Raw genomic sequence first — 104454 nt, 5'->3', positions numbered from 1 at the left:
CTGTTTGAGGTTGTGGACAGGTGTCTTTTATACTGATAACAAGTTCAAACAGGTGCCATTAATACAGGTAACGAGTGGAGGACAGAGGAGCCTCTTAAAGAAGAAGTTACAGGTCTGTGAGAGCCAGAAATCTTGCTTGTTCGTAGGTGACCAGATACTTATTTTCCACCATAATTTGCAAATAAATTCATTAAAAATCCTACAATGTGATTTTCTGGAGAGAAAAAATCTCAATTTTTCTGTCATAGTTGACGTGTACCTATGATGAAAATTACAGGCCTCTCTCATCTTTTTAAGTGGGGGAACTTGCACAATTGGTGGCTGACTAAATACTTTTTTCCCCCACTGTATAATGTATGCCATTTAGCAGATACTTTTATCCAAAGCGACTAACAGTCATGCATGGGTGGTCCCGGGAATCGAACCCATTATCCTGGCGTTGCAAGTGCCATGCTCTACCAACAGAGGACCAAAATGCTTCAAGCACCTGGTGGAAAGGTGCTATATACAGTGGGGGAAAAAAGTATTTAGTCAGCCACCAATTGTGCAAGTTCTCCCACTTAAAAAGATGACAGAGGCCTGTAATTTTCATCATAGGTACACGTCAACTATGACAGACAAAATGAGGAAAAAAAATCCAGAAAATCACATTGTAAGATTTTTTATGAATTTATTTGCAAATTATGGTGGAAAATAAGTATTTGGTCAATAACAAAAGTTTCTCAATACTTTGTTATATACCCTTTGTTGGCAATGACACAGGTCAAACGTTTTCTATAAGTCTTCACAAGGTTTTCACACACTGTTGCTGGTATTTTGGCCCATTCCTCCATGCAGATCTCCTCTAGAGCAGTGATGTTTTGTGGCTGTCGCTGGGCAACACGGTCTTTCAACTCCCTCCAAAGATTTTCTATGGGGTTGAGATCTGGAGACTGGCTAGGCCACTCCAGGACCTTGAAATGCTTCTTACGAAGCCACTCCTTCGTTACCCGGGCGGTGTGTTTGGGATCATTGTCATGCTGAAAGACCCAGCCACGTTTCATCTTCAATGCCCTTGCTGATGGAAGGAGGTTTTCACTCAAAATCTCACGATAGATGGCCCCATTCATTCTTTCCTTTACACGGATCAGTCGTCCTGGTCCCTTTGCAGAAAAACAGCCCCAAAGCATGATATTTCCACCCCCATGCTTCACAGTAGGTATGGTGTTCTTTGGATGCAACTCAGCATTCTTTGTCCTCCAAACACGACGAGTTGAGTTTTTACCCAAAAGTTATATTTTGGTTTCATCTGACCATATGACATTCTCCCAATCCTCTTCTGGATCATCCAAATGCACTCTAGCAAACTTCAGACGGGCCTGGACATGTACTGGCTTAAGCATGGGGACACGTCTGGCACTGCAGGATTTGAGTCCCTGGCGGCGTAGTGTTACTGATGGTAGGCTTTGTTACTTTGGTCCCAGCTCTCTGCAGGTCATTCACTAGGTCCCCCCGTGTGGTTCTGGGATTTTTGCTCACCGTTCTTGTGATCATTTTGACCCCACGGGGTGAGATCTTGCGTGGAGCCCCAGATCGAGGGAGATTATCAGTGGTCTTGTATGTCTTCCATTTCCTAATAATTGCTCCCACAGTTGATTTCTTCAAACCAAGCTGCTTACCTATTGCAGATTCAGTCTTCCGAGCCTGGTGCAGGTCTACAATTTTGTTTCTGGTGTCCTTTGACAGCTCTTTGGTCTTGGCCATAGTGGAGTTTGGAGTGTGACTGTTTGAGGTTGTGGACAGGTGTCTTTTATACTGATAACATGTTCAAACAGGTGCCATTAATACAGGTAACGAGTGGAGGACAGAGGAGCCTTTTAAAGAAGAAGTTACAGGTCTGTGAGAGCCAGAAATCTTGCTTGTTTGTAGGTGACCAAATACTTATTTTCCACCATAATTTGCAAATAAATTCATTAAAAATCCTCAATTTGTCTGTCATAGTTGACGTGTACCTATGATGAAAATTACAGGCCTCTCTCATCTTTTTAAGTGGGAGAACTTGCACAATTGGTGGCTGACTAAATACTTTTTTTCCCCACTGTAAATCCAATGTTGTTGTTATTATTAACTACTTGTAAGGGCACATCAGGACTTTGTTGTTCCATGTTCAGAATGGGAGCTATTCCATGAGAAAATGCACCTGACAATCTTAATCCTCTACCTCCACTTCAGCTAGCCTAAACCAAGCCCTGTTTCAGAAGTGCCAACGTGCGATGCCCATTTATTTATCTTTATTATAAGAAAGTCTGCACATGGCATATTCTGCTCCCAAATGTTTCAATTTGACCTGCACCTGGTTCAATGTGCTCCTCCCGAATGTTAAGCACTTTCTTTCTCTATTCATATCGTTTATTGTTGGCAGCAGGATGTGCCTATCGCTCACACAGACTTCTTGTAATGGTAAATGACGCATGATTCAATCCCTGCTGACTAAGGTGTATTGGTCTTGTAAGTGCCTGTTTACTTTTCAATACATTACACTAAAGGTGTGGTCTCCGTGTTCCCAAGACTTATAGCTAAAAGTCTTGAACTTGACTCAAATATATCTGTTCTGACACAAACCTGTCTTCTCTAATGGGGGAAGATTTCTGCAGTTTCACAATAAATGGCAATAGTTTTCCCTTCTGTTCTCAATCCAACAAGGATAATTGAGGTTTAGAATATTCTAATAATATTTCTCCCAGAGATGATCTGATCACCCATGTAGTCAAATAACAATAATGTTATTTTTCTGGACAAAAAGTAAAGTGAATTTAAACACTTAACCCTAGTTGTTCCTGTAAGTCCCTCTGTATAAGAGTGACAGCTAAATGACTAAAATGTAAATGTAATTTGTCCAATAGAACAGAATTGAACAGACTCTTGTGATACAATTTTACATTTCCTGTCAAAACCTCAAACCGAACCATGTGATAAGCCCTACTTTTGAATTGATAAACACTGACCCACTTTCATTTCTTCCATTGTGTGGTCTATAACCCACATCTTTTTAAGGTTCTGTTTCTCTCAGTTATGTTTTGTGTCATAAGCCTGTTTCACAACATCCCGCAAAAAAATAGCGGGCTCTGTCTGTGTTGCTCCTATTTGTTATTGTTTGAATCCGGGAAAACAATCTGGATACCAGTCAGAGGAACACACCTCCCATGCCTGAGGGCATTTTACAATTTTTTTCCTCCTGGAAAAGACACCTTAGGGAAATTTGCTGCTCTGTGGTTGCTATATGAATCCAATCCAATGTTGTTGTTATTATTAACTACCTGTAAGGGCACATCAGGCAGAGCCCGCTATCAAGTTAATTAACCTACATTTTATACTACCCTATCATTATTACAGAGTATGGAAATAGACCAAAAAAACAGATAGACTAGGGATCTTGTTATTGAATAGGAATTAATGATGAAAGTAAAAAATATTGACTGAACAATACTGTTATGAAGAAGGTTAAAACTAACCACTGAAATGATTGGGGTCTTATGTCCATAGCCGCAGGAAGTTGGGGTGCTGCAGCACCCCTTAAAAATTGGGAATAACAATAAAATATTAATTAAAAATAAAATAGAAAAAAATATTTTCAGGAAAGTAGTGCACTGGGCCTTTAATAGTAGTCCTGTATTAGTGGACCCATATAGCCAACTGCAGCATGGGCAAAACTTTTTTCCAGGACTTCCAGAAATTCTAATTAAAAGGTACATAAAATTTAAAGGGATGGCTTTAGCTAAATGTACTGAAAACCCTATTGAATGAAAACTCTATGAGAAACTCTGATGGCCAGCAAGTGGGAGGGTTTTCAGCTGTTTAATTAAATGTATTCAGCACACGCAAGGGAACCACGCCTGCAAAGCTTGTTACGCACATGCATAAGGTAAATCTGAATACCAACTACTGAGAATCGGCCATAAATTACCACAACTATTTTGAAACCATTTTGATAAATATAATTTCATTGATATTGTTGTGAATGCAGATATACTGTACCCCTTGTATGTCCCGCCTACCTTGTTGGTGATTTGCAATAGTGTCGGCCAATCACCAGTCAGCACCACATTCATGTTCTGTGTAACTGTTATTTTGGGGCAGTTTACCTCCTGTAACTAAACTCAGCAAAAAAAGAAATGTTTATTTTCAGCAAATTTAACATGTGTAAATATTTGTATGAACATAACAAGATTCAACAACTGAGACATAAACTGAACAAGGTCCACAGACATGTGACTAACAGAAATTGAATAATGTGTCCCTGAACAAAGGGGGGCTCAAAATCAAAAGTAACAGTCAGTATCTGGTGTGGCCACCAGCTGCATTAAGTACTGCGCTGCATTAAATACTGCAGTGCATCTCCTCCTCATGGACTGCACCAGATTTGCCAATTCTTACTGTGAGATGTTACCCCAATCTTCCACCAAGGCACCTGCATGTTCCCGGACATTTCTGGGGGGAATGGACCTAGCCCTCACCCTCTGATCCAACAGGTCCCAGACGTGCTCAATGGGATTGAGATCCGGGCTCGTCGCTGGCCATGGCAGAACACTGACATTCCTGTCTTGCAGGAAATCACACACAGAACGAGCAGTATGGCTGGTGGCATTGTCATGCTGGAGGGTCATGTCAGGATGAGCCTGCAGGAAGGGTACTACATGAGGGAGGAGGATGTCTTCCCTGTAACGCACAGCATTGAGATTGCCTGCAATGACAACAAGCTCAGTCCGATGATGCTGTGACACATCGCCTCAGACCATGACGGACCCTCCACCTCCAAATCGATCCTGCTCAAGAGTACAGGCCTCTGTGTAACGCTCATTCCTTCGACTATAAACGTGAATCCAACCATCACCCCTGGTGAGACAAAACCGCAAGTCGTCAGTGAAGAGCACTTTTTGCCAGTCCTGTCTGGTCCAGCGATGGTGGGTTTGTTCCCATAGACAACGTTGTTGCCGGTGATGTCTGGTGAGGACCTGCCTTACAACAGGCCTACAAGCCCTCAGTCCAGCCTCTCTCAGCCTATTGCAGACAGTCTGAGGCACTGATGGAGGGATTGTGCGTTCCTGGTGTAACTCGGGCAGTTGTTGTTGCCATCCTGTACCTATCCCGCAGGTGTGATGTTCGGATGTACCGATCCTGTGCAGGTATTGTTACATGGTCTGCCACTGCGAGGACGATCAGCTGTCCGTCCTGTCTCCTTGTAGCGCTGTCTTAGGCGTCTCACAGTACGGACATTGAAATGTATTGCCCTGGCCACATCTGCAGTCCTCATGTCTCCTTGCAGCATGGCTAAGGCATGTTCACGCAGATGAGCAGGGACCCTGGGCATCTTTCTTTTGGTGTTTTTCAGAGTCAGTAGAAAGGCCTCTTTAGTGTCCTAAGTTTTCATAACTGTGACCTTAATTGCCTACCGTCTGTAAGCTGTTAGTGTCTTAACGACCGTTCCACAGGTGCATGTTCATTAATTGTTTATGGTTCATTGAACAAGCATGGGAAACCGTGTTTAAAGCCTTTACAATTAAGATCTGTGAAGTGGATTTTACGAATTATCTTTGAAAGACAGGGTCCTGCAAAAGGGACGTTTCTTTTTTTGCTGAGTTTATTATCTGTAGATGATAGTCTAAAGACAGGACTATTATCTGTAGACGATAGTCTAAAGACAGGACTATTATCTGTAGACGATAGTCTAAAGACAGGACTATTATCTGTAGACAATAGTCTAAAGACAGGACTATTATCTGTAGATGATAGTCTAAAGACAGGACTATTATCTGTAGATGATAGTCTAAAGAGGAGTAGCCGTTTGTTGTTTTGCTTTCCCTTTTTGGGCCACAGCCTTTTGGTCAACGGCTTAGTTTAGGTTTGTTTTGTTGTTACGCTGTTGTTTCAGCGTTGAACGTTACACTGTTTTGGAAATATTTTTGTCAGGCGAAAGAAAACCCGTTCAGTAGCAATACAAAAGAAAAGGAACCACATCCACTGCCTCTGGTCTGTTCATTTCATGCCTCCCGCTTGTGTTAGGGTGCTTCGGACAAGCTGATCCGTTCACATTTGGGACATATTGGTGTAATGTTCCGATATTGCTTGAAGTCTTGACATAATATTCTTGAAAGTGTACCTTACAGTAATATGCATGACTGGTTTTCAAATGTTGTGTTTAAAAGAGTAACCCTGAGCTGTGTGTGTGTAAATTTACAAAATCTGCCTCTGTAGATGGCCATAGACCACAGACTACTGTATGTTTGGCCCAACATCACTGAGAATGATGTTGAGGTAGTAAGACATATTGCAGAAGCACTGGAAAATGAGAACTTGACCTCAGCTGCAGGCAAGATTCAAAAGTATTTGGAGGAGTTGAGCTATGTGCAGCGGAATATTAAGTCACAGGGGAGTCTGGCTCTGGTAAATCCACCTTTATCAATGTAATCAGAGGCCTGAGGGATGAAGAAGGGTCTGCTGACACTGGTGCAACTCAGACCACTGAAAGCAACACCTTACCCACACCCACAATATCCAAATGTCAAAATGTGGGATCTCCCTGGTGTAGGCACTAGACATTTCAAACCAGAGGATTACCTTCAACAAGTTGGATTTGAGCGCTATGACTTTTTTCATCATTTCATCAGAGCGTTTCAGAGTCAATTATGTTACGCTGGCAAAGGAGATCCAGAGAATGAAGAAGTTGTTCTACTTTGTGCGCTCTAAGATCGATGCAGAAAGAAAAAGGAAGAAGAATTGCAACCAGGATGAGACACTTGAAAAAGTAGAGTATACACCGCAACTATCCAGTGTATGCGACAATAAAACATATTTTTTTTAATGTACAAGAGAAATGGTCATTTCATATTGCAAAGCCACATTCTGGAGTCTGTATAGCCAATTCACTTATTATTATATTTTTTATCATGTTCATTATCTCCAGCACCATACCAATGTCTGCCTATATGAAAACCATGAAACACAGTTACAAAACATTTTTGGGGTGGGGGCAATTTTCCCATGACCTTTTCTTTGTATCTTTTGGACTACAGTACGTAGAAAACTGCTGTTTTTACATAAAGTACACTGAGTATTTAGTTGCACCCCCCTTTGCCCTCAGAACAGCCTCACTTCGTCGGGCATGGACTACAAAGTTTCGAAAGCGTTCCACAGATATGCTGGCCCATGTTGACTCCAATACTTCCCACAGTTGTTTCAAGTTGGCTGGATGTCCTTTGGGTGGTGGACCATTCTTGATACACACAGGAAACTGTTGAGTGTGAAAAACCCAGCAGCGTTGCAGTTCATGACACACTCAAACCGGTGCACCTGGCACCTACTACCATACCCCGTTCAAAGACACTTAAATCTTTTGTCTTGCCCATTCACCCTTTGGATGGCACACATACACAATCCACGTCTCAATTGTCTCAAGGCTTAAAAGTCCTTCTTGAAACCCGTCTCCTCCCCTTCATCTACACTGATTAAAGTGGATTTAACAGGTAACATCAATAACGGATCATAGCTTTCACGTAGATTCACCTGGTCAGTCCATGTCAGGGAAAGAGCAGATGTTCCTAATGTTTTGTACACTCAGTGTATGTAGACACTGGTATGGTGCTGGTGTAGAATAAAGCCTAATGTTAAAAAGTGGCTTTTTAAAGCCCCCCCCCCCCAAAAGAATTTTTTTTAGGGGTGATGTCATTACGTCTAGCTGTTTTCATCGAAAAGATAGTGAAATGGAAACTCACCCTATCAGACAATTGTCGCATCTTTTTACTATGCAAACTTTCTAAATGTCGACAACAGAAAAATCACTGGGCAAGTTAATGGAAACATAGTTACTGTTGTGGTTGTACTTGTCTTGATTTTATTTACTTTGCTCTTCTTAGGACTTTGAGTATCATGGTGTGGAGTCTCCTCAGGTCTTCCCCATCTCCAGTTGAGTTACCTCTCTATGATTACCCCATACTGGAGGAGACTATGGAGAAGGAACTTCCTGATCACAAGAGGTGTGTCCTGCTGTTAGCCTGAAAATCAACCAGAGGAAGAAAGAGCCTCTCCAAGCCAACATATGGAGATCAGCTCTTGTATCTGGCAGCAATACCAATTCCAGGTCTTTCCTTTAGTGTAGATATAACCATCTTGATAAGGGAGATCATTATGTACTACCAGGCTTTTGGTCTTGATAATGAGTCTCTGCAGAGCCTTGCTGGTAGAACAAATGTGCCAGTGGAGGAGCTGAAAGCAGTCCTCAAGTCCCCTCTGAACAAGGAGATAAGCCAAGACGCATCAAAATTCTGGACCATGGCAGCTGGGTCAACATTGATGGTGGTTGAATACTTCTTGAGTACCATTCCAGTCTTGGGCTCCGTTGCTGCAGGAGGCATTTCATATGGCACCACCTACTACATGCTGAAGAGCTGTCTGAATGAGCTGTCTGAAGATGCACAAAATGTACTGAAGGCCGATGAGTGAGATGTCAAAGAGACTGTTTTGATTGTGTTTATCAAGATCGAGGGATGTTTTTTCATGTGCCTTTTTATTATACAAGGGATAATATATATTGCCCAAAAATGTACATAAAATACTATGCTTCCTATCGCATTTCATACTAATTTAATCTCTATAACCTACCGCATGAAATCTATTATTTCTTTTTTAAAGGATTCTATCACCACCATGACAGTCAAATGGCGTAGCAGTGCGGTCACTTTTATTCATTGTCCTTGTGTAAATATCCCGTTTCTTGTTTTTTTTGTCTATTTTGTATATATTTCTCAATTTTTACTTTTCATTCTTTAACTAAATATACTTTCCTGCAACCCGCCTCACCCAACGTGGAAAGGATTCTATTATTTCTTTATAACTTTCATCAAGAACCGTAAGCTGAAACTAGTGTAGCTGCAACTGAATGGCTACTTGCTATTAGTCACCGTTAGCGTCTTCACCACTGTCCGTGGCCTACACTATCCACCAGCCAGCTCTAGCTCTAGCCTGGACAATTCGTCGGCCAGTCTGCACAGCGTGCTATCGACCCAGCGTGCTATCGACCCAGAGCTTATTGGACTTTCTGCCGGAATCACTGGACCCTAGCGCCGGATCATCGCAACCAGCTAGCTAGCTGCAACCTGTTGTTGGCTGATTACCATTGCCCTATAGCAAGCACCAGTTAGCCTTGAGCTAGCCTCAGGCCCATCTCCCGGCTATCTACCTCTCTGTCAACCGGACGGGACCTCCTAGTGTTGACACTGAGCCCCGCCGATCCAACACGACTGGTTTGCCGACGAAATAGTCTGATGTGGTTTCAACAGGCTTCCCGTTACGCACGACCACGAAGATCCATCTGCCAGCCCCAGCCCGCTAGCACACGCAAACTACAACTGTGCTCCCTGCTAGCTGTGCTGAAGCACCAATTTGAACTGCTCTCGGACTCACATATTGCTGTTCACTGGACCTTATGATCACTCAGCTGCACAGCTGATGCCTGCTGGACTGTTCCTTTACACGGTACCCTGTCCTGTTTATTCTGTTTAGCCTTAGCCCAAACGTTATCGCTATTTCCAGTTGTTGTCTTAGCTCTCTCTAATAACACCTGTGACTGCTTTATGCCTCTCTCCCATGTCAATTATGCCTTGCCTATTGCTGTTTGGGTTAGTTCTTATTATACAATTTCACTGTAGAACCCCTAGTCCCTCTCAAACTGCCTCAAATAGTTCCTTTGTTCCACCCCCCATACACGCCGAGACCGGCTCAATCGGTGCCTCCAGTGACACTCTCTCTTTCATTGTTACCCAACGCTTAGGGTTACCTGAACTGTACTCATATCCTTCCATATCCTTTTCTGTACATAATGCCCTGAATCTTTTCTACAACGCCCGGAGAACTGCCACCTTTATTCTATGTACCCAACGCACTAGAAGACCAGTTCTTAAAGCCTTTAGTCGTATCCTTATTCTAGTCCTCCTCTGTTCCTCTGGTGATGTAGAGGCTAACCCAGGCCCTGCAGCCCCCAGTATCACTCCTACTCCCCAGGAGCTATCATTTGTTGACTTCTGTAACCGTAACAGTCTTGGTTTTCTGCACGTAAATATCAGAAGCCTCCTTCCTAAGTTTGAGTTATTCACTGCGTTAGCACACTCCGCCAACCCTGATGTTCTAGCAGTGTCTGAATCCTGGCTTAGGAAGGCCACCAAAAATTCTGACATTTCCATCCCCAACTATAACATTTTCCGTCTAGATAGAACTGCCAAAGGGGGTGGAGTTGCAATCTACTGTAGAGATAGCCTGCAGAGCTCTATCATACTATCCAGGTCTGTGCCCAAACAGTTTGAGCTTCTACTTCTAAAAATCCACCTTTCCAGAAATAAATCTCTCACTGTTGCCGATGCTACAGACCCCCCTCAGCCCCCAGCTGTGCCCTGGACACCATATGTGAATTGATTGCCCCCCATCTATCCTCAGAGTTCGTACTGCTTAGTGACCTAAATTGGGATATGCTTAACACCGCGGCCATCCTACAATCTAAACTAGATGCCCTCAATCTCACACAAATTATCAACGAACCTACCAGGTACAACCCTAAATCCGTAAACATGGGTACCCTCATAGATATCATCCTGACTAACTTACCCTCTAAATACACCTCCGCTGTCTTCAACCAGGATCTCAGCGATCACTGCCTTATTGCCTTCGTCCGTAACGGGTCCGCGGTCAAACGACCACCCCTCATCACTGTCAAACGCTCCCAAAAACACTTCAGCGAGCAGGCCTTCCTAATTGACCTGGCCCAGGTATCCTGGATGGATATAGATCTCATTCCGTCAGTAGAGGATGCCTGGTTGTTCTTTAAAAGTAATTTCCTCTCAATCTTAAATAAACATGCCCCATTCAAAAAAATACAGAACTAAGAACAGATATAGCCCCTGGTTCTCCTCAGACTTGACTGCCCTTGACCAGCACAAAAACATCCTGTGGCGTACTGCATTAGCATCAAATAGCCCCCGCGATATGCAACTTTTCAGGGAAGTTAGGAACCAATATACACAAGCAGTTAGGAAAGCAAAGGCTAACTTTTTCAAACAGAAATTTGCATCCTGTAGCACTAACTCCAAAAAGTTTTGGGACACTGTAAAGTCCATGGAAAATAAGAGCACTTCCTCCCAGCTGCCCACTGCACTGAGGCTAGGAATCACTATCACCACCGATAAATCTACAATAATCGAGAATTTCAACAAGCATTTTGCTACGGCTGGCCATGCTTTCCACCTGGCTACCACTACCCCGGCCACCAGCTCTGCACCCTCCGCTGCAACTTGCCCATGCCCCCCCGCTTCTCCTTCACACAAATCCAGACAGCTGATGTTCTGAAAGAGCTGCAAAATCTGGACCCCTACAAATCATCTGGGCTAGACAATCTGGACCCTTTCTTTCTAAAACTAGCCGCCGAAATTGTCGCAACCCCTATTACTAGCCTGTTCAACCTCTCTTTCGTAACGTCTGAGATCCCCAGAGATTGGAAAGCTGCCGCGGTCATCCCCCTTTTCAAAGGGGGTGACACTCTAGATCCAAACTGTTACAGACCCATATCCATCCTGCCCTGCCTTTCAAAAGTTTTTGAAAGCCAAGTCAACAAACAGATCACCGACCATTTCGAATCCCACCGTACCTTCTCCGCTATGCAATCCGGTTTCCGAGCTGGTCATGGGTGCACTTCAGCCACGCTCAAGGTCCTAAACGATATTATAACCGCGATCGATAATAGACAGTACTGTGCAGCCGTTTTCATTGACCTGGCCAAGGCTTTCGACTCTGTCAACCACCGCATTCTTATTGGCAGACTAAATAGCCTTGGTTTCTCAAATGACTGCCTCGCCTGGTTCACCAACTACTTCTCAGATAGAGTTCAATGTGTCAAATCGGAGGGCCTGTTGTCTGGACCTATGGCAGTCTCTATGGGGTGCCACAGGGTTCAATTCTTGGGCCGACTCTTTTCTCTGTGTATATCAATGACGTCGCTCTTGCTGCTGGTGACTCTCAGATCCACCTCTACGCAGTCGACACCATTTTGTATACATCTGGCCCTTCATTGGACACTGTGTTAACAAACCTCCAAACGAGCTTCAATGCCATACAACACTCCTTCAGTAGCCTCCAACTGCTCTTAAACACTAGTAAAACTAAATGCATGCTCTTCAACCGAACGCTGCTTGCACCCGCCCACCCGACTAGAATCACTACTCTTGACGGGTCTGACCTAGAGTATGTGGACAACTACAAATATCTAGGTGTCTGGTTAGACTGTAAACTCTCCTTCCAGACTCACATTAACAATCTCCAATCCAAAGTTAAATCTAGAATCGGTTTCCTATTTCGCAACAAACACTCCTTCACTCATGCTGCCAAACATGCCCTCGTAAAACTGACTATCCTACCGATCCTTGACTTCGGCGATGTCATTTACAAAATAGCCTCCAACACTCTACTCAGCAAATTGGATGTAGTCTATCACAGTGCCATCCGTTTTGTCTCCAAAGCCCCATATAATACCCACCACTGTGACCTGTACGCTCTTGTTGGCTGGTCCTCACTACATATTCGTCGCCAAACCCACTGGCTCCAGGCCATCTATAAATCACTGCTAGGCAAATCCCCGCCTTATCTTAGCTCATTGGTCACCATAGCAACACCCACCCGTAGTCTGCGCTCCAGCAGGTACAGTGGGGAGAACAAGTATTTGATACACTGCCGATTTTGCAGGTTTTCCTACTTACAAAGCATGTAGAGGTCTGTACTTTTTATCATAGGTACACTTCAACTGTGAGAGACGGAATCTAAAAAAAAAATCCAGAAAATCACATTGTATGATTTTTAAGTAATGAATTTGCATTTTATTGCATGATATAAGTATTTGATACATCAGAAAAGCAGAACTTAATATTTGGTACAGAAACCTTTGTTTGCAATTACAGAGATCATACGTTTCCTGTAGGTCTTGACCAGGTTTGCACACACTGCAGCAGGGATTTTGGTCCACTCCTCCATACAGACCTTCTCCAGATCCTTCAGGTTTCGGGGCTGTCGCTGGGCAATACGGACTTTCAGCTCCCTCCAAAGATTTTCTATTGGGTTCAGGTCTGGAGACTGGCTAGGCCACTCCAGGACCTTGAGAGGCTTCTTACGGAGCCACTCCTTAGTTGCCCTGGCTGTGTGTTTCGGGTCGTTGTCATGCTGGAAGACCCAGCCACGACCCATCTTCAATGCTCTTACTGAGGGAAGGAGGTTGTTGGCCAAGATCTCGCGATACATGGCCCCATCCATCCACCCCTCAATACGGTGCAGTCGTCCTGTCCCCTTTGCAGAAAAGCATCCCCAAAGAATGATGTTTCCACCTCCATGCTTCACGGTTGGGATGGTGTTCTTGGGGTTGTACTCATCCTTCTTCTTCCTCCAAACACGGCGAGTAGAGTTTAGACCAAAAAGCTCTATTTCTGTCTCATCAGACCACATGACCTTCTCCCATTCCTCCTCTGGATCATCCAGATGGTCATTGGCAAACTTCAGACGGGCCTGGACATGCGCTGGCTTGAGCAGGGGGACCTTGCGTGCGCTGCAGGATTTTAATCCATGACGGCGTAGCGTGTTACTAATGGTTTTCTTTGAGACTGTGGTCCCAGCTCTCTTCAGGTCACTGACCAGGTCCTGCCGTGTAGTTCTGGGCTGATCCCTCACCTTCCTCATGATCATTGATGCCACACGAGGTGAGATCTTGCATGGAGCCCCAGACTGAGGGTGATTGACCGTCATCTTGAACTTCTTCCATTTTCTAATAATTGCGCCAACAGTTGTTGCCTTCTCACCAAGCTGCTTGCCTATTGTCCTGTAGCCCATCCCAGCCTTGTGCAGGTCTACAATTTTATCCCTGATGTCCTTACACAGCTCTCTGGTCTTGGCCATTGTGGAGAGGTTGGAGTCGGTTTGATTGAGTGTGTGGACAGGTGTCTTTTATACAGGTAACGAGTTCAAACAGGTGCAGTTAATACAGGTAATGAGTGGAGAACAGGAGGGCTTCTTAAAGAAAAACTAACAGGTCTGTGAGAGCCGGAATTCTTACTGGTTGGTAGGTGATCAAATACTTATGTCATGCAATAAAATGCAAATTCATTACTTAAAAATCATACAATGTGATTTTCTGGACTTTTGTTTTAGATTCCGTCTCTCACAGTTGGAGTGTACCTATGATAAAAATTACAGACCTCTACATGCTTTGTAAGTAGGAAAACCTGCAAAATCGGCAGTGTATCAAATACTTGTTCTCCCCACTGTATATCTCACTGGTCATCCCCAAAGCCAACACCTCCTTTGGCCGCAATTCCTTCCAGTTCTCTGCTGCCAATGACTGGAACGAATTGCAAAAATCTCTGAAGCTGGAGACTCTTATCTCCCTCACTAACTTTAAGCATCAGTTGTCAGAGCACCTTACCGATCACTGCACCTGTACACAGCCCATCTGAAATTAGCCCGCCCAACTACCTCATCCCTATATTGTTATTTATTTTGCTCATTTGTACCCCAGTATCTCTATTTGCACATAATCTCTTGCACATATATCATTCCAGTGTTAATACTATTTGTAATTATTTTGCACTATAGCCTATTTATTGCCTTACCTCCATAACTTGCTACATTTGCACACACTGTATATATATGTATTTCTGTTGTATTTTTGACTTTGTTTTGTTTTACCCCATATGTAACTCTGTGTTGTTGTTTTTATCGCACTGCTTTGCTTTATCTTGGCCAGGTCGCAGTTGTAAATGAGAACTTGTTCTCAACTGGTTTACCTGGTTAAATAAAGGTTAAATAAAAAAATTAAATAAAATAAAAATCTGATGTTTTGAGATGATTGCATAATCAATAAATATTTTTTGCTTCTGGATTTGAAAAGAATCCTAGTTAAGACTTAATCAATATTACTTGCCTGAAATGTAAAGGTTGTGGTTTACAAAGGATTTTATACTCTTTCAGAATGTTCTTACAATATTCTTATGTTATTACATCAGAAGGGAGAAATAACAGAGTATATCTGTTTAATGTTAATAATTACTTTTAATCATTTTTTATTTTTTTTATTGTCAAGTTGCAGAAGTGTCTCGTCCTGAATCTAAGCTCCGTCTTTACATAATAAACAATCATAACATTTCAGGTGAACAGGTAACAAATACTTTAGACAATCACATATTTTGAAATAAAAATGAAGCACCGCTGTATACTTGAACTAAATATTACTTTCACCATTTGCATCATGTTAGTCAGAATGTACAGTACCGGTCAAAAGTTTGGACACACCTACTCATTCCAGGGTTTTTCCTTTATTTTGACTATTTTCTACATTGTAGAATAATAGTGAAGACATCAAAACTATGAAATAACACATGTGGAATCATGTAGTAACCAAAGAAGTGTTAAACAAATCAAAACATATTTTATATTTGAGATTCTTCAAAGTAGCCACCCTTTGCCTTGATGACAGCTTTGCACACTCTTGGCATTCTCTCAACCAGCTTCATGAGGTAGTCACCTGGAATGCATTTAAATTAACAGGTGTGCCTTGTTTTGTTAATTTGTGGAATTTATTTCCTTCTTAATGCGATTGAGCCAATCAGTGGTGTTGTGACAAGGTAGGGTTGGTATACAGAATATAGCCCTATTTGGTAAAAGACCAAGTACATATTATTTCAAGAACAGCTCAAATAAGCAAAGAGAAACGACAGTCCACCTTTACCTTAAGACATGAAGGTCAGTCAATCCGGAAAATTTCAAGAACTTTGAACGTTTCTTCAAGTGCAGTCGCAAAAACCATCAAGCGCTATGATGAAACTGGCTCTCATGAGGACCGCCACAGAAAAGGACGACCCAGTTACCTCTGCTGCAGAGGTTAAGTTCATTAGAGTTACCAGCCTCAGAAATTGCAGCCCAAATAAATGCTTCAGAGTTCAAGTAACAGACACATCTCAACATCAACTGTTCAGAGGAGACTGCGTGAATCAGGCCTTCATGGTCGAATTGCTGCTAAGAAACCACTACTAAAGGACACCAATAAGAAGAAGAGACTTGCTTGGGCCAAGAAACACGAGCAATGGACATTAGACCGGTGGATATCTGTCCTTTGGTCTGATGAGTCCAAATTTGAGATTTTTGGTTCCAACCGCCCTGTCTGTGAGACGCAGAGTAGGTGAACGGATGATCTCCGCATGTGTGGTTCCCACCGTGAAGCACGGAGGAGGAGGTGTGATGGTGTGGGGGTGCTTTGCTGGTGACACTGTCTGTGATTTATTTAGAATTCAAGGCCCACTTAACCAGCATGGCTACCACAGCATTCTGCAGCGATATGCCATCCTATCTGGTTTGCGCTTAGTGGGACTATAATTTGTTTTTTAACAGGACAATGACCCAATACACTTCCAGGGTGTGTAAGGGCTATTTGACCAAGAAGGAGAGTGATTGAGAGCTGCATCAGATGACCTGGCCTCCACAACCACCCGACCTCAACCCAATTGAGATGGTTTGGGATGAGTAGGACCGCAGAGTGAAGGAAAAGCAGCCAACAAGTGCTCAGCATATGTGGGAACTCCTTCAAGACTGTTGGAAAAGCATTCCAAGTGAATCTGGTTGAGAGAATCCCAAGAGTGTGCAAAGCTGTCATCAAGGCAAAGGGTGGCTATTTGAAGAATCTCAAATACAAAATATATTTTGATTTGTTTAACACTTTTTTGGTTACTACATGATCCTTGTGTTATTTCCTAGTTTGATATCGTCACTATTATTCTACAATGTAGAAAATAGTAAAAAATAAAGAAAAACCCTTGAATGAGTAGGTGTGTCCAAACTTTTGACTGGTACTGTATCTTTCAAAGTCAGTCATTTTCTATACCATCTGATTCTTCCAACACTTAGCAGGGTTATTTACTGTCACATTGACACCTGAATCTGACCAGCTGTCCCTTTTTCTCCCTCTGTTACAAAGCCAGAGCCACCAAAGTTGAACTGTCTGTAGTTCCATATGTTCCCAAAGAGATGGACCTCTCCTCAACATCAAGCACCTCAGATCACCACTGACTGAACCTGTGAGCCCAATAGTACTGGCACTGTCCATCTCCAGACCCACCTCTCTCGGTCTCTTCTGGTTCGCATGTAGGACAGGGACATCCATTTCCTCCCGTATATTCATCACAACAAGTTGACAGTGCTGCTAGGCCTGTAGACGGCTGTATTCAGACAGGGCTGAGGACTTCTTTACCCCGTCCCAGATGCGAGCTGCGTAGTGAAACCTGTCACAACCACAACATAATCAAACATATTTCCGAGTACAGTTTTGCCTCATTTCCAACTAATCACAAAATGTATACAGTGAGTGACAGACACGACAACACTTGTGTCCCTCTGTGCTTCCCTTACCAGTTCTTCTCTGTGAGGATGGTGTGTGACAGCTGACAGCGGGACATGGCCAGGATTTGGCTGCGGAGCTTGGAGACCTGAGAGGAGAAGGTGGGGTGTCCTCTGTACCCCGGGAGGAGAGAGAAGAGAGGGGCGGCCCCAGACCCTAGAACAAAACACCAAGACACAGACATGGGTAATCAGTATCACAAAGGACAGTGAGGAGAATATTCACAAAGATAGACAGACGTGTGAAAACGAAGACATGGTATTTGCTCTGACCTGCTTTGGTTAGCGCGTCCTCCCCCTCATTCTCCATGAGGGGCAGCAGGAACATGTTGACCTCTGTTTCCAGGTAGTCCCGGCCCAGTCCAGGGAAAATATTACAGTCCAGCATGGACAAAGTGCCTGCATATAGAAACCAAAAGATGATCAGTCAATACATGCTAATTAAACCCATGTCTGCACACTTTATGGGGATCTTTAATGACATATGTCACTGCTTTGCACTTCTCACCCTTCAAAAAGATGCACGTGCTGGAATCATAATATAGAAACAACACAATAGTATAGTGCTTAAATATGTGAATGTTGTGATAAGCCTGTTGGTACATTCTCTCCAGTCTAACCTTTGTATTTCAGATGGGAGTGGGCCATCAGCTTGTCCACTGCCATGTGCATTTTCTTCAGGTTTCTGGGACAGAACTCATCTCGACTAGATTTATTCTGCAGGAACACTAGACAACAGAACAATACATTAGTGAGCGTTCAGTACACTGAGCCAGAACTAGAGTGTGTGTGTGTCCGTCTCTGCATCTGTCACCTATGTGAGGGTAGTACTCTGATCCCTCTTCGTTGCCAGAGGAGCCAGTGCTGTCGTGGCTGGCTGAGGGGGTGGACGGCTTCAGCATCTCTGCTGTCTGGAGGAACCTGGCCAGAGACAATATCATCATCACCAGAGACACTTCATACAACCTGGTCAGAATATTCACACAGCACAACAACCACTACAATGACAACGTGAATATGATATCAGAACATTCACACTGTTGTGACAGTGGAATGGATGCGAGGGTCTAAAACATTTCCCAAAAAATATTTGACGGGTGGGGTGATTACCTGTAGAGGTTGATATCAGTGAACCAGTCTTGAATCACAATGACCACGTGGCACACTGTGAACAGGAAGGCAGTGATCTGAAGAGACTGATTCAAAAAGAGCAGAGGAGAAAGAGTGAGTTATAACACCTTGAGAGAACATTAGAACTTACTAACCGACTTCAACATACAGTATGGAAACACGTTATGCAAACACAGACAGATGTTTCAAGACTGAATCAGATTAGACAGGAAGTAGCTCTCCTTTAGAGCCTCTTGTTGCCAAGTGCCCCCTGCTGGCCCCTCACTGACCTGCATCTCCACATAGGTGTGAGGGAGGTTGTACTCTGGAGGCAGCTTGCGGTCGTTGTTGATGAGGTGATCCAAAATGGAGGGACTGAGAATGGGCTGGAGGAACACACAGAGCAGAGGAACATATTGGTATAGAAAATAACATTGGAGCAAGAAGAATGGTATATGGATAAATACAACATTTGAGATACAGCGAATGACCTTAACCGCTGATGCTTTAATCTGACCTGTGTGTCCAAGAAGATGACTCTTTCCTGAGTGATGTAGAAGTCAATACCAGTGCTTTGGTTCCCCCCTCTCTCTTTGATCTCCTGAGTCTGGGCCCTGAACACATAGCCCCTACAAAAACACACACACAGGCATGTCAGACAAACAGATACAATACAACCATCTGTTACCATTTACTTTCTAATTTAATTTCATTCGTTTAGAATATAAAGTACAATTTACAACACAATATTCCCTGTCTTTGCAGATGGAAAGAGCTCCATTTAAGGAGGTGCCAACAGAACAATACCTTTGGTCTTCTTCAGGTGTGTTGGCAGACAGGAGAGACATGATGGTGGATTTCCCTGTTCCCTGCAGGCCAATGACTCCCACTACCAACATGTCTGTCTGGTCCCTTAGGTACTGTAACACAGGACAACACAACTGTTACACAACATGTCTGTCTGGTCCAGTGTTTCCTTTGGAAAAATGTGTAGCAGTGGGGAAAAGGATCGCAGTGGAGGGGGTTACGAGGGGGGTCCGGGTTGCCCCGGATAATTTTTATGTAGAAGGACTGAGAAGCTCAGTTCTTGTGATTTTTTAAAAGGTTATTCTTCTCCAAAATGAATGATAATTATGCTGACACCATCTAAATGATAATTTCCACCTTCAGAAATGAGCCCAATAACATATTGGTAAAATTATTAAAAAATATTGGACCATGCATATAGCCTATGCATGGTCCATATTATCAGGTATGCTATTAGCAATAAGCATGATTACCTGTAGCCCAACCAATAGAAGTGGCTAGAAATAAATTGGCTGAAGCATTGGGTCGCAATCTGCATTTACCCTATTGAGCGAATCATTAGCTAGATCCCAAATGGGATCTTTTAAGTAGTTAGCATCATATTGATGAATTTTTTGTCCCAAAAAACTTGCATAAACACAGTGAATATAATGTAGGCCTACCCGTTAGGGTAACTTGGGGTAAAATGGCACTCGGGTAACATGTCCCGCCTGTATTTCTCACAGAAACCACTTCATGTCACAATACCCCCCCAACACCACTATTCTTGGTCAACTAAAAATTACATCTGTCCCATCACAATTTTTTAAGTCACTCCCCAAAAAATATTTTTGCGGTAAGGTGGCATTTTACCCCAAGCTACCCTACAATTGACCTGTGTTATATTCAGCCCCACTTTCCCCTATGCACTCACAGCAAATTGCTGAGCAGTAAGGTGCTTAACCATTTAGCTGCTAAAACCTCTGGGTTTAAAATGGTGAAGTTCGCGCATATTTAGGAGTTGTAAAATAAATAAAGTTGTAATGGGATGCTTAACAAAGTCCATTAAAATAGCTGTCCCTGTTATTTCGTTATGAATTGTTGTGCTTGTCAGAATGCATGTTTCCCTCCCTATGGCACTTGCAACTTGAATGTGCCTTGAGAGTTATATTTATCTTGCATAGAACGTACAACAACAAATCGACTAGGTAAATAGATAAACTGTTATACTATGGGGTTGTCTGGGTTTTCTATTCATTACTCATTTATTTTCCAGAGGAAAAGTAAATGTGGACTGTTCTAGCATCTTCAAAGTGCCACAGCTAAATGACTGCAGCGGAAACACTGGTCTGGTCCCTTAGGTACTGTAACACAGGACAAAACAACTGTTACACAACATGGAACATGTGTAGCCTGGCTACGGATCTGTTACACATATGTATGGCTTGACAACGATAATCAGAAGAGCTTTACCTCCATGGCGCTGTCACACCAGTTCATCTGATCGTCCACCAGCTTGATGCTGTGCTTCATCTTCTCAGGGGGGACGAGCTTGGTCTGGCCAATCACAGCTGTAAGTAACGTGCATGTGTTAGAGATTATATTCACTGCTGCAGTAAATAAACACTTATGATGGCTAGGGTAATGCTGATGATCAGTAGACATGTCCTGCATCCATGGTGGTCTGAGGCCTTTATTTCATTGTCTCTATTATGTCTCTGGTCACTGATGACACTAGTAAAGAAAGCAGTGGTCTTTGACGAGTATTGACTCACGGTCCACAGCACCGCTGGAAGCAGCTGCTCCCATGCCTCTGTTTTGTATCTGGTAGACAGGTTGGGTAGGGCGCTGGCCCTCCCTCTCTAGCTTTGAGGCCCCAGAGCCAGAGGCCAGAGGAGCCACCTCAGGGGGGGTCCCTGGTTTCACCCCGTCCTCCCTGGTCTTGATGAGCATGATGGGCTTCTCCAGGGCCTGGCCTCCGCTGATGGGTACACTCTGGGAAGGCTTGGACTGAAACAAAACAAGACCCAAAGCATTATACTTGTGTTGTGTTTACTGCCAAGACCCATGCATCTGAATTCAGTAAAAACATTTAGTCAGCTTAAAGACTAAAACCTAAAGTAAGAGCATCTCTCCTTACACGTTCTCCAGGGGGTTTGGCCAGTATGATGGGGGTCTTCTGAACGAGTGGTCCTGGAGGCTCCTCACTGCCATCCTTCAAAGATCAGATGAGAACTACAATAAACTAAGGAAACCCATATAGATAATTTTCCCGCATAGGAAAGCGTTGCACTTTTGTCCTTACCCTGCGTTCTCTGGGGACATATTCCCGATCTCGACTGGGACCAGAGAGGTTTTGCCCCAGGGGACCCACATCCCTGTCTCGGCGTCGCCTTCTCCTCCTTCCCTGTCCGTACATGCCGGGTTGACTGTGGCCGGATTCTGACATGTTGCAATGAGGTCAACTGTCAAAATAAAACGAGAACAGATAACTACAACATCAGTTCAAATGTAATGCATACTGCTCTACTGATATGCAGTGGCTAGCTACAGTAACATTAACATTTATGGGTGGAATGGTTCTGAGCTGCTTTTTTCACACTTCCTGGTTCTTAAAAGCAGATGTAGCTGCAGATGGGAAGATGCACTTATGAATTGAAGAAGAAGTGGGGGTAGGCAATTAGATGAGACTTTAAGATACGGCGAGGAAGCACATATTGTTTATTTGCAGCTTCCACTTCAACCCTGGAGACTATCTTCCTTCGTCAGACCGCAAGTGTCTGAAGCCGGATGCTGTTCCTAGACGTTCTCAATGGAACGACTACCATCCCCCAACAACGCGGGAATCTGGATATGAAAGGGGAAATGCTCGTTTTGGAGTTGATGTTCGAGAAACCGAGAACCAGCAGCCGGACACTTAACTGCTCTGGTGTTACTGGTAACCACGACTATGCGAAACATCCTCCTCTCGGTAAGTGATGAATGTCTATTCCTGTATTATTATTATTAGTATTAGCTAGATCAACTCGCTGTCCAGGTAAAGTGGACAGGAACATTTTAAATAGAAGACATACCTACTACACGAACAGCCATGAACAAACCATGTAAATTGCCATAGCTGTAGCCGGGAAATTACAATGATTGAATGAACGCTAGTCTTTCCAGGCCAACGACGCATATATTTAAAACACTTTACCTCGTCTTTACAATACAGTTATTTCGTTGACACTTACATTATGCGTTTAATTTGGTTTTCAAAAAGGATTAGCTACTTGCTTTCAAGATAGAATCCACAAAACGGAAACAAAAACAGATGGTAACGCTGAAGTACATCTCTCAAATTATTTCGTTGGGAAACGAAGCCAGCTGACTAGGCTACATTCGTTCCGGGCTAGTTTTCTGCACGACAGGGTTGTATTCATTACGCCGATTCTGTTGCAAAACGGAAAACGAGAGTTTCTATTGGACAAATTCAAGTAGATAGGTGCTAGGTCCCTCCCCGTTTCGTTTGCTCTGTTTTCTTCCGTTTGGTTCTTAAAAGGTAAACGGTTTCCGTTGCAAGACGTAAAGAATACAGCCCATAATAGGCGATATGCACAGGCGAGCATGACGTATTTCCGGTTAAATCTCAGGATGGATGTAAACTTCCGGTTATCGTAGAATGCTGTGCAATCGTATGCTAGCATTGAATGCTTGTCGTCAAAAACATCCGAAACGGTTAATTTTCGTCGTTGTTGTTTATCTTAATGTTTATGTTAATGTTTTTACTTATAACACGATGACGTGTAAACGTACGAAAGTGTCCTTTCAAAAACGGGATGACAGCTCTTCCAGCCATCACTGCTGTGTGCCGCAATGTACAGTGTCTGCCAGATGTAATTCTTCTGTTAGTTTTTTTACTTTTCCCAAAGACAGTGAATTACATAAACGGTGGGTGATTAACATTCGACGAGTCAACTTTCTTACAACAAACACACGAGTCTGCAGCCGACACTTTCTAAGTGAAGATGTGATAGAGCCTCCGACTCCAGCTGGGCGCAGACGTCTGAAGAAGGGAGCTGTTCCAGTGCTGTTTCAATGGAACAATTTCAGTCTTCCAGCCCCACGTCCCGGAGTTTGGGAAAGGACCGAGCGTCCCAACACAGAAGGCAGGTAGTGGGTTGAGGGGTGATGGGTCTGGTAGCTCACCGCTGTAGCCCTTGTAAAGTGTAGATCTGGAATAACAATATCAGGAAAAGAGGGTTCACTAGGAAATACACCAGAATCTAACAGCGATTAATAACATTTATTTCGCAACACATTGTAGTCTGCCTATTTAATTGGACTCTGCATACCTAATTCTGCTTGCCGGAGTAGCATCTGGTTTGGGCTTCACTACAACCATGGCATCCACAAGTCCTGACTTCACTCCCTATTTATTTATGAGATGGTATTAGGAGAGATGCTAGTATGCATGTGACACAACTGTCTGGTATTGAAATGATACAAACCATTGTTCATGGTTTATGCCACTTCTGCTCTGTTTCAGTGCACGAAAGTACAGGAGGGGCGACAGACATGCCACATTCAGAGTAATGGGCAGTCTTATATAGTAATGCAACCAAATAATTGCATATCCCACACCCAGCCACGCAGGAACAGTAGCTTTTAACAAGCACAACTGGCTGTGAATCACGCAATGTCATCTGAAATACACAGAAGCATAATTTAATGGGTTTTGAAAGACGAGGGTCTACAGCAACAGGAGTAGGAGCAAAACTTGTTCTTTCTACTTTTTACTGGTGTAAGCAACTTATCTACTGTCTCGTGTCACTTTTGTGCTTTCTGCATCACTTTCCTACTGTCTTGCACCACTTGGCTATACTGTCTCCCACCACTTACCTATTGTCTTGTGCCATTTACCTACCTTCAAACAGTATTGGCAGAGCAGTAGGTGAGTGGTGCAACATTGTAGCCTAGTACCAATAACAACAGTAGAGTGAAGGTTTAGCTCCTAATTCCTCTTGAAAAGTAGAAACATCAAGTACAAAAGCAAGGAAGTTGGGCCATATGTTTATAAAGAAAGAAGTAAAGATGACAGGACAGTTTTGAGTAGAACATCAGCAGTTTGAAGAATAGCTGAGTGGAATATGTTACTGTCATTGCAGTCATCAAGTCAGGAAAAAGTAGTAATCTCATTATTGTTTACATTTCAAACCAAACTCCAATTTGTTTACAACAGACCCAACAACAAAGCATGGCAATTCCCACTCAGCTACCCTGGTCTGTATTAGGCTACCACTGTTCAGCTATCGTGAAAACCACTAAAGTTCTAAAGTGTTCTCTTAGCAATGGCAATCAAAGCTGTGGTAACATTAAACGAGTAAAACATGTGTTGAACGGAACCTTGAACAAGTTCAACAGAACTTTGAACGTGTCACTTAATCTAGTCCTACTCTCAGCTGGTGTGGCTTTAGTTATCTTCATTGAGCAGTAGCAGTGGGCTCTCACAGAGATCTCATTTGTAGCCCTTTTTTTACCTGATACTTTCATAAAAGTACAGACACATGAAGTGAGAGGTATATACACATGATTAAACTTTATTTAAAGCATGATTAACCTGAAGCAGGACGGAGTCATGACTTAAAACACCAAAGCAAGGCTTCAAGCTCAGGCTAGCTAGTGTTAACATATTACCTTCAAAGTTGCAAAGAAAATAAGAAATGTAAAATGTGAAGCCTTTATCCTGTTTGCTACGTGGTGTTGTACTGGATGTCCGGACGACCCTCCGTATATCATTAACAGATACTTTAGGCAACTCCAGCAAACACCTTGTAAACTTAATCTCTGCCATCATAACGGTCTAATGTTTTTTTCTGGTAACCGGAAATGCCCAAGCATCCTTACGCCAATGCGGAAGTGATGCGTGCATAGAGCCTATTCCATGTTTTGTACACTGACTGGAGATCCAACATTTTTAAATGCAGTGTAAAATATGGTTAGTAAAATGTTGCACCGTTCATGTAGTTCAGGCATACATTTAGCTAATCATACTCATTCCATATATATATTTTTTTTTTCATAAACAGGCCTGGCATGCAGGAGCAACAGGGTGTCACAGACTCACATGTTGATGACAGTAATTTCAGATGGATTTTTAAATGTCCTCATAGTGAACCTAGAATAAATCATGTGAACAGGCTTCAATGCACAGACTTCAAAGCAATACATGCATGTGTAATGAGCCATTGCCCTGAAAACATTTTATTTTGTTGTAGAGGGTGAATATACAATATAGGCCTACACCCTGGTAAAAAATAATAATATTGTAGCCTATCAAAACTTTACTCATTGGTAACCAGGTTTCCATCCAACCTTTTTTATGCGAGTTAAGTACATGTCGGATAATTTTTTCTATAAACTTTCCAAATGTCGACAAAACAAAAATATGCTAGACAAGGTGGGATCTTTTTGTGTCAGTAAAATTAATTATGCAAGAAATACCTGTGGAAACGCTTTTATGCGCAAATATTGATATAATTACCATCATATCGATGTAAATTTGGAGTCACGCGATGACATGTTGTGTAGTACTACCACTCGTCAGGAAAGCATGCAGTTTATTAGGCTACAGATTAAATACATTATGATGGACTTCAGAGTGGTGAAAGTGCATGGTGATGAGCTCGATGCTCCTTTACAATAAATATCGAGGGTCCGATTCTGGTGACATGATCATCGATGTTTGGTTGCCATTTGACATACAAATAATATCTCTCTTTAATCCATAATAATATCTTAATGTAGGCTATACATGCGCTCTAGCCACTGCGCGCTGTTGGGTAGAGCGCACGTGCCAACACCGGGAGTGGGCACACTCGCTATATAACGCAAAATGTTTTGTGAGAAAACCATCCGTAGAGTTGAAAATTAAATGGAAACCCATTTAACTTGTATTTTTTATTCGGTACATGGGAATTTAACCGCAAAGGGTATTTTTATGTGCACTACGTCATCACACATATCATTTTATCTGCAACAAATCAATTTGATTGAAACATCTCTGGTTGGGAAAAGCGCATATTGTTTTTATGCGGATTTTGGAATATTCGCATGAAAATCTCTCAACAATTGGATGGAAACCTAGCTAGTGATGCAAAACTGAAGAAATAATAATCAAATAGAACCAAGTGTATTTTCGTAGGCCTAAAGGGTATGATACCATGATCTAGCGCAGCAAGAGTTCATGACTATGCTATTGCCATTAGATTGTGCCATTAGGCTGTGGAGAAGATAAAAGTGCCCTACACATAACCTAAAAATAGTAATTTAGCTACCTAACAACAATATAGTCTTATTGTTACTAATTTAAATTCCCCACTTAGCTAATAAAATAGGCCTAATAATATAATTAAGCCCATAATTGAAATTGCATCAGAACTTTGCATCAAATTTAAATCATAATTTATAGTAGGCCCTTATGGACAGAGCTTACGTTATGGTAAATAAAGTTACAGTTTGTAGTTTCTACAGCAGTCTTTCAATTTGCAATAGAAGTATGTGTAGCCTAATTATGAATTTGTTTATTTATTTATTTTTTTGCAAATGAGTGGAAATCGTTTAAGTATAATATGAATACTGGTAGTTGTAGTATAGCGTTTACAAAGATGGCCAATGATGCATGCTGGGAGCTGTAGGCTTCACACTGACTCCACCCATTCCTGTTAATACAGGAAATAGAGAATAAATGATGGAAGCCAAAGCAGGGAATATTAACGTTTTAAAAAGGACTTAAAAGGTAATGTTTTTCGAAATGTTGCTATAGTTATGTACTATTCGTAGTAGGTGGTAGCTAGGGAATTTAAGTTTAAAAAAATAACGAATCAATGGCAATTTTGCACGCGCACCAGACCAACGACATTGTCGAATGGGGAAACGCGCTCTCTCTCTATCGATGACAACAACGTCATTACATTGGAGATAAATGGTTACGTGATCCTCACATTTGAGAGTTAACTTGTACATTAGCGAGCGATCAAACTACACACCTGTGTAGTCTGAAGTACATCATTGGAATAACTTGTCTCATATCTAGTTAGGGTTGTATTCATGAAGCTATTCTGTTGCAAAACGTTTCGTAAACGGAAGCAAACGAAACGGGGTGGGACCTACTTGAATTTGTCAAATTTTCAAGTGTTTGTCTAATGATTACGCCCTAGGTTGTCTGAATAAAAACATCTTGATGATGATAACTTTTGAAGTGGCTATCTGTGTAGCCTAGCTAACGGTAGTATTAGCAGAGAGGAATAGGCGACAGTACCAGGTAGTTAGTAACGTTTGTAGTTAGCTGGACAATATCATGGAAGTTAACAACCTGCTTAGCCAATATTAGCAACGTTTTGCAGAAACTGACATTGTAACTAATCTTTTGTCTTTGGGAGTTTAACTATCACAGTCTACACAGTAATGCCAAAGATACTGGTAACTAGCCCTTCTATCTGTGGTAATACTGTAGCAAGTTATTCTGACTTTCTCCATGTCACTATATCATCTCTGTGTGTATGTGTCTGTCAGTAAGTGTCTGTTTGTGTGTGTGTGTGGATTTCTCTTTGCTTACTTTGTGTCCCTCAAAATGTAGGGATCCAGTATACAGTTGCTATGGAGATGGCTGCTGAAGACATAGTGATTCAGGAGACCTTGGGGGCAGAGGTGGAGCTACTGGAGGATGTGAACAAAGCCCACAAGCAGAGCCCACCGGTGAGTTGTTTAAACAGAGTTGATACAGGCCAGAGACTACAGTTATCAATAATATCCTATCAGTGTTCACAGTGTCATCCATCCCAAATCATGTACAGCGGGAGAGTACATATCATGTTGATAGCTGTCAATTTAGATAATAATTTGTTTGAGGAATTTTTCATTATTTACATTTTTAACCCAAATTCCCTTTCAATCGATTCAGTCTGGCATGGAAATGGAATTGGCTGTGTATCCCTCTTGAATGTATCCCTATCTATACTTCTCTCTTACCTCTCTCAATGCCCTCTCCATCAGCTGCCTTGTTATTTTTTCTCTCTTCTCCTCTGCAGGACAGAGAACCCTCTGAAAATCTCAACTTTATTTCTACACCTGTACACTTGGTACTTTTGATATGATTTCCTTTATGTAGGCTATTAAAGGAGAAGTTCACTCTTTTGAACCAAATCTCTATTTTAGATGTAAATGGCATGTTATAGAAGTACCCAGACACTTTTTCTGCGATTTCACTTGTTTTTGAGAAGCGTACCCCACCAGTGATATACTTCTTCATGCTCGTTCAGCAGTTGCAGGGGCATTATAAAACAGGAACAAAGGCTTCAATAACACCCAAGTACATATTTTTTGAAACAGCAACTCTCTCAGTATAGTGATGCAGGTCTTTAGATATTGTACACATTCAATTGTGTGATTCCGAACTTTATCCGCAACGCTATATTCCGTTTTGTGTGACTTGAGCGATACTTCTCCGTGTAGCCCATTCTATTTTTCCGTGTGTGTATGTGCAGGCTACACGGAGAAGTGGCACAGATGCATAGGGGAAACTGCTTGAGTCGCACAAAATGGAATATAAAGGTGTGATTAAAGTTCGGAATGACAGAATGTCATGTGTATTGCTGGTGAGGTAAGTTTCTCAAAAACAAGTGTCTGGATACTTCTATAAAATGCCATTTACATCCAAAATACATTACTTATCCTTTAATGAATTGATTAAGAAAAACTACTTGGGCTGTTATGCTTTGAGTATGCTGAAGCTTAGGCTGTATCTTTCTGTAGACTGTTTCCAAGGCTCTATTTATTTACCTTCACCAGTGCCTGCCTCATATGTAAGCAATTGGCAAACCAAAATATATTTGTGGTCAGTCAATAGTCATCACTTTGTAAACTATTGATTTATTTACTCACTTTGTCTTTAATATGTAATTTTGCTGTGAATTGCAGGAGATCCCCAGGGTTTCTGTGCCATGCCCATTCTCCATGCCAGAGGACTCGAGTGACGATGACTGTGACCTGTCAGGGGACAGCGTCTCTGCTTACGGTATACATTCCATGGAGCTGGGGGGAAAGTGCTGGGAATGTGGCGTGCAATTCAAGTCTGGTCAGGAGTTGATCGAACACTTTGAGAGCCACAGGTCCAAGGTCTCAACGTCCTGCAACATATGTCGGGTGACTTTCAGTCGCACAATATCACTGGCCATGCACCTAGTCAACGCACACCCAAACTCAGTCCTCCATTGCAGCAGCTGCCAGCTGCATTTCAGCAACTTGTGGGACCTCAACAAGCACATAGGAATACACTTGTTCACTGAGTTGTTAAATACACCCCTTGAGGACATCTCAAATAATGGCTTGAATAGCAGTGAAGAGACTTTAAATGCACAGTGTACTGTACCTTCAGCAGTGGCCCTTAAACATGAGGACAACTCAAATGATTGCTTGAATGGAAGTGAAGAGACTTTAAATGCACAGTGTACTGTACCTTCAGCAGTGGCCCTAGACCATACATACAGCATGGAAAGCAATGGGAGAGTGACAAAGACAAGACATAGGCTGGAGGAATCAGAGGAGGAGGAAGATGTCAAACCAGACCCCTCCATTCTGACCCCCTCACTGAGGATCCGTGTCAAATTGGAGAGAGGGGTTGAGGTTGATGGCGCCCCCCTCCAGTGGGATGAGGGGATGAGCGATGGAGAGGGGTCTGAACATAGCGAAGACACTGAGAGCGCAGGAGGAACAGACAACGACAGGTTAACAGAGAGCAGCGGGGAAACGGATATCGATGAGGAGGACATCAGGCTGAGTGAAGAGGAGGAGGAAATGAAGAGCAAACAGGGGGAGGATAGGAAGAATGACATCCAGAGCGAAAAAGAGGGACGAGGATGCTGAGATGCTGATTGACCAAGATGGTGAGCCCTCCTCGTCTGAGCGGGAATCAGAATTTGACCCAGAAGAGTTATCAGATTCTGACTCGGGGTCCAGCAGCAGCGGGGAATCCAGTGGGTCTTCTTACACGCCTGTACGCACAAGGAACGTCAAGACTCGGCCATCTCGGACAAAGCGGCCCCGGACCAAGCTGCCCCAGACCAAGTTGTCCCAGGTCAGGCCTTATTATTGCATCTATTGCGCCAAAGGACCGTATCATAATATGGACTTTCATGTGAAGAGCTGCAATATGAAGAAGGACTTTCAATGCTCTTTGTGCCAAGCCGTCTTCCCTACCGAGATGGCCATGTTGGACCATGAGGTTCGGACTCACTCCGAAGCTATATCGGGCCAAATGTACGCCTGTGAGTTCTGCCGTCAGGTCTTCCCCGATCTGGCCTTCTACCAAAACCACAACTGTCCCAAAAAAGACACACCCCCCCCATATGTCCCTGATCCCTCTACGTGTATCCATTGTGGAACAGGGCCATTCACTAATATGGACGTTCATTTGAGAGGCTGCAGTTGGAAAGGCCTTACATGCACTGAGTGCAGAGTACTCTTCCATAATAGGAAGGCCCTGCAGAACCATAACGTTTCGGTTCACGGACAACTTTCCACTATGTGTGCCGTTTGTGGCAGAGGGCCTTTCACTAATATGGACTTCCATTTGAGGAGCTGCTCTAGGGATTGGTCCTTCCAATGCTCTGAGTGCAAAGTACAATTTCCTTCAGAGAAATCCCTGGTGGACCATAATTTTCACTATCACAGTGCCACATCAAAGACCTCTGACAAAGGTGTATGTGTTTATTGCGGCAGTGGACCATTCACTAGTCTGGACATCCACATGATGACCTGCTCTAAGCAGAAGGGCTTAAAATGCACTGTGTGCAAAGTTTTTTTTCCTACTGAATCGGTCCTGGCGGATCATATGGTTTGCTATCACAGCACCCCATACCATGTCCACAGCACCCCATACCAAGTCCAGAGCATCCCATACCAAGACTCAGAGACCCCTAAAGGTACCTGTATCCATTGTGGCAGAGGTCCATTCAGTAGTCTGGACATCCACTTGAGGACCTGCTCTGGGAAGAAGGGCTTCAAATGCTTTGTTTGCAATGTTTTCTTCCCTACAGAGACAGCCCTGGCCGACCATAAGGTTCTTGTTCACAGTATCCCATCAGAGACCCCTGAACAAGGTACCTGTGACCATTGTGGCATTGGGCCATTCACTAATCTGGACAACCACATGAAGACCTGCTCTAAGAGGAAGTGCATCCAATGTTCTGTGTGCAAGTTTTTCTTTCCTAGTGATGTCCTGGCCAACCATATGATTTCCTATCACAGTACCAAATCCCGAGTTCAGAGCCCAGTCACAGAGACACATGACAAAGGTGCCTGTGTCCATTGCGGCAGAGGGCCCTTCACTAGTCTGGAACATCACATGAAGTACTGCAATAAGCAGAAGGGCATCCAATGCGTAATGTGTAAAGCTTACTTTCTTACTGAGGGCAGTCTGGTGGACCATATTGTTTTGGCTCACGCTGACAAGCTGGTGACCCAAGCTGGTGGGTCCTCCGCCACAACATTCTCCTTCGTACCCATGGCTATCTCTACCACCTCAGGCCAGCAGAGCCCCAGTAGCCCCACCCTGATGTGTTACAGTAGTGGTGTCAAGGAGCTGAAACGACTGGCCCCAGTCCCTGTGGCTGATCAGGGCCCCAGTGCAGTTGGCCAGCTAACACCTGTTGGACAGTCTACTGTGTCTCTGCCTAGAGTAATGCTGTCTACCACCACCTCTTCCCCATCCTATTCCCAGCCAGCTGTTCCTGTGATGGCCACCTTGCTCTTTGACAACACTGGTGGTGGTCCAGGGAAAATGGCCAGGCTGGTCCCAGTGGCCCCACAAACCAACCCTCCCAAACCGCAGGTCACGGCCCCCACACAGACTAACACAGCAAAGCCCCTTGGGCAGTTCTGTAACCTTCTGCAACAGGCTGTCCAACAGCCGACACCCAGGCCCACTGCCCTAGCCATGGACCCTATCAGATCCCTCACCCCCATCACCCCATCCCCTAGACCTGTCTCAGCCTCTGCCCCTGGGCAAATCACCATGATCCGGCTCTCACCTGTCCCTACCCCCCTTCTAGCTCAGTCTTCCCCCCTTACACTTACCCTTACCCCAGCCCCTCTAAGTATCATGTGTATGTTTGTGAATAGAAGTAAGGAGCTGGCCCTGGAGAAACGCATGAAGATGAGCTGGCGCTCCAAGGGCACCTACACCTGCCGCCAGTGCGGCGCCATCTCGCAGCAACCCTCGCTCAATGTGAAGCACCGCTACCTCCATCGGGGCTCCCGGCGGTACCGCTGCCACTGTGGTAGGTCGTTCCTGCGGCGGCTGCACCTCCTGCGCCACTACCACCAGCACGCCCAGGCCACCCGCTACATATGCACTGCCTGCGGGGAGACCTTCGACGGGGCAAAGTGCCTCGCACAGCACATGGTTGGTGCTTCTAACGCGACTAGATGTCCAGGTGACAGCTTAACTTTGAAGCCGAGGAAAGAGTGCCGGATGCCCTTCTCCTGTCACTGTGGGCAGGTGTTTTGTAGGCCCGCTGCTTTTCTCTGGCACAAACTGAAAAACACCCAAAGGACTTAACACTGAAATGGGCCCACAGCAGGGCCCAGTCTAGGCCCTATTCAAAGCACTGTTTTTTTCCATGGCTCACACAGGCAGCAAGCCTATCCTTTACTATGCTTAGTGGTAGAGGAGGACAATGCAGTTTATGTACTTGTTGTTTGAATTTTTTCACTGTGAATGAAAGATGGTTCCTTATAAAATAATCTATGTAAATTATGTATGTATTGGTTTATAATGCGTTTTCACTTCCACTAAAACATTGTTTTCACCAAAAGAGCAGAAATACAATCATATTAAAATATATTTGACTTGAGTAGTCTTTATAAGAGGTCATAGGGTATTTGTACATTAGGAAGTCTAAAGCATTATCATTAATTTGGTTCCATGAGATGGCAATATTATTATCGTTAATATTATAAGTAGGTAATGATTTAGCTGGTAGAACAATACTCATTCAAAAACTTCCACTCACCAATGGCTATTAATTGTAAGGAAGACAAGAAAATGTATTTACAATGCATGGTTTTATCATGTGCAAAAGAAAAGCTGTAAACGTTTTCAGTTATCATTGTTGCATAATCTATCCTTTGTAAGCTGATTTCACAATATTACCTGTACATGTGATCCTCGTTAAAAAAAAACATTTAAAAAAATTTAATTACATATCTTAACTCCACTTAATGGACGCAGAACTCCAGTTTAAATACAACCATGGGAATAGTTGTCCTCACAAGGTCCTTAATTTGGTAATGCCCCAGATTACCAGCTTTACCATTGGGGCTGGAGAACATGTGTAGAATTTGTGGATTCACAAAGTGAATGACATAAATTATGCATATAAGACAATGCAGTGCCACTGACACATATTTCCCCATTCACATTTGAGTGCAAAATGTATTGAGAGCTGTGTTCTAAAAATGCACCCTTCTTTGAAGACTGGCCACTTTTAATCCTACCTGTGTACTAAATATAATTTGGCTGTTACTAGTCCAAAAAACAATCCATGTCACAAAAGTTTTGTTTGGTTAAAGATTTCAAAAGTATTTAGACTGTGATGATGTATTATTACCCATAGGCTTCCACAGAGACCAAGAATAAGACATCGTATGACATATATTCATGTCTGTGACTGGTGTTTGTAATTGTCATGCATGTACATATCCACTGGGGGGAGCTGCCACATCAGAATTAGAATAACAGTGAGCAATGTCACCCTTTACTTTATGCAGGTTGACGTTTATTGTCGTGAGTCTTGCCCTGGAGGCAGAACTGTCAAAATTGGCTATATTGTAAAAAATTAATGAAAACAAAATTAGGTTAGGCATTATGTTTTGCAGTGTGGTTAGGGTTCAGTTTCAAATCAGATTGAATGACTTTGTGGCTGTGTCCAGCTAGTGACCACTCTGCAGAGCTGCCTCCAGTACATGAGTCATCCCAGTAAATGCCAGCCTGCGTACTTTATTAGGCTATGCCACTTGATTGTTATAAGAACAGTTTAACTATGTAAACTGACTGCTTCCCCATACAATAATCCTTAAAACAACAATATATGTCGGGCCTTAACAGTCTAGATTAGTTCTTTATGCGAAAGAGTCTGTTAAATTCAGAATCTACTTTGGTAACTCCCCAGTACCCTAGGGAGTGTTTGAGTGGGCAGCCCTTGAGACATGGCAACTGACTAGCAGTTTAGCCCTCTAACTAAGGCCATGTGAAGAGATTGTGTTTTATTCCCTAATCTAACCAAACGGAGAGGATTAGAACAGTAAGAGAACAGAGATGTGTATTTTATAAGTGACCAGCAGCTCTCTAATAATGAGGCAGTTGTCCCATACACTGGGATGTTGCCGCTTTATACTTCCTGTTAGGAAAAACGTGTGGAATAACCGTTTTGCTTTTACTTGTGGAAAAAGGTATGATTGAAAGACACTTTGAGGGAGGCTGTCAATACTGAGTGGCATACAAATAAGTTCCCCTCACATTTAAAAACGCTGTTTAAACCTCTCTGAGATGACGCAAGCTACAGAACCAGAGGCTATGTTACTGTAGTTCTTAATTTAGATTCTTAACGCAATACTTTGTACATTAAATACATCTGATACAAATACACCAGTCATCTATATCAGACCCCGCTTTAGTCAAATGAACTATTTTTCATTTTTTGTCTATACAAGTACGAGTCGTTGCGTTGGGTCTATTCAGCCGCCGGGTCAGAAGACGATGCCAGCCTTGGTCCTGGCAGTAGTTCAAGTGGTGCAGCAGGCCAAATGTTAAATGCAGCTTTGGGGGGAATAGGATTCCCATCCCGGTCTGATGGAAATTACATACAAGGCTGGTAGCATCCATCTTTAGTCTTTGGGAAAGGCCTGCAGGGAGTGTGGTTCACCCAACCACCACACAGCCACGAGTCACCTGCAGAGAAGAAGAGAGCATAGTTAGAATCTACAGTGTAGGTTATACTCATGCATGTTCATATCAAGTTTGGTTGTGATAGTTAAAGGTGCTACACAGAAGTTTTTTGAATTTTTGCATTGTAATTTCAGAACATTTCCATAAAATATCTGGCGCTAATAGTGGAATGATAGTGTTTCACACTATTACTTACCCGCCAGTGTTGTGATTGGCTGTGTTACAGTCGCCTGTTGATTTCTCCCACCGCAGCGGCATTTGTTGTCAAACTGGGAAAGCTGTTCTGACTTTGTGGCTGTGTTATCTAGTGGATATTTCCGTTTATGTGAGAAAACAAGCACTGAAGAGTGTAGGGAATCGTTGTACCATCTAAACACTGAGAAATATATTTTCAGTAACAGAAAATATCATTTTTACGGCTGTTTGAAGCTGGTGGACCAAATCCAAAAGTAACAGCTGTAAAAACAAAATGTTTTGTTATTGAAAATATATTTCACAGCGATTTTGTTGGTACAATGATTCCTTACACAATTAAGTGCTCGTTTTCTCTTATAAACGGAAATTGAGCCAACAGTGTAGAATTTTAGCAAGCAGGAAATGACAGAGCGATTTCCACTAGATAACACAGCCACAAAGTCAGAAACGCTTTCCCAGTTTGACCACAGATGTGACTCCTTCAGAAGAAATCAATTGGCGTCTATCACAGCCAATCACAACACTGGTGGGTAAGTAATAGTGGGAAACACTATCATTCCACTATTAACGCCAGATTCTGAATATTATGGACATTTTCTGAAATTACATACAAAAATATATAACAAAAAAAAAATACTATGTGTAGCACCTTTTAAGGTCTTCAGTAAAAACTGCTTAGGTAGTGGTTGTGAAATGGTCTAATCTCAGGGTTGTGTTTGGGTTGTGGTTGTCTTACCTATACCTGATATACAGTATGGGTTGTGGTTGTGTTAGTTGTACCTGATATATGAGTTTTGTATGTATTAAGGATCCAAACAAGATTAAGGCGATTACATCACAAAAAATAAAACAGTACATCATACAACATATTATTACACCACTACTCTACCACTACATACAGTATCTACAATACAAAACGTATAATACCACAATACAACAATATTACAATGTATGTGTGTGTAGAGTGTGTGTGTTAGCGTGTGTTTGCGTATGCGTGTGCGTCTCTTCACAGTCCACGTTGTTCCATAAGGTGTAGTTTTATCTGGGGGTTTTTTTTCAATCTGATTTTTACTGCTTACTTGAGTTGCTTGATGTGGAATAGAGTTCCATGTAGTCATGGCTCTGTGTAGTACTGTGCGTTTCCCGGTGTCTATTATGGACTTGGGGACTGTGAAGAGACCCCTGGTGGCATGTCTTGTGGGTTATGCATGGGTGTCTGAGCTCTATGCTAGTTGTTTGAACAGATAGCTCGGTGCTTTCAACATGTCAATACCTCTCACAAAGACAAGTAGTACTAGTTGTGCAGTCAATCTCTCCTCTACTTTGAGCCAGGAGAGATTGACATGCATGTTATTGATGTTAGCTCTCCGTGTACATTTAAGGGCCAGCCTTGCTGCTCTGTTCTGGGGCAACTGTAATATGCCTATGTCCCTCTTTGTGGCACTTGACCATATGACTGGGCAGTAGCACGGCTGTAACAAAACTAGGGCCTGTAGGACTTGTTTTGTTGATAATGATATCAAGAAAGTAGAGCAGAGCTTTATTACGCACAGACCTCTCCCCATCTTATCAAATCAAATCAAATTTTATTGGTCACATGCGCCGAATACAACAGGTGCAGACATCACAGTGGAATGCTTACTTACAGCCCTTAACCAAAAGTGCATTTATTTTTAACAAAAAAAGTAAAAATAAAACAACAACAAAAGAAGTGTTGAGAAAAAAAAGAGCAGAAGTAAAATAAAATAACAGTAGGGAGGCTATATATACAGGGGGGTACCGTTGCAGAGTCAATGTGCGGGGGCACCGGCTAGTTGAGGTAGTTGAGGTAATATGTACATGTGGGTAGAGTTAAAGTGACTATGCATAAATAATTAACAGAGTAGCAGCAGCGTAAAAAGGATGGGGTGGGGGGGCAGTGCAAATAGTCCGGGTAGCCATGATTAGCTGTTCAGGAGTCTTATGGCTTGGGGGTAGAAGCTGTTGAGAAGTCTTTTGGACCTAGACTTGGCACTCCGGTACCGCTTGCCGTGCAGTAGCAGAGAGAACAGTCTATGACTAGGGTGGCTGGAGTCTTTGACAATTTTGAGGGCCTTCCTCTGACACCGCCTGGTATAGAGGTCCTGGATGGCAGGAAGCTTGGCCCCAGTGATGTACTGGGCCGTACGCACTACCCTCTGTAGTGCCTTGCGGTCGGAAGCCAAGCAGTTGCCATACCAGGCGGTGATGCAACCAGTCAGGATGCTCTCGATGGTGCAGCTGTATAATTTTTTGAGGATCTGAGGACCCATGACAAATCTTTTCAGTCTCCTGAGGGGGAATAGGCTTTGTCGTGCCCTCTTCACGACTGTCTTGGTGTGTTTGGACCATGATAGTTCGTTGGTGATGTGGACACCAAGGAACTTGAAGCTCTTTTTATTATTTATCTTAGCTATCGTTGCATCAATACGTTTTGACCATGACAGTTTACAATCCAGGGTTACACCAAGCAGTTTAGTCTCCTCAACTTGCTCAATTTCCTCATTATTCATTACAAGATTAAGTTGAGGTTTAGGGTTTAGTGAATGGTGAATGGTGCCAAACAATGGTTTTAGTTTTTGAAATATTTAGGACTAGCTTATTACTTGCCACATGTTCTAAAACTGACGGCATCTCTTTGTTAAGTGTTGCAGTGATTTCACTTGCTGTGGTAGCTGACATGTATGATGTTGAGTCATCAGCATACATAGACACACAGGCGTTACTCAGTGCTAGTGGCAGGTCATTAGTAAAGATTGAAAAAAGTAAGGGGCCTAGACAGCTGCCCTGGAGAATGCCTGACTCTACCTGGATTATGTTGGAGAGGCTTCCATTAAAGAACACCCTCTGTGTTCTGTTAGACCGGTAATATTAAATCCACAATATAGCAGAGGATGTAAAGCCATAACACATACATTTTTTCAGCAGCAGATTATAATGGATAATCTCAAAAGCTGCACTGAAGTCGAACAAAACAACTCCCACAGTCTTCTTATATCAGCCAAGTGCTGTGCATGTTGAGTGCCCTTCCCTATCAGCGTGATTAAAGTCAGTTGTTAATTTGTTTACTGTGAAATAGCATTGTATCTGGTCAAACACCATTTTTTCCAAAAGTTTACTAAGGGTTGGTAGCAGGCTGATTGGTTGGCTGTTTGAACCAGTATAGGGTGCTTTGCTATTCTTGGGTAACAGAATGACTTTTGCTTCGCTCCAGGCCTGAGGGCACACACTTTCCTGTAGGCTTAGATTGAAGAGATGGCAAATAGGAGTGGCAATATAGTCCGCCATCATCCTCAGTAATTTTCCATCCAAGTTGTCAGTCCCAGGTGGTTTGTCATTGTTGATAGACAAGTTCTCTTCCACACTCACTTTACAGAATTCAAAATTACTATGTGTGTCCTTCATAATTTAGTCAGTTATGCATCGATATGTAGGTTCAGAGTTTGTTGTTGGCATGTCATGCCTACATTTGCTAATCTTGCCAATGAAAAAATCATTAAAGTAGTAGGCAATATCAGTGGGTTTTGTGATGAACGAGTCTTCTGATTCAATGAAGGATGAAGCTGAGTTCGACTTGTTGCCCAAAATCTAATTTAAGGTGCTCCAAAGCTTTTTACTATCATCCTTTACAGTGGGGAAAAAAAGTATTTAGTCAGCCACTATTTGTGCAAGTTCTCCCACTTAAAAAGATGAGAGAGGCCTGTAATTTTCATCATAGGTACATGTCAACTATGAAAGACAAATTTTGGAAAAAAAATCCAGAAAATCACATTGTAGGATTTTTAATGAATTTATTTGCAAATGATGGTGGAAAATAAGTATTTGGTCACCTACAAACAAGCAAGATTTCTGGCTCTCACAGACCTGTAACTTCTTCTTTAAGAGGCTCCTCTGTCCTCCACTCGTTACCTGTATTAATGGCATCTGTTTGAACTTGTTATCAGTATAAAAGACACCTGTCCACAACCTCAAACAGTCACACTCCAAACTCCACTATGGCCAAGACCAAAGAGCTGACAAAGGACACCAGAAACAAAATTGTAGACCTGCACCAGGCTGGGAAGACTGAATCTGCAATAGGTAAGCAGCTTGGTTTGAAGAAATCAACTGTGGGAGCAATTATTAGGAAATGGAAGACATACAAGACCACTGATAATCTCCCTCGATCTGGGGCTCCACGCAAGATCTCACCCCGTAGGGTCAAAATGATCACAAGAACGGTGAGCAAAAATCCCAGAACCACACGGGGGGACCTAGTGAATGACCTGCAGAGAGCTGGGACCAAAGTAACAAAGCCTACCATCAGTAACACACTACGCCGCCAGGGACTCAAATCCTGCAGTGCAAGACGTGTCCGCCTGCTTAAGCCAGTACATGTCCAGGCCTGTCTGAAGTTTGCTAGAGTGCATTTGGATGATCCAGAAGAGGATTGGGAGAATGTCATATGGTCACATGAAACCAAAATATAACTTTTTGGTAAAAACTCAACTCGTCGTGTTTGGAGGACAAAGAATGCTGAGTTGCATCCAAATAACACCATACCTACTGTGAAGTATGGGGGTGGAAACATCATGCTTTGGGGCTGTTTTTCTGCAAAGGGACCAGGACGACTGATCCGTGTAAAGGAACGAATGAATGGGGCCATGTATCGTGAGATTTTGAGTGAAAACCTCCTTCCATCAGCAAGGGCATTGAAGATGAAACGTGGCTGGGTCTTTCAGCATGACAATGATCCCAAACACACCGCCCGGGCAATGAAGGAGTGGCTTCGTAAGAAGCATTTCAAGGTCCTGGAGTGGCCTAGCCAGTCTCCTGATCTCAACCCCATAGAAAATCTTTGGAGGGAGTTGAAAGTCTGTGTTGCCCAGCGACAGCCCCAAAACATCACTGCTCTAGAGGAGATCTGCATGGAGGAATGGGCCAAAATACCAGCAACAGTGTGTGAAAACCTTGTGAAGACTTACAGAAAACGTTTGACCTGTGTCATTGCCAACAAAGGGTATATAACAAAGTATTGAGAAACTTTTGTTATTGACCAAATACTTATTTTCCACCATAATTTGCAAATAAATTCATTAAAAATCCTACAATGTGATTTTCTGGATTTTTTTTTTCTCATTTTGTCTGTCGTAGTTGACGTGTACCTATGATGAAAATTACAGGCCTCTCTCATCTTTTTAAGTGGGAGAACTTGCACAATTGGTGGCTGACTAAATACTTTTTTTCCCCACTGTATATAATTTATCTTTGTTTCATTGTACAGTTTCTTCTTCTTTTTGTTTAGTTTAGTCACATGATTCCTCAATTTACAGTAAGTTTGCCAATCGGCAGTGCAGCCAGACTTATTTGCCATTCCTTTTGCCTCATCCCTCTCAACCGGTGATTTAACCGTTTTTACAGTCATTTTCCTAATGGGTGCATGCTTATTAGTAACTGGAATAAGCAATTTCATAAATCCATCAAGTGCAGCGTCTGGTTGATCCTCATTACACACCACAGACCAGCAAATATTATTTACATCTTCACATAGGAATCACTACAAAACCTCTTGTATGATCTCTTATACACTATATTAGGCCCAGCCTTTAGAATTTTGGTTTTCCTTGATATAGCTACTATATTATGATCACTATATCCGATGGATTTGGATACTGCTTTAGAGCAGATTTCTGCAGCATTAGTAAAGATGTGATCAATATATGTGGATAATTTCATTCCTGTGCTGTATGTAAATACCCTGGTAGGTTGACTGATAACCTGAACCAGGCTGCAGGCACTTGTAATAGTTTGAAGCTTTTTCTTGAGTGGACAGCTTGATGAAAGCCAGTCAATATTCACCCAGAAAATATACCTCTGTTGATATCACATACATTATCAAGCATTTCACACATATTGTCCAGATACTGACCGTTAGCACTTGGTGGTTGGATTGTGGTTGTGTTAACTGTACCTGATATATGTGTTGAGGTTGTGTTAGCTATACCTGATCTCAGGGTTGGGGTTGTGTTAGCTATACCTGATCTCAGGGTTGGGGTTGTGTTAGCTATACCTGATCTCAGGGTTGGGGTTGTGTTAGCTATACCTGATCTCAGGGTTGGGGTTGTGTTAGCTATACCTGATCTCAGGGTTGGGGTTGTGTTAGCTGTACCTGATTTCAGGGTTGCGGTAGCGCAGGGCCTGTGCCAGCAGCTCAGAGGTCTGTTGGAAGCAGTGGCCCAGCTCGTCTAACTTCTGCTCCATGGAGATGATGCGCTGCTCCAGCTCCCGGTACGAGTTGTTCCAGTTGGCACTCAAATCGCACATGATCATCTGCATCTGTTCACCATCAATCAACCAAACAAACAATCAAACAGACAACCCTAATTGCTCCTGTAAGTCGCTCTGGATAAGAGCGTCTGCTAAATGACCAAAAAAATAAATAAATAAATTAATTAATCCATTCATCCAATGCTAGTTGTTTTGTGCTTTTTATAAAGTTATTTGTCGTAACAGCACAAGCATGCCTAACAAAATCCAGACATGGAATTCAGATAAACCCAGACTTAACCCCGGATGAGCTGAGGGTGACAGTGGCAACTTTCTTGGGGGAACAACTCCCTAGGGTAGTTAAAACATTGAGGGGAACCACATACGTCACATGTACATATCTCCCTCCTAAATACTGGCTCCTGTGACTGTTTCCTCCTCATACATTTGCTCCTGTGTTCGATATACATATGAGCTGGACTTGCACAAATATATAGATCAATTTAATTAATAAAAGCGCTCACACCCATTAACTATAGCCATTTTCTTTAGTTGTGCATTCTTTGCCAGGTATACTGCCCATTAAGTAAAAAGCTCTGACTCTAGGATTACATCACAGAGTGACTTGAACCTTCTGCTAGACCTCATGGCCGTTTTATAGAGTTTAATGTGTCTTTTACAGACACTTTATGTGTCTCAACACCTAGTAATAAATAACACAGCAACCTTAATATACTGGATAATGGTCTGTGTAAGAGTGTGGTTATTACCTGGAACTGGGTTATCCTGCGCATGGTGTGTGTGTGTGTCAAACATGTCGACACAGCTCTGCGTGAGTTGTTCTAGCCTACTGTGTGGTGTGGTTGGTTTACCTTGGGCAGGTCGACCATCTCGCTGGCGTAATCTCTCAGCTTCCGTTGTTTGAGGCGCAGGTGCCGGAATCTGTCCAAAACAGACAAAGTACGTAGCAACATCTTAGTATGATAACAGTGTGATAGTGACCTTAAATAAATGCCTGGGCCTGAAGTGAGAAACTATCTTCACTGCCATTAGTACACATTACAGTATGTATAGATCTGACTGGGTAGTGTGTGCACTGTAGAGGGTCCCCTTCACTGAACAAACACAACATCCCTTACACTAACAATTACACAATCCCTTGGCTTTGAGAAAAGCTGAGGTACTTAATAAACAGTTGCTTCAGGCTTAAAGCGGCAATCAGCAATTGAAACAATAACATAGCGTTCTCCCTGCCTCTGTTTCAGTAAAAAGCTGAGGGATTTGGCTGGAGAAATGAAATCACTCACATTCATAGACAGAGCTATGGATGCAAAGACTGACCATCCAGGCTATTGAAATTATAATTTTAACTATGTTTTGAGGCTATAAAGTGTTTATTTACATTTACTTTGTTTAAAAACATTGGAGTAAAACAAGCTTATATGTTGGGTTCTGATGGGCTACGACAGTTGAACTAAACTTATGAGACATTTATAAGTCACCCGAGTGGCGCAGTGGTCTAAGGCACTACATCGCAGTGCTAGCTGTGCCACTAGAGATCCTGGTTCGAATCCAGGCTCTGTCGTAGCTGGCCGCGACCGGGAGACCCATGGGGCGGCGCACAATTGGCCCAGCGTTGTCCAGGGTAGGGGAGGGAATGGCCGGCAGGGATGTAGCTCAGTTGGTAGAGCATGGTGTTTGCAACGCCAGGGTTGTGGGTTCGATTCCAGTATAAAAAAATTAAAATGTATGCACTAACTAAGTCGCTCTGGATAAGAGCGTCTGCTAAATGACTAAAATGTAAATGTAAATTTTCTTCAAGAATCAATGGGTAGGGTAGACCGTGGTTGGTTGTCACACTTTTTACTCTTCTGTGTATTTCTCAGCACTAGTATATGTTACAAGACTCTTTTCAATATTAGGAGAAATACCAAGGTCTTCGGTTGAAATTGGGACCCTTTTTACCCTCATATCTTATTCTAACATGGAGTTATTATCCATCAAACACACTCTGTCCACTTGTGACATCCAGCCCAATTGCGGGACTGTATGTTGTTGGTTTTCACAATGTTTGCTAGTAGTTTATTCATTTTGTAACAGGAAATGAAGTAATATAGCATACAGTCTTAAAAATAGGCTTTCTTGGATCTAACGATATTCCTAACAAAATTTAGCATTTTATGCCTTGAGAATAACATTTGGCATTTTGAGTAAATGTGTATGTACGTGTGTTTAGTTTGTTAGGATCCCCATTAGCTACTGCACATGCAGCAGCTACTCTTCCTGGGGTCCACATAAAACGTACAAATACATGACAAAGTACAGAACAGTTGCCCTCAGGACAGCCTCAATTCATCAGGGCATGGACTCTACAAGGTATCGAAAGCATTCCACAGGGATTCTGGCCCATGTTGACTCAAATACTTCCCACAGCTGTGTCAAGTTGGCTGGATGTCCTTTGTGTGGTGGACCATTCTTGATACACAAGGGAAACTGTTGAGCATGAAAAACTGATTGAAGTGGATTTAACAAGTGACATCGATAAGGGATCATAGCCTTCACCTGGATTCACCTGGTCAGTCTATGCCATGGAAAGAGCAGGTGTTCTTAATGTTTTGTATACTCACTGTATATTCATATTCTTATATACAGTACAGTTAAATTAGATCTTTAGAAAGAGGAGAGGCGCTGTGATACAATACTGTATGTTTATTATCAGTTTTTTTAAAGCTAAACTTGCTTTTTGCCTGAGTAACCTCTGGTGGCAGAGCATTCCACGATGACATGGTGCTATACATAACTGAGCAATGCATTAAATCTGTTTTTGGTTTGGGTACCGTGAAGAAAACCCATAGTGGCGTTTCTGGTGGGGTATGTGTATTTTTTCAAGTGTATGCAAATAGATTATACAAGTGGTTAGGCATATGGCAACACATAAATGTTTCTTAAAAAGCTCAGAAGAGAAGTAGTCAATTTCTCCTCAACCCTCAACCATGAGACTATCATGCATGTTGTTGATGTTAGTTCCGTGTGTGCAGTTAAGGGCAAGGCACACTGCTTTGTTTTGAGCCAGCTGAAGCTTTGCTAGGTCTTTATTTGCTGAACCTGACCATATTACCAGACAGTAATCAAGACTGGACAAGATCAGAGCCTGAACAACTAGTACAGTTGATCTTTGTGTCAAAAAACGCAGAACATCTTTTTTATAACAACTTTGTCAATATGACTTGACCTTGATAACAGACCATCCAATGTTACTCCTAGGAGTTTAGCTTCTTCAACTTGTTCAATGTTCACACCCTTTATGCATGTTTCCAGTTGAGGTTTAGGTATAAGAGAATGTTTTGAACAATATACAATGCTTTTGGTTTTAGATGTATTTAAGGCCAGTTTATTGTTAATTACGCATTCTGACTGTAACTCCTTGCTAAGAGTCTCAGTGAGCTCACCAGCTCTAGGTGCTGATGTGAAGAGTGTGCATTCATCAGCATACATAGTCATTTTAGCTTCTTGTAAGACATTTGTAAAAATTGAGAATAGTACTGGCCCAAGGCAACTGCCCTGAGGGATACAGCACTGTACATATCTGATGTTAGAGAAGCTTCCATTGAAGAATACTCTCTGAGTTCTATTTGATAAGTAACTCTCCAACCATGTGATGGCAGGTGATGTAAAGCCATAACACGTTTTTTCAATACCAATTATGATCAATAACATCAAAGGCTGCACTGAAATCTAACAAAACAGCTCCAACTATCAACTTACTATCCGTTTATTTTAGCCAATCATCATTCATCTTAGTCAGTGCAGTACAAGTTGAGTGTCCTTCCTTATATGCACACTGAAAGCATTGTATTTGTTCAAACACAATTTTATCAATCCATTTACTAAGAACAGGCAGCAAACTGATTGGGTGGCTGTTACAGCCAGCAAAGGTTGCATAACTATTTTTAGTTAATGGAATTACTTTAGCTTCCTTCCACACCTTCCACACACACTCCTCTAGGCTTTGGTTAAAGACATGGCAAATAGGGGTGGCAATACAGTCTGCTACCATTCTCAATAGTTTCCCATCTAGGTTGTCTATACCTGGTGGCTTATCCTTATTGATGGATAACAATAGTTTTTCCACCTCTTCCACACAAACTTGACCAAATTCAAAACAGCAATCTTTCTCTTTCATTATTAGATCTTCAATACAATAATATGATGGTTCACTGTTCAATGTTGTCATTTCACTTCTCAGTTTGTCTACTTTACCAGTGAAATAGTCATTGAAATTATTGGCTATATCAAAAGGTTTTGTTAGAAATTACCCATCAACTTCAATACAAAAATAAATTCTGCCCATAATATAATTTAAGGTGCAAATACTTTCTGTGTGGGTGTGTGACAGAAAAAATATGTGTGTGAGAGAGAAAACGAAGGGAGCTCTTTATAGCACAAGCACAAAAGAGCTTGGGATTTTATAATGGAGCTGATAGCAACAACCTACTTCACATTCCGTGTGACAACCATCCCCAACAGTTATGACATGGCTTGACCTAGGAACTCAGAAATAGGTTTGAAATATAGCTCTCCCTTTCCTATTTTCAACAAACATAATTGTTCATGGATACTCACATAATTCAAACATTTACAAATAAAATACTATTTTATTATTTTTACTTTCACCTATGAAAAACACATAAATACCCTTCACCTCAATGTTTTGTCATGCTGACATGAATTGACCAGGTGGATGAGTTCTTTCAAAGAACTCACACATTTTAACCTTAAAAATACAGTGTATTACACAGTGCCATTGACATTGGCAGTAATTAGCACTGTGACAATCAACCTGTGAGACAACCAACCCAGTCTCCTTCTACATATCATTCATTTATAAGTCCAAAAATTGATGTAGCAACTGCAGGTTGACCATTTAAGTTTATAGTGTTTGGCTTTTAGATACAGTCAATAAATCAGCATCCATGAGCCATGCTGTGTGTTCGGAATGGAAAGGTTGGAGCAATGTCTGTTGCTCCAACGTTCTTGACGTTTAGTGTTGGGGAAAAAAACTAAATTTAGATGAAACCAGAACTGCCCCAGAAAAATAAAAACGGAAACCAATATTGCAGGGAACTTCCATCAAGCACTCATGTGCACTAAATTGTCCTAGTGGGGATGCAAGAGCCAAAGAACCGATGCATAAAAGCCTGAAAAAGTCAAAACAAAATTAGTCTCTAAATAGTCTCTTAACTGTTTGGCTCTGTCTCCATTCCAAGGTGCTGGAAGTGCCTCCTCATGCTTTCTTTCCACCATATATTTATAGTGGGTCTGCTAACTGTACAACAGGAAATGTAACCCCTCCACCCTTACAGGCATACTCTCTCTTTCCCACACACACACACACACAGACTCACACACACACACAGTATTATGAAGTCCTGCTGCCTGATAATGACTCACACATTCACACGTCTCAGCTTCCTAGTTTCCTATTTGTTAGGATCTCCCGTGAAAGAGGTCAGGCAACCCCACACCTCACTCCACTTGTTATTAACAGGAAGGCTAGGAGACATATTGTCAAACAACATGGATGAACAACAATGAAAGTAGACATGGGGAAGCAGGCAGAGGACGTCAAAGTTTCTAAGTGCTATTATCGCGAAGGAGCTGTCATTCAGAATATTTTTTTTGTCAAATTCAAGCAGTTTTTTGTTAACTTTTCCGGTGTTTCTTAGTTGTGATTTGACTTCACATGATGGAGGTTCCTTCTTCGTCTGAATTCCGTGTCAAATAAATGTTTCACTGTTTGTCAGATGACCACCGTCCAGTTATTTTGGTGACGAGAGCTTTTGTGAGAGTGAGACTATGTTGTATGCTTTTCTCTATTCTAAATTTAAACTTTACTTGTCAGTGAGCGTATCCATTTGATTGATGTCTAAAGTAGATTTTACATAGTGGCCTAGTCTTTTACCAAAGGGGTGGAGTGCCAAGATTGTTTTGCTGGACCGTAGCATCCAAACAAAATAGGCTCAGTTCAGTGTTGACGAATAGTTAATGACCCATAAAACCAGCACAACACACACAGACACACACACACACAGAGAGAGACATGCACACACACACACACTTTAGACGGCTTAGTGGTCTCTAAATGTATTGTTATTCTTCTGTTCTCCAGTGTTCCTGCAGAAGAAAACTAGTTGAGATGAGTTCTGTCCCAGAAACCTGAAGAAGATGCAAATAGCAGTGGACAAACTGATGGCCCACTCCCATCTGAAACACAAAGGTTAGACTGGAAAGAATCATACTGTGATGAGGACTTACACTCTGATGGCCTCCAGTAGGCACCTCTGGTGTCTCCGGTGCTCTCCACTGTTGCCCTTGGTCAGGTTGGTGCGGTGCAGCAGCCAGCACTCCCTCAGCACATTGGCAGCAGCATGGCGTATCTGGGACAGACAGAGGCGCCAACATCAAGACCCAGTCAATCAAAGGTGCAGCCCTAATGTGTAAGTGTGTGACACACTCCTTTGTACAGAAGGACTGTCCCAGCTGGAGATAAGAGTATTTGGAACTGTGATGCATTAAGCTAACACTCATGTTTATTGCAGGATTAAGTTATAAAGAATTACAGCACTAACTTGGGAGCATGTTTATTTGCTGATTAAACTGTTGTTATGAAGTGAGAGGTAGCCCATGGTTAACGTTGATGAAAACAATTTTGCCTAGTGCAGAACTGGGTCAGGCGGGGTGGGCTGTACACTGTTTGCTACACGGTGGTGTTTGCTAAAAACATAAACGGATGGACACGTACTCATCATATAGGGAATAATATTTGAGGATGCGAATAGGCATCAGTGGGCCATATGTTGGTTACGGAAACACAATCCTCTTTTTTCTCTTTGATTCTATTAGTGTCTGCTGTCCTTCCTGATGAGGACACCGTAACTGCCCTGCTATCTGAGCCTGGTGATGTTACTCCAGCCGGGCCCTGTCTTGTGTTGTCCTGTGTGTGGGGTTATTATTAGGGGCCGTCAGGGGCCGTGGCCAGATGTCTTCTCTTATTCTTCCTGTCAGCATAAATCAGGGCAACGACGGACAGCTCCGCGGGGATGCACACACACACCAAACAACTACAAACAGACGTAAGAATGCACCCAGTGAGAGGATGTGTTCAGTGCCAGGGAGGAAGTGGTTGTATCCTCAGCAGACTCAGACCTACAACCTCGCATCCTCACGCTGACAACACACTGCAGCCTGCAGCCAGTTGTAGCCTACACCTACACTGCCAACCTAGTGCTCAGCTAATGCTCAGTCAGGTCAGTGGATTTCAAAGAATCCTGCCATACACTACTTACATATTAGAGAATTATGTATATGGAAAATGGATAGGGAAACATGCTAGCATCTTCCGTTGCGTTCGTTTATTTTCAGGTTGTTGATTCTCCTTCCGTGCGATAAGCAAACAGATGGATCCTGTCCGAGGCTTCAACATGAAGTAACCCCTCACCAACACACATTCGCTCACTGTGTCCTCAGTTACGGCAGTGAGTGTATATACACACACACGACACACACATCATCTTATCCAGTTTCCCGTCAGTCCGAGCGCCTCGTCCTGGACTGACACAAGTCCCTTTCCTGACAGGGACACGATTGTTTCCTCCTTTTGACGCCTTTTGGAGGCTATTAAGAGATTGGCGGGCCCCACCTCCCAAGCCCTCCAGCCCCCCCCCAGTCTTTTTCCCACACTATCCTGTCCTCTGGAATGCCCTATTTAAGGAAAAAATAATATTATAAAAAGACTCCAAAACCATAACACGCGTGCGACACGGAAAATATCGCTGCATCCACCCAGAAGGCCTCATCCGTTGTGTCATGGGTTTTGTTTTTCTTGTGAGACCAAGGGAACCTTTGAAGGGAGCTGGCTGTTACCGGTTATCAATGTAGGACAGTGGTTTGGATCTTCACAATATGTTTTTCTTATCATTCAGTTATTGGAAAATGGGGATAAATGACTCCTTGAACTGAGACACCCACAACATGTTCACTCATTATTGTCATTATAGAGCCAGGTATTTTTACTGACCATGTGACCAGGAAAAACTCCCAGCCCTTGTAAAGGTTATAACTAGGGCCCAGAGTTTTCCTGACTAGGTGGACACATGGGATCTGGAAAAACTCTGGTCTCTAACTCTGAGTGATTGGTACAGTCGTTCTCCTCTCACCCGTTTGGAGATCTGGATGTCCATCATGAAGAAGTGCACGTGTTTCTCTCCTTTGTTCAGCGCCAGCTTCTTGGTCATGACGGCCACCAGCATGGCGGTACAGGCCACACCCTGAGGACAAACACACAGACAGCCACACCACCGTCACCATGGTTACCACCACCGCCATTTGTCATCCTCCTCCTGTCCCCTTGTGACTCGTAAGAGCGGGAGTCAGAGTCGGAAATCACAAAATGATCATGTCAACATTCAAAATTTGCCCTATAACCTCCGGTCTGTTTGGCCAACTTCAAGATAGACATCGTCATTCCTTTTCAAGAGGTTATGAAATAGTTGTGACTTGTTATAATTTGAACAAATATGGTGGGCCTATTTTGCCTATTTCGCCAAATAATACTAGTTACACTGAATTGACCTTATGCTTATGTGAGAGTGAAATGGTTAATCATATGCCATTGTGGCACTGATATAATAGTATGGGTTTACTCTGAGAATAGCATTGTGCTATTGCTGGATAGGGAACAACAAAATGCTGACGAATGCTCAGGAACACCACAGAGTGAATCAGAGTGACTTGCACACTAAAAGTGACTATATTTCAGTGTGGTACAATAGTTTCAACACAGAAATTCTTACTGCGTAATCTTAGACTACACTTCTGACCTATGGGGGAGATTTAACATAGTTAATTTACCATTGAGTGCAATTTTATATCAATATGTACTGTAAATACACAAAGCTCACAGTTGTACCAATGTGTATCTACCTACACTGTAATTGCATTGTACCTGCCAGTGTAATTACTGTGGAAATACAGTACATGGTTTTACATTTAGTCATTTGGCAGACGCTCTTATCCAGAGCGACTTACAGTTAGTGAGTGCATACATTTTCATACTTTTAGAGACATAGTGTAATCATATCATTTCAAGATTAGACTGGTTTGAAAATGAAGACCGATTTTTACCTTTTTTTCCTTCCCTTGTTTGCATTAGTAAAAGAGAGAGAGAGAGCAAAGTCTGATAAGTTAAGAACAATCATATTAGCATGCACGCCAAGGCTCACAATGAAACACAGGTCACAGTCTGGACACAGAGATGATGCTAAGAGCCATTCGGATGGATGAATCACAAAACTAGTCCCCTGTCCCTTCCTAAGAGCTCCCAAAATACTCTGCTGGCTTCCTAACATCAACCAGCCCACTCACTGGTACTGGCATGGGCATGACTGGAAACAAAGATTCCGTGTGAATCTTCCCCAGCGTAATCTGGGAATTCTGAGAGGCACAACATCCTTCACAGGGATCCATCCACACCCCACTGATAGGATGTGTGGCGAGCACTCTGCTCTGCTCACCTCCCCAACACAGCTGGGGCACTACCAGAGAGGCAGGTTAGCCCAGGATAGAGGTGCTGAGCGTAGGGGTCCTTGACAGCCGAGTGCTACAGGTGTGAGTACTGCTTCACTCATTGTCCTAGAGAGCTGCCCTGTCGGGAGTAGGAAACGCCCTCCTGTTCCAGTGGTGCCAAAGGCTATAAACCACCTACAAATGGAAATGGTGGAAAGTTTTCCCTTAAAAAAGGGGAAAGCTTATAAAAACAAGGGGAGAGGGAGAGAAAGAGGCGTGAAGGATTATTTTCCACTGTGTCAGGGAGGTGTCTCGGCCTGGTTCGCGCCCCTCTGCCGGTCTTGTGACTCGCCACCGCTTATCTGCTCGGATCGGAAACGGACAGAGCTGAGGTGAGGCAGAGAGCCAAGTCCTTACAGCCCAACAGGCAGAAAACACCCAGATACCTCCCTCTCCCTCTCTCTCTCCCTCTACTAGTCATATGGCCTTAAACCCTTCAAAATGCAAGATCCTGTTGGTAACATGTATGAGGAACCTGCCCCCTGCATGTCCCCTTATGATATATGGGAAAAACCTGCAAGTCTGTGAGTGTGAAAGTCCTTGGAGTCATATTGCAAAACAATCTGCAGTGGGACGAACAAATCGATTCAATGATTCGCAAGGGAAGCAAAAAGTTGTTCTTCCTATGTCAACTTAAAATATATAACGTGCCACAAATGGACCTGGTAGCCATCTACACAGGCTATGTTCAACCCTGCCTAGAGTATATCGCAAGAGCTTAGCACAGCTCCTTGACTCAAGCCCTCTCTGAACAACTCGAGCCCATACAGAAGCGAGTTTGCAGAATCATCCCTGGCACGGCATATCCTGATCCTGGATACAACAATGCTCTGACGTCACTATCACTGCCCTCACTTCATGAGAGAAGAGAGAAACTGTGCCTGGACTTTGCTTTCTCCCAGTTCAAGTCCCCCTTCAGAGACTGGTTACCTGCCTGCTGAGGACAAGTGTCAGGCAAATCCACCTGCTCTCTATTCCAACTGCCAGGACTGAGAGATATAAAAAGTCACCCATTCCATACCCATGCATATTAACAAAACAAAACTTTGAGTCTCCTGAATGTACATATTGTCATGAATTTCAACTTCAATGTGTTATTGCGTGTGTATTGTAATATCCAATACATTTACATTTTTACATTTTACATACTCCCTTTCCCTTTCCCTTTCCCTCTACCTCTACCTCTCCCTCTCCCTGTCTCACTCTCCCTCTCCCTCTACCACTGCATCTCACTCTGCATCGCACTCTCCTTCACTCTCTCTACTCTCCTTTTCACTCTCCCTCTCCCTCTTACTCTCCATCTTCCACTCCCTCCAACCTCCCACCTCTCACTCTCATTTCCTCTCCATCTCTCTCCATCTCCTTCTCACATGTTCTTCCATTGTTAAAACCTAGCAAAACTCAACTGACCCCTTACTGCCTCTCATTCTAATCTTTGTACTCAGCATCAACCTACTTAACTGACATATTGGCCTACATTCTTCCTGGTGAGGGTCCATTGTTTTGTAAACAATGGCAGTTGAATTTGACAATATATCATATTGAAACTTCTTTTTTCTTTTCTATGACAGAACAACACCTGAAGTGTATTATTTAATGTCATTTCCATGGCACCCAGACTGCTTGAACATAAGAGTCGCAGCACTTTCACAAATTTCAAATAAGCTTACAGTGCTTGAAATTAGCTTTTTTTCTTCTGCGTGTACCTTTCTTACAATGGGTGTAACCAAAGCATTTGCGTCACAGACATAACAATACATGCGTCAATAACCACACCGCTTTCGTCGTTCGACAAGAGAAAGGTCATATGTTATCATGTAGAGCACATTGGGGCTGCATTCTGTATGAAACGTGCTATAAAAATAAAGTTCAATATTATCAGTGCCTATACTCTTTGAGTTCACCCATAAAACCAGTGAACCCACTATAACCTTTCACATCTCCCCACCTCTGCTCAGTGCCAAGACATCTCCATAAAAGCAATGTGTGTGGGGCCAAAGCCAGCTCTCAGCATCAGACAACTACTCCAGTGTGTGTGTGTGTGTGTGTGTGTGTGTGTGTGTGTGTGTAAGTGTGAGAGAAAGAGAGAGTTGTGCATGAGTCGTGTGTGTGTGCGCATGCATGTGCATGTGGGGTGAGAGAGTGCCTGGTACCAGAGAATCATTTCTCTGACCCATTACTCAACACCCCTTATCTCAGAGGTGTATAAACAACCAAGACATCATCAGGCATTCTCCCTTGAACATGTCATATACAGACTGATAGTGGGGAAAACAATGCAAAATAAAGAATATTACAGTGGTACAGTAGTGTTAAATTCATTTTCAGAATAGAATAGAATAGCTTCAATATGGAAACTACAGCTACTGTACTTTAAGACATCAAAGCATGCACTGGCAACACACAGGGGGCACATGCTATAGTGTAGGACATTGTAAGAATGCCATCATGGAAAAGAATACAGAAAGAAGCCAAGACAAGAGAAATCGATGGGAGTAGCGACAGGCAAACAATGAGTCAGTAGCAACAGTACTGTTGTACATGGCATGCTCTCTGTATGTACCCAGCAACTAGCCGCCTGCATCAAAGTCATTATTGGGACTGGGTGGCACCAAGCACCACTGTATTTCTTAATGGGCACTTACACAACAACCAACTCAAAAGCCCTGACTACTGTTTCAGTTTCCCTCTATTCTTCTTAATTTGATCACCCTGTTGCAGGATAACTTTCCTGTAATGCAGGAAATGTAAAACCTAGTGTATTTGAGGTTTAAAAAGGCTTCTGAAGTTTGTAATTTCCACCTTGAAATTACAGACATGATTTTCCCTTCCGAAAAATGTATCTGTCACGACTTCCTCCGAAGCTGCCTCCTCTCCTTGTTCGGGCAGGCTTCGGCCTTCTAGCCACTGCCGCATCACATCTCATCATTCCATTTGTCTTGTCTTGTCTATTACACACACCTGGTTCATATCCCCTCATTAGTACGTGTATAAGTCTTCCCTCTGCCCCCTTGTCCTTGTGGGTGATTGTTTATGTGAGGAGTGAGTAGCTCGGTTGAGCTACGTGTATTTTGTATTGCTGCGGTATATTTTCCCTGTGTGCCTGTTTTGTTCCAGTGCGCCTGTTTTGCACACTGGACTGTTTGACGCTATCCTGCGTAACTCTGTATTCCGGAATAAACTCTGTATTCTGTGATTTACCCTCCTGTGCCTGACTCCTTCAAATCACCCATCACAGAATCACCCACCAACTATGGAGTCAGCGGGAGAGGAGCACATGCCTGGAGTCGTGGCACGGGTCCAGGAGCATTCGACGATGCTAGCCAGCGTGGGAGAAGCGATGGAACGGGTTCTCCAGGTCGTCCAACGCCTGGAGAGGAGAGGACCCGATCTGTCGAGACCAGCTGGGAGACCGAATCCAGCCACCCACACCCCAGCACCCAGAGGGATCCATATATCCCAACCTAGGGATTTCAACGGGACAGCTGCTCTCTGCCAAGGATTCCTCCTCCAACTGGAGCTCTATTATTCCAGCATCAGCCTGGCCCCATCGGAGCGGGAGAAGGTGTCCGCCCTCGTCTCCTGCCTCTCGGGGAAAGCCCTGGAGTGGGCCAACGCGGTCTGGAATGAAGGAGGAGCCGCGTTGGACAACTACGGGGAGTTTGCTGGCCTCTTTCGGGCTGTCTCCGATCACCCGCCCGAGGGTCGAGAGGCGGGCGAGCGGCTGGTCCACCTGACGCAGGGGAAGAGGACCGCGCAGGACTTCGCCCTGGAGTTCCGGACTCTAGCAGCTGGGTCCGGGTGGAACGAGCGGGCCCTCATCGACCACTTCCGGTGCCATCTGTGGGAGGACGTCCGACGGGAGCTAGCCTGCCGGGACACCATGTTGTCCTTCACTCAACTGGTGGACATGGCCATCCGCTTGGACAACCTGCTGGCGGCCAGAGGACGTCCTGGAGGGGGTCTGCCCGTTCCAACCCCACCCGACTCGGATCACGAGCTGATGGAGCTGGGTGGAGCGGCGATCGGAGAGAGCCGAGGACGACAGCACTAGTGTCACTCTGGTGGCACGAGAGGACATTTCACCGCACAATGTATGTACTGGCCCACCCGATCCATCACTACCGTTCGTAGTGGAGGTGGATGCGTCCGAGGTAGGGATAGGCGCTGTCCTATCTCAACGCTCGGGCACGCCACCTAAGCTCCGCCCCTGTGCCTTCTTCTCCAAGAAGCTCAGCCCGGCGGAGCAGAACTACGACGTTGGTGATCGGGAGCTGTTGGCTGTTGTCCAAGCCCTGACCGTATGGAGGCACTTGCTCGAAGGGGCAAAACACCCTTTCCTCGTCTGGACGGACCACCGTAACCTGGAGTACATCCGGGCAGCGAGGAGGCTGAACCCTCGCCAGGCCAGGTGGGCCAGGTTTGATTTCACTCTATCACACATCCCGGGTACGAAGAACGTGAAGGCAGACACACTGTCACGGCTGTACGACACAGAGGAGAGGCCCAGAGACAACACCCCCATACTCCCAGCCTCCTGCATTGTGGCGCCGGTAGTATGGGCGATGGACACGGATATAGAGCAGGCATTACGCACAGAGCCATCTCCACCTCAGTGTCCAGCTGGGCTGCAGTACGTGCCTGCTCTTGTCTGTGACCGTCTGATCTACTGATCTACTGGGCACACACGTCCCCCCTGTGGGAAATGTAACCCCTCCACCTCTCTCTCCCACACACACACACACACACACACACACACACACACACACACACACACACACACACACACACACACACACACACACACACACACACACACACACACGCACACGGACACACACACATAGTATTATGAAGTCCTGCTGCCTGATAATGACTCACACATTCACACGTCTCAGCTTCCTAGTTTCCTATTTGTTAGGATCTCCCGTGAAAAAGGTCAGGCAACCCCACACCTCACTCCACTTGTTATTAACAGGAAGGCTAGGAGACATATTGTCAAACAACATGGATGAACAACAATGAAAGTAGACATGGGGAAGCAGGCAGAGGACGTCAACGTTTCTAAGTGCTATAATGGAGAAGGAGCTGTCATTCAGATTTTTTTTTGTTGTCAAATTCAAGCAGTTTTTTGTTAACTTTTCCGGTGTTTCTTAGTTGTGATTTGACTTCACATGATGGAGGTTCCTTCTTCTTCAGAATTCCGTGTCAAATAAATGTTTCACTGTTTGTCAGATGACCACCGTCCAGTTATTTTGGTCACAAGAGCTTTTATGAGAGTGAGACTATGTTGTATGCTTTTCTCTATTCTAAATTCAAACTTTACTATTAGATGACTTGTCAGTGAGTGTATCCATTTGATTGATGTCTAAAGTAGATTTTACATAGTGGCCTAATCTTTTACCAAAGGGGTGGAGTGCCAAGATTGTTTTGCTGGACCGTAGCATCCAAACAAAATAGACTCAGTTCAGTGTTGACAAATAGTTAATGACCCATAAAACCAACACAACACACACAGACACACACACACACACACAAACACACACACTTTAGACGGCTTAGTGGTCTCTAAATGTATTGTTATTCTTCTGTTCTCCAGTGTTCCTGCAGAAGAAAACTAGTTGAGATGAGTTCTGTCCCAGAAACCTGAAGAAGATGCATGTGGCAGTGGACAAACTGATGGCCCCGGTCTTTTTTGTATTTCTTTTTTTTTTTAACCTTTATTTAACCAGGTAAGCCAGTTGAGAACAGGTCCTCATTTACAACTGCGACCTGGCCAAGATAAAGCAATGCAGTGCGATAAAAACAACAACACAGAGTTACATATGGGGTAAACAAAACATAAAGTCAAAAATACAACAGAAAATATACAGTGTGTGCGAATGTAGTAAGTTATGGAGGTAAGGCAATAAATAGGCCATAGTGCAAAATAGTTACAATTTCGTATTAACACTGGAATGATAGATGTGCAAAAGATGATGTGCAAATAGAGATACTGGGGTGCAAATTGGCAAAATAAATAACAATATGGGGATGAGGTAGTTGGGCTAATTTCAGAATGGCTGTGTACAGATCCAAAGATCGGTAAGCTGCTCTGACAACTGATGCTTAAAGTTAGTGAGGGAGATAAGAGTCTCCAGCTTCAGAGATTTTTGCAGTTCGTTCCAGTCATTGGCAGCATAGAACTGGAAGGAATGGCGTTCAAAGGAGGTGTTGGCTTTGGGGATGACCAGTGAGATATAACTTCTAGAGCGCATACTACGGGTGGGTGTTTCTATGGTGACCAGTGAGCTAAGATAAGGCGGGGATTTGCCTAGCAGTGATTTATAGATGACCTGGAGCCAGTGGGTTTGGCGACGAATATGTAGTGAGGGCCAGCCAACAAGAGCGTACAGGTCACAATGGTGGGTAGTATATGGGGCTTTGTTGACAAAACGGATGGCACTGTGATAGACTACATCCAATTTGCTGAGTAGAGTGTTGGAGGCTATTTTGTAAATGACATCGCCGAAGTCAAGGATCGGTAGGATAGTCCGTTTTACGAGGGCATGTTTGGCAGCATGAGTGAAGGAGGCTTTGTTGCGAAATAGGAATCCGATTCTAGATCTAACTTTTGATTGGAGATGCTTAATGTGAGTCTGGAAGGAGAGTTTACAGTCTAACCAGACACCTTGGTATTTGTAGTTGTCCACATACTCTAGGTCAGACCCGCCGAGAGTAGTGATTCTAGTCGGGTGGGCAGGTGCAAGCAGCGTTCGGTTGAAGAGCATGCATTTAGTTTTACTAGTGTTTAAGCGCAGTTGGAGGCTACTGAAAGAGTGTTGTATGGTGTTGAAGCTCGTTTGGAGGTTTGTTAACACAGTGTCCAATGAAGGGCCAGATGTATACAAAATGGTGTCGTCCGCATAGAGGTGGATCTGAGCGTCACCAGCAGCAAGAGCAACATCATTGATATACACAGAGAATAGAGTCGGCCCGAGAATTGAACCCTGTGGCACCCCCATAGAGACTGCCAGAGGTCCAGACAACAGGCCCTCCGATTTGACACATTGAACTCTATCTGAGAAGTAGTTAGACGGATTACCAGGGCGTGTACTCCGAGCATGTGCTGACCAACTGGCAAGTGTCTTCACTGACATTTTCAACATGTCCCTGACCGAGTCTGTAATACCAACATGTTTCAAGCAGACCACCATAGTCCCCGTGCCCAAGAACTCTAAGATAACCTGCCTAAATGACTACCGACCCGTGGCACTGACGTCTGTAGCCATGAAGTGCTTTGAAAGACTGGTCATGGCTCACATCAACAGCATAATCCCAGAAACCCTAGACCCACTCCAATTTGCATACCGCCCCAACAGATCCACAGATGATGCAATCTCTATCGCACTCCACACTGCCCTTTCCCACCTGGACAAGAGGAACACCTACGTGAGAATGCTATTCATTGACTACAGCTCAGCATTCAACACCATAGTGCCCTCTAAGCTCATCACTAAGCTAAGGATCCTGGGACTAAACACCTCCCTCTGCAACTGGATCCTGGACTTCCTGACGGGCCGCCCCCCAGGTGGTAAGGGTAGGTAACAACACATCTGCCACACTGATCCTCAACACGGGGGCCCCTCAGGGGTGCGTGCTCAGTCCCCTCCTGTACTCTCTGTTCACCCATGACTGCATGGCCAGGCACGACTCCAACACCATCATTAAGTTTGCCGACGACACAACAGTGGTAGGCCTGATCACCGACAACGATGAGACAGCCTATAGGGAGGAGGTCAGAGATCTGGCCGTGTGGTGCCAGGACAACAACCTCTCCCTCAACGTGACCAAGACAAAGGAGATGATTGTGGACTACAGGAAAAAAAAGAGGACTGAGCACGCCCCCATTCTCATCGACGGGGCTGTAGTGGAACAGGTTGAGAGCTTCAAGTTCCTTGGTGTCCACATCACCAACGAACTATCATGGTCCAAGCACACCAAGACAGTCGTGAAGAGGGCACGACAAAGCCTATTCCCCCTCAGGAGACTAAAAAGATTTGGCATGGGTCCTCAGATCCTCAAAAAATTCTACAGCTGCACCATCGAGAGCATCCTGACTGGTTGCATCACCGCCTGGTATGGCAACTGCTTGGCCTCTGACCGCAAGGCACTACAGAGGGTAGTGCGTACGGCCCAGTACATCACTGGGGCAAAGCTCCCTGCCATCCAAGACCTCTATACCAGGCGGTGTCAGAGGAAGGCCCTCAAAATTGTCAAAGACTCCAGCCACCCTAGTCATAGACTGTTCTCTCTGCTACCGCACGGCAAGCGGTACCGGAGTGCCAAGTCTAGGTCCAAAAGACTTCTCAACAGCTTCTACCCACAAGCCATAAGACTCCTGAACAGCTAATCATGGCTACCCGGACTATTTGCACTGCCCCCCCCACCCCATCCTTTTTACGCTGCTGCTACTCTGTTAAGTATTTATGCATAGTCACTTTAACTCTACCCACATGTACATATTACCTCAACTACCTCAACTAGCCGGTGCCCCCGCACATTGACTCTGCACCGTTACCCCCCTGTATATATAGCCTCCCTACTGTCACTTTATTTTACTTCTGCTCTTTGTTTTTCTCAACACTTTTTTTTTTGTTGTTGTTTTATTCTTACTTTTTTTGTTTAAAATAAACGCACTGTTGGTTAAGGGCTGTAAGTAAGCATTTCACTGTAATGTCTGCACTTGTTGTATTCGGCGCATGTGACCAATAAAATTTGATTTGATTTGATTTGATTTGATTAGTTGGTGAACCAGGCGAGGCAGTCATTTGAGAAACCAAGGCTATTTAGTCTGCCAATAAGAATGCGGTGGTTGACAGAGTCGAAAGCCTTGGCCAGGTTGATGAAGACGGCTGCGCAGTACTGTCTTTTATCGATCGCGGTTATTATATCGTTTAGGACCTTGAGCGTGGCTGAGGTGCACCCATGACCAGCTGGGAAACCGGATTGCATAGCGGAGAAGGTACGGTGGGATTCGAAATGGTCGGTGATCTGTTTGTTAACTTGGCTTTCAAATACTTTCGAAGGGCAGGGCAGGATGGATATAGGTCTGTAACAGTTTGGATCTAGAGTGTCACCCCCTTTGAAGAGGGGGATGACCGCGGCAGCTTTCCAATCTCTGGGGATCTCAGACGTTATGAAAGAGAGGTTGAACAGGCTAGCAATAGGGGTTGCGACAATTTCGGCGGCAAATTTGAGAAAGAAAGGGTCCAGATTGTCTAGCCCAGCTGATTTGTAGGGGTCCAGATTTTTCAGCTCTTTCAGAACATCAGCTGTCTGAATTTTTGTGAAGGAGAAGCGGGGGGGCATGGGCAAGTTGCAGCGGCGGATGCAGAGCTGGTGGCCGGGGTACTGGTAGCCAGGTGGAAAGCATGGCCAGCCACAGCAAAATGCTTGTTGAAATTCTTGATTATTGTAGATTTATCGGTGGTGACAGTGTTTCCTAGCCTCAGTGCAGTGGGCAGTTGGGAGGAGGTGCTCTTATTCTCCATGGACTTTACAGTGTCCCACAACTTTTTGGAGTTAGTGCTACAGGATGCACATTTCTGTTTGAAAAAGCTAGCCTTTGCTTTCCTAACTGATTGTGTATATTGGTTCCTGACTTCCCTGAAAAGTAGGCATATCGCGGAGGCTGTTCGATGCTAATGCAGTACGCCACAGGATGTTTTTGTGCTGGTCAAGGGCAGTCAAGTCTGAGGAGAACCAGGGGCTATATCTGTTCTTAGTTCTGTTTTTTGAATGGGGCATGCTTATTTAAGATTGAGAGGAAAGCACTTTTAAAGAACAACCAGGCATCCTCTACTGATGGAATGAGGTCAATATCCATCCAGGATACCTGGGCCAGGTCAATTAGAAAGGCCTGCTCGCTAAAGTGTTTTAGGGAGCGTTTGACAGTGATGAGGGGTGGTCGTTTGACCGCGGACCCATTACAGACGCAGTGTACCGGGTGGTCGGGTCTGGCTCTCGACCCATAATCTGCCCCTCCGCCTGCCCTGCCGGAAGCTGAGCCTGCGGTTTGTGGGGCCGTTCAAAGTCCTGAGGAGGATCAATGTTTCATGTGTCTCTCCTCAGGCCGGTGGTGGCTGGTCCGCTCCAGGAGTCTGAGGTGCGGGGGGTCCCTCCACCTCCTCTGGACATCGAGGGGGCTCCGGCGTACTCTGTCCGTTCCATCCTGGATTCGAGGCGTTGTTTGGGGGGCCTTCAGTACCTCGTGGAGTGGGAGGGGTACGGTCCGGAGGAACGGTGCTGGGTCCCGGTGAGGGATATCCTCGATCCCTCCCTGTTGCGGGATTTCCACTGTCACCATCCGGCTCGCTCCGCTCCGCGTCCTCCTGGCCGTCCCAGAGGCCAGAGTCGGCGCACTGCTGAAGCTGCGCATCAAGGGGGGGGGTACTGTCACGACTTCCTCCGAAGCTGCCTCCTCTCCTTGTTCGGGCAGGCTTCGGCGTTCGTCGTCACCAGCCTTTTAGCCACTGCCGCATCACATCTCATCATTCCATTTGTTTTGTCTTGTCTATTACACACACCTGGTTCAATTCCCCTCATTAGTACATGTATAAGTGTTCCCTCTGCCCCCTTGTCCTTGTGGGTGATTGTTTATGTGAGGAGTGAGTAGCTCGGTTGAGCTACGCGTATTTTGTATTGCCGGGGTATATTTTCCCTGTGTGCCTGTTTTGTTCCAGTGGGCCTGTTTTGCGCACTGGACTGTTTGACACTATCCTGCGTAACTCTGTATTCCGGAATAAACTCTGTATTCTGTGATTTATCCTCCTGCGCCTGACTCCTTCAAATCACCCATCGCAGTATCAACCCTACAAAAATATTAATTAATTATAGTCCATTGTCCATAATTCACATTTCCTGTTGCTGCAGGATTATTTCCCTGCTGTAGCAAACTGGCTCAAATTTAGATCATACATCTGTACACCTGCAGAGACATGAAGCCATGTACAGTACATGCACAGTATGTTATTTAGCCTGCCTACTTTACAGTAATGGTCTGCTTTAAAAATCCATTGTAACCTTTAACATACAGGCTTTATCATGCTTTGACACTCAGGCTAGAAACGTTATTTCCCCTATCCCTCCATTCCCCCCACCCCATATAGTTACCATGACTCCGGTGAAGAGGCACACCACTTTGCCACAGCTGGTTTTGGGGGACACGTCCCCGTATCCTACGGTGAGGAAGGTGATGGCAATGAGCCAGAGAGCCGTGTCCATACGACCAGTCTCCTCCTGTGTCTGCCTGTAGAGGGCAACACACCCTGGGGTCACTCACTACATACATAGATACATATGTCTTACATGAAGATATTCATAGATTTTATAGATATTATATAGACATATTGCATTAATAACAAGATCAGACCAATGGGTAAGACAAAACCAGAGATATATTAAGTTGGCAAATCTGGTTTGAGATTTAGAATCTTTATGGGCACCCAAAGATCCAAGCGTTCTAGTAACAGTTAGACTGTGATTATCTATTTATCTATCAGTGGCTGTGGGGTCAGGGAAGGTCCTGTTTCTGTTTCAATTCCAGGAAAGAGAACATGGAAGTTGAATTGTCTGGACAGATGGTGAAACTGCCTCAAAAATGGGTTGACTTTTCTAAGTTGTTGTTTTCTCAGAATCTTTTTCAAGACCATTCCAATTCAGTGTTCATCTCAAGTCTTCTATTGACTACAGGGAAGTTATGATGCATTATACCTGTCAGGTGTTACTCAGAAGTCTTACAATCTGTCAATCATCAGATCATATAACCAAAACGTCGCAGTTTGTTTAACATGCAGCTTGATAAATTAACACGTTTGATTTTCTCTATGTAACTGAGATCTAAGAATCCTATCCCATTGTAGGTTCAGCCTAAACAAATGACCTCACATTGGTCACGAGCAGACTTCAGAGGCCTAGGATGGTATGTGTTGGCTCACAATGAAGAGCAATTTGTCAGAGTAATTCAACAGAAAACGATCAACATTGAATCTGTTATTAGACTTTCCGAATGGGGAACTCAAATTGACCATCAATATTTGAAGTAGAGTGAGCAATTGATTGCCCCAGTCTGTTTGTAATAAACTGTGTAGGGGTGTGTGTGTGTGTGTGTGTGTGCATGTTTCTGTGCTGGCAGTAGTAATGTGTTATATTTAGAATTTTGGCAAACTGTTTTCTTCTCTCACTGTGTGTCCCCTTTTCCTGTTTATCACACAGACGCCTGTGCCTGTGTATCTCAAACAGGAGAGTGTGTGTGAGTCATGCATGAGTTGTGTGTGTGTGTGTGTGTGTGTGTGTGTGTGTGTGTGTGTGCGCGTGTGAGCATGAGTGTGTGTGTGTGCCTGCATGTGCGCACCCCTCCTCCCTACCTCTCACACAGCGTGAGCATCCAGGAGGCGATGAGCCAGAACAAGAAGATGAAACCCATCAGCGTGCGCGCTGGGTACTTGTTCATCAGCACCTTGAGCACGAAGCGGAACGTGAAGTTGATGTTGTTGAGCGAGCCGATACTCCTATAGGAGGCACTGAGCAGCACCTTGCTGTGCAGTAGGATCGTCCTGTGGACCAGGTACAGCCTGAGGAACATCAGCACCGACAGCAGCAGCTCTGTGTCCAACAGCGCCTCCCCGTGGCGGGAGGACACACACAGCGGCGCCGAGTTGGACGAGTTGACCTCTACCCCCTCCCTGGCGATGGGCGCGGGGACGCCCACCTCCCAGTAGGTGCCCACAGGGTGGATGGCACAGACCAGCAGTTCCAGGGAGATGCCCAGCACCCTGCGGCTTGTCATGGCGATGCGCCAGTCCACCTGGTTGTGGTCAATGATGAAGAGCTGGAGAAGAAGAGAGTGGTCGGGACAGGGGCGACAGGGGAGAGAGAAAGGGATGAGGGCGAGCGGAAGAGCCAGAGGGAGCAGGAGAGTTAGAGGGAGAGAGAGGGGGAAAGAGAGTGAAATAAATAAAAAGAGAGAGAGAGAGAGAGAGAGAGAGAGAGAGAGAGAGAGAGAGAGAGAGAGAGAGAGAGAGAGAGAGAGAGAGAGAGAGAGAGAGAGAGAGAGAGAGAGGGATTGAGTGGGAGAGAGAGAAGTAGGAAAATAAGGATGTCAACAGAGAATTGTTCATTTGATTTGAATCATTAAGGAAATGCTGATGATTAACTAAAGGTGGAAATTGGAAGAATAGCAACGACAGGGACATGATTCATTTATTTTTGTTTGAGATGGAGGCCAAGGCAAACAAAGACCCACCCAAGCAGATACGGAGCCAGTGAAAGTCAAGATTGTGTGGGTTGTAAGCGACACAAGCCCTCTCTGACTCACAAGTCTCTTAGATCATCAATATAATCCTGTCTGATCCTAGTCTGACATGACACAACTCCAAGATATCACTTTATCATATCACTAAAGAAAATGAAAACCAAATCCCACGCTGGCCAAAACCTCCAATTCCTGTTGTTTTGAGGTTTCTTTGTAACTCTTGATATTTGAAACTGCCGTAAGCATATTAGAACACTCAGTTCATAGTCTTGTTGCCCTTGACTGACTTTCCCATTACCCAATCCCCACCCAGTTCCTGCAGCAGAGGGGGAACTTCAGCCGTATTCATCCCCTTGATATTGCCACACCCTTCCCTTGATATTGGCCTCCTGTAGCTCAGTTGGTAGAGCATGGCGCTTGCAACGCCAGGGTTGTGGATTCGATTCCCACAGGGTGCCAGTATGAAAAAATGTATGCACTCGCTAACTGTAAGTCGCTCTGGATAAGAGCGTCTGCTAAATGACTAAACTGTAAAAACTAAAAAAATATTGCCACACCCTTCCCTTGATATTGCCACACCCTTCCCTTGAAATTGGCTCACCTGAGGCTTGTTGGTGCAAGTTCATTTCCTTACCTTTCACCTTCGGATGTGTTTTAGAAATTCAACTGTACCTCCATCTCCTGTGTTCTTATAGACTAATCTCCAGGGTAGTCCACACCCAAACCACCAGCAAGCCAACCTCAAAATACAGTCCTTGACCAACCAACCCAAAACAGTTTTTACATGGTCTATCGAGCCTGATCGGGCTATCGTGCTGCAACACTCTTTCCTTGAAATTGATTAATCTGTGGCTAACCTTGTCCCGAGGCTATTGCGCAAAGTGCATATAAGCTTGGTATATCAACCACTCAAAGTTGGCCTTAGTGGGAGTGACCATAGAATTCTATAGGAGTGACCTACTGAGTAAAGTATTTGCCATCATTTATTTTTAACGAATCACACGACTGTGAGGAGTGGCTCTGTGCTTGTGATGTGCTAGTGTACAGGGGAGGGTTAGGGGGATGGTGTTGTGGGAGATGATTGGTTGGTAGATTAAGCCGATTAAGCCAATGCCTATGCGCCGGGAGTTTCTCTGTATTGGCTAACAAAGGCCAAGTTTGACGCATTGGTCCACCAGACTCTTTGCGTATTTGGGCGGAAGTGTTTGGAAATGTGATTAATCTGTGACTAATCAGTGTGGCAGTCTGATAAACATTCCAGTTACAGTGAGGGAAAAAAGTATTTGATCCCCTGCTGATTTTGTACGTTTGCCCACTGACAAAGAAATGATCAGTCTATAATTTTAATGGTAGGTTTATTTGAACAGTGAGAGACAGAATAACATTCAGAACAAAAAAATCCAGAAAAACGCATGTAAAAAATGTTATAAATTGATTTGCATTTTAATGAGGGAAATAAGTATTTGACCACCTCTCAATCAGAAAGATTTCTGGCTCCCAGGTGTCTTTTATACAGGTAATGAGCTGAGATTAGGAGCACACTCTTAAAGGGAGTGCTCCTAATCTCAGTTTGTTACCTGTATAAAAGACACCTGTCCACAGAAGCAATCAATCAATCAGATTCCAAACTCTCCACCATGGCCAAGACCAAAGAGCTCTCCAAGGATGTCAGGGACAAGATTGTAGACCTACACAAGGCTGGAATGGGCTACACGACCATCACCAAGCAGCTTGGTGAGAAGGTGACAACAGTTGGTGCGATTATTCGCAAATGGAAGAAACACAAAATAACTGTCAATCTCCCTCGGCCTGGGGCTCCATGTAAGATCTCACCTCGTGGAGTTGCAATGATCATGAGAACAGTGAGGAATCAGCCCAGAACTACACGGGAGGATCTTGTCAATGATCTCAAGGCAGCTGGGACCATAGTCACCAAGAAAACAATTGGTAACACACTACGCCGTGAAGGACTGAAATCCTGCAGCGCCCGCAAGGTCCCCCTGCTCAAGAAAGCACATATACAGGGCCGTCTGAAGTTTGCCAATGAACATCTGAATGATTCAGAGGAGAACTGGGTGATAGTGTTGTGGTCAGATGAGACCAAAATCGAGCTCTTTGGCATCAACTCAACTCGCCGTGTTTGGAGGAGGAGGAATGCTGCCTATGACCCCAAGAACACCATCCCCACCGTCGAACATGGAGGTGGAAACATTATGCTTTGGGGGTGTTTTTCTGCTAAGGGGACAGGACAACTTCACCGCATCAAAGGGATGATGGACGGGGCCATGTACCGTCAAATCTTGGATGAGAACCTCCTTCCCTCAGCCAGGGCATTGAAAATGGGTCGTGGATGGGTATTCCAGCATGACAATGACCCAAAACACATGGCCAAGGCAACAAAGGAGTGGCTCAAGAAGAAGCACATTAAGGTCCTGGAGTGGCCTAGCCAGTCTCCAGACCTTAATCCCATAGAAAATCTGTGGAGGTAGCTGAAGGTTCGAGTTGCCAAACGTCAGCCTCGAAACCTTAATGACTTGGAGAAGATCTGCAAAGAGGAGTGGAACAAAATCCCTCCTGAGATGTGTGCAAACCTGCTGGCCAACTACAAGAAATGTCTGACCTCTGTGATTGCCAACAAGGGTTTTGCCACCAAGTACTAAGTCATGTTTTGCAGAGGGGTCAAATACTTATTTCCCTCATTGAAATGCAAATCAATTTATAATGTTTTTGACATGTGTTTTTCTGGATTTTTCTGTTGTTATTCTGTCTCTCACTGTTCAAATAAACCTACCATTAAAATTATAGACTGATCATGTCTTTGTCAGTGGGCAAACTTACAAAATCAGCAGGGGATCAAATACTTTTTTCCCTCACTGTAATTTCAGTTCTTTGTTGGTGCAAGTTCTTTTCCTTGTCTTTGACCTTTGGAAACATTTATAGAATTTCAACTGTACCTCCATCTCATGTGTTCTCATAGACGTACCACCTGGGTAGACCAACGTAAAAATACAGTCCATTACCAACCAATCCTAACCCTAAGTTTTTACAATAAGAAAGTATTGTTTTTCTTTGTACATTGTAGTTATACAGTATATACCGGTAAGCAAATACAATTTGATTGGATCATATTGAAGATATACAAAGAATTATACATTCTCAATTCCTGTGTCTACACACTACTCAACTGTGCGCTTCATTAAAAGTATGTCGCACACAGCAGAATGAAAAGAGGCCCTCTGGTAATGCAAATGATCTGCCACCAATGAAGAGGGGTCTTTATATGTGACTGAAAGGGGAGGGAGTAAATGCTACTCATACTGGAATTTATCCAAGCCAGCAGCTGGGCCAGCCACTGTACAAGCAGGGCCATCTGAACCCAATGGGAATGGGAGCTGGGAAGAGGCTTAGGGTTGGGGATCATGTAGAGACAGGTAATGAATTTAGCAGCCCTTACCCCTGGGAACATGTGTTTAGATACTCACTATCACCTGGGGACCTCGGCCACATACCGCTCTCTGCCACTGCACACCGTCCTGAACGCTGCTCACATGATGATTAAGAGGGTGACGTTTTAGGTGACCAATGATATGAAGAAATATCAGCAGGGTTTGTTTTTCTGTCCATCTTCCTCTTCCTTTTTCTTTCTATGTTTCTCTTTTCTCTGGGTCTGAATCAATTACCGGTATGTTTTTTGGAGAGTAAGAAATTCAGTGAGGTTAACGCCAGGTTGCGCTGCCTGCACGTTTTGTTTTCAGCCTAAATATGGAGGCCCATGAACAGCCCAAAAACGATAACCTCCACCCATGCTTGAAACCGCAACTCCCTTATCTCCCCACAGCACTTGCGCAGAGCCCCCCTCCTCTCAGATATGCCTACACACGGATGTCAACCTAACAGGCATTTAAAGACCAGGCAGTGTGGCCTGAAAAACCTTCTGGCTGCCCACCCTTTTGTCTAAAAACTCATGAATGGGACCTGACCCACTGTTTTATTTAATCATATACTGCACTGAGTGGTACATAAAATATATCTACTTCTGCACAGTCTTCACACCTTTCACTGTTTATCATATAGCACCTTGTTGACTTCTACACTGAGCAGTAAGGACATGGAAGGACTGTCTTAACATATTGAATTTCAGTATCTTCACCAAAGTCCTGGCACCTTGTGCATTAACAAGGTATTACAGAGCCAGGACGAAAATAAGACGACCACCGTAGAGCACTGTGCAAGTCTCTGTGGATTCGAGTCTCAAATCAAATGATCATCTTATTTGTCACATGCGCCGAATACAACAGGTGTAGACCTTTACGGGAAATGCTTACTTACAAGGCCTTAACCAACAATGGAGTTCAAGAAATAGTTAAGAAATATTTACTAAATTAACTAAAGTAAAAAATTAAATAAAAAGTAACACAATAAATAACAATAACGAGGCTATATACAGGGGGTATCAGTACAGAGTCAATGTGTGGGGTTACAGGTTAGTCGAGGTAATTTGTACATGTAGGAAGGGGTAAAGTGGCTCTGCATTGATAATAAACAGCGAGTAGCAGCAGTGTAAAAACAAAGGGTGGGGGAAGTGTCAATGTAAATAGCCCTGGGTGACTGGAGTCTTTTACAATTTTTTGGGCCTTTCTCTGACACCACCTAATATGTAGGTCCTGGATGGCAGGAGGCTTGGCCCCAGTGATGTACTGGGCCGTACGCACTACCCTCTGTAGTGCCTTACGGTTGGATCCCGAGCAGTTACCATACAAGGCGGTGATGCAACCAGTCAGGATGCTCTCGATGGTGCAGCTGTATAACTTTTTGAGGATCTGGGGACCCATGCCAAATCTTTTCAGTCTCCTGAGGGGGAAAAGGTGTTGTGGTGCCCTCTTTACGACTGTCTTGGTGGGTTTGGACCATGATAGTTTGTTGGTGATGTGGACACCAAGGAACTTGAAACTCTCGACCCGCTCCACTACAGCCCCGTCGATGTTAATGGGGGCCTGTTCGAACCTCCTTTTTCTGTAGTCCACGATCAGCTCCTTTGTCTTGCTCACATTGAAGGAGAGGTTGTTGTCCTGGCACCACACTGCCAGGTCTCTGACCTCCTCCCTATAAGCTGTCTCATCGTTGTCTGTGATCAGGCCTACCACTGCTGTGTCGTCAGCAAACGTAATGATGGTGTTGGAGTCGTGCTTGGCCACGCAGTCCTGGGTGAACAGGGAGTACAGGAGGGGACTAAGCACGCACCACTGAGGGAACCCAGTGTTGAGGATCAGCGTGGCAGATTTGTTGTTGCCTATCCTTACCACCTGGGGGCAGCTCGTCAGGAAGTCCAGGATCCAGTTGCAAAGGGAGGTGTTTAGTCCCAGGGTCCTTAGCTTAGTGATGAGCTTTGTGGGCACTATGGTGTTGAACGCTGAGCTGTAGTCAATGAACAGCATTCTCACATAGGTGTTTCTTTTGTCCAGGTGGGAAAGGGCAGTGTGGAGTGCGATTGAGATTGTGTCATCTGTGGATCTGTTGGGGCGGTATGCGAATTGGAGTGGGTCTAGGCTTTCCGGGAGGATAGTGTTGATGTGAGTCATGACCAGCCTTTCAAAGCACTTCATGGCTACCGACGTGAGTGCTACGGGGCGGTTGTCATTTAGGGAGGTTACCTTCACTTTCTTGGGCACAGGGACTATGGTGGTCTGCTTGAAACATGTAGGTATTACAGACTCGGTCAGGGAGAGGTTGAAAATGTCAGTTAAGACACTTGCCAGTTGGTCTGGGCATGCTCTGAATACATGTCCTGGTAATCCGTCTGGCCCCACGGCCTTGTGAATGTTGACCTGTTTAAAGGACTTGCTCACATCGGCTACGGAGAGCGTGATCACTCAGTCGTCCAGAACAGCTGGTGCTATCATGCATGCTTCAGTGTTGCTTGCCTCGAAGCGAGCATAAAAGGCATGTAGCTCGTCTGGTAGGCTTGCGTCACTGGGCAGCTCGTCAATGCACTTATTGATGAAGCTGGTGACTGTGGTGGTATACTCCTCAATGTCATTGGCTGAATCCCAGAACATATTCCAGTCTGTGCTAGCAAAACAGTCCTGTAGCGTAGCATCCGCATCATCTGACCACTTCCGTATTGAGTGAGTCACTGGTACTTAGTACTTTCGTTTTTGCTTGTAAGCAGGAATTACACAATTATGATCAGATTTGCCAAATGGAGGGCGAGGTAGTGCTTTGTATGCGTCGCTGTGTGTGGAGTAAAGGTGGTCTAGAGTTTTTTTTCATCTGTCATGTGAGCGTGTGTAAGCCACCGCATGGTTATTTACTAGGAAGTCATGCTGACAATCTGTGTGTGTCACGATTTCCTCCGAAGCTGCCTCCCCTCCTTGTTCGGGCAGGCTTCGGTGTTCGTCGTCACCGGCATTCTAGCCACTGCCGCTCCTCATCTCATAATTCCATTTGTTTTATCTTGTTTATTACACACACCTGGTTCATATCCCCTCATCAGCACTTGGATAAGTGTTCCCTCTGCCCCCTTGTCTTTGTGTGTGATTGTTTATTGTGGAGGTATTATAGCTCGGTGGAGCTACTTTATATTTGTATCGCCGGGATATTCACCCATGTGCCTTGTTTTCTCAAGTGCGCCGTATTTACTGCACTGGAGTGTATTACACATTGATGCATACCGCTGTGTTCCTTATTAAACTATATATTCTGTGATTTATCCTTCTGCGCCTGACTCCGTCCGAAATCAACCGCCACAGAATCACACACCCGAACATGGAGTCAGCAGGAGAAGAGAACATGTCTGGAGTCGTGGCGTGGGTCCGGGAGCATTCTACTATGCTAGCCAGCTTGGGAGAAGCGATGGATCGGGTTCTCCAGGTCGTCCAATGCCTGGAGAGGAGAGGACCCAACCCTTCGGGACCAGCTGAGCGACCGGATCCAGCCACCCACACCCCAGCACCCAGAGGGATTCACCTATCCCGACCGAGGGAGTATGAAGGGACAGCTGCCCGCTGCCAGGGACTGCTCCTGCAGCTGGACCTCTACTTCTCAACCATCACCCCAGCTCCATCGGAGCTGGAGAAGATGTCCGCCCTCATCTCCTGCCTTTCGTGGAAAGCCCTGGAGTGGGCCAACGTGGCTCCTCCTTCACTCCAGACCGCGTTGGCCCACTCCAGGGCTACAGGGAGTTTGCTCGCCTCTTCCGGGCAGTCTTTGATCACCCACCCGAAGGAAGAGAGGCGGGCGAGGGGCTTGTCCAACTGAGGTAGGGGACGAGGACCGCACAGGACTTTGCCCTGGAGTTTCGTACTCTAGCTGCTGGGTCCGGGTGGAACGAGCAGGCCCTCATCGACAGCTTCCGGTGCAGCCTGCGAGAGGATATCCGAAGGGAGCTAGCCTGCCAGGATAGCATGTTGACTTTCGACCAGCTGGTGGACATGGCCATCCGGTTGGACAACCTGCTAGCTTCAAGAGGATGTCCTGGAAGGGGCCTGCCCGTTTCACTCTTGACAGCTCCAGTGTCACTCTTGTGGCAGGAGAGGACATTCTGCTGCATACTGTTGTCAGGGTTCTTCCAGGTCTGGAGGCGGCAGGCAGGGCACTCTCGCGTCACCCCAATTTATTTATTTTTATTATTACCCCAGGTAGCGCACACCCACACTCGTTCAGAGCCCTCTGCTGCGCACTGCACCATACACGTCAACTTCCCTGATTACCTGGTAGTTCCCCAGTCTAAGGTGGTAGTCGATTCAGGCGCAGCTGGGAACTTTATGGACAGAGCTTTAGCTAATAGTCTCTGTATTACATTGGTTCCCCTACAAATTCCATTGCCCATCAAAGCACTTGACAGTCGACCATTAGGGTCAGGTTTTGTTAGGGAAGTTACAGCACCAGTCACGATGGTTACGCAAGAGACCCATAGAGAGCAAGTCACCTTTATTATTGAGTCTCCCGATTTCCTTGTTGTGTTGGGTCTTCCCTGGCTAGCACTACACAACCCCACCTTTTCATGGCCGCAGAGGGTTCTCACGGGGTGGTCGCGAGAGTGTCAGGGTAGGTGTCTAGCTGTTTCCGTTGGTGCAACCACGGTGGAAAGTCCAGACACTACCCCCACCGTGCGCATTCCCCCCGAATACCTTGATTTGGCGCATGCGTTTTCCAAAACGCAGGCGACCAAATTACCACCTCATCGGGTGGGGGATTGCGCGATAAACCTCAGGGTAGACGCTGTGCCTCCCAGGACTCATGTATATCCCCTGTCGCAGGCTGAAACGGAGGCGATGGAGACATACGTCTCCGAGTCCCTGCGCCAGGGGTTCATGTGTCCCTCCACTTCACCCGCCTCCTCGAGTTTCTTTTTTGTGAAGAAGAAAGACGGAGGTCTGCGCCCTTGCATTGATTAACGAGCACTTAACAAGGGGACAATTTGTTGTAGTTATCCTCTACCCCTCATTCCATCTGTAATTGAGTCAATGCATGGGGCGCGCTTCTTCAAAAAATGAGATCTCCGGAGTGCGTACAACCTGGTGCGTGTTCGAGAAGGGGACAAGTGGAAGACAGCATTCAGCACAACCACGGGGCATTACGAATACCTGGTGATGCCTTACGGTTTGATGAATGCTTCATCAGTTTCCAGTCCTTTGTGAACGAGGTGTTTCGGGACATGCTTGGTCGTGGTATGGTGGTCTACATCGATGACATTCTGGTGTATTCCGCAATGCTCGCCGAGCATGTGTCCCTGGTTCGCAAAGTGCTGGGCCAACTGTTGGAACATTACCTTTATGCCAAGGCAGAAAAGTGTCTGTTTTTCCAGCAGTCCGTCTCCTTCCTCGGATATTGCATCACCATCTCAGGTGTGGAGATGCAGGGAGACCGCATTTCAGCCGTGCGTAATTGGCTGACTCCAACCACGGTAAAGGAGGTGCAGCGCTTTATTGGCTTTGCCAATTACTATCTGAGGTTTATCCGGGGCTTTGGCAAGGTCGCAGCTCCCATCACCTTTCTATTGAAGGGTGGGCCGTCCTGGCTCCGCTGGTCTGCTGAGGCTGACAGGGCTTTCAGTAACCTGAGGGCTCTGTTCACCTCAGCCCCGGTGCTGGCCCATCCCGATCCATCATTAACGTTCGTAGTGGAGGTGGATGCGTCCGGGGTAGGGATAGGCGCTGTCCTATCTCAACGCTCGGGCGCGCCACCCAAGCTCCGCCCCTGTGCCTTCTTCTCCAATAAACTCAGCCCGGCTGAGCAGAACTACGACATTGGTGATCGGGAGCTGTTGGCTGTTGTCAGAGCCCTGACCATGGGGAGGCTAAGCTCGAGGGGGCGATACACCCTTTCCTCATCTGGACGGACCACCGTAACCTGGAGTACATCCGGGCAGCGAGGAGGCTGAACCCTCACCAGGCCAGGTGGGCCCTGTTCTTCACCCGGTTTGATTTTACACTGTCTTATATACCGGGTACAAAGAACGTGAAGGCAGATGCACTGTCACGGCTGTACGACACAGAGGAGAGGCCTATAGACAACACCCCATACTCCCAGCCAACTGCATTGTGGAGCCAGTAGTGTGGGCGATGGACGCGGACATAGAGTGGGCGTTACGCACAGAGCCATCTCCACATCGGTGCCCAGCTGGGCTGCGGTACGAGCCGTCTTTTGTCCGTGTCGTCTGATCTATTGGGCACACATGTCCCCCTCCTCTGGTCACCCAGGTATCGGCCGTACAGTGCACTGCCTGACCGGGAAGTACTGGTGGCCTACCTTGGCTAAGGACGTGAGAGTGTATGTCTCCTCCTACTCGGTGTGCGCCCAGAGTAAGGCACCTAGGCACCTCCCAGCGGGTAACTTACATCCCTTACCAGTTCCACAACGGCCATTGTCCCACTTGTGTATTGACTTTCTCACTGGTCTTTTCCTCTCTCAGGGTAACACCACCATCCTGGTTGTTGTGGACCGCTTTTCTAAAGCCTGCCGCCTCCTTCCTCTACCCGGTCTCCCCATGGCCCTGCAGACTGCGGAGGCCCTGTTTACTCACGTCTCCCGGCACTACGGGGTGCCAGAGGACATGGTGTCTGACCGGAGTCCCCAGTTTACATCCAGGGTCTGGAAGGCGTTCATGGCACGTCTGGGGGTCTCAGTCAGCCTGACCACTGGGTTTCACCCCGAGTCTAAAGGGCAGGTGGAACGGGTGAATCAGGATGTGGGTAGGTTCCTGCGGTCCTACTGCCAGGACCGGCTGGGGGAGTGGTTGGTGTTCTTGACATGGGCCAAAAATGCCCAGAACTCTCTCTGTCACTCCTCCACTAACCTATCGCCATTTCAATGTGTTTTAGGTTATCAGCCGGTTCTGGCACCGTGGCATCAGAGCTAGACCGAAGCTCCTGCGGTGGATGACTGGTTCCGTGCGTCACCAGAAGGCCAACGCTGACCGCTACCGCAGTGAGGCCCCGGTCTTTGTACCGGGTGATTGGGTTTGGCTCTCGACCCGGAATCTGCCCCTCTGCCTGCCCTGCCGGAAGCTAAGCCCGCGGTTTGTGGGGCCGTTCAAAGTCCTGAGGAGAATAAACGAGGTTACCTATAGGTTATTACTCCCTCCAGATTGCCGTATTAACCCCTCATTCCATGTGTCTCTCCTCAGGCCGGTGGTGGCTGGTCCGCTCCAGGAGTCTGAGGTGCGGGAGGTCCCTCCGCGTACTCCGTCCATTCCATCCTGGATTCGAGGCATTGGGTGGGGGGCCTTCAGGACCTCGTGGAGTGGGAGGGGTACGGTCCGGAGGAGCGGTGCTGGGTCCCGGTGAGGGATATCCTCGATCCCTCCCTGTTGCGGGATTCCCACGCTCGCCAATCCGGCTCGCCCTGCTCCGCGTCCTCCTGGCCGTCCCCGAGGCCGGTGTCGGCGAGCTGCGCGTCAAGGGGAGAGTAATGTCACGAGTTCCTCCGAAGCTGCCTCCCCTCCTTGTTCGGGCAGGCTTCGGCGTTCGTCGTCACCGGCCTTCTAGCCACTGCCACTCCTTATCTCATCATTCCATTTGTTTTGTCTTGTTTTTTACACACACCTGGTTCATATCCCCTCATCAGCACATGTTTAAGTGTTCCCTCTGCCCCCCTTGTCTTTGTGTGTGAATGTTTATTGTGGAGGTATTATAGCTCGGTGGAGCTACTTTATATTTGTATTGCCGGGATATTCACCCTTGTGCCTTGTTTTCTCCAGTGAGCCGTATTTACCGCACTGGGCGGTAGTCATTTAGTCTGCTTGAAATATGTAGGTATTACAGACTCGGTCAGGGACAGGTTGAAAATGTCAGTGAAGACACTTGCCAGTTGGTCCGCGCATGCTCTGAATACATGTTGTGATGTCACGAGAGGCTGTGTCCTGGAGGGACGTTACATCCCCCTGAGGTGGCTGCAAACCCAGACAGCTATGGCTCCATCTGCTGGTATGGTCGGGAACTCCACCCCTCTATGGCCAATCTTCCCACGCAGCTGAAACAAATGAGGAGCTGATGAGCTGAAGGTTTGTTGAAGGGAAGAGACACAGTCTCCAACCTGGGCTCTCTGGAGGACAAGAGTGCTGCACGTCCACTTCCATGAGGAATATAAGGATTTGGAGATACTTACCTTTGGGAAATACTCACCTTTGGATATATGCACCTGTGGAAATACGTGAGAGACATTTGGAAGGACTTTTTGCTGGGTTGGCCACTAGCTGCAACGTGGACTACAGTAAGGCTGGGGAAAAGTTATCTGAGCGAGGGAGAATTATGATTTTGGATGGGGAAGAGACATCCCTGAACTGTTAACCCTTAAAGAGCCACAAGAGAACAGAATTTTGTTATATTTTCGTTAATTTCCCAAGACCTATAATAAAATCCTTGTTTTGTTTGAACCTTGTCTCCTTGCACTACTTGAGCAATCCCGCTGAAAGCTGTGTAGCCTCTCGTGACGTCACAGATGGTGGAGAATACGGGCACGCTCAAGCGTTAATAGTGCATGTCAGAGGAGGATACCGAAGGTTTGATCACCCAGTTTTCCAAGTTGGCCGTAGGCTCCCCGCCGACGGAAATGGAGGACATATTGAAAGCCCTTGTTGCTGGCCAGCAAGCCCAGATGCAAGCAAACGTGGCTCTCTTGGAGGAGCAAAAGAAAGCCAACCTTCTGAAGGCAGAGGAATTGCAGTTGCAGAGACAGATGGTTGTCCAAAATACCCGCCCAATAAAGGCAAGTGACTTTATATCTAAGATGGGAGCTACCGATGACATTGAGGCATACCTGCATGCATTTGAGGCCACGGCCACTAGGGAAGCCTGGCCCAAGCAACAGTGGGTTGGTCTGTTAGCCCCCTTTCTAACCGGGGAATCGCTGAATGCTGTCCGGGACCTGGGCCCTGACCAGGTTACTGACTATGATGCCCTGAAGTCTGAGATCCTCAGCAGATATGGACTCACAAAGTTTGGTATGGCCCAGCGCTTTCACAGCTGGACCTTCCAACCAGACCAACCTCCTCGGGCGCAGATGCATGAACTTGTCCGAATCGCAAGGAAATGGCTGGATCCGCAGAGGAATACAGCAGCGGCGGTGGTGGAGGCCGTTGTGGTGGATCGTTACCTACGCGCCCTGCCTTATGAGGCAAAACGGTTCATCAGTCAACAGGCCTTGACCACGGCTGATCTGACCGTGGAAGCTGTGGAAAAGTACCAGGCCACAGCGGAGATGCTGAATGCTTCCCGAAAAGACCCCAGGAGTGCGGCCCCACCACAAATGGGAAGAACCCGTCCAAAGGACCCCAAGGTCTCGAACCCAGCCACGTCAGGACTTATCCCGGCTCCAGGGGGAGCCAGAAACCAGGCGGGTCCAAGAAGAGTACACCAGGAGGGGGAAACTCGACAGTGTTACCGGTGTGGGGAGATGGGACATATCTCCTGGCAGTGTGGGAAACCAGCCGATGAACCTATGCCCACTGCGGAGTCCTCCAGCTCAGCACCCACACACCGTTTTGCCTCGCTCTTGGGAGTCGTAGATGGCGGCCCAGATCGACCCCCCCACCTGCCCGGTAACTGTGAATCACCATGATGTGGAGGCCTTACTGGATTCTGGTAGCCGGGCCACCCTGGTGCGTAAGGATTTGGTGGGCCCAACGTGTCTGACCCCGGGGAAAGTCCTCCCAGTTTCCTGTGTCCATGGGGACACCAGAGAATACCCCATTACTGAACTTACAATGACCAGCACACGGGGAACCATACACACGACGGCGGGGGTGGTTGATTCCCTCCCCGTCCCTGTCCTAATTGGGACGAGACTGCCCAGCCTTTTACCCACTCTGGAGAGAGTCTCAGGAGAGGATAACCCGAGTACCTCGGAAACGGAGAGGCAAGACTCATCCTGGGGAAGGCTCCGGTGCAATCCTCCGAATTACTCACTCCCGCCCGGGCTCTGATAGGGATGGCAGGTGCCCAGACCGACACAGAGACGGAGCTACAGAATCTGGACAAAGAACTGTCTGGTCTGAAGGGGACCGCTGAGAGGTATCGTTTGTTAAAGCAACAGTTAGACATGAAGACAGAAGAGTTAGATATCCTCCAGGCTAAACTCCAACAGAGCTCCTTCCCTAAGCAACAGGAGGAGCTGGAGAGGCTGCGCAGGACCATCGAGGAGTGTGAGGAGACCCTGCGCAGTAGTAAGGAGGTCCAGAAGAAGGCAGAGGAGAAGTACAAGGTGTTGGAGAACAAGATGAAGAATGCGGAGGCAGAGAGAGAGAAGGAACTGAAAGCTGCTCAACAGAAGCTAAACTCTGCTAAAACCAAGGCTGATGCGTTCAGTAAGAAACTCAAGGAGAGACAACAGGAGGCTGAGTCCCTGGTCCTAGAGTTGGAGGAGTTGAAGAGAGAGCAGTCTGGGAAGCACCACGGCAATGCGGACGCCCTCTCCCGGCGTGATGCCTTCTTCGCTGCCTTTACCCGGCCAGGACGTCGGTCCCGAGGAGGGGGATGTGTGATGTCACGAGAGGCTGTGTCCTGGAGGGACGTTACATCCCCTGAGGTGGCTGCAAACCCAGACAGCTATGGCTCCATCTGCTGGTATGGTCGGGAACTCCACCCCTCTATGGCCAATCTTCCCACGCAGCTGAAACAAATGAGGAGCTGATGAGCTGAAGGTTTGTTGAAGGGAAGAGACACAGTCTCAACCTGGGCTCTCTGGAGGACAAGAGTGCTGCACGTCCACTTCCATGAGGAATATAAGGATTTGGAGATACTTACCTTTGGGAAATACTCACCTTTGGATATATGCACCTGTGGAAATACGTGAGAGACATTTGGAAGGACTTTTTGCTGGGTTGGCCACTAGCTGCAACGTGGACTACAGTAAGGCTGGGGAAAAGTTATCTGAGCGAGGGAGAATTATGATTTTGGATGGGGAAGAGACATCCCTGAACTGTTAACCCTTAAAGAGCCACAAGAGAACAGAATTTTGTTATATTTTCGTTAATTTCCCAAGACCTATAATAAAATCCTTGTTTTGTTTGAACCTTGTCTCCTTGCACTACTTGAGCAATCCCGCTGAAAGCTGTGTAGCCTCTCGTGACGTCACAATGTCCTGCTAATCCGTCTGGCCCCACGGCCTTGTGAAAGTTGACCTGTTTAAAGGTCTTGCTCACATCGGCTACGGAGAGCGTTATCACACAGTCGTCCGGAACAGCTGGGGCTCTCATGCATGCTTCAGTGTTGCTTGCCTTGAAGCGAGCATGAAAGGCCTTTAGCTCGTCTAGTAGGCTCGCATCACTGGGCAGCTCGTCAATGCACTTATTGATGAAGCTGGTGACTGAGGTGGTATACTCCTCAATGCCATTGGATGAATCCCAGAACATATCCCAGTCTGTGCTAGAAAAACAGTCCTGTAGCGTAGCATCCGCATCATCTGATCACTTCTGTATTGAGCCATTCGTACTTTGTGTTTTAGTTTTTGCTTTTAAGCAGGAATCAGGAGGATAGAATTATGATCAGATTTGCCAAATGGAGGGCGAGGGAGAGCTTTGTATGCGTCTCTGTGTGTGGAGTAAAGGTGGTCTAGAGTTTTTTTTCCTCTGTCAGGGGGAACTTGCATGTGAGCGTGTGTAAGCCACCGCATGGTTATTTACTAGGAAGTCCTGCTGACAGTCTGTGTGTGTAATCAAGATATCATCAAGGCAAAAACAGCATCAGAGGTTTTTGTGACCAATCAATGAACAAACCAATGGCTGAATGTTATCAAAGTGTGGTTGGTAGGACTTTATCAGGAGTTATCTCAAGCCTATTTGCAATGTGTTTACACAGCAGGAAATGCAGAAGTATTTTATTTTTTGCTATGATCAGCTTGTCAAAAATGGACCAATACAAACTTGAAACCACTGATCATGACAATGGGGTGAAACTCCTGGACAACCGTTGTGATTGTTCATTCCATATTGTCCATTTTACTTTGACCTGTCCTGTTTTTAGGAAATGTTGTTTGTTAACATGACAGCGCATTTTTTATTTGATTGAGCGCCATTTAGGTTAGGCTATTTGATCGGAGAAACCTGCATGATGTAAAAAGTGTCTGTCTCATTACATTATCATACATTTTATCTCAAGCCTGTAGGCTAAAGAAAAGGCCACATACTCTTTTTACCATATCCTATATCTGCTACATGATTTATGTTAGATTTTTGACAGAACGTTGGTGGAGCACTGCAGAGATGCATCTCTCCAACAGCACCCTGGAGAGGCGCGCTGGGAATGGACAAGCAAGATATTTTGCAACCATGCCTTTAACAAACTGCTTATCAAAGGGCGGCATCAGCGCTCACCTAAAAAGCCCATATGCCACTGGTTGAGAAAAATTGTCATTTAGGCAGAATTATGTGAGGTTTTATGTGTTGTTGTTGGAGGTGCGTCTTGGTCAGTTTAGCTCAGAAAATGCCGCCCTCGTCAATCTACTGCCATAATCCTGCCTAATGAGCGGGCCGGCCGTGCAAGTAGCATTCATAGAGGACTGAAGCACCTTTAACAGTACGTGATTTAATGTAACCCCTGCCTTCAACTCCTCCGTTCAAAGAGTAACTAACACTGTTCCCTCCAGTGATAGAGAGCTGGGCTGCAGAGTCAGTAATGGGGTCAGAGGTCAGAGAGAACACACACTCACCCTGATGTCCTTATAATGGAAGGCTACGATGAGAATCAGAAGACAACCAGTGGACATGCTGATGGAGCAGTGGATGATAAAGGCGTAGCGGGAGTCCTGGGGAGGAAGAGGGGGACAGACAAGATAAAGACATTAAAGGGAGGTTTAAAGTTATTCCAACAGTGCTTCGGTTTTCGATTATTTTCCGTTTGCCGTTTTTCAGAGCATTCCGTTAGCGGAATGCTCTGACCTTCAGCCTCCACTGGCCACGCACACTGATTTGGTGACAACTTTATAATGTGTGAGATACACATGGACACTCACGAACGCACGCACACACTTGGGCGGCATGAGATCAAGTAGGCCAATTGACCTGGCATGATATGAAGTACTGACTTCAAGTGAACCATCAGGTCATGCAACCAAATAAAAGGAGTATAAGCCTACAAAGCTCTTAGCTGATGCATTAAAACAATCTTTATAAACTAGCAGAGATGGCCCTAGCCACTAAGCGACGTAAGCGGAAGCTTAGGGCCCCGCGGCTGCTAGGGTGCCCCCGACCCAAAGAAATAATTGTTTTTTTGTTTGTTGGTTCTTTTAGGAACTCAGTCAGGGTCTCAACTTACTGTTGAGAGTTAGAATAGTAGAATACACAAGGTGTAATTGTCACGATCGTCATATGGAACAGACCAAGGCGCAGCGTGATGAACAAACATACTTTAATTAGTTAAAGTTTAAACTCAATACAAAACAAGAAACGACTCGTGACGTCCACGGTATCAATGACCGAACACGGAACAAAAACCCACAACCACAAAGGGAAAACATACAGTTTAAATATGGCTCCCAATCAGAGACAACCAGCCAACAGCTGACACTCGTTGCCTCTGATTGGGAGTCACTCAGGCAAACATAGAATACAACAAACTAGAATGAACACCAACATAGAAAGACACACATAGAAATGAACACACCCTGGCTCAACATAATGAGTCCCAGAGCCAGGGTGTGACAGCAATTTCAAAATGTGGTTGTGCATCAGCAGTTTTTCTCTTGTTATGCCAGTGACTGACAGTCACTCAATTAGCACGTCAGCTAACTTTTTGTAGATTGGTCTAGCCAGCTATATAAACTAGTAATCATGTAATCATGGTTGAATTACCAACCGTGCACGCAGGGCATGTGCCCAGGGGCCCTGACCTCCAGGGGGCCCCCATTGATTTTGTTAGACACTCTCACTCAGATATCATATTAATATGGCATAAATAAGTGCAAGAAACTGCAAACATTTCTCTCCTCCCCATGGCAAAATGAGTAGAATTGCATGAAATGAGTTATAAAATTGCTCAATCTTCTCTCTGCCCTATGGCGAAATGTGTAAAATTGCAGCAAATGAACTCTAAAACAAAAAAAAACACTGTCAATAAAATGTCACTTAGGGCCCCCAAAAGGCTAGGGCCGGCTCTGTAAGACAGTAACTAACCAGGTGAGAGGTGACATGCTATCCATGAGGCAAAACAATGTTTTTTTTTACTTTACCCTGGACTGCAGCAAACCCTAAAGATCATGGTACATTAATTTTTTTATTTTTTTATTTAACCTTTATTTAACCAGGTAAGCCAGTTGAGAACAAGTTCTCATTTACAACTGCGACCTGGCCAAGATAAAGCAAAGCAGTGCGATAAAAACAACACAGAGTTACATATGGGGTAAAAAACATAAAGTCAAAAATACAACAGAAAATATATATACAGTGTGTGCAAATGTAGCAAGTTATGGAGGTAAGGCAATAAATAGGCTATAGTGCAAAATAATTACAATAGTATTAACACTGGAATGCTAGACGTGCAAGAGATTATGTGCAAATAGAGATACTGGGGTGCAAAAGAGCAAAATAAATAACAATATAGGGATGAGGTAGTTGGGTGGGCTAATTTCAGATGGGCTGTGTACAGGTGCAGTGATCGGTAAGGTGCTCTGACAACTGATGCTTAAAGTTAGTGAGGGAGATAAGAGTCTCCAGCTTCAGAGATTTTTGCAATTCGTTCCAGTCATTGGCAGCAGAGAACTGGAAGGAATGGCGGCCAAAGGAGGTGTTGGCTTTGGGAATGACCAGTGAGATATACCTGCTGGAGCGCAGACTACGGGTGGGTGCTGCTATGGTGACCAATGAGCTAAGATAAGGCGGGGATTTGCCTAGCAGTGATTTATAGATGGCCTGGAGCTAGTGGGTTTGACGACGAACATGTAGTGAGGACCAGCCAACAAGAGCGTACAGGTCACAGTGGTGGGTAGTATATGGGGCTTTGGAGACAAAACGGATGGCACTGTGATAGACTACATCCAATTTGCTGAGTAGAGTGTTGGAGGCTATTTTGTAAATGACATCGCCGAAGTCAAGGATCGGTAGGATAGTCAGTTTTACGAGGGCATGTTTGGCAGCATGAGTGAAGGAGGCTTTGTTGCGAAATAGGAAGCCGATTCTAGATTTAACTTTGGATTGGAGATTCTTTATGTGAGTCTGGAAGGAGAGTTTACAGTCTAACCAGACACCTAGGTATTTGTAGTTGTCCACATACTCTAGGTCAGACCCGTCAAGAGTGGTGATTCTAGTCGAGTGGGCGGGTGCCAGCAGCGTTCGATTGAAAAGCATGCATTTAGTTTTACTAGTGTTTAAGAGCAGTTGGAGGCTACTGAAGGAGTGTTGTATGGCATTGAAGCTCGTTTGGAGGTTTGTTAACACAGTGTCCAATGAAGGGCCAGATGTATACAAAATGGTGTCGTCTGCGTAGAGGTGGATCTGAGAGTCACCAGCAGCAAGAGCCGACATCATTGATATACACGGAGAAAAGTGTCGGCCCAAGAATTGAACCCTGTGGCACCCCCATAGAGACTGCCATAGGTCCAGACAACAGGCCCTCCGATTTGACACACTGAACTCTATCTGAGAAGTAGTTGGTGAACCAGGCGAGGCAGTCATTTGAGAAACCAAGGCTATTTAGTCTGCCAATAAGAATGCGGTGGTTGACAGAGTCGAAAGCCTTGGCCAGGTCGATGAAGACGGCTGCACAGTACTGTCTATTATCAATCGCGGTTATAATATCGTTTAGGACCTTGAGCGTGGCTGAAGTGCACCCATGACCAGCTCGGAAACCGGATTGCATAGCGGAGAAGGTACGGTGGTATTCGAAATGGTCGGTGATCTGTTTGTTAACTTGGCTTTCAAATACTTTCGAAAGGCAGGGCAGGATGGATATAGGTCTGTAGCAGTTTGGATCTAGAGTGTCACCCCTTTGAAGAGGGGGGATGACCGCGGCAGCTTTCCAATCTCTGGGGATCTCAGACGTTATGAAAGACAGGTTGAACAGACTAGTAATAGGGGTTGCGACAATTTCGGCGGCTAGTTTTAGAAAGAAAGGGTCCAGATTGTCTAGCCCAGCTGATTTGTAGGGGTCCAGATTTTGCAGCTCTTTCAAAACGTCAGCTGTCTGAATTTGTGTGAAGGAGAAGCGGGGGGCATGGGCAAGTTTCAGCGGAGGGTGCAGAGTTGGTGGCCGGGGTAGTGGTAGCCAGATGGAAAGCATGGCCAGCTGTAGCAAAATGCTTGTTGAAATTCTCGATTATTGTAGATTTATCGGTGGTGATAGTGTTTCCTAGCCTCAGTGCAGTGGGCAACTGGGAGGAAGTGCTCTTATTCTCCATGGACTTTACAGTGTCCCAAAACTTTTTTGGAGTTAGTGCTACAGGATGCAAATTTCTGTTTGAAAAAGTTTGCCTTTGCTTTCCTGACTGCTTGTGTATATTGGTTCCTAACTTCCCTGAAAAGTTGCATATCGCGGGGGCTATTTGATGCTAATGCAGTGCGCCACAGGATGTTTTTGTGCTGGTCAAGGGCAGTCAAGTCTGAGGAGAACCAGGGGCTATATCGGTTCTTAGTTCTGTATTTTTGAATGGGGCATGTTTATTTAAGATTGAGAGGAAATTACTTTTAAGGAACAACCAGGCATCCTCTACTGACGGAATGAGATCTATATCCATCCAGGATACCTGGGCCAGGTCAATTAGGGAAGGCCTGCTCGCTAAAGTGTTTTAGGGAGCGTTTGACAGTGATGAGGGGTGGTCGTTTGACCGCGGACCCGTTACGGACGCAGGCAATAAGGCAGTGATCGCTGAGATCCTGGTTGAAGACAGCTGAGGTGTATTTAGAGGGTATGTTAGTCAGGATGATATCTATGAGGGTACCCATGTTTACAGATTTAGGGTTGTACCTGGTAGGTTCGTTGATAATTTGCGTGAGGTTGAGGGCATCTAGTTTGGATTGTAGGATGGCCGGGGTATTAAGCATATCCCAATTTAGGTCACCAAGCAGTACGAATTCTGAGGATAAATGGGGGCAATCAATTCACATATGGTGTCCAGGGCACATCTGGGGGCTGAGGGGGTCTGTAGCAAGCGGCAACAGTGAGAGACTTATTTCTGGAAAGGTGGATTTTTAGAAGTAGAAGCTCAAACTGTTTGGGCACAGACCTGGATAGTATGATAGAGCTCTGCAGGCTATCTCTACAGTAGATTGCAACTCCACCCCCTTTGGCAGTTCTATCTAGACGGAAAATGTTATAGTTGGGGATGGAAATTTCAGAATTTTTGGTGGCCTTCCTGAGCCAGGATTCAGACACTGCTAGAACATCAGGGTTGGCGGAGTGTGCTAACGCAGTGAATAACTCAAACTTAGGAAGTAGACTTCTGATGTTTACGTGCAAGAAACCAAGACTTTTGCGATTACAGAAGTCAGCAAATGATAGCGCCTGGGGAGTAGGAGTGATACTGAGGGCTGCAGGGCCTGGGTTAGCCTCTACATCACCAGAGGAACAGAGGAGGACTAGAATAAGGATACGGCTAAAGGCTTTAAGAACTGGTCTTCTAGTGCGTTGGGTACATAGAATAAAGGGGGGCAGATTTCCGGGTGTTGTAGAAAAGATTCAGGGCATTATGTACAGACAAGGATATGGAAGGATATGAGTAAAGTGGGGGTAAACCTAAGCGTTGGGTAACAATGAAAGAGATAGTATCACTAGAGGCATCAATTGAGTCGGTCTCTGCGTGTATGGGGGTGGGACAAAGGAGCTATCTAAGGCAGGTTTAGCTGGGCTGGGGGGATCTACAGTGAAATAGTACAATTAGAAATAACCGAAACAACAATAAGCTAACCATGTTTGGGCTGAGGCTAAACATAAACAGGATGTAGTACCGTAAAAAGGAACAGTCCAGCAGACATCAGCTGTATAGCTGAGTTATCATAAGGTCCGGTGAACAGCAATAGGATAGTTCGGAGGCTGCTAAAGCACTAGCAGGTAAGAGGCCACGGCTAGCGTGTGCTAGCGGGCCGGGGCTAGCAGATGGAATCTTCGTGGGTCGACGTCGTCGTAACCACATCAGACGATTTCGTCGGCAGACCAGTCGTGTAGGATCGGCGGGCTCCGTGTCAACACTAGGTGGTCCCGTCCGGTTGACAGAGAGGTAGATAGCCGGGAGATGGGCCTAGCTCAGGATGATTAGCCAGACCACAGCGTCCATTTAGTTGAAGCTAGCTGGTAGCGATGAATCGGAGTTAAAGGTCCAGTGATTCAGTGATTCCGGCAGAAAAACTGATATGTTCTGGGTCGATAACGCCTGTGCAGACTGGCCGAATATCCGGTGATTAATATCCAGTGATTAAATTAATCCCGCAGAAAAAAATCCAATGTTCTGGGTGAAATACCGCTAACTGTGGCTAATAGCTAATAGCAAGTAGCTAGTTAGCTGGCTAGCTAGTTTCAACTGGAGATTCTATATAAAAGGTAAGTCAATAATAGAATCCGTTCCACATTGAGTGAGGCGGGTTGCAGGAAAGTATATTTTGTAGAAGGATGAAAAGTCTGATAGGGAAATATGTACGAAAAATACAAAAAAACAGGGTATTTACAGGCTATTTACAGACACACGATAAAAACAGAACTGCACTACTTCGCCATCTTGGATTATTTAGTTAGATGAAAGAAAAAGGAACAGGATTTGGCTTCTGTAGCTATGAACATAGCCGCAGGAAGTAGGGGTGCTGAGGGTGCTGCAGCACCCCCTGAAAAATCAGAATTAAAAAAAAATATATCAATAAAAATCAAATATTTTATCTTCACAAAAGTAGTGCACTGGGCCTTTACTAGTATTAGTGGACCGATATTGACATCTGTAGCATGGGCATACTTTTTTTTTCAGTGTCTCCACTTTGCATAATTAAGAACAGTATCTTGCAGGATTAAATAGTTGCAATTGTAAGAGTTGTTGCCCTGTCTTTTTCTCTGCGATTGTCATTCTGATGGAATCCATAAAGGACAATACCATGATGTGATTATGTAGCTGAGTTAGTAGGCAGAGGGCTTGCAACGCTAGTATTGTGAGTTCAATTCCCACAGGGGACCTGTATGAAAATGTATGCACTCACTACACTACTGTAAATTAAGAGAGTCTACTAAAATGTAAAAGGAATGAATAGACGTTTCAATTTACACATAGAAATAAGTATTTTAAGAAACTGGAAAACATATATCAAGCAAGTATTTCAGTATTAGATTAACTGTCTGGCACAGATAATTATCAGACTCAAGTTACAAATGCTGGTAAACACTAAAATATAAATAGATTTAGTTTAAATATTTTCACAAAAGTAGTGCATTGGGCCTTTACTAGTCCTGTATTAGCGGACCTTCAGCGCAGGCATACTACTTCCTGCGAAAATGCGATGATATGTCAACACATCTGATAAGTAGGCTATGAGTGTCTTCATAATTGACCCTGTGAGTAACGATCACTTGACTTCACTGTACTTGAAACGATCGTCTCGACAGAAGGCTAAGTGATAAAAGGTGTGCTGTTTATTGCCATGATGTCCACGCAGGCAACTGATGTAATCTCGATGAAGGTTTTAACGGGGAGTTAATTTGATGATGGGTGGTTGGAGTTTACAGTCTAAAAGATATAATTGCAAATTTTCAGACAACGTTAGGGAAACTTCAACGCAGAGAGGTGGTATGGTGTGACGTAGGTTGGCAACGTTGATCGTTTTCCACAATTTCACTTGTAGCATCTGCATCATGTCTAATTTTATCCAAAAGCCTAATTGGACTCCACATAAGCGTAAAGTTAATTTGACTACATTATTAGACCTATCACATGGCACAGCACGTTGCTTGCTCCGAGTGTCTAAATTTGTTTTGTAATATTTTCCTTTTGGAAACGGAGTAAATTCAATCCCTTTTGAAACTACCCAATTTGTAGTAACTGTAACACGGGTTGTTTATCCAGGCCTTGGACAGACAGAAAGGCCACCCAAGACCAATGCATGCCAGCATCCATCCCATCAGCCTTCAGACAGACGCTGTGAGTAGAGCCTGAAACATTCATCATAATTCTGAATTAATTATTAAAAGAAAGAAAAACCCCGTTGTTGATCACTTTTGATAAGGTCTAGTTGATTTGCAACAATGTCCTCGGTGTGCTGTGTTCGTGACAATGGCACACCCAAACAGCTGTTAGGCGGTCGCTAATAACATCAATAATCATTGTCGTTTGTTTTGTTTTTACAGTCACAACATGATGATGTTGTATCGGCTTTACTATAGAAACGCATCCTCTTGGCACGCAGTCAAACCTGGCGCATATAACTTGGGAAAACACAGTGCAGATTAGCAGATGTAACTAACTAGATGGTCACACTCCAAGAGCCCGTTCTGCCTTATCAGTCTGTCATGCTCGCCCAAAGACCTTGACAATCAGCCCAGCCTTAGCCCCCCTTCTCCAGGAGTGGTGAAACTCTTGCATTATTCAAACAGTCTCTAATGAAACACAAATGATGTGGAAAGATCCAAAATGACCGTGGGCAACCTGAGAAACACTAGCTGTGAGGGGAAACAAATACAATGTGGAAAAAGTACCACAAATAGCTCATTTTCCTCATCCTGCATAACCTGGTTTCCAAGGAAAAGTATGCTTAAATACACTGTCATGCAGAGAGGGTATACCAGGCATCTAGCTATTTCTGAGCATCCAGTTGTCTCACTCATCATGCAGCATATGTTTTCTAGAGTTTTGATACAATTTATGCATTTCCAAAAATAATAGTTTGACAAACTCAAGAGTGGTTTTCAAAATCAAGATAATGTATAAGGAAAAATGCATGGAAAGGCCTGCCTGGGTAATTGCCAGATACATCAGCATATGGAGCTGTTTTCAACATGAACTTGCAACATGAACTTCTTCCAGGCCCAGGTATACACTGTGTGTAGGCCTAGTTACAAATCAATATTTGATCAAGCATGACAATCATATTAATCAAAGAAGACAAAACAGATTGGATCTCCTTTCCCTGAAATCAGCCTGATTTAAACAGCCTGACTACTGCACTCAGCAGTTTCACTAAGGGAAACATTGTTTTCACTTCACTTGCCTTTGGATCATTACATGGAGGAATTAGGTCAGCTGTACAGGAGCTATAGCTTGCTCATCTAGCTGTAACTACCTCTAAGTATAGGGACCTCAGATTGGATCTCTTTTCACTGGATGGCCAGGCAGGTATAACCAGGCTGACCGATTGTTTCACTCCATTGTTTTCACTTCACTTGATAAGTGAAAGTGAATTGAAAAAATGGTGAGTGCAGTGGTCAGGCTGGTTACACCAGGGAAGGAATCACCTACCGCATAGTGTTTAGGTGGTCTGACATTTGCTTGCATCATGTGTGAGCTGCTGATAGCCTGTTTTCTACTTATGGAACTGGCACGTGTACTCTAGAACTTCAGTGGGATGGAGTTAAAAATGGCTTGATTGTGTGGACTGACGTTATTATCCACCCTGATCTGTGTGTTAATGTGAAGAGACGGCAGTACCAATTAGTGGTTCTGGAAATAGGCTCATAATCAGTAGGTCACCAGGTTCAAATCCCAGGTGTGGGTTATGCTATTGTGCTGTGATGCAAGTCATGCTTGTTTAAGGGGTCTGTTAATCAAGGAAATGGTTTTGACAATAATTAGACATGCCGTTCCGTTCTCTTCATATGAATGGACTGGATATAGTAGTTCTGTATGTAGATTAATCCAAGGACATTGTGGTAGAGCAACAGGGCACATGTAGGTTGATAATAGCATTCATGATCTTTATGTTGTATCAACAACACCTGTTTTCTGTCTGGCTGACTGACCTCTTCATGTTAAAGGGATACTTCAAGATTTTGGCAATGAGGCCCTTTATGTACTTCCCCAGAGCATGCTAGCAATTACCCATAGACTTCCAGTCATGCGCTAATGCTAGTTAGCATTGGCTCGTGAAACTACATCCAACTTCCTTCATACTGGACACAGAGACATACAAATGGTATCCATGAGTTCATCTGACTCTGGGGAAGTAGATAAAGGGCTTCATTGCCAAAATCCCGAAGTATCCCTTTAACATGTTCATGATCCATGCAGAAGTTGATACTAATTTCTCCACACAAGGGGGGTGACATTCACTCATAAAAAAGCACAAATAGTGGTCAGTAGGTCTGTGACCTATTCTCAGATAGACTCTCTTTCTTGAGCAGCCTAGTCAGAATACTAGGGCTATACACAGGATATCTGGTTCCCTGAGTTAGTTGCTACTATTCAATGAATTGCTGTGGTGGCCTGGCCAGCAGCAGGTCAGTTGAATCCTGCAGGTTTCAGTTGTATTACATGCTGTTGTTGAGGCCTGCGTTGCTGGTCATTTTATAATTGGTCAGGTGGAGACAAGGTAATTGAACCCTAAAGAGGTCTCTAGCTCACCAAACCAAAGTGGTCCCTGTGCCATCCTAGTGGTGTCAAACAGGTGTAGTTAACGATTAGGTAGAGAATCAATCTAATTTATTTTACACATGATTACTTGGCTCTTGATTAATCAAAATATGTGAGCTGAGAATTGATGAATCTTCTATATATCCATAATGGCCTGTGGATAGTGACAATAGTGGCATATGTTTGACACCTGTCTTTGACCCACTTTGAATGTTATCTTTCTGATGGAAGCCTTGTACTTTAAGTTCACTGTCTTGATCTAATCATTTTTAAATAGAAACAGCTCTTTCAGTTCCTCTCTTTCAACTTGAGTGTTGCAAGGCTATAACGTAGGTCCACTTTATTTAACTGAAACTGAAAACCAACAGTAAACACCTTTAATAGCCAGGGATTTGTTATCATTTCCTTGATAAATGAGTTAGCATGATTATATTTTAAGTCTTGTTGGTAGTTGAAAGTGAATTTTACGGAATGTGAAGTGACCAAAATGACCTACCGATTGGTAAATAAACGGGCACAGCTCCGCGTGCAGTATCATGAGCAGTGTCCCAAGCAGTGCGGTGCCCAGAGCCCAAGCGCACAGACGCTTTTTGTCCTCCAATAAAAACTTTCTGTCTCGCAATCTATAAAGATTGTCCCCCTCGATTTGAGGCATACGCTTCCCGGGGTGGGACAGTGGCACAGATATCTCCGTCATGTCCACGCCGTTTCTGTTGATCACTCCATCGCAATTGTCAACTTTGGAGTCGAGGTGCAAGTTGCGGGTTGTCATCTCCATGTCGCGTTGGGGTCGGCTGTGGCCGCTCTCCGTGTCGTCTTCTCCCTGTCCAGTCTCCCTTCTGTCCGTGCTCGCATACCACGATGGGCCAACTGTGCCCCCAGGTCCTCCTCCTCCTCTCCGTGGCTCATGAAAGTAGCGGAATAAGGACAGTATAACTAACTGTACGCGCTCACCTGAACACGAACAGCGAACACCTCCACTAGTGGCATGGGATAAACGTACCGCTGACAGTTGATTGGTTGACTGGGGCGCTGTTCTTATTTGCATGGGGTTATGAGGATATATGAGAGGGCGCCATAAAAAGTCTCTCTCTCTCTCTCTCTCTCTCTCTCTCTCTCTCTCTCTCTCTCTCTCTCTCTCTCTCTCTCTCTCTCTCTCTCTCTCTCTCTCTCTCTCTCTCTCTGTCCCTCTCTCTCTCTGTGTTTGTGGCTCGTCTGATCATTTCAGATGGTGAGGAGTCAATCACCAATTCAGTTGGACAACAATTTTAGCCTGTCTCTACCTTTTTAAAATCCCATTTTGATGGGCTTTTCAGTGATGTGTCCCATTCATTACAGTACTGATAAAAAATAAATACATAAAATCCAGCAATCCCCATCGAAACAAATTATTTTACAATATCGCAATACTGTGTGCTCCCAAAATGCTATTCTGTAGTCTTCTAGAATGAATTAATTCATTTTGGCATTATCAATTGCAAATAAGCTGTCACTTAGGCTACCAATAACAAGCATAGTATAGACTAGTACTGTTGTTATTTACCTGTGCATTGACATGGTGAGCCTATTCTCAAACAACACTTTCACAGCTCCAGTGTGACCTCTGGTGGATAAAGGAGTAGGGTGTTTATTGAGATATAGGGACAATGTTATACAGTATGTAGCCAACTATTTATTGTCAGTCAGACCCTTATTTATATGAGAGGGATTTTCAGTCTCTCTTGAACAAAATTGCATTGTTATTATTTTACTGTTAATAAATGTCCCATGGAATGTAGATGTCACCTCGTAATTGTTTTATTTTGTTTTGTACTGTGCTCAGATGTCTCAACCACTAAACTCTAGAGATCTTTATCTGTTCCCAACAAACTGATGCAATAAGTGACAATTAGATAACTACCCCCCTCCTTCCCCAGACACCTAAGTAACATTCCTCAAAGTGCCTTGAGCTATAGTGTAGAGTGTAGCCTGTCTACCCCCCCACCCATACATACACACTCAATCCCCATCACCCCCACACAACCTCTCACCCTATTTCCTAGGTTCTGTGCCTGGGAGGAACAGCGTCATGACCTTGGGCCATGTGACGCACTCACCCCACACGGATCCTTCCGATAGGGTATCCTGTGCTGGGCTGCTGCTGACGACATTGTCACTACTCTCACGGCTCTAAGTGACTGGCTGACCGCCTCATAGTGGCTTTCTGCTGGACCTGACCTGCTCTGTATCAGGACCGGACCTGGTCTCTGTATCAGGACCTGACCTGGTCTCTTTATCAGTGTCAGGGAGAGGTTGTGAATATAGGGTTAGGGTTAACTGGTGGAGACTGATTTGATACATACATGGGCCCAAGGCCAACATAGTACACTATATATACAAAAGTATGTGGCCACCCCTTTCAAATGAGTGGTTACAGTTATTTCAGCCACACCTGTTGCTGACACGTGTATAAAATCCAGCACACAGCCATTCAATCTCCATAGACAAACATTATTGCGGGTGTAGCGAAATGCTTTTGTTCCTAGCTCCAACAGTGCAATAATATCTAACAATAAACAACAGTACACACAAATCTAAAAACTAAAAGAATGGAATTAAGAAATACAGAAATATTAGGACGAGCAATGTTGGAGTCCGGAGTACGCTATATATACAAAGTATATGGACACCCCTTTAAATTAGTGGATTTGTCTATTTCAGTCACACCCGTTGCTGACAGGTGTATAAAATCGAGCACACATCCATGCAATCTCCCTACATTTACATTTACGTCATTTAGCAGACGCTCTTATCCAGAGCGACTTACAAATTGGTGCATTCACCCTATAGCCAGTGGGTTAACCACTTTACAATAAATCTTTTTTTTTTTGGGGGGGGTAGAAGGATTACTTTATCCTATCCCAGGTATTCCTTAAAGAGGTGGGGTTTCAAATGTCTCCGGAAGGTGGTGAGTGACTCCGCTGTCCTGGCGTCGTGAGGGAGCTTGTTCCACCATTGACAAACATCGGCAGTAGAATGGCCTTACTGAAGAGCTCAGTGACTTTCAACGTGGCACTGTCATAGGATGCCACCTTAACAACAAGTTAGTTCGTCAAATTTCTGCCCTGCTGGAGCTGCCCCGGTCAACTGTAAGTGCTGTTATTGTGAAGTGGAAACGTCTAGGAGCAACAACGGCTCAGCTGCGAAGTGGTAGGCCACACAAGCTCACAGAACGGGACCGCCGAGTGCTGAAGCACGTAGCATGTAAAAATCGTCTGTCCTTGGTTGCAACACTCACTACAGAGTTCCAAAAACTGCCTCTGGACACAACGTCAGCACAATAACTGTTCGTCAGGAGCTTCATGAAATGGGTTTCCATGGCTGAGCAGCCGCACACAAGCCTAAGATCACCATGCTTAATGCCAAGTGTCGGCTGGAGTGGTGTAAAGCTCGCTGCCATTGGACTCTGGAGCAGTGGAAATGCATTCTCTGGAGTGATGAATCATGCTTCACCATCTGGCAGTCCGAGGGACGAATCTGGGTTTGGCGGATGCAAGGAGAACGCTACCTGCCCCAATGCTAGTGCCAACTATACAGTTTGGTGGAGGAGGAATAATGGTCTGGGGCTGTTTTTCATGGTTCGGGCTAGGTCCCTTAGTTCCAGTGAAGGGAAATCTTAACGCTACAGTGTAAAATGAAATTCTAGACAATTCTGTGATTCCAACTTTGTGGCAACAGTTTGGGGAAGGCCCTTTCCAGTTTCAGCATAACAATGCCGGTGTGGAAGAACTTCACTGGCCTGCACAGAGCCCTGACCTCAACCCCATCGAACACCTTTGGGATGAATTGGAACGCCGACTGTGAGCCAGGCCTAATCACCCATCATCAGAGCCCTACCTCACTAATGCACTTGTGGCTGAATGGAAGCAAGTCCCCGCAGCAATGTTCTAACATCTAGTGGAAAGCCTACCCAGAAGAGTGGAGGCTGTTATAGCAGCAAAAGGGGGACCAACTCCATATTAATGCCCATGATTTTGGAATGAGATGTTCGATGAGCAGGTGTCCACATACTTTTATCATGTAGTGTATGTTGCTATACAGTATAGTTGCAAGTGATTCTGGCCTGAGGTATCCTATAGACTGCTCTTGCGCAAAGACAAATATAAATATTCTCTCAATACACTACTTGTCTGTGTGAAACAGTACAGTATACACAAGGTAACAGATTGCAAAAACACAATTTCATTTTAGAAATCGGTTGATTTAATGTTATGTGCTGACAAGACAGAGAGATGATGGGTATAAAAACTGACACAGCTTAACATAAACATTAGCATGGACAATTGTCCATCAGATACAGTAATAATCGTGTGAACACAGAGTACTGCTCTGCACTCAGGACAAGTGAAAAGGCAGTTAATACAATGGAATAAATATGCATCCAAAGCAGATCAATGGGCCAATAAAAGCCAGTAAAAAAATAGAGAATATAAGTATGAAGTTATGAAAACATCTATTCATATTAAAGATAAACATTTGGATCACCCAAGCATTTTTCATTTCCAGTATATAAAACTATTTACAGTAAATGCATGGAAGCCTGATTATACAGGAGTGAATACAGTTCAGTCCAGACCCATTTTATCCCAGCAATCAATCAATGAATCAATCACATTTAGTTATAAAGCCCTTTTTACATCAGCAGATGTCACAAAGTGCTATACAGAAACCCAGCCTAAAACCCCAAACAGCAATCAATGCAGAACTAGAAGCACGGTGGCTAGAAAAACTCCCTAGAAAGGCAGGAACCTAGGAAGAAACCTAGAGAGGAACCAGGCTCTGAGGGTTGGCCAGTCCTCTTCTGGCTGTGCCGGGTGGCGATTATAAGAGTACATCGCCATAAAGGCCAGATTGTTCTTCAATCTGGCCTTTAGCAAACTAAAGATTTATAAAAATGGAAATTATAAACAAATAATTATTAAAATCATACATGCACCAACACTACAAACTTTATCAAGATATATAAAATAGACTATAGCCATAAATATGCTTGGAATTTGACTTTACAACAGTGATTTTGGTACCACCCACAGGTGAAAAATAAATTACAACAGATTTTAAAAAAAAACTAATGTGGTTGATAATTACTATTTCTTAATAGGTTACAGTATGTACAAAAAGCTTCTGGTTGGTCTGTTAATTATTATAAAATAGAGAGAGTTTTGTGCTTGACAGATAAAATATACAGTTTACAATCACAGTGAATTGTCAAAAATAGTAACATTTGATTGGATTCCAGAATACCATTTCTTATACTGTACAGTGCTTGTGGTAATCTATTGTCTTGTATTGATACATTATATTGTAATGATATGCAGTTAGATGCAGCTTCTGAGAACACAAGAGACACGGTACATATGTTACCACATGTAACTGCATATCATTACTGTCTATAGCAGGGCTGCCCAATCCTGGTCCTGAAGGGCCGAAACACTACTGTTTTTCATCCTCTCCTTCTAATCAGGGACTAATTCAGACCTGGGACACCAGGTGAGTGCAATTAACTACCAGGTAGAAACAAAAACCAGAAGTGTTTTAGTGAAAGATGAAAAGGTAGTCTATAATATTTACAAAAATATTTAAAATCACCAAAGAAGCTTTGGCTTTCTGCTTATTGCTGAGGATTCCTGAGATGGTATGAGCACCCAATGAAAGAATACAGCCCTCAAACTACACTCTGGACCTTGAAGCCAGTTCCACTGCTTTTTTTTCATTGTTCCCCATCTAATCAGACACTGATTTAGATCTGGGACACCAGGTGGGTGTAATTCATTATCAGGTAGAACAGAAAAACAGCAGGCTCCGGACCTCGTAGGGTAAGAGTTGAATACCACTGGAATACAGTATCACACTAAACTAGTCAATCTGCAACACACTGTCTAGCAGGCCTACTCTAGACACTTCAGCAATATGAACAGACTACTTTTAATCAGTGGATTACCCTAAACCAAAACTTACTGGCAGCCCTTAGGGAAGTGCCTGTAGCAATATTTGCTAAACCCTGTTTTAGTATATTCCCTGCTTACTTCAGTGGCAATTCTACCTAAGAAAGTTACATTGAGGAAATCCCCAAAACCAATTCTCACCAAAAATAAGAAAATGAAGTGTACAGCAATCAAAAACGTATATAATGAATCAAGTTGTGCTCCCCGCTAACCCTTCAAATATTTTGTCAAACTATCTTAATTGCGCCTCACCCACACCTTCAAAAACCTGCATAGACCCATCATAATTAGGCTCATAGGTAAAATGGCAGTTTTACCTCCCCCTCTCCAACCAGTTGGTTTAGCTCTTCACAGCCCCCCATGGCTGCAGAGTGGCATAAGGCATGATGAACTGCGGGGTTGGCTGGGGCAGGACGTAGTAGCCGAACACTGGGGGAGGCGGAGGTGGAGGCGCGTATATTGTGGTGAGGAACACAGGACCCTTCTTCTTGTACGTTGTGGGCCACACAGGGTCAGGGTGGTAGAAGTACTGCTGAGAGGTGGGCTGGAGCTGGAGAGAGAAAGAACAGAGGGAGAGAGATCTTAGATATGATTCCGATTATAATTCATCTTCATTTCAATAATCAGATAGTACTTCGAGAGCACTTATTCTGGATGTGTAGGATCTGGTGCTACGTGAATCCACGTGTCCACAGTGCTACATTGTGGATGTCAGATAGGGAGATTTGGTACCACATTAAGGTCATGTAGATTAACAGAAAAGTTCTTACCAGTGTTTTGTTGACCTTCTGTTGAGCATGCTCGACCCTGAACCAGTCCCGAACCCTGGGCATCATGGCAATCACACAAGGTTTGCCCTCCACCTTTTCCTTCTCTTTCTTTCCCTCTTTCTCCTTCTCCTCATCTTTTCTTCCCTCCGTCTCTCCATCCATCCCCTCCTCCTCTGTGTCACTGGAGACAGCAGAGCCACAGTCAGACGAGGTGCCGGAGTGGTAGTCGGACGTATCCAGGTCGACATCTTTGTCTCCTTTCACATAGTCCTCATCCTCCTCTTCTCCTTCTTTGAAACGAGCTACTGTGAAGTACCTGCTGTTCTCCCCTGACCTGTGAGAGAGGAAAGAGAATACATTAGTTCCTGTAAAAAAAACACAGAAACAAGCTACTGTGAAGTACCTGCAGTTCTCCCCTGACCTGTGAGAGAGGAAAGAGAATACATTAGTTCCTGTAAAAAAAAAACACAGAAACAAGCTACTGTGAAGTACCTGCTGTTCTCTCCTGACCTGTGAGAGAGGAAAGAGAATACATTAGTTCCTGTAAAAAAAAACACAGAAACAAGCTACTGTGAAGTACCTGCTGTTCTCTCCTGACCTGTGAGAGAGGAAAGAGAATACATTAGTTCCTGTAAAAAAAACACAGAAATGAGCTACTGTGAAGTACCTGCAGTTCTCCCCTGACCTGTGAGAGAGGAAAGAGAATACATTAGTTCCTGTAAAAAAACACAGAAACGAGCTACTGTGAAGTACCTGCTGTTCTCCCCTGACCTGTGAGAGGAAAGAGAATACATTAGTTCCTGTAAAAAGAACACAGAAACAAGCTACTGTGAAGTACCTGCTGTTCTCCCCTGACCTGTGAGAGAGGAAAGAGAATACATTAGTTCCTGTAAAAAAAACACAGAAACAAGCTACTGTGAAGTACCTGCTGTTCTCCCCTGACCTGTGAGACAGGAAAGAGAATACATTAGTTCCTGTAAAAAAAACACATTGGAATGACCTATAAACCACCTTGTAGCCATTTCCTGCAGTCAAATGACCTAGTGGCCTCATGGGTGGAATATTATTAATATTTTTCATAATTTCATAATCAAAAAAGGAGCTGAAAATTCGGTGTTTCTATGTTAAACGGTTTTGTTATATTTCAGTCTTCTGTGATGTATATAAAGTGTAATATTGGGATGCAAACTCAAAATGTAATACATTTCAACTCTATATCTGACATGGAACATGTCTTCTTTTTTTAAAGCCCATAACCATGTGTGTGAGGTGTACACTTTTGTTTCACAGCAGATTTTTTTAAGACTACCAAGAATCACTCTGTGTGACCCTGATTTAACCCACTGCAGTAAAAGGTTGAAGGATCTAACAGTTTCACTTGTATCAACACATCTCCCTCAGGATCATTTCCTCATTGTAGTTGTTGTATTTCCTCACCCTCCTCCTACCGTAACTTGATGAGTCATCACATAGTGGGCAGGTTCGTACAACACATGCATCATGATGATAATTATGGTACCTCCAGAGAGCTGACTGTAATGACGAATGAAAGCCTTCTTCCTCTGCCTTCTGAGACTGAGCATGTCACTGTCTCACTGTGTGTGTACGTCTGTGCACGTGTGAGTAACATAGTGTGACTCACCGTGCGCACACCTCCAGTGGGTCGATCCACAGCGCAATCTCGCATGGGAGGCCCAGCTCGCTGGGTTTGAGCTCGCTCTCCTCACACGCCCTCAGCACCTCCTCATCACACGGCACCCCCTCGCTTACCCTGATGCACCTGAGAGGGGTGAAAGTGCAGATGTCACAACTCCACTCTCCCGAGTGCTGTTCACCTGGACCACAGTCCAATTCTCATCATATACAGCTGTGGAAAAATGTAAGAGACCACTGCACATTTTTCTTAAATCAGCATCTCTACATGTATGACAGACATTCCATTCCAGTGTCTGTTGAATTCCAACACAGGCACACCTCATTCTACTGAATTAGGTACTGATTAGGTGATCACATGAACCAAATCTTATTTAACGAGGAAAAGTATAAAAACCACTGCTGTGGTCATCACTATCCTCTTGCAATAGGACCAGATGGATGGCAAAAACAGTGCTAATAGTACCTCAAAAGTAATATTAATAAAAAAAGAACTATTGACCATGCCAAAAGAGTTTAAAAGGAAAGTTTTGAGTGAGGAAAAGAAGGGTTCAATTCTGGCTTTACTGGCAGAGGGATACAGTGAGCGTCAGGTTGCTTCCATCCATAAAATGTCAAAGACGGCGGTTTATAAGAACAAGGTCAAGCAGCAGACATTGGAGACAACAAAGCTACAGACCGGCAGAGGGCGAAAACGACTCTCTACTGACCGGGATGAACGCCAACTCATTCGAATGTCACTCAACAACCGTAGGATGACATCAAGTGACCTACAAAAAGAATGGCAAACGGCAGCTGGGGTGAAGTGCACGGCGAGGACGGTTCGAAACAGGCTCCTAGGGGCAGGGCTGAAGTCGTACAAAGCTAGAAAAAAAGCCCTTCATCAATGAGAAGCAAAGAAGAGCCAGGCAGAGGTTTGCAAAAGACCATAAGGATTTGACCATAGAGGACTGGAGTAAGGTCATCTTCTCTGATGAGTCCAATTTTCAGCTTTGCCCAACACCTGGTCGTCTAGTGGTTAGACTGAGACATGGAGAGGCCTACAAGCCACAGTGTCTCGCACCCACTGTGAAATTTGATGGAGGATCGGTGATGATCTGGGGGTGCTTCAGCAAGGCTGGAATCGGGCACGTACAAGGTTGTCCTGGAAGAAAACTTGCTTCCTTTTGCTCTGACATTGTTCCCCAACTCTGAGGATTGGTTTTTCCAGCAGGACAATGCGCCATGCCACACAGCCAGGTCAATCAAGGTGTGGATGGAGGACCACCAGATCCTGTCATGGCCAGCCCAATCTCCAGACCTGAACCTCATTGAAAACTTCTGGAATGTGATCAAGGGGAAGATGGATGGTCACAAGCCATCAAACAAAGCTCTTCCTAAGTTAAAACATTACTATTGTGTTGTTTAAAAATGAACATGAACTTATTTTCTTTGCATTATTCGAGGTCTGACATCACTGCATCTTTTTTGTTATTTTGACCAGTTGTCATTTTCTGCAAATAAATGCTCTAAATGACAATATTTTTATTTGGAATTTGGGAGAAATGTTGTCAGTAGTTTATAGAATAAAACAAACATGTTATTTTTACCCAAACACATACCTAGAAATAGTCAAACCAGAGAAACTCATAATTTTGCAGTGGTCTCTTTTAATTTTCTCAGCAGCTGTATTATGTATCTTCTCAGAGACAGCCACACGAAATAACAACCCAGTTACTTCACTTCTTTAATATTTCACTTCACTTGCTGATTACCTGAATGCCTGTCCTTTGTTGGGGTTGTCGGGGTACCAGTGGTCTTTGAATTTGTCACACAGAAGTTGCCGCAACTTTCCAGCAAAAGCGTCAGCTTTGGTTCCATCCAAGCCACCCCGCTCCACAGCTAGGCGTCTCAGGAAATTCACCCCAGCGTTTACCTCTCTCTTCATCGTTTCTGTGAAGAAATAGGTGCAGAAAACATTTGTCTATCCTGTAAAGCTACTCAACTAATTTAGAAGATTTGAACCAACAGTACAGCGTGGAAAAACTATTCCGAAACTACAGCGTGTGTGTTCAATTCACAAGCCACCACTGTCAAAAAACATTCTCAGTTCCTCAAACCCCAGAACAGCCCTATTTCACAGTCTGTATTACAAAATATTTACCACCTTTCAGTCTAATGTAGGGCAGGAGGAACTCCGCTCCTCGGATAAGACCTCTTCCTAGAGTATTTCTATGATCATTACCTTCAGACCACACTACATCTATCTGTTCAATGTACGCAAGTCAGACTGGCCTTCTGTTGTTGAAACAAACTGGGAACCAAAGGTCGTAGTTTGTATACAGGCAAACAAGATGCAAATAGACTCATAGGCCATGTTGGCATGTGAATATGTCACATACGCAAAACATGTCAGGTACAGACCAAAGGTACAGTATGTGCCTTCTGATAGATAAGAGTGTCTGTTTCTTCTCAGTAGTGCCAGACAGTGTCAGATTGACATAGGGTAGAAGGTACAGTACAACCCTTGCCTACAGTACAGGTCAAATAACTTTAATGTTTGCCCGCTTAGCAGAAATGCTGAGCCAGTTTAGCTGATTAGCCATCATGAAACTACATATGTGAGGAGTGTAAGTGACACCCTGGAAAGACAGTGTGTTGACTTCCTGCTCTGGTTTAGTCGAGGTGCGAGGGTTAATTGTTGTTGTCAGTGTAGACCTGACATACATAGAGGGAGTCAGGGAGAATCTGAAAAAACACTGGTTGCATCAGCTTCCACCTCAAGCATCTTCCCGGAGGTGACAGACTTTGTCTGGTGACAAAACAATGTACTAATGGCATTACGTAAACTGTTAAGCAATTATACAGAAACAATTTGTTTTTACAGGTCACAAGTGAAGAAGTAAGTTAATTTCCCTTAAGACCAACATAACAAATAGCTTTACCGTACAGTCCTACTGGGCACAGATGTCAGTTTAACATCTAGCTTTGATTTACATTTGGTTGAGTGTCAACTAACGGGAATTCAATGTGAACAAAAAAATCACGTCATTAGATTTAGGTTAAAAGTTTGATGAAAAAAATACAAAATGCCCTTACGTTGATGACTTTTTGCAATTCCAATTCGTTTTCCACATTGATTCAACGTCACCACATTGATTTGGGCAGTTGAAATGATGAGGAAACAAGGTTGATTCAACCAGTTTTGTCCCAGTGGGGTAGGTTCAGTGAGCTTATTCAGTTATTAACCACTTTGTAACTCAGTTGTAGAGCTATACCAGATGGTGAGGTAACAAAGTCATATTCATTACATTATTACTTCACAATATTGCTTTTAGATGCTTTTCATGATCGCATGGTACTGTGATTATATCTTACTCAATAACAGAATGCATTTTTCATTAGAACTCTACCAGTACACGGTCACAAGTCCTTGAAGAACTCCGTGTGCCTCAGGATGTTATGTCGAAACTCTCTCCCTCTATCTCACTTTCACATAAACACACACACACAGCCACAGACACCAGTACCTCAGTCTGAAGACAACTCTGTAAACCCAGCTGACACTATGGTTTTTCAGCTAGGATTTCCTGTTTCAGATAGCTGGCATAACTGAAAAGCATTTGCAGGTGGTGCCTCTAGCCTGCACTCTTAAACTGCCTCGTCCCACAGTTGGTGGAAAGAAAGAATGTTAGATACGTAACAGGATATTTACAGTGGGGGGGTGACAGAATGGTAATCCTTTTTACCTTAGGGATATACAGAAGAAGGGTAGACTTTGTTTGTACATGTGATCAATGTGACATGGACCAGTTTGAATGGACTGAAAAATATTGTTTTCATCACCATGTTGAAACCCAATAGAAATGTCAGTGAGAAGTTACTAATGTAGGATCTTAATTTGAGACAGTTTGCTACAGCAGGAAAAGAATCCTGCAGCAACAGGAAATGTGAATTATTGTGTGGATTATAATTAATGGACGTTTCTGTAGGGGTTGATACATTTTTTGTAAGTGAAAATCAAGTCTGAAATTTCAAAGTGGAAATTATAAACTTCAGAAGCCTTTTCAAACCTCAAATACACTACAAGTTTTAAATTTCCTGCATTGCAGGAAAGTTCTCCTGCAACAGGGTGACCAAATTAAGATCCTACATCTGTACAGACATACAGTAACACAGACTGTTACAGACACAGACTACTGACTCATCACATTGTTCTGACTGACTAGTTCACAGTCTGACCACTTCTCTAACTTCACAGCCACATAATGTCATTCAGTCTAATAATATTGACCACAACAATCACCACAGGTTTGTTATTTTTCAGACTGCACAGCAACATACAGATGTAGGATCTTAATTTGACCTATATTATCACAGCAAAATAATCCTGCAGCGACAGGATTGGAACGTTTAGTCCATAATGTTGCTTGATCGGTGGTTAGGCTATTAGCTGGCCAAAGGTAGGCTACATGAAAGGTGCAACACTGTTAATATAACCGTGTGTTAGCGTGGGTTTTCAGTGAATTTATGTAACTCACAAAGCTCCTCTGCATTTCCTGCGCTGCATTTCAGCAACAAGAGAGTGATCAAATTAAGATCCTACAACGGTAGAGCCATTTCTCAAAAGTGTAACTAACAGACACATATTTTGGCCACTGCTGTACATCACTGAAGACATTGAGAGGCTAATTGAGAGACATGAGCATCTCTGAACTTAGTAATGTGGTTCTTGTGCAGTATCTAGGACAGGGCATGTAATGGCGAGGGTTATCAGGTCAAGAGGTGGTGAGAAGTTTCATTCTGTGATATGCTCCCCTCCACTCTGCAGTCTAGTGTGAAACCTCTTACAGCTCAGAGAGCTGACCTCATGTTAGATGATGGCCCAGTCATTTACTGGTTGCCTCATCTGTCATCATAAACTTTGCATATTAAAGTGCTATTATCGCTAAATCATTCACTACCTTATTTAGACTGGATTGATGTGGACATTGCTCATGATTAGATTAGAATATGTTAGGACCACTGAGACCAGAATGAAACATCTTCCTGTCTATAAATTACATTATCCAGATAAAAAATTTAATGCCATGAACAGATCTGCATTCTGCAAGGCCCTCATCTACAGTGGGGAGAACAAGTATTTGATACACTGCCAATTTTGCAGGTTTTCCTACTTACAAAGCATGTAGAAGTCTGTAATTTTTATCATAGGTACACTTCAACTGTGAGAAAATCCAGAAAATCACATTGTATGATTTTTAAGTAATTAATTTGCATTTTATTGCATGACATAAGTATTTGATCACCTACCAACCAGTAAGAATTCCGGCTCTCACAGACCTGTTAGTTTTTCTTTAAGAAGCCCTCCTGTTCTCCACTGATTACCTGTATTAACTGCACCTG

At 44.4% G+C, this 104454-nt stretch overlaps 4 protein-coding genes and 1 pseudogene across 15 annotated transcripts in view; 2 read left to right on the top strand and 3 right to left on the bottom strand.

Annotated features, from left to right (window-relative positions):
* The first annotated feature begins 6231 nt into the window (after nucleotides 1-6231).
* On the top strand, nucleotides 6232-8475 carry LOC121543800 (annotated as a pseudogene).
* Nucleotides 8476-16840: 8365 nt separating this feature from the next.
* On the bottom strand, nucleotides 16841-22750 carry LOC121542810 (protein SMG9). 2 transcript variants are annotated; one of them, XM_041852364.2, is made up of 14 exons: nucleotides 22572-22750; nucleotides 21644-21803; nucleotides 21479-21553; nucleotides 21114-21348; nucleotides 20812-20909; nucleotides 19360-19472; nucleotides 19070-19181; nucleotides 18843-18938; nucleotides 18553-18638; nucleotides 18257-18363; nucleotides 18063-18170; nucleotides 17716-17841; nucleotides 17455-17599; nucleotides 16841-17327 (listed from the first exon to the last, which is right to left on the bottom strand). In XM_041852364.2, exons 2-14 carry the CDS (start codon nucleotides 21785-21787, stop codon nucleotides 17249-17251), a joined length of 1524 nt encoding a protein of 507 aa, XP_041708298.2. In that variant the 5' UTR covers nucleotides 21788-21803; nucleotides 22572-22750; the 3' UTR covers nucleotides 16841-17248. The 2 variants fall into 2 exon arrangements, with proteins under 2 accessions (XP_041708298.2, XP_041708299.2); XM_041852365.2 differs by lacking the exon at nucleotides 22572-22750 and adding an exon at nucleotides 22413-22565.
* On the top strand, nucleotides 21826-34033 carry LOC121542809 (zinc finger protein 184). 11 transcript variants are annotated; one of them, XM_041852358.2, is made up of 5 exons: nucleotides 21826-22309; nucleotides 23250-23486; nucleotides 27956-28074; nucleotides 28407-28457; nucleotides 29296-34033. In XM_041852358.2, exons 1-5 carry the CDS (start codon nucleotides 22129-22131, stop codon nucleotides 30238-30240), a joined length of 1533 nt encoding a protein of 510 aa, XP_041708292.2. In that variant the 5' UTR covers nucleotides 21826-22128; the 3' UTR covers nucleotides 30241-34033. The 11 variants fall into 11 exon arrangements, with proteins under 11 accessions (XP_041708292.2, XP_041708290.2, XP_041708291.2 ...); XM_041852356.2 differs by lacking the exon at nucleotides 21826-22309 and having other exon boundaries at nucleotides 22826-23486; XM_041852361.2 differs by lacking the exons at nucleotides 21826-22309; nucleotides 23250-23486 and adding an exon at nucleotides 27035-27115.
* On the bottom strand, nucleotides 33423-91671 carry LOC121542811 (intermediate conductance calcium-activated potassium channel protein 4). Its single transcript, XM_041852366.2, has 9 exons — nucleotides 91159-91671; nucleotides 80847-80942; nucleotides 63814-64277; nucleotides 62561-62696; nucleotides 49999-50109; nucleotides 48098-48219; nucleotides 42655-42724; nucleotides 41685-41851; nucleotides 33423-35326 (listed from the first exon to the last, which is right to left on the bottom strand). The coding sequence occupies exons 1-9, from the start codon at nucleotides 91438-91440 to the stop codon at nucleotides 35323-35325; spliced, it is 1452 nt and encodes a 483-aa protein (XP_041708300.1). The 5' UTR covers nucleotides 91441-91671; the 3' UTR covers nucleotides 33423-35322.
* A 3819-nt stretch (nucleotides 91672-95490) lies between these two features.
* Nucleotides 95491-104454, bottom strand: part of LOC121542812 (maternal B9.15 protein) — an 11863-nt gene continuing 2899 nt past the window's right edge. Inside the window, exons 2-5 of the mRNA XM_041852367.2 lie at nucleotides 100824-101001; nucleotides 99059-99196; nucleotides 97417-97750; nucleotides 95491-97196 (exon numbers count right to left, since the gene is read on the bottom strand). Coding sequence (XP_041708301.2) covers nucleotides 96987-97196; nucleotides 97417-97750; nucleotides 99059-99196; nucleotides 100824-100996 — 855 coding nt within the window. The 5' untranslated portion in view covers nucleotides 100997-101001 and the 3' untranslated portion in view covers nucleotides 95491-96986. The remainder of the gene's footprint in view (nucleotides 97197-97416; nucleotides 97751-99058; nucleotides 99197-100823; nucleotides 101002-104454) is intronic.

Source organism: Coregonus clupeaformis, unplaced genomic scaffold (assembly GCF_020615455.1).
Source record: "Coregonus clupeaformis isolate EN_2021a unplaced genomic scaffold, ASM2061545v1 scaf0033, whole genome shotgun sequence".
In the NCBI taxonomy this organism is placed as follows: Eukaryota; Metazoa; Chordata; class Actinopteri; order Salmoniformes; family Salmonidae; genus Coregonus; species Coregonus clupeaformis.
The sequence above is the reverse complement of the archived record's forward strand: the minus strand, read 5'-3'. Positions and strand labels throughout refer to the sequence as shown.

Excerpts from the sequence above, each read along its gene's own strand:
- LOC121542810 (XM_041852364.2), bottom strand. The coding sequence starts at position 21,787 with ATGTCAGAATCCGGCCACAGTCAACCCGGCATGTACGGACAGGGAAGG. Across the intron at positions 20,910-21,113 it reads TTCCAGCGGTGCTGTGGACC|CTGTGATTGGCCAGACCAAG; the intron begins GTGAGTCAATAC and ends CGTTACTTACAG. Across the intron at positions 18,639-18,842 it reads ACACCTATGTGGAGATGCAG|TCTCTTCAGATCACTGCCTT; the intron begins GTCAGTGAGGGG and ends TTTTTGAATCAG.
- LOC121542809 (XM_045212617.1), top strand. The coding sequence starts at position 30,203 with ATGACATCCAGAGCGAAAAAGAGGGACGAGGATGCTGAGATGCTGATT.
- LOC121542811 (XM_041852366.2), bottom strand. The coding sequence starts at position 91,440 with ATGGAGATGACAACCCGCAACTTGCACCTCGACTCCAAAGTTGACAAT. Across the intron at positions 80,943-91,158 it reads GCCCGTTTATTTACCAATCG|GACTCCCGCTACGCCTTTAT; the intron begins GTAGGTCATTTT and ends CTTCCTCCCCAG. Across the intron at positions 41,852-42,654 it reads AGATGGTCGACCTGCCCAAG|ATGCAGATGATCATGTGCGA; the intron begins GTAAACCAACCA and ends GATGGTGAACAG.